Genomic DNA, 144179 nt, shown 5'->3' with positions numbered 1-144179 from the left:
ACTTAATTTATACTAATACTCTGTGTAAGCTACCAACTTGTCTTATTGTTGTCGCTCATGTGGTCCTTCATTTCTGTTTCTCTCTTTCTTGGATAGTTTCTTTCAGTAAAAAACTTCAGTCTACAATTGGTAAGTAACCCTAGGAATATCTCGCTTGCCAGCCGATTGGGGCATTAGGGAGGAACCTAGGCTATGGTCCACTACCAATGCAAAAGCTTTTTGCTGTGAATCACAGGAACAATTTGGGGTCATGATAAATCTAAGATGAATCTGACGCTGAGTATTAGAGAGAATTGACACATGTCCAATAAACCAATTGAATTACCAGTACCCTATTAAGGCAAGCGACACAATGTGTTCTTCAGACTTTTCCCCGTGCGCCAATGCAATGAGATTACATGCACTCACCATCCGATTGACATGATGGGGCTGGGAACTTTTGGCTCGTGGGCAAGCTGAGCCAAATTACCCAGTAGTATGGTGTCACCTAAAACAAATTTTAGCAGAAAAAATCACTGTCCAGTACTGTCCCCCTTATCCATTTAACCTTAAAGTTACTTAACCTTACATATACACGGTAATAGTAAGCATGCCTTCCTTTTTTAGAGCCATTTAAAATAAATATAACACGAACAACAAAAATATGACATGCAAAGAAATGCAACATAATGCAAGTTTTCAGTTCAGTACTTTGGATCCAGATACAGGTGATATTATATCTATTGAGGGAAATAAACGTCCACGACTACTTAACACACCATACGCAGGAGAGAGTTTTACAGCTTCCATTGCTAGGTTAAAGTGAGCCAAATCTTGCAGCTTTTGTAACTCTCCAAAGTGCCTTGACAATGAACAGATCATAGAGGATAGTGAGATCGGTATGTCTTTAAGAAACAATTCAGAAAGAATGCTAGTTCTCTCTTGCTTTTCCTTCCTTGTCTCTTTTATGTTTCTTTCATCCAGTTTTGTTTGATCTTTTTTCCTGCTCTCTTATTAAACATAGCATTTTAACCCGTGCTGTGCCCACTTTATGTAGTATTTTTATCTTATTTCTTCTTTTGGCTTCAAAATAACTCTGGGCTCATCAATCGGGTTTACATTCCTTTTGGAACATATTTGGTGCTATACAACATATTCAATGCCTTTTGTGAATGGTAATTTGGTAAAGTTAATTTTAAGTTTTATTTCTGTGGTCCCCCCAAAAAATTTCCTAGTATATGTGTCTCCACAGTCATCACAAGTCATCAGAATTCTGTCCCTGGCACAGGGAAAATCTTTGTTTTGTCAAGTTGCATCGTCTTCTGTTTCAGAAGCAGCAGTCTTTGTTGTCAGAAGAGGACGACTACACAACTGGATCCGAAGTGACAGAGGATGAAGTTGGAGATGAAGAAGAGGTGTCAAGGAAACAAGGTAGTTCTTATGTTCTCAATGGCTTCCATGAAACACTGTCAGGTGGTGGTTAATAGAAACAGGGTGCTATCCAGTGGAGTATTTATGGGGATCGCTGATCAATGCCTGTGCCAGGCAAGTGCCCCTAGCCATCCTCTAGACCCACTCCTTAGTGGGCAGCAGTCTGATCTGCACCATCTGACCTACCAAGCTAAAGAGGACCTCTTCTGCTGTCTTCTTCCTGCATAGCATCAGGATATGAAGTCACAGTACTGTGCAAAAGTTTTTGGCAGGTGTGAAAAAAAACAAGAAGGTGGCTACGTAACCTTGCTGCTGCATACCAATGTGAAGGATTATGGATAATAAATAAGTTATCATTATACTTTGTGGAGTTTGATTTTTTATAGGCTCCATCAGAAATCTTCAGCTTCTTGCTGTTAGTGCTTTAAAAAATAAACATGTTAATAGTAAAAATCAAAACTCTAGAAATATCTTCAAAAATATCTTCAAAACACCATGCGTTCTTTTAGGAACACTTGCACAAAGACAGGGATTTTGTAGGTGTATGATTGAACAAGAGACATAGGAAACACAGCCCTACTACTAAAATTGGGTGACCAGAGAAATCAAGGGTTTTCATATCATAGATATAGTTACTAATAGCAATATGAACAAAATAATTAAAATTATAGCGACATATTCTGTTACCTGCCATTAAATGAGGTGTTCCCTCTCTTCTCTAAAATGAACATTAACATACGTTTACATAAGGTATAGGTGTAGGTGTTGGTGTTCTACACGTTCCGGTGTAATATCTGGGTTCTTTATTATTAAAATGTAAATTTAACAGTAACATTAAAATTAACAAAATACAAAACTAACAGTAACAAAAATAAACATAACACATGCTGGTACAGAAGGAAACAATGGTCCTGCTTTTGCACATTTACCATCTATTAGGTTAGTTTATAATCTGCCATCTTCCTATTGTAGACGGAAGTGGCATATTCTGGCCTCTGCCTCCGTAGAGTGCTGTACCCGAGGCAGCGAACTAGAATATAATATAATATATCCTGGTTCTCAGCAGTGAAGACGCTGCCTGTGGAAATTAGTGTTTTCTGATTATACAATCATATTCGTATGAAGGCAATGCTTTGTCAGATGTTCTGCATAGATTACTTCTGCTTGGGGTCAGTAGGTGGACATAAGTGGCTTGTTACTCACACAGTATAAACACTTTCAGATAAAATCATAGCTACGCAGTTCAAATCAAGAAACATTTTCCCATTACCCAAGTGATTTTTTTTTTTTTTTTTGTCTAGTATAGATAGTTTAATAAATAATTCATTAAGCGAAAGATTATTAGTTCTTTTTTTCTTCTCTGCACCCAATTTTATAAGAACACCTCTCATATTACATGCATACCTCACTCATTCACACTACATTCACACCACACATATACTTGGGGTAGACATTAGATTGTATTGGGCGGAAGAATTCCCACAGGGGAGCGTCTAATCAAACAAGTCACTATATAAGTTTACCCACGGTCGCCATATTTGTTCATATATATTATGAAGGCCTCTGGAAACAAAGAAACCTTGTTCCATCTTATTTTGATATTTAACCTGAGCAACAACATCTCTCCAATTTATTATTGCCGATTGTTTCCATTTTCTTGCAATACAAATTTTTGCTGCTAAGTACAGCTGAGAAATTAAAATTTTTTGTACCTTACTCACTACCGGAAAATTGATATTAAATAAAAAAGATTCCACTGTGATTGTTTGTTTTATTTTTAACAACTTAGATATCATATCATTAAGGTTACCCTTTAGAGAATCAAGCATCGGGCAATCCCACCATATGTGTAGCATATCGCCTACATCCTTCTGACATCTCCAGCAAGAATTTGAAAATACTTTAGATATCTTATGTAGTCTTGTTGGAACTAAGTACCATTGATACATTATTTTATACTGAAGTTCTACCAGCGTTATACAGTGGGTATTCCGTATAACTATTGATAACCCTTTAAGCCATTCTTCTATGTCATATACATTTCCTATTGAATTTTCCCATTTCAATATGGGGGGATATTTTTCCCGAACATTAGATTCTCTGCTTAAAGACAATATTCTTGAGAGCTGTCCTTTTCTCTGAATGTTATTTAATAGCCTATTAATTTGGTGATTTAATGGCAATATAGACTTCTTGGATATATAGTTTTTCAACCTCATATATGAAAACAAATATTTGTTTTGAATATTAAATTTAATTTGCAGATCCGTAAACGAGATAATATTTCCATTATTCATTATGTCCGATATATTCGTTATACCGGCATTAGACCATGTTGTTATATCCATATTTTCAATGTCATATTTAGCTATGACTATAGGAGAATTCATAGAAATTGCTAGCGTTAAATTAAATGTGATCTTAAATTTATTCAGAGAAATCAATGCATCTACGATTACCTGATTATCTATCGATAGATGTAAAATTCTTTTTATGTTAGCCCAGAAAATTTGTGATGGCTGGCGAGGAGCCAGATATGTTGATTCGATCCCGTACCAAGCAAATGCTTTGGAATCAGGGTTGAACCATGCAAGAGCATGCATTAACATAGAAGCTTCATGTAATTTTGCAATATCTGGGTAGGATATACCTCCTTCTTTCTTATTAAGTTTGAGTATACGCTGTGATATTCTGGGATTTTTCCCAGCCCATATGTGATCAGCAAAAAGTTTTTGAAAATTGTGAAGTATACTTGCTTTAACTCTTAAAGGAATTATCCTAAAAAAGTACAATATCTTAGGAATGACATACGAATTTATGGTATTTACTCGTCCTAGCCATGACACTTCAAGGCTTCTCCATTTATTCAATGTAAATTTAACAGTAACATTAAAATTAACAAAATACAAAACTAACAGTAACAAAAATAAACATAACACATGCTGGTACAGAAGGAAACAATGGTCCTGCTTTTGCACATTTACCATCTATTAGGTTAGTTTATAATCTGCCATCTTCCTATTGTAGACGGAAGTGGCATATTCTGGCCTCTGCCTCCGTAGAGTGCTGTACCCGAGGCAGCGAACTAGAATATAATATAATATATCCTGGTTCTCAGCAGTGAAGACGCTGCCTGTGGAAATTAGTGTTTTCTGATTATACAATCATATTCGTATGAAGGCAATGCTTTGTCAGATGTTCTACATAGATTACTTCTGCTTGGGGTCAGTAGGTGGACATAAGTGGCTTGTTACTCACACAGTATAAACACTTTCAGATAAAATCATAGCTACGCAGTTCAAATCAAGAAACATTTTCCCATTACCCAAGTGATTTAATGATTATGTATAAGTCCGTTCTCTCTGGACACCTGTTATAACTACCGCATTTGCTCGATTATAAGACGACCCCCAAATTCAGAATATTAATTTAGAAAAAAAGAAAAAGCCTGATTATAAGACGACCCTATAGAAAAAAAGACTAGTAAATATTAATTCATGTAAACTATTTTTTCATACTGAATAAAAGCTATGATTGAGAAAAAAATGTTTTTTGTTTTTATTTCCTTTTATTTGCCAACCTGCCCCCCCAGTTATGTACATCTTCCCCCAGGCTTGCCATTCTGCCTCTCTGATATGCCTTATACCCCCTCTATGCCACTCTGACTCAGCGCTGCGGGGAATTCTCCTCTCTGGCAGCCAGGGAAGGTATGCGCGATGCGTGTAGACAACCTCCGCTGCTGCCGGCACTTTTGCCCCGGTGTAAGTGCCGGCAGCAGCTTAGGTTACCAGACAGGAGGACCCAGGTCCCCTGCAGTGCTGCGGGGGATCTGGATCATAGTCTCATAGTCAGACCTCTGTTGAGGTCTGATTAGAAGACGACCCCGATTGTAAGACGAGGGGTATTTTTCAGAGCATTTGCTCTGAAAACACCTTGTTTTATCATCGAGCAAATACGGTATTAAGAAGTGGAACTGCTGTTCTTGCAAGGTTCTGTGCAGCGCTGACTACACTGTCTACACTCTGTTTATTCCTTAACTGACGACACGCGGAACAACTATCACAAGGTTTGCGCTTGTTATTTTTTTCTAAAGCTTGTGCTTTTATTTACATAATGCCATGAAAAAAATACCAGAGGCCTGATATCCCGAACAGAAATGTAAAGCAATTGTTAGAGAAATCGTTTTTTGGAAATTAGTTTCAATATCCCTCAAATATTCTTTAGCATTTAGTCATGTCTTAATATCCATTTGTACATCATAATAACTGGATACATTCAGTGTGGCGAATGTCTAAATTTTCTTTTTTTTTCCAGTAGGAAGAAAGTCAAAGACGAAGAAATCAACTAAGCAGCCTAAAAAGCATGTTTCATCACCTTGTATAAGTAAAAGGGAAAAACAACAAGAAAAGGTAAATGTTTTAATTCCCAGCAATATAAATATGTTATGTACTCATTTCTATAGCGCGAAGGAGGTGCTGATAGAGCGTAGACTTTAGATATGCGTTATGTAGGTGCATAAAGTATTTGCTTCTATGATGCTAACAACAATGATCAGGTACCAACAGTTCCTCATTCAGAAAACATGTATTTCTAACTTCTGACATTGTTTCTCCTATTCTTTTGCTTTTAGTAAATTAATGCAAAACGTGTTGTTATTATAGTGTGACTATGCAACAGGACATAGTTTAATGCTTTTTTTTCTCTCTCACTCTCTAAACAGCCATCACGAGATTCCTCTCCATTTACGTGAGTGCATTTCTAAACAACTCTTTCTGTTTACTTTTCAAAGCTTTTTTGCATATATATATAATGCTCGTGTTTCAACAGAGTCAGTCTTCAGAGGAATAAGTGGGATGCCTCTCGTTCGTTAAGATATAACCAGGATGCCCAAAGAGAAGACGGTGTGTGTGACACTTAGATAACATTTTATTTTTTGACACAGGTATTATTCCCACTTTAAAAATGCCAACATTGGCAGAGTAAGTCTTTGGTAATTCAGCCTTTCCACTATATTTCCTTGTTATATGAAGACTTACAAATGAGAGACAGCTCCTCTTATCCTTAGGTGTAGCAGAAACAAAAAAATACCCAGAACAAGTCCCTATCTTTAAAAGTCATAAACACTTCTGAAGCAGCCGTCCCATCATAGGAGTGGAGTGGGCCTTTTCGTTCGGATCATGCATATCATTCTCACCATGTTTACCAAAATGGCTGTGGCTCATACCTGCAGATCACATGTAAAGATAAGTCTTCACTGCTTACTGGCAGAAAAACCAGAAAATATGCTGATACAGGTGTCCATGTTCTTTACTAACTTGATTGGATTGTCAACATGCAGAAATCTTAAATACTCCCATGCCGGTAGACCACATTCCTGCAAATAATCATTTACTTTTTCAGTTAAGGGTCTTCTTTGTAGAGAAGTAAAGTTAAACACTGTAAGCAAGAATATGTGCTCAGAGTTTAGACAGAGTGATCTGCTCCATCAAATGTCCATTCTGCAGTCCAAGTTATACATTCTGATGACCAGAAGAGGTCCCTCCTCACGAGTACCATACTGAATAGCCAGACTTTAGCAACATCTACTAGATACTCCAATATACTTTCTCAGTGGTCCTTGCAATTTCTGTCTTGAACTTGTTTGAAGTTCAACAAGGTTTTGAAGGGACAAGGTAGTCCCTAGGCTGGCCCTCACCTCAGCTCTCTGCCTAAAGTGAGATAGGATTCTGTTGGCTACCTTTTGCCCTTCACCACCTTTTAAAAAGGGAGCACAAACTACATACTTGCACAGTAAAATGTGAGGTTTTGAAGGTCTCTAGAATTTTACATCCGTTATTTAGATTATTCAGACCACCAATGAAGAACATCTCTTGAACTTGAACTACAATCCACACTCTGAGTATCTACATCTTGAGGAGAGTGACAGTTTGCAAGCATCTACATACATTCGGAAACCACTACATGCTTGATACTCTTGCCCTAAAAATACTTGATTATTATATGCATAGTTCTTTGAGTGGTTATTTCCTATCATGTCCTTTGTTTATCATATGCCTCGCTAAATATTATAGGAGATTACCTGAGAATTATCTTTCAGTATTTCAAGGAAAGGCTTTGATTGTTTTATAAATGTGTTTAAGAGGAGCTTTCAGACAATTGGATGGCCCATAAGACACATATATATATATATATATATATATATCTGTGGTTGATTGACTTAAATTGTGAAAATAGAAAACAAATGAACTTTCCTTTCCTTTTGTGTCAGACCAGCGAAGGATGACTGAAATCACAGGTCACCTGATAAAAATCAGATTAGGCGACTTGGAATGTGCCAAAGCCAAGGAAGGGAAGGACGTAAGTATTACTGTATATTCTCCATTGCTTACCATATACTTACTTGTTTTTCTTTGCATGTTCTTGCTATTATTTTTTAAGGGAGAATCCAGTTTATTATTTGGTGGCACTAAACTGAAAATTGGTTATGTGTGGTTCCTTTACCTATGTCTACAGATATTTTGTGTATTAAACATTTTGTCATAGTGTCCATTTAATTAGAGCGTATACAAGATGTTGCATTGCTTCAGATCTACTTATCTATAGCAGGCAGCAGGTATATACTCGAGACTGGAAGCTCAAGTCAAGGCTAGTGCTCAGACCAATGCTCGACAGAGTAATACAGAAAAGAACCCAAGGTAAGAGATTATATATATATATATATATATGTGTGTGTGTGTGTTTTGGGCATTCACATCCACATCTACTTCATATAAAGCTAAAACGTCTGCCAGCTTCAATGTGTCTGTCTTCCTTCTCTGATTCTCTGACATAGCTTTTTTATAATGGTCTGTGGTTTCAATTTCACTTCTGTAGTTATCTATTAATCAAATGTATTTTTTTTTACTCATTTTGTAGGTCTAAACCTCGTTTTGGTCTGGGAAGGCCAACATAAATAAACCACATACTGATTATGCTATTGCAACATTGAAACTGGAAGCTTGGTGAAATTAATGATTTGCCTTTTTGGGAGAGGCAGGACCAAGCTTAGATGTTGGGCAGCAGACCACTGGCGTTCCAAAGCTTTGATGGTGTGGCGCATGAGCTGGGCACAGCTTCCTCAAACACTGGTGGACCACCCGCAGAATAAGGGGAAGTAGACAAAAGTTTTGCCGTACTTGGAGCCCAACCTTTTGCCTCATGCAACGTACTACAGTTGAGGAAATCTGGGCTTATGCCTTGTCTGCCATATTACTGGGTCATTTGGAGAGGGTCATTTATTAAAAGCTTTGCAAGTTTTACCATGTAGAGGCTGCATCAATTGTTTTGTTTTATCTGTAAATATTTTTTTTTAATTAAACATATTTTAAAAGGAAATTATTGCATGAGTTATTTTTTCCTCTATATTCACATTGAAGGATATTTAACGGATTAATATTTACTATCTCACTGAATGGTGCAGTTCCTCTTATACAGAACACTAACTGAACTTTCTAGTATGCTAAGCAAATAAACCTCAGCATATCAATTTGCAACAACTAACCAGTGCCTTCTTTTGTGTCACATAAAAATATAGAATTTGATTGCATATAAGAACCATTCGGACAATCTAGTCTGCTCATTCTTCCTGCTGTAAAGACATTAATACGTCCTTGGTCCTGTGTAATATTCAGGGTAGCATTGTGTCTATCCCATGCATGTTTAAAATCCTTCATTGTATTAGCCTCTACAACATCTGATTGAAGGCTGTTCCATTTATCTACCACCCTCTAGGTAAAGTAAAACTTCCGTACATTACATCTAAACCCCTGACCCTCCAGTTTTGGATTATGGCCTCTTGTGCTCACATTTCTCCTCATTTCAAATAAAAGTCTATCCTGTACTTTAAAATGTAAGTATTTTTAAATGTTTCTATCACATCTCATTTATTATCCTGCAAACCATTTACTATTTGTCACTGTGAATCCTCTTTAAAATGAAGATTTTCCAGAACAGTACACCCTGTAAAGTGACAGAACCAACTCTATCTTTCTGCTACTAATGCCTCTAGCTATACAACTCAGCACCCTGCTTGCTTTTTTCAGCGCTTTATTGGATTATCTGCTTACCTCTAAATCCTCAGAAATAATTACTCCTTTTTCTGTTGTCACTGATAGAACAGTGCCCCCAATGCTATATTCTACCCTACAATCTTTACATCCCAAGTGCATTATTTTGCATTTATCAACATTAAACTGCAGCTGCCACACTCACAACCATTCTTCTCATTTAGTCACAAAACTTGCCATATGGCCTGTTCCGCCAGGAATGTCTCCTGTGTTGCAGTCCTTTGTTACATACCATTTGTAATATTGCTAAAAATATGAAACCCAGTACTCATCCCTGAGGTACTCCACTAGTTACAAGACCTTCCTCGGAATATACACCATTAACTACAACCTTCTGTCTCCTGCCACAACCATTGCCTTATCCATTCAGCATCGAAACCCAATTTATTTATAAACCTTCTAAATGCTTTTTGGCGATTTATGTGGCGACAACAGTAGGATTTCAGGACAACAGTAGGAGAAGCCCAGGAAAACTATGCCATAATGTAATGTTGAGTTCATTGCAGAATTAATGGGAACTATGTCATATGAACACTCGCGTAACAAAGAAGAGTATAATCAAAATAAACACAAATATATGGTACGATTCTTTCTTGTTACAAAACATTTTGCATTATGTCATCACACTCCAAACCGGAGTCATTGGACTTTTTTTATTGTCGTACTCACAACAGGATGCAAACAAGCTTGTGGGAGTGATTGTGTAGACAAAAGCACAAATTTAGAGACACAGCCTACTCTCCTAAACCAATAGATTACTGGGAAGATATGAATATCTTTTCTTAAAATAGGTATTTTCCTGCTTGGATTAAATTAAGTCTACAGCAACAACGTCACGTTTTCCCAGGAAATGTATTAGAAGAATAATCCTGGCATACCCTATGTATATGAAACTTTCTCTGATGGAGCTGATTTTATTCCTATCTTGTCTTGCTGTCCAGCTTTTCATCAATGTCAGTAAGTCAATATTATAACAGTTGTGTTTATATATATATATATATATATATATATATATATATATATATATATATGATAAAGATCTGTGTATTTTTGTATTTATTTAAAGTATATCAGCAGACAATTAGAAGTAACCAGTTGGGGTTCAAACTTAACATTAAAAGGGCAGTACATTTTTTTTACTTTTAAGGAAACAAGAAAGTTTTTCACATCCGACGGGCGTATAGGTCACTGCCAGCACCCATACTGTCAGTGACCATCTCCACTCACCAGTAAATACATTAGGCATGATGTAGGAAATGCGTATCGGAATGTGTTCCTTGCCTTTTTAACGTAATATCTTCTAATAACTACTTTGCAAATGTTAAAATTAGTCTGCTTCATTGTTATCTTTAAAAAAAAACTAAACTGTCTAATAGTGCCTTTTTCCACTTTGTGTTGAGTGTGTGAATGTAGCCTTGTGTAGTTGTTTGTGAAATACTATTGTATGCTACAGAATTATTCATCATTTATCAATTGTTGGTATTGAAGGTACCAAGGAGGGGGGATCTAGATGATTGGGAATCAGGAAGAGCACAATTCAAACAGCTCTTGTGGACACTTTTGTAATTTTGGAATCTAAAGACATAATGCTGAATTTGCAGAAGCCTCTCTGTGTAAAGTGGCTCATTTTTTAGTTGTATTTTTAAACAGCCGCTTTACAATTTCATTGGAGTTGCATTGTTTGTTTTACCATTTTAATAATTTAGCAAAAGTATTATAATTATCGATTTATGTAGCAGCACGATATTCCATAGCGCTGTACAATAGGTAAACAAGACGGAACAAGTATTACATAACATAACAACTAGGACAGAAACAAAAGGTAAGGAGAGCCCTTCTCAGATGAAAACGATTTGCCCTTTTCCTTTTAAAAATGGCAATGGATTAACCTTGAATCATTAAAGAATGGTTGGTCCAGAGGTGCACTACATAACGGGGTGTTCCATCCGACTCTTTTGAGTATTAAGCTAATACAAAAGTAATCAATATAATACTAAGGACAAGGCTGCTATAAAACATGTGAAAAATGAAGTGCCCCCTTTGCCTAGACTTTTGGTGTCCAGTTGTCTTCAGCTGATTAGAGCATCAGAAATCATTAATTCTGTTACAGCAACCTTATGAGCCCTATATGAATAAATAAAACGTTTCATCCTTCAGGGGCAAGACGCTCTCTTGCAGGTGGGTGACTGGTGTTTTTTTGGGGTATCTGCCAAAACAACCTTACCTAGGAAACTCAACAACGAGTCAGTCACATGTTTCTTCACATATCTAAGTTATGTACATGTGTTCACTAAAGTTATCATGTGAGATATAAAAAATCACCCATTAGTTGGAAAAGGAGTCTATCCTGAACTAAGTATTCTGGAAATAATAAAACACTACATCTCAAGACTTAGTGAGACTTTAGTTCAAGGGTTTTTGTTTTCTAAAAACATCTTGGTATGTATATTTCCATCAATAGGTCAATTCACACTGTATTTTTTACTTTTTAAATTGAATGCTAATGTAATAAGAATGAAATATACCATACTCAATGACCAAAAGTATACGATACCTGAACATCACACCTATATGAGCTTGTTGGTCATTGCATTCCATAGGGATTAATATGAAGTTGCCCCCCACTAACCCCCCCGGCGGTGTGCTTTACACCACTCCAGCTGGTGCTTGCCATAGCGTATAGAGATCTTTAGCTTGTGTGTAGTTGCTCGGACATGGAAACCCATTTCATAAAACTCCAAACACACAGTGCTTGTGTTGATGTTGCTTCCAGAGGCAGTATGGAACTGGTAGTGAGTGATGCTCCAGTGTTACAGGGTCACCGTACCCAAGGCTGGGTCCCCCTGTTTGAGGGCTGAGGAATCACCAGTCAGTCCCTCATACGGATAGCACTCAGCTATCCACGGATCATCCAGACCACCATTCGTAGTAAACCAAGAAGAACTCTCTTTATTACAAACACACAGAACTTATATACAATCTCAATGTAATGTGTACCGAACCCAACCCCCAATCCCATCAGCCACATCCCATCACAAATCCCATCAGTATACAGGGGATGTATCAGGTGAGGGGATTACAGAATACAATGGGTTCCCACACCTGTGTTATCCCCCCTGTAGTGCGGGTGCCGTCTGGGCAGACAGGGCTGTGTTGGCTGATTAAGAGCCCCAGCCAGATTATAGGATCGTCTCTTTGAAGGCTGGGGCTGAAGCCACATCAGTCTCTGGGCCGGTTACACAATAAACACAATATAATATATTACCGGGTCACGGTATACGGAACCGGACACAAAAGTGCTCCGTGACCCGGCTAAACTTCATATGACACATGAGCCAGCTAGCCTGGCCCTGTCACAGATCTCCCCCTTGACCAACGGTCCGGCAGACCAGGCAGATCCACACGGGTCTGCTGCAGGCTGTCCGAGTGGACAAAGTTCAAAGGTGCAGGCCTTAGTTCATGGCCCCCTTTGTCAGAATCATCCATTGAAGGTGGGCCAGGGCCCTGGTTGCCCAAAAGGATAGTCAGTAGTCCTCTGTGAATTGGAGGACGGTCCCAGCTCAGCCGGGGGCACATGGCTATCCCCCTCACCGGGGTAACAGGGGCACGTGGAGACTCTTGCTCCCTAGTCTTGGGAACTGAGTCTGGGGCAGCTGCCAGGCCAGGGTGGTTGCATGGAAGGAAAACCCTGCTGATCGGGCCGGGGGCACTCGGGGAACCAGGGAAACACGTAGAGGTAGTAAGAGGGGCCTCTACCAGGACACTGGAGTGACCTAGGGGACACTCTGGGACAGGAACAGGTGCCCTTACAGGGTTATTGGGTGAGCTAAGCAGCTCTGCGGGGTACTCAGGGGACCCAGGGGAATACTCCGGGGCAGGGACAGGTGCCAATACTGGACCACCGGGAGGGTTAAGCAGACCCTCGATCTTCCTCTCTGGGACAGGTGCCTCTGCCTGGGCACGGGGAGAGTCAGAGGAACACTCTGGGACAGTGACCTGGGCTTCTAGGAGGACACTTGGGGAACCAGGGATCACTTCGGAGAACACAGGGATAGGAACCAGGGCCTGCGCCAGGCTACTGAGAGGACCCAGGGAACTCGGCAGCCCCTCTGGCGTCCTCACTAGGTCGGGGAACGGTGCCTCTACCGGGTCACCGGGGACTTCAGTGGGAACCTCTGGGGCAGTGACCCGGACTTCTCCCAGGACACTCGGGAAATCAGGGGGACAATCTGGGGCCCTGGCTTCTACGAGCATAGATAAGGGTTTGGTGAGGGGGATTGTGCCACTTACTCGGGCGGTGGGGACAGTCATCTCTTCTGCCGGGGTAGAGCAGCCAGGGTTGTTGGTGGGGACTTGGGTCGGAGCTTTTGGTTTCCTCCTCCGCTTCTTCTTGCTGGCGAGGAACTCGGTTCTTCTCGCCAGGGCAGGGGCCGCAGAGTAAGTGAAGAGGACCTCGGTCCCACTCCCGCAAGTTGTAGTACCATGCTCCCAGTCTCCTTGTAACTCCTGGAGCTCCACTCTCCGCAGCAATTCTTTATAGTCCCTCTCGAGCTGCCATTCCTCTTGGACCAGGCAATCCATAACAGCCTCCAGCTTGGGGGGAATAGCATAAACCAGGACTTCTGCACGGTTGTCCCAGATTGTATCCCTGCGGTACTGGCAGGGGCTTCCGAAGGACGAGTCAAATTGGAAGGCATCATATATCAGTCCTGGGTCGACGGGGCTATACAGCATCAGAGGGTCGCTGTGGTCTTCACCTGCTAACTGCTGGGAGAATCCCTGGTAGCGGCTCTGGAGGTCGAGCTCTGCATATATGAGACCCCTCAATTCGTCTTCCCACTCCGGCAACGGGTTCTCCCCCAGGAGTGGAACTCGTAGATCCCACATTGTCCAGTACTGTGCCCAGTACGTTTCAAAGTGGGGATGGGTGAAATCATCCCTCCAGTCTGCAGGCGCAGACTCTAACTGCCATTGCTGGTTTTCCAGCTCACATACCTCGGCTGTAACCCGGTCTGTCTCACCCTCGGGTTCTCGGAAGGGTTGGATATCCTGGTATGATATTTTGGGGGTCTGTTCCCCTAGTCTGGGAGATACAGACCCACTCTGGCTCAGTTCCCAGTGACACATTTTAATCACCGCCGTCACTTGCTCCGATGTAGCCCCTCCTGGGTACAGGGATAGGTGCCAGAGAATGTTCTTTTGTAGAGCACTCAGTCCGAGGCTCTCCTCTGGGGCATCCTGGTGCCGGTCCATCTCTCTGCAGTCCGCAATCAGAGTAGCCTTTCCTTTGCTACAAACCTCCAGGAGCTCTCTTGGTGTCTCTCGTCTGCAGTCCCAGTTGGTGGTTTGGATTTCACCCAAGTCGTGGGATTCTTCCCACCGCTGCCAACCAATGTTACAGGATCACCGTACCCAAGGCTGGGTCCCCCTGTTTGAGGGCTGAGGAATCACCAGTCAGTCCCTCATACGGATAGCACTCAGCTATCCACGGATCATCCAGACCACCATTCGTAGTAAACCAAGAAGAACTCTCTTTATTACAAACACACAGAATTTATATACAATCTCAATGCAATGTGTACCGAACCCAACCCCCAATCCCATCAGCCACATCCCATCACAAATCCCATCAGTATACAGGGGATGTATCAGGTGAGGGGATTACAGAATACAATGGGTTCCCACACCTGTGTTATCCCCCCTGTAGTGCGGGTGCCGTCTGGGCAGACAGGGCTGTGTTGGCTGATTAAGAGCCCCAGCCAGATTATAGGATCGTCTCTTTGAAGGCTGGGGCTGAAGCCACATCAGTCTCTGGGCCGGTTACACAATAAACACAATATAATATATTACCGGGTCACGGTATACGGAACCGGACATAAAAGTGCTCCGTGACCCGGCTAAACTTCATATGACACATGAGCCAGCTAGCCTGGCCCTGTCACATCCAGATCACAGGAGAGTTCATGAACTAATGTGTGGCAAAGGCGATATTCTATGACAGTGACATATTTAAAGTCACTCTTCAATACAACAAATTCTACGGTCAATATTTGTCTATGGAGATGGCTGCCTCTGTGCTCGATTTTATACACCTGATAGTAATGGGTGTGACTGAAACACCTAAACTGAATAATTAGGAAGGGTGATATAGTTTATATGGCATCACACAAGTCTAGGCAGGTGCACAGGGGGCACTTCACTCAGGCGCACTGAAATGCGGGGGCGCCTTGGTCAGGGAATGCAGCACGAGTGGGGAGGACTATTGTTAAATAGTCTGTCTGTAATATCTAAGCTTTTCCAGTGACCAAACTTCAATCAAGACCACCGCTTCTAAGTCTTCTTAAGTAGGTTTATTTAGTAACAAAGTAGTATACATACAGTACTGATTGATGAACAGATGAGGGTCGTAGGTACTGTAGGCTCAGTATTCTTGGTGAGATGAAGGAGAAAAAGAAAGAAAGAGACCTTGCTCTTGTAAACATGACTATTTATACCCCTTTACCTTCAGTTAGGGTATAAGTTCTTACTATATATATAGGCAATATGTGAATTTAAGGAATCCTATTGGAGCAGTCATAGGATACACTGGCATTCCACAGAAAACCCTCTAATAGCTACATCACGTGATTGATAACAAATGTTCCTAGCACTCAAGTTGCATTCAGGCCTAAAGTGTGTAGAACAGAATAAAAGTATAACAATGATTTCTTACAACTATGCTGGTTGAATCTGCACAGACTTAACGCTCCGTCTCCTCATGCTTGGTGCCTTGTTTAAAGTCAGAGCACTTGATGTCACTGACCGATTCAGTGTAATACTGTTTGGGGGCAAAGATGTCACTGACAACCTGGTTGAGCACATAAAGTGACACTAACAAGCTGTTTTGGGCACAAAGATGGCACTAGCAAGCTGTTTTGGGTGCAAAGATGGCACTGACAAGTTGCTTGAAGGCAAAGATGGCACTGACAAGCTGTTTGGGCACAAAGATGGCACTAATAAGCTGTTTGAGGACAAAGGTAGCATTGGTAAGTTGTTTGGGAACAAATATAGCACTGATAAGTTGTTTGGGGGGGAAAGATGGTACTGACAAGCTGTTTAGAGGCAAAGCTGGTACTGTGTGAAGTGAGTGACTTGGTGAAGGTGGGCAGCCCAAAGACATGGAGTGGTTGCCATAGGAAATGGGTGTGGTGTTATGCCATTGTGACTTGTACTCCCTTCCTCCTTTTAAACCACTGAAGAGGCCCATTATCGGCAAGAATACTGTACAGTCCACTGTATCTCGGAATGTATAAACAAAACAAAACAAAAGACTTTAGTCTTAACACATTTTTTTCACCATTTTTCACAGGTGGTTCACTTTCCATAACGTATACATTTTTCGCTAATTTGGATACCACGCATCAGTTTGTGGAAAATGTTAATACTACTCTGTTAGAAGAAGGAAAAGACAGAGCCATGCTCATAACACAAGTAAGACCTTTTCAGGTGTCATGTTTCTCCTCTACTTTAAATATTATTATTGTTCCATATTCTCTGGAAAAAAAAGTTTTCCTAAAAAGCCAAGAAACACATACAGTATGTGAGAATATTTATCATAGAATTCAGAATCACACTGAATATTATGTTCCATTATACGTTCCATCATATGCTACAGGTACATTGTAAGTCTTTTAACTATGCCATTATATTTATTGTCACTCTCTTTGTCAACAGATTGAATTTTTACCTTCAAATTCTGCTGATCGTATTAAATTCACCATCATAACAGGAACAATACCGATTTTGATAAACAATCAAAAGACCACCTTGAACATTTCTAAACTTGATCATGAGACTTGCAAACCCATCATTACAAACATTCCTTTAAAAAATGGAAGTACAGCAGTCTACACTACTGTTTACATTACCGCTTCAGATAACAGTGATAATAGACCTGTTTGTTATCATATTGAAAACTCAACTGATTTCAATGAAGATATGATGAGTGAAACTTCTGTGGGTTGTGGATTACATTTTCTGGTCTACAATTCAAATGGAGGAGTAGCAGTTGAGCCATTTGATTGCTCTCCTGGCATAGATGATATGGGAATATGGTACAACTTCACCATTTTTGCTAATCATCAAGTCCAAGAACCTCCAGCTTCAGAAATTACATTTACAGTCGTTGTGGATGATTTAAATAATTATGTCTTAAAATTCCCATTAAGTAAGCATGAAGTTTCAATATTAGTGAATAAAACAATTGGTTCAACTTCAATGACTATGTCTGATCTCCATGTGGACTCCAGGACGAATGTCTCTTTATCATACAAAATTGTTGCTGAACAATCTTCCACGTCACCTGATGTGTTTGCCAATAATTATATCACTGGACAAATTGGTTTACTACAGTCTCTAAATTTTGACAAGACAAAGCATTTTCACATAACATTACAGGTGCCTGATGAAGTGTTCCCAGAATTAACAAGAATGACTACCGTTGGAATCAATGTATTGGATGTCACTGAAAGGTGTCCTGAATTTAGCCAATCTGTATACAATGTTTCTGTCCAGGAGAACTTACCGAATGGTGGTATTATCTGTATTTTAAATGTGTCTTATAAAGGTGAGGTAAGGACAATTAATAGATTAGCTAAAGGGAATTAAATAAGCAAACTCTACCGTTAATAAAAGAATAGTCTAGTCCCCAAAATAGCATTTTATGTTTTAGTGTATGCTTGAGTCCATTTAGTAGCATTTTACCGCATTAGATTGGTGCAGACATTCTTTAGTCAGAGTTTGGGACTTCTGTATAATTCCTCCTCACGTACCTTCTACTAGCTCAGCTCCCATTGATTAGAATGGGGGTGCTAGTGAGCGAATGCAGTAGCGGCAGCAGGAGGAGTAGTTCTATACTGTAGAAAAGAATGAAGTCTCATTTCCTAATTCATATGACTAAAGAAAGAATCACCAGCATCACCAGTTTGGATGCAGTAAAATGCAATGGAGTCCATGCAAATTAGACTCCAATATGCATTTATCAAGAAAATTGAGCTGGATACGTTTTTTTAGCTTCACAGTTAATTTCAGATGAGTTTGTGCTCAGAGGTGGGTGAGTAAGGATTGTTAATACTCCAATACATTCATATCGTAAGTTTTACCAAATAGAAGAGCGTATTCATTTTAAAGTAAATGACAAACTCACTGTGGATGTCTGTGAACAAGTTTACTCAAATCCATAATAAATATGTTTCAAATGGTGGTTATCACTATGAGACAGCTGAGCTAACACTACACTTTGAGCCATGGAAGTATGTTAGTGATGTTCATTTGAAGGCAACTCTTGGGCTATTCTTAACCTTGGTGCATATTCTTTTCTTAAAGGAAGGACTGGCCAACATATATTTCACTGTAAATAATACTATGTTTAATGTTGAAAAAAATGGAGCAATGTATTTGGATAATGGAGTGCTGGACAGAGAATGTACGCCTGAAATTGTCATTGAGGTACGTTACCAGTCCATAGAAATAAAGAGAATGATTTATGATTTACCAAGTTGAGTGATTACGGATGAGTTTGCAGCAAAGTTGCAGTCTCAATTTAGTTGCCCCATCGTAATGCATACTCAAGTTAGTAAATTGAATTAATCTCTATTTTTATTATTATTACTATAATAACAGACAGGTTAAGATTCAATATGGCAAGATACCACATTTTGCATCACCATTTTTGCCTTCATTGCTACCCTTCTATGTTATCTGAAGAACTACCTTCAGGTACCAGCACATATCGCCATACATTTTACAGATCCCTGGCTGGTCAGGGGAAATCAGAGGATATCCTCAGTTGGCTAATGATCTCTATGGCTCCCAAAGGTGGGACAGTGGGGCAGCACCCAAAAATATCCCAGTGAAAACGTTAGTTGGAAAATAACACTACAATCTATCTGTGCTCATTCTTCCAGGTCTGGGCATTTGATGTGGGGTCGGACAGACTGAATTGCAGTGCCCTGGTTATCATAAATCTCCTTGATGTCAACGATAACAATCCAGAGTTTGACAACAAACCAATTATTTTCAATCTACCTGAGGGGGACTATCTACCTGCCACAGTTGGGGAAGTATTCGTAACTGATCTGGATGCAGGTTTGAATGGACAAGTAATGATCTATTCACCTTCTCAAGAGGAAAGTTTTGTTGTTTTGCAGGTAAGAAACACCAAATAATCCACCCAATTTATATAACCCATCAATTTAATTATGTTGAGTTGTATTGGAGATTAACAATTTAGCCTTAGTGGGGTTTTCTCTTAACAGTGGTTACAAGATGAGATTTAACCATAATTCATTTTGTTGAACATTTAGACATGCTGTGTAAGGTTCATAGCATGGCTTCCTTTTATACTTAAGTGTTGCTAATTATATTTTCCCCTATAGAATGGAACTATTCTTGTTCATGGAGTTCTGGACAGAGAAAAGAAAGAGAAATATGTAATATCCTTAATAGCATCAGACCTCAGTGACCCACCAAGAAAGGTATTGTAAGCTGTGGGAAAATGTAAGAATCTTGTTTCATGACTGAAGGAATGAGAGATCAGTAAAATATGAGGTGGTTTAGCTGAAAGTAACGTGAATGTGCAGAATTATGGCAGGTATTGGGTACAGCTAATTAACAAATATGTTCTGACCTTGTTAAAACATTGCTGCCTAAACAGTCACCAACCTTCTGTCTCATTGCCTCTCAACGTCCTTGGCACATCCATAAAGCAGACTCTTCTTTTCCTTCTGTACCAGAATGGTTTATGTTAATTTTGTATGTTTTCAATAATGTTATTGGTAATTTTGTATTCTTCTCTTTTGGAAAATGGTATCAAATCTGAAAAATAAAATATAATAATACCCTAAACATAGAAAAAATACTGTGTTAATAAGTAAAGGAGATAGAATAAAATATATATATATTACAATATATAATCTGTCTTATTTTGGTGAATAAAAGCACTTTTCTTAACATGACTATGAACTTGCATTGAACCATATAAAAGCAATCTTCACACAAGATATAGCTGTACTTATGCATCTACATAGGCAATCACTACAGGCAGAGCTGACAGTGGTTTGCAGGTGTCAGGGTCCTACCTTGGATTGCCAAGGTGTTGCTTGCGATGAGAATTGTCACTTGATGCTTTTTCATGCTGATATGCGACCATGTAGTGAGCCTTTTTGGTCATGGTTGGGTGCATTTTATATTTTTGTTAGTCTTCCTGGTTTTTAACTTTAGCTTTTCCCATGGCTCATTTGCTGCCCATCCTAAACTCTTTAGCATGTTCATTGACTGTGATGACCCAGAACATCAAGGTAGCTGGAGGCTCAACCAAAGGGGAATGTGATTGTTATAGGCAGAAAACATTATTTTTCCTTGGTCGTCTTTGACCATGGGTCCTACCATGATGCATAATCATTACACCAGGAGAGTTGTGGTTTCTGCTTGTTCACTTCACTATCCATGATTTAATTTAAGGCCCAACACTGGCAGGTTTCTCCAGTTAGAAGATCTATGTTGGGACTGGATGATGCATAATTTAATTCCTAAATAAAACCAAGCTCTTCCTGCCACAGAAACTCACTTGGACATTGGAAACTCTCCTGCAAGCTTTCCTGTAAATTCTCCTTTTTGGGAATCTACCAATATGTTCAACACATCATCCGTTTAATAAGACGGCTCCTATGTTAGTTTCATCCTGCTTAGATTGAATTAACTGAATGCTCATTATAGTTGCTCATATTTTACTCCTGTAGAACTTTGCAGATGCTGTGATAGTCATACAAGATGTTAATGATAATGCGCCAACCTTCAGCCAAGATGAATACTTTGCGCACATTGTGTTAAGTAATATGAACGAAGGGGACCCAGTGACCACAGTGCCTGTTACTGATCTGGATACTGGAAATAATTCCCAGATTTGTTACAGGTAATAAATAATTATTTATTTTTTCTGTTAGCCAGGTGTTAGCAAAAGCAAAATGTTTGTACCATAGCCACATTAGCCTTGGACCTGCTAACCCATGTGATATGTGATTGTGCTAACCCATGTGATACAATATCTAAAATAAATTGCTAGTATAATATCATTAAGAAAGTGATGTGTCAAGGTCCCATTACACTGATAAAAAAATAAGCACAATGCTGTTTTACATTACATTTAGCAATTTCCTTAGCACATCTATGCATAATAGACTGAATTTTCTAAATAAGTAAATATTTGAAGGATATTTTCTACATGCTACTTTTGGATTTGAGGGATAGTTTTTCCACTTGCTAGCAGATCAAAGAAAACTTAATGTACTTCCTTTTGGATCATCAACCATCCTCAAAACAGCAGATTATTGTTGTTTAAACTGGTAAAAACAAAATTTACAAAGCTTGATTCCCTTTAGATTTCAGCAAGATTATAATGATTTTACCATTAATGGAGAAACTGGACAAATATCTCTTTCAAGTAACATATCTGCAGATTTCACGGACAGAAGCTTTGCACTGGTTGTGATTGCGACTGACTTCGGAGATCCCCCTCTCTCATCTAGTGGTAAGAGGCCACTGCTACAAATTAACCCCCCCCCCCCCAGTACTAACCTCTATGAATTACAGATTGTGAATTGAAGCTTTTCTTTAAAAGCAAAAACATTTCACAAAAATAATACAAAAATATATGTATAAATCTAAAATTATCTATATCTTAATAAATAATCCATCAGTTCTTGTTTTGAAATACAAGCCGTCCAGGAAAGTAATGGTTGAACGTATGATGTGTGATCACCAAAGAATGTGTGAAAATTCTGTATACAATATTTAGTGCTTTCTATACCATAAGCAGAAAACTGTAAGAGAACATTGCATTTACCAAACTAATGGCTAAATCATCCTGTTGTAGGTGTGCGTTTAATGAGTTAGGGATGCGTAATTGGTAGTTTTCAGGTGAATGTGTTTTCAGGTGAGCCAATGTAGTGTAATACATAATTAAATCAATGGGGACTTTCAAGAAATCTCACTGATTTAAAGGGGAACTCCCACTATTGTTTAACTGGTATCAAATCAAAATATTTTAGAATATTGAACTGGTTTTTTTTTTTTTCTAAACATCTTGGCTTTTCGCAAAATATAATGTTTAAAAGGAGCTGTTTATTAGTCATTTGTATATGTTCTAGCTCTGCTAACTGAGTCCAATCTACTAGACAAGGACCTCCACTCCTTATCATACTGCCTTGTTTATACAATAGAATGGCTCACCCAGATCTAGCTAATGAAAGTCTACATAGGAATTGGCATGGCCTTCATGAAGCAGTGTGGTGTTTGTGGAAGAAAAAGTCATTCAAAATTTTATAAGACTGTTAACAATGGCAGTCTTCAGGTCTGTGGCTAAAGGAAAGGCAACATTTGATAAAACCACGCTAACCTACTTTTCTATGTGAAGTATTTTATTCTTAAGGAAAAATATACTTATTCCATGGGACTTCCCCTTTAAGTCCTTCATAATGCATTGTGAAGTTGGTAAGACAACTCAAACTCCAAAATGATGTCTCAAATTAATAACTATCTTATTTTGGTCTGCTTTGTGAGTTTCCTTTTTGTTTTTGCATTACTTAGAGTGACTAGAAAGGGACAAAATAAACGCATAATCATTGAAAAACGCCATTGATCTGTCCCAAACTTATTTACTTAAAAATTAAGCAAAGAAACCAAAAGAAACCAAAAATGAAGAAAGGAATTGTGACTCTTCCAATGTCTAGGGAGTCTGTACATTTAGGGTCTAAATTAAAACAATTTGTGTGGTCAATCTGTAACTAAACTAATGTTTCTAATATAAGTCTCTGTTTTAGCTTATTATGACTTTTTTTACATTTCAGTGACTGTTTTTGTGACAGTGGTGGTAAATGATACAGCGTTTGGGCTGCAGTTTGTAAATTCTCATTATAATTTCACGATTCCTGAAGAGCAGCCAGTAGCTGCTGAGGTTGGGACAGTAAGAGCCGTCACTGGAAACGCCAGCATCTCCGTAATGTATTTTCTGAAGACATACACCGATATATTTTCTGTTACTAACAAGGGCCATATTATTACACACGTTGTGTTAGATCGAGAGAACCATGACAGTTACAACATTCTTGTGAGAGCTACTGATTCACGCGAACCACCCAATACATCAGTCACCGTGGTATGATCCATTTCATTTCATTCGTCTAATGTTTTATATTCATACACATACTGACCTGGTTTGTCTATGCACATCAATATGTTTTTTGTTGCTTTCTTACTTTCTAGTTATTATGATTAAGGGATATTTGCAAGTACCGGTTGTGCCAATTGCCCCATGTGTTACAAACATTTCCTATCTAGAAGCATAACAAGTACAACATCTTACCACCAGTTAATTGAATTAGCTCCATTCTACAGTCTCCATCATTGTAATAGCGCTACATAATCTGATGGCCCTCTATAAATAATAATGTAATAATGATAATATTACTACTACTACTACTTTTCGTTACTTTAATTTTCAATAATATTTAATCTGCTCTTGAGTTGATGTGTTGCTCGGCCCTTGAAAATTTACTAGATTCAGTCAAGTTCATATGAGTATAAAGTTGAGTTAAGCTGAACTGCTAAATTTCATTCCAGATGCCAGGCCCAGAGTGAATGTGGCCATGTTTACTTTAGTAACTATAAAACAATCATTTTTTATGATATGTCAGATAACTCAGAGTTATACTTGAAACTTTCTGAAAATAATTAGTTTATTATTACTTTAGTATGAACACTTAATGGATTATTGTTTTTTTAGCAACAATAAACAAATCATTTTTATGATATGTCTCAGGGCTATACTTGAAATGTTCTCTATTTTTTTTTTAAACTCCTGTCAGTTAAATACAATTTAGATTATTCCAATAAAAGTTGGGTTTCCAACAAAAAAAAGTTTTTTATAATTTTAACGTGCATGTGGAAAGTAAATTGGTTTGGCTTGGTGGTATTTCAATCCAGGTTCACCTCATTTGGCAGGTTTCCTCATATTTCTTGCCAATGCCTTCCAAGGTTTAAGTGTTATGAGTGATATTTGCTTCTGGTGTGTAACTCAGAGCCTTAGACATAATGAAGACATGTGTTGTTATTAACTGTGTTTTTGTGTCTATCCACTATCGCTGGGAAAACATTAGTGATGAATTTATTTTTGCGCATTATAGTCAGCGCAAGAGAAAGATCAATTATTTGCCTAAAAGCAAATTACAATTATATTTCACTGGGTTAAGATTTCTGGCTTTATATCAGAAGGAGCTGTGTTAAAAAAGGAATTTAAATTTATTTTAAATAGCTAAAGATAAAACAGTAATGCTAACAAGATTAAATCTTCCACCTATCATTCCCAAAAATTCTTTTCATGTAAATATTTAAAGTTATGTTTTTTCAAACTTTTGTCCAGAGATACTGCAGAATATTTCCTGAAACAAAATAATTATTTTAATTTACTTTTAGGTTACTGTTTCCATAAGTGACATAAACGATAACAACCCACTCTTTTCACCACTGATTCATACAAATCTCACATGTCAAGAGAACATGGATTTTATTGATATTGGCCTAATCACAGCTACTGACATGGATACAGGAGATAATGGTTGCGTGACCTATTCGTTGGAAAACGACTTTAACAGCACCTTCCATATAAACAGCTCTACTGGTGAACTGACTATAATCAAGTCTTTGGACAGAGAAACAAAAGACAGTTTTGATGTCAAAGTAGTGGTGAGTAGTTGTGGGCACCATGTGTACCATATAATGCACCAACACCCACAGGGATGTGAAGTTACAAAGGGGTAGAAAGCCTTTCTCTTTCAGAGATAGGACCTAACAGGCCCGGATAGGCCATCTGGCCCACCGGGCAAATGACCAGTGGGCCACTGACTGACGGCGCCACAAGACAGCACCGTGCACACAGATCGGGTGCTGCAGCGGGTGGGTAGATGCTGATAAATCCAGCCATATGCTACTAAGCATAAAAACATAGCGTGCGGCCGTTTATAACCAGCCGTCTGCCACACTTATACCATCACTGGCCTAAAAGTGATCTTTCATGGACCTCTGGGCCTCTCATCAACACCAGTCCAGCCCTGGACCTATGATGTCTACCTAACTCTGTACCTTCTATGAACAAAATAATATATGCCTTTTTCACAGGCTATGGATTTTGGAATTCCTCCATTATCGTCTACAATAATTATTCATATTACTGTTGAGGATGTCAACGATAACCCCCCAATATTTAAAGAGGAATCAAATGTTATTTCAGTGAAGGAAAACGAGCCTCCACAAGTGGTATTTAAAATTAACATTATTAAGTTATCTATCTATAAGTCTGATTTAATATGCAATGTGTTTCTCGAGATCTTTTGTTTCATAAGAGTTGGTTGTTTTTTGTTTTTTTTTAGATATTGAATATTCCTGCAATGGATAAGGACATAGGAAACAACGCTCGTATCTCATATTCCTTGGCAAATACCTCACCTCTGTTTTACATTGGATGTGAATCTGGCAGTATTTCCACTCTTCAGCCTTTAGATTATGAGACAGACACACAGCATTTATTAAAAGTAGTGGCGGTCAACCCATCTGATCCACAGCTCCAGAGTACTGCAACAGTAACGGGTAATCCTGGCGTTATATGTTCTGCTACGTAGCAAATTCTACAGTTTTAATACATCTTATTTATGGTTTTCCATGTGCAGTTAATCACCAACAAGGCTTGTAGTGTTGATTGACATTTTGATGATATTTCTGCAGTCAATGATCAGATGTCAATTGTACATTGTCTCACATCCCAAGGAACTTACAAAGTAATATAAATACAAATAGTAATATAGTAACTCCACACCCCTAGTGGAGTAATAGTTATTACCTGCTCATCCCAAATACTTTGCACAGCTTGCTAGATCTTGCACAAATATTTTTATAATATTTTTATCCCTGGTACCTTCCCCATATAGCCTACCTTATCTACGCAGCATCGGAGGGGTTAACAGGAGCGGAAATCTGTAGGTTCGCCGTCATGAGGCCCCTGCCGGCGACCAACAGAGTCGCTCGCACGGACCTTTAACATCTGATGGTGGAACTTGGCCTGGGGTCTACCCGCTCCAAGAATTAAAGATCCCTATGAGCGGGTGCACTTCAATGGTTGATGGCAGAGGAGGCCCCTGCTGGCGACCAATAGAGTCGCTTTTATGGACATTTAATTCCTGGTGGCTAACCCACGGATTTCCGCTCCCGTTTTGTTTAAAATAAATAAATAATAGTACTGCTTTTATATATATTGTTTCTCTTATTTCTAGTGAATGTAGAAGATGTGAATGAAGAGACACCAACATTTCAATACCCAGTTTATAACAGGATAATAGAAGACAGCGCCTACTCCCCGGGCCTCCTTCTTTTTGACATCAATGCCTCAGATGAGACCAATGATCATGATAAAGGAGTTCATTATGCTATCTCGGGTATCCAACCAAATCTAGCCAGGTTCTATTTAATGCTAACGGATCCCTAGGCAAGCTCTAGTCACTTTATTGCATGACACATGTTCTAAAATTCATTTTTTTAAGCCTAGATGCTTCTTATAACCAGCCTTAATGCTTACTATATACTAAAGCCTTGCCCTTTAGCACTACAGAATACCGGATTTACAGGGTAGCAATTAACACATTGTCCTAGAATACATGTTAATTGTTGGAATCAACAGAAACATTCAAGTGGTTTCCATGGCTATGGCTTCCCGTTTAGAACTGTCCCAGAAATGATCTTTGTTTTCTTATAACCACATTATCTTTCTGTAGATGGTAACAGTGAAGGACTGTTTGTGATATCAAATTCAACTGGCCATATAATTCCAATAAACGATCTTCCAAGACACAATGTTCCTCTGCACTATATACTAACGGTCAGGGCCACGGACCTTGGTGTTCCTCCTCTATCTGCCTATGTCAAGGTGCTGTTATATTATAATATTAAATCATTATTTACAATGGAAGTTTTCAATATTCCAAAGATAATATAATATAAGACAATAATCTAAGTTTGGGATAAATGCAAAGCAATTGGTATTTATTAATAAAAAAAATTTAAAATAATCTTTACCATTGTTTGGGTTGAATAACAGTTACATATGAATCAGGTTTATGACATCCTTAGCTTTAAAAAGCATTATAGTAATATCAAGAATTGGTGCTTTTCCCAAAATTATTGTTTAAACATAGAGAGATATTAAGGAAAGGTGCTTAGAGTAGTAGAGTTTGGGTCTTTATAGCAGGTATAATGGTCATACTAGGTGGGCTGAATAGTTCTTATTTGTCATCAAATTCTATGTTTCTATTTTTTTTACTGATGTGTGAAAGTAGCACCTTTTGTTCTGCTTTTACTCCAAGGTATATATAACAATTGCTCCAAACAACATGAGTTCCCCAATGTTCTCAGCAGATACCTACATGCCTGATCCTATCAATGCCCAGGCTTTGCCATCTACTTTCCTGGTACAGATCTTCGCACATTACTCTACGCCTGTTATATACAACATCACCTCTGGAAATGAAAAAGGTAGTGTAGCTGATTACATCAACTGCTATATTTACTCTTCAGAATGCCATAAAGAGACTAAGATGATGTTTGATACAGAGTTCCAGATCAAGATTAACTGATACATGACTAGGAAGCAGCAGCTATGGCCAAAGCACCCATTTTAGTTTTTGTATGACTTTTTCCAATACAATTGTTATGTTTATTTTTTTTCTATTAGGTTACTTTAACCTGGATCCGCTAACTGGAGTAATAAGAACTAAGAAGGCCTTGAAAGAAAAGGACTTTCCGTTTGATTTGACAGTAATGGCAGTGAATCCCACAAGACCGGATATATTCAGTGAAGCTAAAGTGCACGTGACTGTTAAAGATGACAGTAACTTTACTCTTGTTTTTCCAAATGTTCTTGTGGAAGTCAAGTTCAAAGAAGTAAGAAAGTACACTTAATAACTATAGTTATACCAAATAAGACCAACTTTCAAAATGTAATAGACTTGGGTGGAATTCTTATAGTGACTGTATGGAGTACACTGGTTTGCCAATCAGAATCTAATTAAGTATGCAACTCATGTACCCTTAAATTCAAGCATCATTGGAACCTACACAACATCAAACATAGGGAGAGTCACATATGATTCAAAAGAGCGAGATTGTTGAACAAATAATAAAATGATGAGATGTCGGGATTTTTTGTCTAGCGACATGACAGCCACATTCTACCTGCAAGAGGACTATGTTGTTGTAATAGTAGGAAGTAATACAAGTGGATTATTATTGTAAAATAATACCTAGAAGTAGAAATGAATTCACCCATCAGGCTTATAGGTTCCCGCAAGCATAGACCTAACAATCCTGTATGAAAACAGTAAGAACTCTGTTTTAAAATATGATGCTACATTTCAATCATCTCCAATATTTGTTTTCTGTTATTCTCACAGGAACAAGCCTTCCCTTCCTTTATTATACAGCAGAAGGCCTTTGAGAAATCAGGAAAAAATCCTTTAATAACCTATACCATTTTAAATGCCGATAGAGAATATTTCAGTGTAAATCCCACCAATGGCAAGGTTTATGCTGAAACCACATTTGACTTTGAAGAAGGTCCCACTGAATACCGGGTAGGTTTTTTGCTGTGTATGACACCCTTGTCGAATGCACAGCATTTTTTCAATAAAACACTTAACCGCCTTTATGTTACGACCAGGGAACTCATTGGGCTTGACCTGGAGTCTCTGGGTCACTTTCTTCTTTCACTGTCCAGGGGAGCGACATTTGGCCGTGCCCACTCCCTGCCCACTCCCTGCCCACTTCCCACCTACTAAAGGCTGTATGAAGCTAGCCTTGCCCCTATGTGTAGCTAGCCCTGCCCTCTCACAAAGCTCCTCCCCCTGAAGAAGGAGACTGCTGGGTCTCCTTGCCTGAAGTATTAATTCCATGATGCTCTGCTGGGCCAAGGCACTGCACACACTCTACTGGACACGCACATCCCAGAATTGGAAAATAGGGTTACAAATTCATAGTCTGTAAATTTACATAGCAATGTATATTAAACAAATTGGCAAATATCAAAGAATTCCATGCAGATATACCAAGAAATACTACTCAGTCCCATGTGCCTATTTTACCCATGTGTGCAGTGTTGCAAGCACTTGTGCTTGTGGTCTGGATTACTCTCTTAATTCTCATGATTACACCAGTTTAGTTTGGCCAGTTACTGGAATTCAGGGATGTTAGTATTTATTAGTAGAATATAAAATACTATATATTCTATTAGAATTAATAGAATATTGTATTAGTGTTACTTAGTAAGACAAATCTATCAGTAGTTTGATAATAGGGTTGCGGACCGGACATGATTAAATTGCTGAAGAACTCATGGGTTCCTCAAACTTGATGGGGACCATATGGGAACCCTGGAGGGGTATTCTCTGACCCAATGGCTGCAATTTTAACAAGATGATGAATGGAAATATTTAACAATGACAATGATATTAAAACAAATCCCTAAAGTCTTTATATGGTTTTATTTTTGTATCTATAGGTTGTCCTTAGTGCTGATGTGCATGGATTCCCTGCCATGAAGAAAGCATATTGTACTATTGTAATCTACATTGTTGATATCAATGACTGTGAACCAGAGTTTGAACCCATGGGAAATATGGTGGTTGAAGAGAATGCACCTCGAGGCACACTTGTTGGCAAAGTGACCGCAATTGACAGAGACAGTGGAGATAATGCATTTATATTATACAGCCTGCTTGGTAATACTGGAAAGAATGCATTTATATTATACAGCCTGCTTGGAAATACTGGAGAGAATGCGTTTATATTATACAGCCTGCTTGGTGATACTGGAGAGAATGCGTTTATATTATACAGCCTGCTTGGTAATACTGGAAAGAATGCATTTATATTATACAGCCTGCTTGGTAATACTGGAAAGAATGCATTTATATTATACAGCCTGCTTGGTAATACTGGAGAGAATGCGTTTATATTATACAGCCTGCTTGGTAATACTGGAGAGAATGCATTTATATTATACAGCCTGCTTGGTAATACTGGAGAGAATGCGTTTATATTATACAGCCTGCTTGGTAATATTTACATGCTCTAATTGTGTTTTTCTCATTGTGCAAAAAATATGTGCAATGATTGTCTTGCCAGATAGTCCGAATAAAGAAGATGCATTCGTTTTTTTTCTCTATTTGCAAAACACAATAAATTAAAATATTTTATTTATTTTCTAAGTAAAATCACATACGCTGCTGTGGCAGAAAATAAATTATACCTTTGTACAAAAAGCCTTTATCTGCTTAAGTTTAAGGTGGGGGATTTGATTTTATAGCAGGAGCTGTGTAAATTACAGTACATGCAGTGTTTTTGTTACCGTATCATGTTTTATTCTATATTACACATTTTTATCTGTTATTGCTTTTTGTGCTCATATTGTGTTTCTATTTGCTTGCACTCAGGTGATGACGACCTGTTCGAAATAGATGGACTGTTTGGGAATATTTTCGTTAAAGAACCACCTGACTACGAAAGCCAAAAAAGCTCAGTGTTAAAAATAATAGCCACAAATAATAAAACATCTCCCTTTTATCAGGTAAATACAGTTACAAAAATGAATCTAAGGAAGAGGAGAGTTAATATATTTATGTTCATTGATCATTTTACTTGGTTCATGCCAAACTAAATCTTTTTAAACAACACTAGGCAAGAAACTGAAATAACCCCCTCCCTATCCTTATACCCTTTATTCACATGGGGTTTATGTGTCCCTTTTTTGGTTTGCTGTATCTCATGACACGGCTTCCACACCAGAAATGGTCCTAAGCCTTGGTGCTTTGTGGTTGATATCTCTATGCAATGAGCCGTAACAAAGGTTCTTGACACCTGGGACAGGTTCCGTGGTTCCATCCCTAGATGACCTCACATTTGCTTCTGGAAATGAGAACGGGTGCTGGGATACTTGCTGATGAGTGGCACAAGTCCACGGCACTTTGTGGCACCAGAGGCAGCTGCCCCTCTTTTCCCGTGGAAGTTCCAGCCCTGTCTATGCAGAAACTAACTTGTTGTAAGGCAGATAACTCTAATCTTGTTGTATGGATGCCAATGTGTAAAATAAGTACGGTATATGCATCTTAATAGGCTTTATTGGTTATTATTGTTAGAAATAGTTGCATTTCATTTAATGCTCAGTATAGAGAAAATAATGACATAGTACTCTGCTGTACTAAAGATATAAAAAGGGTAACAAAATTGTGGTATAACTCATTACTGATAACTACTCTAAAAAACACTAATTATATAAGTTTTTTTTAATGTTTGGTTATCCTTAATATTTTTTGTTATTACAATTTATGACATAATCCATGCACTGTGAATGGTTTGTTTAAAATGTCTTGTTTTTTTATTATGAAACCAAATATTTAAATTTTGTAGGCCAGCACACAAGTCACAGTTGAAATACTAGATGTAAATGACAATACTCCAGAAATCACACCAAACCAATATTTTGCTGAATTAAATGTGAATAGCCCCGACGGGACTTTCGTGGTGCACGTGAACGCAAAGGATAGGGATCAGGTAATCACTGTGATCTTTATTGTTATTTCGGCATAAGTCTGATTGGATCGTTAATCTTTTCACTTGTCAATGCTTCTCAATTTGCTGACGAGCACATGTAGACATTTAAAATAATGTAAACTTTTTGACCACGTGGTGATTAAGACGGAGACATTCTATTGCCTATTGCTAAGGAGTCAAGGTGTTTGTCTAGTAGCTTGAGCTAAGATAACAAAGCTAGAGCAGATACAAAAGGCTAATATGCAGCTACCTTAAACATATCATACAAAAACTAGAACTGTTTTCGAGAAGAAAGCAGCAGAATACTTTTGAATCCTTATTTTTAATCGGAGTAATAAAAATCAAGGGAGTTCTCCTTTGTGGGAGAAAATATCCTCATATATTCCAATAATGCCTAACAATTGATCATATATTGTTATTTTGGTGGATGTGTTGATCTGTCTATCCCGATACAGGGGCAGAATGGTGTTATTGAATACTTCATCTTGCCAGACTCAACAGCTTCTGAATGCTTCCTGATTGAAAATGTGAGAAATGGAAACATTATCACCACTGGAAGCCACATGGAAACGGGACTGGTTAATTTAACAGTACTGGCTAGAGACAGAGGCTCTCCTCCGCTGAACAGCACTGCTATAGTCCTTGTAAATGTAATAGATAAGCAAACCTCACCAGAATTTAGCCCTAATGAAATAAGGTGAGTTCCATTGTAAGGGTTTTAGGAACTGGCAGTCATGCCCAGGTGCCGGCCCAAGGCAAAATGCCGCCTGGGGCAAATTTTAAAATGCCGCCCCCCCCCCTTTATCTACCCTTCCTCTCCCTCCGTCCCTCCCCATTATCTACCCTTCCTCTCCCTCCGTGTCCCCCCCCCCTTGTACTTACCTTTCAGCAGTCCTGCGGAGAGTCTCCCTGTTCGGTCTCGGTGCCGGCTTGTAATGCTGAGCACCGGAAATCTTCCGGCACTCAGCATTACAAGCCGGCACCGAGACCGAACAGGGAGACTCGCCGCAGAGGAGAGAGAGAGGGGCGCCGAGCGGGTACTGACAGCTTGGTAAGCGAAAACCACTCGGCGCCCCTCTCTCTCTTTCGCTTTTTTTTTTTTTTAAAAAAAAGGGCTTGGGGCGGCAAAGTGCCGCCCCTTCAAAAGTGCCGCCTGGAGCGGTTGCCCCACTTGGCTCCATTGTCGGGCCGGCCCTGGTCATGCCAATAGAGATCAGTGGATTTTTCTTCAGTCTGGTAATTACACATTACACAGTATGTCATATGCATGGTTTTCCCTGGACATCAGTGTGATGTAATGCTTCCAGCATTAGTATTGCATGTGATTTCTGAACAACTTAATACCAACTTGCTAAAGACTCCAAGTGAATTAGAAGTATTTTCCTATTTTCATCATGGACACAATGCAGTTAGCAGTGTGAATTAGGTTGATGACCACATGGTACAAAAAAACATTAAAAATCCACATGATGTGCAATAAAAACACAAGAATTAACAAACATATTTTTTAATAAAAAATATATATAATGGTGCTATTTTGAAAGGAAATAGTTCCATAGTCCTTCTTTCAAAGAATAAGCTGCTGATCACTTCTGATACAAAGTAGTGATAAAGAAAAAACAGTTTGTCCTGTGCAATAGTGGACTACCTATATACAGATTACATAGGGCGAATGACCAAAGACTTGTATGTAATGTATGCAAGTGCAGACTAAATTTGAACTGTAAAGCACTACAGCGCCATCCCTTTTATTTTAGCATGATATTTTTATATTTGTTATCTCGTTTACCTGTTTCAGCACCATTGTAAAGAAACAAAAAGGAATACGCAAGCCTATTTACACATTTGCAGCAAATAATGCTGCAGCAAAAAATCTCACTTACATTATTGTTGCTGGTAATGAACATGGTGAGTACATACAGGATTATATTTTCTATACAGGAAAGAAACACTGGGCATTAGAGATAAAAACATATTTTAAAAATGGTCTAATCGCTATAGCAACACTTGTAGCCCAACGGTAGTCCAATGGTTGCTATGGTTACTGGACCATTTGTATATGTGTTATACATATCCCTTGCTACTTGGATTCCATTTTCATGAGAAGAGAACTATATTCCAGTGTTTAGTAATATAAGAAAATCAACAGAAGCCTTGACAAAAGTCCTGGGGAGGGAGTGAAACATGTGATTGTCTTTTGCTGCTTTAACACTATGTTAAATTAAAATGTATATCGCTTACTTGCATGTCCTGGTGTGCTCCTGACCATTTAAGAGTGAGTGAGTGTGGTGTGTAGAGGGAGTGAGGAATAGGGGAGAGTGGGAGAGGGATAGCGGGAAAGTGCAAGAAAGTGCTTAAAGACATTTGAATGCTTACTTGCAGGTTTGTTTACCTTGGATGGACAAACTGGACAGTTACGGACAACAAGCAAATTTAGTGACGATACACAACTGACCTATAATGTGACAGTGGTGGCTGTTGAAATCCCACAATTGTTAGGTAAGAAATGTTCACACAAACGGCGTGGTGAATAACAATGCAAAGCAAGGCTGATCTGTGCATTATTGTATGTGGCTTCAAGATACTTTCTGGTCTAACATCATAATTTAATAGATAAAGTGAGAACAAATAATAATGAGGCAGTCTGCCCAAGGCCAACACACACAAAGTAACACTTCAATGAAGTTGAAACCTTTCACTGGGCCAATATCAAACCTTTGGGACCTCAATGTGTCCACTAGGTGACATCCTGTGATTCATCCTATTTTATAAAAAGGGCATGCAAGATATTTGGGGTAAGATTTGATAGAAGACTAGCCCTTTTGGCATGAGTGCCTGCACGCCAGATGTAGCCCTGGGGGTAAACTTGCACTTTTTCTATTAAGAGTGAAAAATTATTCACCCATAGAAAGTTGGTGATCCTAGTGAAAGGGTTCACCTGCCCCACACTGGTTCATTTTGTGAGCAAACTATCTAGGACCAGCCGGTACTTGCAGGAGTGGGGCAGCAGATCCATACTTCTGGACTTTATATGTTAAACAAATGAAGTCTGATTTTGCCAAATAGCACATTCACTTAAAATGATTCATAAATCATCAGGTTACCTTGGCATTTGCACTTTATAAAGGTAGAGAGAAAAGTGCCTCAGAGCCCTCAGTGAACAAAACTTCTAGCCAAAAGTCAGTAGAACTCGATGTATTATTTCCTTGTTGGTAGCCAAAATAAGATGATTATCAATACATATTGCATATATTATACTGTGCAAAACAGCTGTATTATTGATCATGTTTTTTTTTTACGTAGATCCTTTACCTAAAAACATGGCACATTTAGAAATATTTGTGCAGAGGGTTAATGAAGGCCCCAAGTTTGAGAATCGTTTGTACAAAGCGGAAATAGTAAACTCTGTACCCAGCAAGTTCCCGGTCACCAGAGTAGCGGTATGTTGACAATTTTACATCTCAATATATTTCCTGTTATTTTGTGCTGTATAATGTACTTCTTTAAATTGCTGTTAATTTTTATATTATATTATGTGCTATGGACAGTGTTGACATTGTTTTTTGTAAAGCGTGAAAGTTGATGGTTAACATAATTGTTTTTGGTGTGCACGTGTCAGAGGTTTTGCATTTTGCAAATATTATTGTGGACAAGATAAGATAGTTTAATAAGATGCTTTATTAAATGTATATAACCACACTGTGACGTGCAAGTTTATCAAAACACTACACAGGTGTTTTGTTTTATTTAAAACATTACACAACAAAATCCCTGTTATACACTAATATCTCTAGATGTGTTCTCCCAACTTAGGTTGACCACACAAGCTTACTTGCTTAGAAGTTACATACATCAACCCTTAATGTCGTATTTCAACTTAACACCTAATAATAAAGTCTTGGACAGTCTTGGGTCTATTCACTAAGATGTCGAATTTCCTGCTCATTTGGGTGAAAGAATTTTTAAAAAGGAATATCTATTAAGTTCCCCCCGTATGGGTGGATGAGGTCCATCCAAGCACCCTTTGGGGTACCACCTTGATACCTTGGTTCTTAATTTTTTTGTAACATGCAAAGGGGCCATCGAAAATATATAAGTTAACCCCTTAAGGACTATAGCCGGTCCCAAAACCCATTGAAAACAATGCATTTTGAGCCCGTACATGTACAGGCTTTGTCATTAAGGGGTTAAAAAAAAAAGACAGCCTTAAAAAATTTACACAAAAATAATTTAATCTTTACCCAATGGCACTGAATTAATAAATGTCTGCTGTCTTTTATTTTATTGAATATATTTTTTAATGTCCCTGGGGGGTGGGGACTCACATCTAAAGTCACAGGCAACAAGCAGATTACTGAATTTGTGAGTTGTTTGCTTTTTTTCAATTTATATGCACTCATATATCCTGCATGCAAGTTTAAGTTGTTTTATTTAATTTTTGTAATTCTACACCAACAGGCAGATTGGCACTTTCAGATTAGATTTCTCTTGAGACAAAACCATAAGATTTAACTATTGTAGTTAGCCTGCCTTTGATGCTAACTACATACATGTTTTAACCAAGTTTACTGAAAAGACAGCAAGCTCGTTATCCCTGCTTGCATTTTAAATACCCGCTTGTATTTTAAATACAAAACAAGGGTTGAGGGATAGGAGTTGTCACCGTGGCCAACTTCAGCAGAAGACCAGGTCAACATAGTATTAAGGCTAGGTTTCCACTTGTTTTTTTTTTGCTAAAAACGCCCATAAAAACGCCAATAGCGCCACCTGGCGTTTTTTTAGTGAAAAAACGTTGCAGCCAGATGTTAGCTGTTCTTCAATAGGAAATCGCAGAATGCCATATCCACTTGGCGTTTTTTTGTTTGGCGTTTTTTCAGTCCTCTTTGGCGTTTTTCTGCTTTTTTGGGCTCTGTGGCAGTTTTTCAAAATCGCAGCATGTTGACACTCTGGCGTTTTTTGCAAGGAAATCTTGGCGTTTTTCTCCAATAGAAGTCAATGGGAGAGAAAAAACACCATGAAAAAGCCATGTGGGTTTTTTGCCTTGGCGTTTTTTATGGCGTTTTTTTCCACAGTTACAATGCAGAGGATGGACCCAGTATCTGTGTGTCCTATGAGAAATAGGCTGGAAACAAACAGTTTCACACAAAACAAAGTTCATATTGAATTTTACACCATTTGGAACAAACATGCCATTACAAACATACCCAACTGGATCCTGCCTGCCAAAAGCAACCGCAAACAATTTGCACCATCATTTGGGGCCAATCTTCCTATAGGAGCAGACATTCGGAATAAAGCATGCCTTACAAACCACAGAAAAGAGACAAAAGGGTCCGCCGGGGTGTTTAAGTAGAACTCTACCAAGTAAATGGCATCAGGAGGGGGCAGATACTTGCCATTTATCCTAATCCCTTTTAGCTGGGTGAAACTTCTAACTTGTAAAGGCTGGAAAAACTGCCTAAGGTCAAAAAAAGCAATTTCCACAGAAAGGCTAAAACGCCAGAAAAAACTCCAGAAAAAACGCCAAAACGCAGGAAAATGCAGTGGCAGTTTTCTTGGCGTTTTTCATCAAGAAAAAAAACGCAGGACAAAAACCCAAGTGGAAACCTAGCCTAAATGTTCTCTTTCCCCTTGACCCTTAAACAGTGTATACCATTGCCAGCCAACTTGAGCCCCCCATAGATGTCCTCATTAGCCACTTTTTGTCCTTCACAAACTTCAGAAACTGAACATACTAGGTGTAGTCATTTTGAAGATATTAGAGCTATTTGTTAGTGAGTCCTCAGCAGAGCTTTGTGTGTCACTATGTGGCTCATAATGATGTATCATTAATTGTATTATTAAATGCTGATCCAGACTGAGTTGGACTTCTCATACTAGGCATATGTAATATAAATGGCCATTGTTGCTAGGTTTGTCTGGAATGCCAGGCCTTTTTGAAATATACCTTTAATTGGTTAATTGCCTTCTACTTTGGAACTGGATGAAAAGTGAATACTTGTTCCTTCTGCATACACTGCAGAAACCTTACTATATTGCCCCATGGTAACTTACATAGGAAAAAAGTGCTACTGTTTTTCCAATAAAGGCTAAACTTTTCACCCATTTCTATTCAAATATATCAGTTGAGTGATACCAGGCTGGGATTAGGGTCACATAACTGCCGATGCTACGGTTCCAGCCGCAGATCGGTGTGCAGGCGCTGGCTGGAGTATAAAATGTGTGTGATCACATGTATGCAGCCATATGTACTTCATTTGCAAGGGCCTAGTATCTGTCTCTGATATAAATGTATTTTGTTTCCCTAAGGCAAGATATTCAGGAGAAAACCAACCACTTATCTACAGATTGGTGAATCAATCAGGGACTGAATTTGCTATCAACCAATATACAGGGCAGATTGTCGTGGTTTCAGTGACTGGAAAAACAGGGACTTTTCAATTTAAGGTCCAAGTTACAGACCAAGCTGGATTGTCTGATATAACTGTAGTCCAGGTATGAACTGTTTCGAGTTGTGAAAAAATATTTTATTAACTTATTTTCAACATCTAAAACTTAAATATTTTTTGTAGTTAGATTTCTACGTGTAGAATTACTCTATGCTTTGGGTGTCAAATCCTGCCTTTAGTTTTGTTTTTTTGCACGAGGAAGGGCTGGCAACATTTAGGCTTTTGGATTGGGACATTCCAGCCAAGTTGCCCAGTAATAAAGTATATTTCCAAAAATGTAAAAAACAAAACAAAAAAAACCCCTGTTAAAGTTAGTTAAAAAAAAATTGCGCTCTGGCTTCTAGAATTTATTTAAAAAAAATTAAAAAATCCAAGAAGCCTGTTGAAAAAGTCACAGAACTGTAGATTAATGCGCAATTTCAAAATGTCTTAGGGAAGAGTCATAATTTGCCAATTTGGTTGATTTCATTTATTCAATTAAAAAAAGCTAATAATAAAAAAGCTAATGCAAAAACATTTTTTGCTGGAATTAATTGGACTGAGTCATGGTGGTCTTCTAGACATAGTGTACATTTAATGAATAATAAACAAGATAAAAGATTTGGCATGGCACAAATATACTAATACAAAATATGTATCTCAATCCACTTATTTTTTATCATCTTAATGGTGTAGGTGGTAGTGAGTTCCAGTTCCTCCTCTCAAGATATTGTGAGGATTCAAATCAACCAGACTTTAAACATGATTGAAAGCAAGCTTCCAAACATCATCAGGTATGGCTGGTTTCAATAAACATTCTACTTGTGAGAAATATTTATTAATGCTTGAACTAGTAGATCTATTTTCTCTAAGATCAGCTGTAATAAGTCTTTTTTGGGCAAGATGCTAAAGTCAGTAGTATGATTGGTTTTAGAAATGACAACAACGATGTAACATTCTTTCTCCCTAAGTGACTTAAATGCAGTTGTATTCATTTTTATCACCATTCCAGGCTTCTGGAAGACACACTTCAAAGGAATATAACAGTCTTGAATGTAATTTCCAATGCCACAAACAATCTGAAGAACAATAAAAGAGAGACAACCTCCATTGAATTCCAGGCTCTTGATAAGGATAATGGAGTAGTAGATTCTAAGGAAGTAGTGAGGTAAGCAGGTTGTGTGGTAATTATGTTTTCCAGGAGATGTAGGTAAACTCTGGCTCTAGTATTAAAAATGAACATTTTATTTATGATTGTGTTAATTTGTCCATTTCCATTTGATGTAAGAGCACTGTGTATGAAAATGGTTGCTATTCCTAATTGTTTAATGCGATATTTTTGTTCAACCCCTTGTCATAAATCTTGTTTCTTTCATTTTAAATCCATTGTGGTGGGGTACAGAGCCAACATTATGAAAATTGTGTCAGCGTCCAAATATTTCCGGACCTATCTGTAGATACTATTAGAGCAATGTATAAAACTTGTTTCTAGTACAAAGTTTAAAAAGGGATCTATTAATCATATCACTGTAAGAAATTATGACCCTCTGCCAAAGTTTGCTCCGCATTACAGGACGTACGTGCAAATTGGACTGTTCCATTGGGTGATGACAAGATTTTCCAGTCTAATCAAAGTACTAAATATGAAAGAAATCTGTAACATTAGATACAAAAAGCATAACTGATTTTCACCAGCAGTTAGTATTTAAGAGGATCATTTATATTTAACAAATAAACTACAGTTGACAGACTGCAAATAAAAGAGACCAATCCTTAGAAATACTAAAAGTGCTTTATTGTATTTATCTTATACATTTCAGTAATATATATATATATTTTTTTTCTTTCTTAAAAAATAAGAATTTCTGTCTGAACTCAATTTTCAGAAAGCTCACAGACAGCCTGCCAAGTGTGCAGAAAAGCCTGGACTCCATTCTTGGTCGGCCTGTGGATATTTCTGCATCAGAAGCAGTCAAGCCATTTTTGGGTCAGGGAGCCATATCCGGGATTGCGATGGGTGCACTGCTCGCATGCATTGTTTTAGGCTCTGCCGTATATCTTTGGAAGAGGTAATATTCATTTCTATGAGGAATTAAGGATATTAATGAAATAAAATAGGCCAAACCAATATTCTATCACCTACACAAAATTCTGGCACTATTAATTATTATATATGGGCTAATGGTGGCCACCTCACTTAGAACGCGACTACGTATTTATTTACAAATTCTTGTTTCTCAATAGAAATAAACCACAAGATGGAGCATCGGAGAAAAGTAATATGTTAAGTAAAGCAATAGAATATAAGCATACAAATGGTGATGATGGAGATCCTGGGGAAATGTAAGTAGGTTTTGAAAGCTATTAGCCCATTGTGAAGTACATTAGTAGTGTTTATTGTTCTTGTAAAAAAAACACACTTGATAATGCTATTAACAGCATACTTTCCAATTTGCCTTTATTTGTACTCTATGACTCGATTTCCCATCAATTGCCCAAATGGCATTTTTCCCAAGCTAAATCTACTAATCCACATAAATATATATAGGGCTGGCAGCTTTCTTGAGTAGACCTTAACGAGGGTGCAATAGGAATTTTCAGCATTGTCTAAATTTTTTTGTGGGCTAGTACTTTATCAATTATTTCAAGATTATTGCCTATTGCAAGTTAAAATAGCATTAAATGTGTATGTTACTTTAAACGTACATTAGGAGAGACCAAAAGCTGGAGATTACGGCTGCCAAGAACGCGATTGCTAACTCTTCCGAAGAACAAGCCATGGTAGAAAACCAAAGTCATGTAGAATTAGACAACGGGTAATTTTCATTGCATTACTTCGTCTATCTGTTAAACATGAACCGAACATGATTACTTCTCCGTTTTAACACATCAATCTACATACATAGGAAAACAGACACAAATACTAATACTGAAACCATGGAATCGAGCCAAAAACAAATGAGGGACAACATTCTAGAAGCGGAGAAAAGGTAAAGTAGGATACATCTCTAGACTGTTTTGCTAAAAGTGATTAACCTTAATGAAAGTGGGAATAGCATTTCAATTCATATTCCAGTAAATATAAATGTAGGGCAGCCACCCCCATTTAAGAGTACTGGCTAATGGTCCTGGCTGAAATGTCCTTTTTTTATAGTTTTTAAAGATTGATTAATTAAACAAATCTTTAATGGATGGAGTATTCAGCCGTGTGGTTACCATGTTAACAAGTTGGGCATAATTTGGGCTGAATCATATATATTATATAAATCAGTTTGACATTTTAGGTGAAAATTCCAAATAGACAATATATTTATTATTTTGATAAATCTACCCTAGATAGAATTAGCTGGTAATTATGGTCTATTAGACTGACTTAAACAACCAGGGCCATCATGCAACTCCCTATCTGGCCACACACACAGATAAATAACCAAGTTTTTAAGCAGCAAAACCAAAAAAGTTGTACTCAAATTTGCTGGGAGAGTTTGTCTACTTGTTGAACGTTTGGATAAACATAAGCCTGGTGTGATTTAATGGTATAATATTGGGTTGCAGTCATATGAATGCAAATGAAGTATCCACAGAGAAAACACCAGAAAATGAGCTTTCTATAGATCAAGCAGCAACAAAACCCCAAGTAGTATCCATGGATCAGAAGAGCCCAGCAGAAGAGAGGTAATTCCAACACTTTCCCTCTGTCGGCAGAGCTTGTAAATGTTAGGGGGAAAAAGTATTACTGGACCTGTTTTTATTCTGATGGAAGTCAACAAACACTCATGTGTCACTATATTGCCATCATATGATTTAAAAAATATGTTTAAGAAATTATAAAATCAATAAAAATTAAGATGTCCGTGTAAATATTTCATATTTTGATAATATCAGCAACTGTGTTTTTCAAAGACATGAGTGGCAGGGTCTGGACGTTCTTCCTCACTTGATAAAAAATGGTTCTAGAACTTTGATCTGTTACCTTGTGGCAAGTGCTTCAGAAGAACATATTTACTCTGTTCTGTTCACTCTTTCTAGTGTTCTCCCTATTCTCTTCTTTCTGCTTCTCTTCATAATTTCTTTCTCTTTTTCTTCATTTTCTTTTTTCTTTCTCTTCTGTTCCTATGCTATAATTTCCTGATGTTCTTTATCACTTGTTGGTATTTTATCAGTCCTCATTATCTGATAGAATGCAAAATAGCACAAAAATACATGTATGAAAAATTCCATATTTGATTTATTACTTCAGCCATATTGTCTTACACAGTTATGTAAAAAAGCGTGACATTTCTGATGAGGAAACATCAGAGAAGGAGCTTACTAAAGATCGAGTGACAACAGAGGCACAAGTGCACATGGGTCAGAATACCCAAGGAGGAGAGAGGTAATTTCCATCATAATGCATGTGATATCTGAGAAGTCCTTTTACTTTTACATGGTTTCCCTGTTGCAAATACATGATTGGTTTCTGCAGAATTCCCCTATATGCATTTGACTCCCCACCCAGCTATTTGGCTTGCAGGAGATGTGTTCGGCCGAACACAACTCCAGCTCCGTGTACCCACAAGGGTCAGTTCTAGCTCTTGCACACCAAGGGTTCCTGAAGTGAGCCTAATGTCCCTTTACACAAATATCAAATCAGCAGTAGGATGGAAAAAATTAGATAGTATATCCACGGTGTAGAGGATTTACATATCAGAAAAATTAAAGCCTAAAAAAAATCCCCATACCCTGCTTTTGCGTGGTAAGCAAGTGTTTCACTTTACAGTACTTTATACATTCATTTTTTATCTTCTTCCAGTGGAGGATTTTGCAGAATCCGCCTATACATTTGCCCGTTTCTCATGGCTATGTGGGTTGCTGGAGATGAGGTTGGCGGAACTCATGTGCTACCAGCGGAGCCCGTTATCTAACAGTTAGCTCCAATACTGGCATAGTAAGGGTTCTGGGGGGTGGGGGTACCTAACATTCCTATAAGCAAATAACAAATCAGCAATAGGAGGGGAAGGGGAGTAGTATATATTATACATGTTTATGGGTAGCTTTACATACCAGAAAAATGGAAAGCACACATCTGTGTATGAGTCATGGTGCATAAGAGGTTAAATCCAATGCCTTTATGGAATTGAAGCAATTGTTGCGCTCTTGCATTCCAGCAGAAATAACACTTCCTTAAAAACAAAATGACAATATAATGAAAGGGCCTATTTGACTTCTTTCTTACCAATTTGTGTGTATTATCACAGAAAGCGTGACTTTTCTGTTGAAATAGCAGCTGAGAAAGATCATAAAAATGAAGTTGGAACAGAACCTCAAGTGCAGGTGGAGCAGGAGAGCCCAGCTGGACGGAGGTAATTTCAGCAGATGCCCTCTGTGAATATGCAGCAACCCCATCATTTAAGGGTTTTGTCATCTGATCTATTTGCAGTCATTTATATTGAGGTAAAGCGCTTGGTCCTGTCACCCTATATGCAAGTAAACAAATAGCAGTGATTGATTTCTATAATTGAATATTTATACTTCCCAACTTTGAAAGCCATTGTGGGCATTGTAAAGGGCCAGACGTAACGAGATAATTCTGCAAGAAGGACCATGAATCATTTTCAGAGCTTTAGACCCAAAATTACCATGCTCTGTACATGAGCAACTTGGTCTCTCTCCAGCGGGTGAAGCTAACTAGGATTGTTTTTTTTTGTAATGCTGCAAAGTGGAGATTATGATTTGAATTAATATAATGGATTCACCTCCAAGATAATTAACTTCATGAAACCTTGAGAAAGCAAAAAGCACCAAAATTAATTTAAAAAATAACCAACATTTGGTTCACTACTTCCATTTTCCAATGCAGACATGTGCGAAAGCGTGACATTTCTGAAGAGGAAAAACCAGAGGAGTTTTCTAAAGATCGAATGACAACAGAGACACAAGTGCACATGGATCAGAAGATCCCAGCAGACGAGAGGTCATTTGTACATTTGTCTCTTTTCCTCCCCTCCGGCTATTTGGCTTGCAGGAGAAGTGTTCATCTCCTGTTACATGCGCTCATGTGGTGTACTCACCGGCAGTCACCCTCAGCAGGGGTGTCTAAGACGGTGACAAATCAGCACATGCCCTATACTGTGCATAAGTGGTAACTGAAAAGACCCTTATTACTTACACATTTATGTAATTTATTGTAGAAAGCGTGACCTTTCTGATGAGAAATCAGCAGAGAAAGATCATAAATATGGAGAAACAACTGAAAAACAAGTGCAAGTGGAGCACGAGATCCCAGAAGGACAGAGGTAATTTCAGCAGAAGCTCTCTGTAAATGGGTAACGATCCCATCATTTGATCTATTTGGAGTGATTTATATTAAGGTAAAGGACTCAGCCCCCCGCCCCATATGCAAGTAAAACTGATTTTAGGCCCTGCATTCTATGATCAGTTTATAGAGGTGCCACTACTCACTACTGCCACGTGCCTCCAGAAAGAAACTCAGATGTTTAAGCAGTAAATATATTTTTGACATAATAATTTTCATTGTATATCAGAGATAATGCCAAACGAAGATGGGATTTTATACAATCATTTCTCTCATGTTTCAGTAGATATGAAACTTTTTGGACATAAAGCCGTACAAAACAATAATCCATATTCAATTTTTTATTTTAACACAGTGATGTGCAAAAGCGTGAACCTTCTTTTGTCAAAACAGCAGAAAACACATTTTCTAAAGATCAAGTAACAGCAGAGACACAAGTGCACATGGATCAGAAGATCCCAGCAGACCAGAGGTAACTTCAGCACTCACCCTCTGTAATCATGGCTGGTAAATGGATGCTCGTCATTTGATTAATCTATTATATGATCTGTTATTTACAATGAAGACTTCCTCTGAGCAGTTCGGAGAGAAAAGTAGATTCAACAAGTTGCCTCCGCTTAGGTTTGCCGTCCAGCCGCTCCTCAACTGCAATGAGTGTGTCTTAGATAACTACTTCAGTAGCAAGAATTGGGGATCGAGTAGTTTAGACCGTATGGAAAGGAGGATTTAATTGTGCCTCCTATATTGCACAAAATCAGACAGAGAGAAAAGGTGTCTTATTGTAATAGCTATGGAATCTGTTGGTGCTCTGTTCCTATACTCAGCATAAGATGTGGTAAATACATTGCTCTATGCAGGGCCGGCCCGACAATGGAGCCGAGTGGGGCAACTGCTCCAGGCGGCACTTTTGAAGGGGCGGCACTTTGCTGCCCCATGCCCTTTTTTTTTTTTTTAAAGCGGAAGAGAGAGAGAGGGGCGCAGAGTGGTTTTCACTTACCAAGTTGTCAGTACCGGTTCGGCGCCCCTCTCTCTCCTCTGCGCGCCCTCTAGCTCAGTCTCGGTGCCGGCTTGTAATGCTGAGAGCCGGAAGATGATGTCATTTCCGGCGTTCAGCATTACAAGCCGGCACCGAGACCGAGCAGGGAGACTCGCTGCAGGACTGCTGAAAGGTAAGTACAAGGGGGGGGTAGGGTAAATAATAGGGAGGGAGAGGAAGGGTAGATAATAGGGAGGGAGAGGAAGGGTAGATAATGGGGGAGGCAGCAGGGAGGGAGAGGAAGGGTAGATAATGGGGGGGGCGGGATTTTGTCTTGGGCCGGCCCTGGCTCTATGTACATGTGCATTGCCATGCATTGTAACAGATCATGCAATGTTCCTGTGGACTAGTTCCAACTGGATGATATAAACCTTTGCACTGGAATTTATGTAAGAGCCGGCACTGGTCAACTTGTTTGCTTTTATGTTTTAACACAGTGATGTGCAAAAGGACAACATTAAGGAAACAACAGAAAAAGAGTTTTTAAATGGCCAAATGATTGCTGGAACACAAGTGCATGTGGATGAGAAGATCTCCGCAGAAGAAAGGTAACTTCAGCTCAGAAAGCCTCTGCATTATGTGTATGGGATCTTTCAAACAATGTCCCTAAATAAGGCAAAGAATCACATGGAAGAAGAAATGTAATGAAATCCAATTCCCCGTATCCAGGGCTGGCATTACATTTCAGATGCACATCTGTCACCCCTCAAAACCTTACTTGAGTAGTGTTTATCATCCGGTAGCAAATAGGGGGAGATTTAGCTCCTCCTTTTCTTATGAGGGGCAGAAACAACAATTAAATACCCCAGACCTCCCCTAACAAAACATGACATTTGCAAAGAAAAAAAACTTTATTGGGTGGGAAAAAATATATATATATGCTAACAGATGATGTGCAAGGAAAATAAATTCCCAGGTAAGGAATTCAGTTTCCTGTGCTATTTCCGGTAGCACACAGGGAGAGATATACAAAGAATTAGGGAGGGTGTGAAACAACAATCTGAAAAACTCTGCAACCAAACATAATTGAGATGTTCTTCGTTCCTGTTAGCTGGATTAGGGCAGAAGGTGGGCCAATAAATCACTTGATTCAAGTGTAATGAGGACACCATCTTTGGTCTAAAGTCTGAAGATAGACACAGAGAAAGCCATATCTTCATAAAACTTCAGAAATTGCTGGGACGTGAAATAAACCTGGAGCTCACTGCAAACAAGAATACTGCCTTCAAGGTGGGGAAACAGAGGGAGACCCCTAGGAGAGGTTCAAACGGAGTCAACATCATCTGGAACAAAATGACATTAAGATCCCAGGCAAGAAATCTCAGTGACCTCAGAGGCCGAATCCTGGAAGTGGCTAGAAGAAAATACCGGACCATGGGATGGATGGCAAGACAATGCTCCTTAAAAACACCCAGAGTTGAAATCTGAACCTTCAGAGTAGAAGACCTTTGGAAAATCTCTCCTACATCGGCAGTCTCGGCAGTTAAGCCATTCCTTTGACACCATCTTTTAGTGTACTTAACAGAAGCAATATTCCTAACACTCTACTCTGTAGAAGGGTCTTAACTACACTGGAAGAAAGACCATGGCCAGTTAGCAATGTCCACTCAACATCCAAGCTGTCGGATGTAGGACACTGATGGAGCAGATCTCTTCTGTCTGGTAGTCTGAAGGGGGCAGCTACTGACATCCTTATCAGTATTACATTTTTCTGGGCCAATCCGGGGTGATGAGAATGAACCAGGCTTGATCCATCCTTATGTTCTGAACTACCACGGGCAGAAGGAAAAACACACAGAAGACCTTCCCACAATACTGAGAGAAGGAATCCAGACCAACTGGATTTCCCACAGGAAGCAGAGAGACAAAACAAGAAACCTTCCTGCTGGAGCTGGAAGCCATTAGGTCTTAACAGGAAACTCCAAAGGTATTACTGCCCCTGTGAACAATTAGGACAGGTGGAAAATTAATGATTTACACAATTAAATAAGCAATTAACCCCCTTTACACCACCTATAAAGGGAACTCCCACCCCTAACCACAGTGTGCTTTTTTCTGTCCTTTGGACATATTGGGACAGGTGTCCCGGCAATACAGCAGGAAGCACCGGTAAGTGTGTGTGTGTGTGTTGGGGGGGGGGAGAGACAGGAGGATCCAGGTCCCCTGCAGCGGTGCGGGGGATCTGGATCTTAGTCTCATAACCAGACCTCTATTTGAGGTCTGATTAGAAGACGACCCCGATTAGAAGACAAGGGGTATTTTTCAGAGCATTTTTTTTTTCTAAGAAGATTTTTATGTTTAATAAAACTCTTTATATTATTTTGGTCATCTCTTTTGCAGATGTCATCCCATACTCCAGAGGATCCTGCTCCTGAGGGGCCTAGGTCCACTGCCAAGCGCAGGCATTTTACTTGCCGTGGGTGTGATACACCTCTAGAGGATGCTTACCCTTATAGTCGCTGCTCAAGTTGCAGAGATCCCCCTGAAGCAGAACCCAATATACGTGATATGATGATTGGGTTAAAGATTTTGTTGGATCCTCTATCAAGAGATTTGAGGATACACTCCAGATAAAGAGACCTTGGGCCCAGTCCCCTCCTAGGGTGGTCCCTATGTCTGAAGACGCTTATCTCACTGTAGATGAGCTTGACTCTTCTGAAGAAGAAGAACCTGCTTCATCGTTCTGGTTTCCCATTGAGAAAACCCAACGGTTACTAAAGTCCATCCGGTCGGGGGACCAGGATGTTGACCCTAAGGAAGCTCCAGAAACCACCTCTAGAGGGCAAAGGGCCTTCAAAGTGGATGAGTCTCTCATTAAGTTAATGGAGACTGAATGGAAATTCCCGGAAAAAGGTCCGGTTATCACCAAGCGGTTCAAATCTATGTTTCCGCTTAATGTAGACCAGCAGCGCCCATGGGGTCCTCCCCTAAAGTCGATATGGCCATCGCCAAGATGTCCAAGAGGACCGTGGTACCGGCGGATGATGGATCTTCTTTACAGGATGCCATGGATAGGCGCGCAGAGTGTTCCTTGCGCCGCAATTATGCGGCTGCTTCTGCCTCAGCTTCTGTGGCTATAGCCTCTAGTGAGGTTACTCATTTTCTGCGCACCAGAATGTCTCAAATCCAGTCGGATATTGATGCGGGTGTTCCAAGAGACGATATCTTGAAGCAGTTTAAAATGGCTCAACTGGCTGTGGAATTCCTTTCGGATGCTGCGCCTCAACATCTGAAGCTAGCCTCCAAATCTTTGGCGCTATCTGCTGCTGTAAGGAGACCCCTATGGTTAAAACCCTGGAAAGCGGACAACGTCTCCAAATTTTTGCTTTGTGGGTTGCCTTACGAACCTGGCAAGCTGTTGGGCAGTGAGCTAGGCAGGATCATGGAGGGCCTTTCTGACAAGAAAGGCAAATCCCTCCCCCAGCAGGCTTCTAGAGGGAGGGGCAGACAGTCCAGAGGATCCAGGTCCCAGGGACCTTCTAGATCCCAATGGCGTCAGGGGACTCAGAAGAGAGGAGCAGGTTGCTCCCGCGGGTCCTATGAGAAGAGAAAGGACGTCTGGCGCCAGAGAGTCCGGAGGTAACCCCTCCTCCAGTGCTAGACCCCCTGGTGGGAGGTCGTCTATTTTTTTTCTGGAGGCTTGGGAGAGGTCCGTACCAGACCTCTGGGTGTTAGATGTAGTCCAGTCAGGCTACAAAATAAATGTTGTTTCCCTACCTCCTCTGAATTTTGTTCTGACAAGGATTCTCTCGCACGAGAGGCACAGAGTCCTAGAGGCATCTATCCACGCCTATATACAGAAGAAGGCGTTGGAGGTATCTCTTGTCTTACATACACGTGGAGCCAAGAAATCAACACATATACCGAGGAGTGGTTTTGATACACGCGCCAAAGATCCATTCACATTGTGAGTGTATTCATTGAAGCGTTGTGCCGGAGTTACATTTGTTACTGTATCACACTATTTTTTCTTTTTCCTTTTTTATTATTTTTTTATATGAGTTATTCTGGATCGTGGGTTTGCAAGCGCCCCTAGACAGAAGTCAAATTTGTGTTCCATAAATATCTTACTGCCGGGAGACGTGATGGTCTCTATAGACTTGAAGGACGCTTACCTTCATGTTCCGGTTTGCCAAGCCCACAGGAAGTATCTGCGTGTGGCTGTATCCCTTTGTGGCGAAGTGAAACACCTTCAGTTTGCTGCCCTTCCCTTCGGAATCTCCTCTGCTACTCATACCTTTACCAAGGTTGTAGTTGCCGTGGTAGCAATCTTGAGTCTAGAAGGCCTAGAAATCGTCCCATATTTAGACGATTGGTTTCTAAAAGCCGCTTCTACAGAAATTCTGTATTCTCATCTTCAGCAGGCTCTGGCTTTTCTCCACCAGTTAGGGTGGATAGTAAACTACCAAAAGTCCGAGTGGGTTCCATCCACTTCCAGGAAGTTTCTGGGGTTCATAATTGACTCGTCCCGGATGACTCTCTCTCCGTCTCTCGACAGACACAATCGGGTTGTCAGAGCCGCCAGTTCTCTAAGGACCCCTCAGTCGGTGTCCATCAGAACGCTTATGATCAGATGTTAGGGCACATGTCAGCGACTGCGGATGCAGTCCCTTGGGCCCTTTGGCACCTACGCCCTCTCCAATCAGAAGTTTTGGGCATTTGGAATCGTAACCCATTAGGGTTGAACAAAATGGGCACCCTGTCTCCTCAAGTCCGTCGCTCCCTCAGTTGGTGAGAGCATCTGAAAGATGGGAGGTCCTTGATTAAGCGAGCCTGGATTCTGTTGACCATGGACGCAGCCCATCTAGAGGACATTCCAGTACAAGGTACTTGGTCCCGTCCAGAGAGCCTTATGTCTTCGAACTTCAGAGAGCTCAGAGCAATCAGATTGGCGCTCCTTCACTCTGCTCCTCAAATCCGCGTCAAAGCGGTGAGAGTTCATTCAGACAACATGATGGCGGTTTATTACATCAACAAACAGGGTGGCACGAGATCTCAACCTCTTCTCAAGGAAGTGGGAATGATCCTATCATGGGCAGAGCAGAACCTCTCCCACCTCTCTGCAGTCCACATTCGGGGATCACCCAATGTGGTAGCTGACCGTCTGAGTCAGGGTCTCAGTGTTCCAGGCGAATGGTCACTAAACCAGGAAGTATTTCATCAAATTACTCTTCGGTGGGGCATGCCAGAAATCGACTTAATGGCTACGAGGTTCAACGCCAAGGTGAAGATCTTCTGCTCCCTATACAGGGAGGACAATCCTTGGGTGATAGATGCTCTGTCCATCCCTTGGAGGTTCGGGCTGGCTTACATCTTCCCTCCAATTTCCATAATACCAAGGGTATTGATGAAGATCAGACAGGACCAGACCTCGATTATTGCGATAATTCCATTCTGGCCAAAGAGGTTGCGATTCACCCAGCTCATGGATGTGAGTCAGGGTCTGTACTGGAAGCTTCCAATATCAGAGAACCCTGTGTTTCTGGGAACAGGTTCTCGCCTAGATCTGAGAATTCTCAATCTGACAGCCTGGAGATTGACAGCTCCCTATTGAAGGATAGTCGACTTTCTTCTGGGGTCTTGAGGACTTTGTCTCATTCGAGAGTGGAGTCTACTAATAGAGCTTACAACCGGATTAGACGCTCTTTTTCATTATGGTGTGCGAAGAACTAAGTGGGTTTCTCAGATCCCCCCATTTCTTCCATATTACAGTTCCTCCAAGATGGACTGGATAAAGGCCTGACTCCCTCTACACTCAGAGTGCACACCTCAGCCATATCGGCTTTTTTAGGGAAACCTCTGTCCCAAGAACCCCTTATCAGGAGGTTCCTTAAAGGAGCTGAAAGGTTAAAACCTAAGATCCTGAGACCAGTCCCTCAATGGGACCTTACTGTCGTGCTCAGGGGGTTATGCTCTCCCCCCTTCGAGCCATTGGAAAGCGTGGTCATGAAGTACCTTTCCTGGAAGGCTGCCTTCCTAGTGGCGATCACTTCTGCCAAGAGAATTGGTGAGTTGCAAGCTCTGTGTGCCTTTGAGCCTTACACCCTATTCCTGCCTGATAGGGTTCTCCTAAGGTTCCTGCCAGCTTTTTTTTACCAAAGATTCCTTCATTTCAGAACATTAATCAGGTCATTTCTCTACCTGTTTTTCAGCCGGATCCTTCAACAGAAGAAGAATCTCTTCTACATACTCTTGACATCCCCAGATGTCTGCAGATCTATCTGCAAAGATCCGGTGTCTTCAGGAAAGATGAAAATCTCTTTCTACAGTTTTTTGGCAGGAACAAAGGCTCTAAAGCTTCTAAACCATCCCTGAGCAGGTGGATGAAGGAAGCCATCAGAGAATCCTTCTCAGCTCAAGGCTTGCTTCCTCCCGCCTTTGTACGCGCTCACTCTACCAGAGCGGTAGCTACCTCGGCTACTGAAAGGGGCCTCATCCCTCTTCAACATATTTGTGCTGCAGCCTCCTGGAGTTCTAACTCCACTTTTATAAGCCATTATAGGCTAAATTTAAGACGTTCGGAAGACACTGCTTTTGGGTGGTCTGTTCTGAACGTCGTTCAGGCGGAAGACCCTCCCTCATAGGTGATCTTCTAGCTACTTCCCCTCTTGTGCTGCCAGTTAGGACGTAATTCAATTAGACAATCATTCAGTATTCACTTACCTTAACAGAGGTTACAAAGCTTAATAGCAAGAATATGTCTGCCTGGGCAACATTACCCGTTTTACAGCTATGTATAAATTCAAGGTTCTTCCAACATGCAGGCAGATGTTGTCAATCTTCACAGAATCCTACCAAATGGAGTTTAATTTCAGAAATCGTTAATTTCTAACGATAATTTGTTTTCCCTTAGTCCTAATGGCAGCACACTAATATCCCTCCCTCTTATATTTTTTTATTATTCTTGTTATAGCACACTGTGGTTAGGGGTGGAGTTCCCTTTATAGGTGGGGTAAAGGGGGTTAATTGCTTATTAAATTGTGTAAATCATTAATTTTCCACCTGTCCTAATTGTTCACAGGGGCAGTAATACCCCTCTTGTGCTGCCGTTAGGACTAAGGGAAAACAAATTATCGTTAGAAATTAACGATTTCTGAACTTAAACTCCATTTGGTAGGATTCTGTGAAGATTGACAACATCTGCCTGCATGCTGGAAGAACCTTGAATTTATACATAGCTGTAAAACGGGTAATGTTGCCCAGGCAGACATATTCTTGCTATTAAGATTTGTAACCCCAAGACCTTTACAGCATGAGCAACATAAAGCTGCCACAATGGATGGCCTAAAGATAGCAGCTGAGGCGCCAAAGGACTTCTTGGTGACCTCAACTTTACAGTATATGGGATCACAGAACTGAGAAGCATCCTCGAACGGAGGTCCTGTCTTTCCGTTGGCTTAAGCCATAGCCAGGTCAACCTTAGAAATGGCCCACAGGTCCTTGTTGGTCTCAGGAAAGAAAGAATCCTAGATATGGAAAAGCATCTTCTCAACACAATTCCATTGCTGTGACAGATTCTTGGACAATGTCTCATGCACAGGAAAACTTGGCTTTGGTCTAAGATAGTCAGAAAATAAGAGCTTAGTACCTCTGGCTGATCCTCCAAATTAAGGGTAGAGCATACTGTCGAAATTAACCTATTTTTTTTTCTACTGGGAGAAAGGTTCATCCTGGACCTCCTCGGACAAAAAAAAATCTCCCCCAGGAGAAAAATACCCTTTCCTATAAATGGACACCTAGATCAGGAACCGGGTTGCAGTATGAGAAACAACAGTAGAATCCAGCTGCCAGAAACATGGAATGTCAGCTCCCTCAATCCCTTGATCCCATTAATAGCAGATGTTGCACAGCATCCGGAGCACCGAGTCGCACTTCCGGTGATGTCAGCACGCACACGTCCTCAGAAAAAAAAAAAAGGGGTGTCCATGCGCAACCTAAGGACTGCCTCCTGCCAGATCACCAAAGTGCTGCAGCCCCCTCAGAAGCCAGAGAGATTGAACAGCCTGCCCAAGTAACCACCCAGCCATCCTGTGCAGCCAGTCTACCCAAGAACCTGGAGAAGGGCCTCCCAAAGTCCACCCAAGACTCTCAAGAAAGGCTCCCCCCACTTGGCTTCCCAGCCACCAGAGTTGTGCGGGAAGGTAAGTGGAAACCAGGGATCCAACGTAAATGGAGGTAAGCTCTTGCTAAAGGAAGGGCAGAAACAACGTGGGTAAGTGGGTAAGAGGAGGTCTGGGGTACTTAAGTGTACTTTCTGCCCTGTCTAGTAAGAGGTGATGCTATATTTGCAACAGAGGATAGCAAGAAAAATAGTACGTTTCTACTCATAGCTTTTATGCAACTGTTTGTGACAGCAACATACCACTAAAATGGATGTAATAAATATTTATATTTCACTTATTATTTGCATGTACCATTACAGTGATGTGGTAAAGCAAGACATCTCTGCTGAAAAAACAAGACAAAATGCGTTTTCTAGTGACCCAGTAACACAAGTGCATGTGACTCAGACGATCCCAGCAGAAGAGAGGTAATTTCAGCACAGTGAGCCACCTAAATAAAGTATATTTCAGACCATGGGAATGTGATTAAGCACACGTTGGTCTTATATTCCAGGTGCAGTCAGACCTAAAATCTTTAACTTTATAGCACTGTTCATCTTTTTTATGCTGCCATAACTTTATACCCCGACGCTCTGCAGCATAGCGCAAGGGATACTACAGAGGTCTATGTTGGCACAAATGGGCCAGTTACAAGGAAGATCTCATCTGAACTATTTGAACTGAAGTCCCATTTACTACTGTAAAGCGGCACAGGGGGGCTACTGCCCTCTGGACATGCAATTCCCGGCATAGTGAGAATAGGACTATGCAACTTGATATTACCAGTGTCTGGGTGAGCAGGTTCCATTGGTCATAAAGATCCGATTTTTTGCACGTAAATCCCTTCTTTTGGTGTGCACATTGTGCTGTTTTTGTTTCTTACACCAACCCCAAGAAGAAATACAAATAACAGTCCCTGATAAGAACGTTACCCTGACAGAAAACACGTTAAATCCAAAACAACAATTAGGATCGTTACGTATTCTCCTATTGTAATGGAAATCCGAGTGCCCGCTTTGTAACTTGCAAACAATACGCAGTAGAAAAAAAGTTACAAATGTAGTTAAATGATTAGGAAGGAATGAAGTCGTCTAAAACCAGAGCAGCCTTTCCTTCTCAGGTTTTTGACTAATGCCCAGTAGCCCCCAGTCCATATAATCTTCATAACATTGTTATTTTCACACTGATCTACAGTTTCACCAATAATCAGACAACGTTAATGCTACTAATTATTTGAAAGAAACACATTAACCCGCGACCTAACAAAAGTTAGGAGAATTCTGTATTTGTAATAACAGAGGAAATTGATTCTTGTAGCAAAGGAAAATAGAATGTTGGTTCAGACCAAAGATTAATGCTCTTATATTTTTTTTTCTCCCCAGTTTTGCACAGATCAGTGATCCCTGTGTTATTCCGGCCATTTCCCATCCTAAACTGGAAGACCAGAAAGGGAAAGAAAGAAATCCTGAGGTGGTGCAGGAGACCGAAGTTGAATTTGTGGAAACTTGGGAATCCTATGAGAGTGATGAGTCTGAAACGGTAATAAGTTCAATACAGGGATGAATCCAGAAATGCGCTGTGTAGCACAATAACTGATCATTATAAACGTTACCAACAGATTGGGAAACATGGCATGCCCTTGGAATATGAGAAGGGTGTAAAATTACCTCGGTCGTTGACTAAAACAATACTTTTCTACAAGATAAAAAGGGCAACAGCGTTTTTCCAAAACATCAAAGACAGGGAACATATAAAACCTCAAGATGTCGACGACATGCAGTATAAGCAAACAGAGACAATCGCTTTTTGAGAGCCCTCACTGCCAAGCCCGGTTCTTATGAATGACAGGCTGGTCCTCTTTATATAATCTGCCTAGATAACTGTATCTAACACACGCTGTCTTGTTAAATGACAAGACAAATTACAATATGTGTTAATATTTTATTAAAACAGCTTCAATGCAACTTTTAATGACCAATTCAGGTGTAATTGGGGATTACTTTGTAACATTAAAGAATAAAATATTTTATTTTTCAGACATCTGCAGAGACTGAGCATAGCAATCGTGACGCCTACAAAAAATCATCTGCAGCCACTACAGATATAGAGGATGAAGAGTGAGAACAAAAAAGGAAAAAGTGCCACTTCCCATGTCTTTGACTTTTTTTTTTTATCTGGGATGCAAACCATTTTAAAGGTTGTATGCCAGTCCCTCATCTTTTCAGCATCTCATTTTGTACAAATGAAGAAGAAAACATAATTTAGTCCATCATTATGTGTGTAATACATCATTAGTTGCCATCGCCTGATAGACTTGGCAGCAACAACCGCTATTCTGCTGGGCAGGCAATGCGCACCGGTAGACTCTCTCATACCTGTAAACACAACGCACTATTATTATTTATTGTTTTATATAGCACCATCAAATTCCGTAGCGCTGTACAATGGGACTAGCAAGTACAAGGATCTCTCAGTAATCATTACTAAATTCCTAGTAATCAAAAGCATTACAACTAGTCCAAAACAATATTTTTTATTTCTAGTGCCAGATTTCACCATGTGGATGGAAGTTTCTGCAGTTCTGGATTGCTGGTTTCTTGATACTGCGCACAAGGTAGCGTAATAAACTTATGGTAACTCCATCCCATTCTGATAGACTTTCTGCACCATGAGGATCGGGGCAAATAAAAGTCTCTTCTAGTGGTAAATATGTATCTAGCATAAGGGGGCATTTATGGCGAGATCCAGGCAGAAACATAATGACCAAAATAGGATTGTTGGACGCTATAGGCCAGAGTTCAGCTTAATTGCAAGCTTTTGATCCCCCCCCACTAGTCTATAAATGCCAATCTTTGGCTGCTGAGGACACTCAGCAACGTTCTAGCAAAAAACATGGTCTTCTCTCATTGTATTAAATGTGTTGTGAATAGGATCTCTGTAAACGCAACTTAATAAAGCTGATCAAATAACGATTTGTGTTGGTTTGTGTTGTCCCATTGACGTTATATGCAACAGTCATATGCATATTAGGAGTACAAGGGTTACATTTTATGGTTTGCTTTGGGTTTTTAGAAAAAGTGGTAAGCGGCTGTCACAGTACCCTCATGTCAACTCACCCCAGGAGCACAAAATGACGACATCTCCGAACCCCCCCAACCAGCCGATGACAATGGTGCAACTAACAGGACAATCTGTCTCCAGTTTTACAGTAGAGGGGCTGCTGGCCCACAAAGCTGCTACCCTAGGCCTACTCTCCAATACATAATGAAAAGTTTAAATACTAAATATGCCTAAACAGGCAAACTACAAAATTATTCCCTGCAACAGATCCACTACCCAGATATCGGTCCCTGTGTCACACACATGAAAACATTAACCCAATAGGCAGACTATATTGAATTTCTATTATATTTAATATCTTTATCATCTTTTTTGGTTCCAATACAGAGTGAGTTTGCAAAAAAAATAATGACACTTTACTAAATATAATTGAATACAGACCTATAAGCCTTCCAGTCCTATTGGTAAAATTTTGGTAAAACACCGACTCCTAATCACGAAGGTAACGTCACAATTTAATAGAAATTCTGGGTCTTGAGCATTTCTTACATGTTAAAAACAGATCAACTTAATTGTAAAATGATGATAATGTACACAGAAGTGAAAAGTCATCACAATTAGTTTAATGAAGTGCACAGAATAGCGATCAATCATCTCAATAAAATAAACCAATTATTGTTTTTTGTCTTTTTTTTTCTTTGCGTTTTTTTTTTTTTTTTTTACATCAACTGTGCTTTATTCCCTCCACAGGTATTCTGTTAAATAAAGCACCATTTTCACTGCCAGGCCACAGCTAGAGAGGATTCTTTACAGAATCAAATTTCTTGTGGTTTAGTACAAGTAAACTTAATTTTGATAGTAAGAACCACAGCGATCTGAGGCAGTCTGCCTCTAATATAAGGTACAAAACTGGCACAGAGGACACCATATTATGCACGGTAAAAATGACAGCTTTAAATTACACCATATTGGGCAAAGAAAACCCCCAGGCGGCCAGAGTAAATGAAGCCACTACAGTTAACCTGAATTACATAAAACATACTCATTCTGATTGGCCTGTACAAAGTGTACTGAATGCAAGTATTTGATTTAACTTCTGCCTGACCAAAAAAATTAAGCATATAAATCTATTTTGCCATTCAAGCAGAAAGCACTTGACAAACTGAAGCACAAAACAGAAAGAAATGCAAAAACTTGTATACAAACTTTTCTTTAAAAAAAAAAAAAAAGAAAACAAATAAAACAAAATAATAAAAAGACTTAAAAGCAGACATGCTACAACTAATGTCAAGAAGCAGCTTTGTTTTCTTTTCCTGATATCCTTGAAACAACAAGAATCGTGGACTCGATGGTCCTGCACAGGGTATCTAAAACGTCATTTTGTTGGACGTGACTAAAAAGTCCCCTGGAATGGTCACAATTCAGAGACAAGCTCAGCTCTGGATCCTGGGCTGACAAAGGCTGACCCTCACAGCCTCTCAGGTCAGCCAAGCTAGTCAACACTGCAGAAATAGAGGTGCAAGGAAGCTCTTGGTCTTCGTCAGTCACATTAGTGTCTTTAGGACTCTCTACATCTTTCATTTCTTTGCTTTCTTCATATTTTCCGCTAGTACCTGGCTGCTCTTCGGTTTGCTCTGGCCTAGCAGGCAGCAGTATGTCTTCTGAAAACGACGAAGACGCTTCCAGCCGATATTCTTTAGCAGAACTATTTTCCGGGGAGGGAGGATCTTGCTCAGTTCCTGGGTCAATGATTGAAGAGTCTCTGGTTTCGTTGTCAGACGTGCTTGTTGGGGTGGATGCTTCTCGCTCGTTTTTGATATCTGTGATGCAACCTTCCACCATGTGTTCCTCATCGCTACTAACCCTCCTCCTCTTCACCGGAGTAGCACCTTCATCATCTGGAAAACAAAATATTTGTTCTCTCTGTTTTAATTTATCCTGTTGTTACGTAACAATTATCAGGAATGCATTGGCATTACATTATTTTATAATATAATTTAATAATATCATTTTTATAATATAATAATACTCTTGCACCTTGTTCCATTGAATATCAACTACTTCTTTCGACTGCTGTACAAACGCAGATTTACTTAGGTTGGTCTTACATTTTTTTATTTACTTTCCAATATTTCCCATACCTAACATATTTATAGCTTATTTAGGACATAGCTAATAATAATAATAAAGGCCCTGCAATGTTAATTTAAAATACCACCTAAAATAATAGAAAAAACTATATAATGATCAGACAACATTTTAACAGCATACAACAGAATGTTGATGTATGACAGGGGTGTCCAACCTGCGGTCCTCCAGCTGCTGCAGGACTACATCTCTCATCCTCCTCAGCCAGCTGAAAGAACATTATGGGAGATGTAGTCCTGCAGCAGCTGGAGGGCCACTGGTTGGACACCCCTGATGTAGGATATCTCTTCTTTGTGTGGCCGTTTATTATCACTCATGTAATAGAGGGTGTTAAACCTAATTGCTGCAGAGAAAACTGCTGGATTATCTGCCCAACTGAACTATTATATTCCTGCTAACAAAATAAAATATTGCCCAGTAACTAAAAGGTAAGGGATCAAACAGAGCGCTACGCGGTCTACATAATCTGGATACCTGATTCACACTCCTCCTGGTCACAGATTGTTACAAAACACTCACCTTTCGTTTTGCCGTCTTTGGCCTCTTGCTCTTGCAGTGAGTTTCTCTGCTGTTGGCAGGCCCTGCATTTATTCAAGAGTTCTTGTAACGTTGGAATTAAGGCTGAGTTAAGCTGTTTTGGAGTGTGGACAGAAAGAAGAAGAACCAGTGCCCGGAGATCCTAAAAAAACAAACAAACCAGATCATTCCGTTTTGATCGCAGAGGAGAACCTATTCGCCCCAGCTGCTAGATCTGTAGGTAATCCCTCCAACACCAAAATCACATAAGCATGTGCAAAGAAATGAAATTAACCCCCGACCCCCCCCCCCCAAAACAAACATTTAAAGGAACAAGCCAGAAACGAGACCGAGTATGATTGTCTTACCCCATTTAAAGTGCAGCTTGCTTTGGATATTTCAACAATGTTGATGAGGTCAGACTCCACATTCTGATACTGGTTGATGAGATTTGTGATTATCGTGTTAATGAGGTTTGCACAATTCGTTTCAGAAAACACCTGATTCTGGACCTGCACGAGAAAAACCATCCTGAGATTAGCTGGCACTGAATCAGATTTAGGCGATGGGGTACATTATAAAGAAAACGTACCTTCATAAGGAAATGAGTCAGGAACGTGTACACAATGTTGTTGTTGAGAAAAAGCCTTTCGTCCGTTAAAATGCATTTAATATACTCTGCGAAAACGGGATCTTCGCACAAAAGCTTCATGCAATTTTTTGCCATTGTAGACTACAGCGGGGAGGAAAAAAAAAAAAATGTTAGCCTTGTATTGTGTATGCTTTCAAACATTTGGATTTAAACAATTTCACTCTCAACGGGATGGGGAAAACATTTCAAGATACACAAAGTTTATCTATAACAAATGCAAGTTTGTGTCGTCACCAACGTACTGCACTTCTAAATGTTATTAAATGTAAAGAAATGCTATGAGGTAACAGTACGAGTGCCAGAAGCTTACAGAATCCGGAAAAACAATCTTACTTGCATAATCACAACTTTAACAACAACTAACAAGCAGCGTTCCATCAACGCATGAAATATTTATTACACACATATATATATATATATATATATATATACACACACATATTTATTATACATACATACATACATTATATATATTAATTCAATATATTGTGTGAATGCAGAGATTGGTTTTTACCTGTGTTTGGCAGAGCTCTGTCCAGAGTTTGGGAAATAATGCAAGATGTAAGGAGAGGCCTTCATAAGCAATCAGAACGCCTGGAAAACAAGAGCGTTTCAGACATGTTGTATAGAAACCTAATGCAAAGCTAATCGAGTAGCAAGTAACTAATGGCTTTATATCACTAGATCCTCTGTACCTGCCACAGTATGGAAATAAATGTCACAAAGACCCTTGCACATCTAACACAATCCGTGTGACAAAAGTACAGCCTTAAAAAAATGGATGCGGCTTAAACCCTAATGCAAACGATCAACAGATCATCAGAATATGATGGCGATATATAAATCAATAACTAATAATACAAAAGAAAAACACCCTGATCCTTTTACTTATCAGACCATTTATAAGTCACCAAGCCCAACATAAAGTTTAAAAAACATACTCATAGATTTCAGAAAACACGAATTAAGGTGATCGCAAACATTTGCCTCTACGATTTACTACTTACTCAGCTTAATTAACGTTTCTGTAAACTTTTCACAGTTGATTGCTACGCGGCAGAGAAGATGAATGAACTGGTGATAGGAGGACAAGTAGTCGAGCAGCATGCGATCGTACACATCATCCTTTCCCTGCAAAGAAAACAAGTCAGGGTTCTTGCTTAAAAATAACTAACCCCCTGACGCCAACCCTTAGAGGGGTTTACAAAAGCCTTCTCTCTCTCATTGTACCGGGGTCATGCCTCGGTACCACATTGAATGACTTAAGCTAAAAAGACATAATAGAAAGGAGCCCAATAAACAAAGGTTAGCGCTCGGTTCACGTACCTTGCTGGACTCCACCATGGTTGGCAGGAGGCACATATTAAGCTCTGGGCGAGGTGGGCGCATATTGCTTTTGCCTCCAATCAGTTTCATATTTTCACGGCATGGAAAGTAGGGACCAAATGACACTGAAAGGAAACATCCACAATTGTTTTGTAAATAATCAATGGAAAAGAGAAAAAAAAAAAATCTTACCCGGCGGGATGTTGTCAAACAGATTTATTATTTTATTGCGAAATATTTTTCTAGTCTTTGCAATGTTACTAAGGGATTTATTCATGAAATAGCACATTTCAGGTAAATGAGGACGGATGAAAACTATAATATGGTTACATTAATGTTCAATTAATAAGCAATATGTAGCTTTTTTTGTGTATTTTGTGGGGAGTCATATTTCTTCATTTTAATAGAAACGCACAGGATTGGCTTAATTTTGATAAAGTTACTAAACAGCTTGTCTATTACAATAAAAATGTTAAATTTGATTCCAAAGAAATCCCACCATAAAACCTTTAAATTCAGATATTGCTTTTCACACAAAGACCCAGTGATGCAACTTCAGGCCTCCACAATAGATATGTCTTAAAAACACCGCAAAAATCACCCGAATCTCATGCCGATTACTTACTTGGGATGTTACTGTGATGGTACGTGCAATGGTTGTGCTGTAGAAACGGAACGAGTGTGTGCAAAAAATCATGAGGACTCAGCAGCACAAGTTCTTTTAGCACATCTGGAAAAGAATAGAATTATTATTACACATAGTTTTAAACTACATATTATAATCGTTAAACTCTATAGAAAGATTTTTTTTAACAAAAAAAACTAAAATGTGTGATATTTCATACTACTAATTTTGTAATTTGCAACATTCTGATATGAAACAAGGAAATATATTTTGCACTATGGTAGATACTAGGGCATAACGTGTGTAAATGTGTGGGGTATAATATGTAAATCAAGACAAAGCCTCATTAGGTTAACGGGTCCCACTCCAAGTCCTGAACCATCGCAACATCCTTATTATCAAAGCACAAACATTTTACATTTATTACATCTATAAAACTGGAATGACAGATGGTATATTGTGTGAATTTAACAGATGATCCAATCGACAAATAAAATGTAAATATAAAATATGTCACTGCATAAAGAATGATTTCCATGCCTTAGTCAAGACCATATTACCAAGTCAAACGTTACCTATGCATGCATTTCGCAATTCAGGCGGGCTGTAAGAATTTAACAAGGTTAAGAGTTTATGAGCAAATTCAATCCTCTCTTGCCACTGAATTAACGCTTGCTTAACATCTGTGGAAACAAAACAACAAAATACAACATTTAAAATAAAACAGACACAAGTTTACTACCCGCATCAACTTAACTTCTAGAGCACAATGTGTCACCTACGAGAACATGACATAGAATAACCCCACTGAATACCTTGGGATGAATTGGAACGCCAATTGTGATGCAGACCTTCTCAAGAGGGGGGGCATCTTATTAATACTTATGTTTTTAAAATAGGGTGTCCAACAAGCTTATATAGGTGTGATGGTCGGGTGGCTGCATATAGTTTACTGCATGCTCGGAATACCCTTCCATTGATTTCAACGGGAACGTCTTCCTGGCATTGATTGTCTGCTTCAAACGTTGTTCATTAAGATTATGTCTTAAAACCCCCTATGAACAGATCTCTGACACTAACGGAACCCAGCTGTGTCCGAAAAGTACAGAAACGAGAAGGATTCCGCAAACCTTACTTTTAATCTAAGTTAGGCTTGCTTATTTACATTCTACTATCCAACTATATCGTATTGATCTCTAACCTTTTCTCTGCAGATACGGACGCGTGGACTTAAGGACCGAAAGAAATATTGACAGAAGTTCCACCAAATCTCCAGTTACATGGCAGGCTGTGGCTTCGTGGTACATCATGTGCAGTGTATTAAAGGACTGGAAAAAAAATAGATTTAATTCAAATAACCACAGCGTATAGCCATTTTATATTTCAAAAGTTATTAAAGCTATTTGACACAATCTTATTGTTTAATACAGAAAACCCAGCCTGACTCATAGAAGAAAACATCTGATTTGCATTTAACAACATGTATCCTTACCTCGGTCATTAAAATTAACCCTCTGTTAAACACAACGAGAAGTCTATCTTCATCAGACTCTAATAAGATCCTGAAGGCACTGCAGGACGAGCAAAGGGCACAAACCATTAGTCACAGGAAAACCATGACAAGAAAACTTGCAAAAACATAACACAAAACAAGTAAAACAACATTTACACTCCATGGGACAATGGAGCTACTAAAACATAATACCTAGAAACAAAGCTGCATGGTGATAAGGGGTTAAAGAGTAACGTGTTGCTTCCATGAACGCAGAAACCCTAGCAGGGATTTTTTTTTTTCTGGGTACAGTTATCGATATATTAATAACAGCCCATTACTGCATTCAGAAATTCAAAAAAAAAATGTAATAGTGAATAGCAGTTTAATGTAAGAATATGCTTTCTGGATTCTTGAAAAATAGCACATATTTTCTTAAAACGCCCCCATCTTCCAATCGTGTTTATCTAGTGCAGTGTTTCATTAGTGGTATAAGTATGAATAATTGGAGTCATTCTGCTGTAAAGCGACCTTATCACCATAGCAACCAACTGAGTTGTGCCACACCAGAACAATCGAAGGACGACTCATTTTAAACAGATCTCGGGGCACTACTTGGCCGATATAATAAATATATTTTATCTATCGGCTGCCAGCACAGTAAAGCTGCACCTTCATCTCCAGCATTTACTGTGGACACCGGCCCACCTTATTAACGTTGTCCAGCAGGAGCGGCCATCCAGACAACGCAAATAGCAGCTGATGGTAGTTTTCTTAAACTGTTTAATATCCTCAAGTTCTTCTTCTCTCATCTCCGGCCTCTGGGCTACAAATAGCTGCATGAGGTTAAAGAGCTCTTCAACGGCCTGCAAAGGAACGGACATTACAAAAAAGGGGGTTACTTGACAAAATCATTTCACAAAGAAATGTATGAATACGGAGCACCATATTCCCTAATTATATGGGATTTTCTCAAATAAAACACTGAAAAGTTGGCAATTACAAAAAACGATACTGGATGAAAGAGATGGCGGAAAATGAACAAGTGCAGAACTTTCTCCCCTAAAAACAGAAGCCAGGGACAGCAGTGAGAATCAGGACTGATAAACATATCGATAGATTTTGTCGGCTCATACCGCAGGGTATTGGCTGGCGTGAGGAGTGAGGTTCTTGAAGGCCCACTGAATATTTTGGTGGGAGGCAAGCTGACGGGTAAAGGCAGAAGACTGCTCACAGCACATGCGCAGGATTCCGTAATAAGCTGGCAGCATCCCTCGATTGAAAAGGACTACATCTTGGTCATCGTGATCTGCCAGAATGTAGTTAAAGGCGATATTTTTTGTCACCACTGGATTCTGAACAATAAGGCGGACATTTTCCGGGCAGTCAACACAGACATTGTACCAAAAAGAAAGCAGGGCTTGCTTGTTGTGATTTGTTGCTATGGCTGGCTCAGAGAGCTTTGGTTGGAACAGGTTCCACAAATCCATGAAGTAGGTGGAAAACATGAGTTTCTCAGTTTTAGAAATCAAACAGTACGTCATGAAGCTGAAGTATGGGACCAGCTTGGTGGTACCATGAACAGCAGCATCGACATAGAGCTTGGCTCTTGAAAGGAGGCCCAAGAGGACATTATAAACTTGATGAAGAACCACAGTTGTGTCTGGACTAAGGGGAAGGTCTCTTGTGGGAATGTGAAGTGAGCGTGTGGACCGGAACATCTGACGGAATGAGTTGCTTGGAATCAATGAAACCAAGAGGTAGGCTGCAGCTGTAAATAAAACATGTTAAGAAAGTTAAGATACTTCTTTAGTGAATGACTTAATCACACATTTTCAGTGGCTTGGTAGTCAGGCCAATATGGGTAACACTGGCACAACTTACATGTTCTCACTCTTGGGTAATTGTGTGCCAGTAGGAAGCGCTCTACCCAGTTTTCCATGTTCTGCAATACCCAGCTGTGTGCCAGCTTATTGCGTGGAGTTTGAACTGCCAGCCAGTCCAGGCACTGAGAGGGGTTATACTCGATCACCTAGAAAAATACTCACATACGTACATTAACACAACCAATCCTTTCACATAAAACCACAAAGTTCATACATTCTACAAGCTATTTCACCGCCATTGGCACTTCTGTGCCTACGGCCAGCTGGTGACTTACCTCCCATATCCTTTGTAAAATGTAAGATGCAAAAGGTGGCATCCCTGGAGGGCCACCGGCAAACTCCATTATCATTGTCAGCAGCTTGAAGAAAGGATTTGCTGCCTACAAGTATAATGAATACATGCATACAATCAGGGGGCTTTTTCAAATGACATACATTCTTTTCTAGATTCAGGTAATATATATGTGTATATATATATAGACATATATATATATATAGACATATATATATATAGACATATATATAGACATATATATAGACATATATATATATACACATACACAGATTTATTTCTTAAGTCATTCTTCATAGAGGTAAATAATCTGTTAATGGAATAATTTTTAAAGCTAAATACATTCCCATCATACTCATTAGGTGGCTACAAATGTACGTATATTAATTGTATTCAAGTCTCAAAAATATTATTTTAATAAATTAGTGAGAAACAACTCATAAAAAGTCATGTAGATCAAATAAATATTTCACTAAAAAACCCTGAAAAATAGGAATTCCCCAAAAATTATTTTAAATCATTTCATAGCGTGTGTAGTTATTGGTCATCATAGTAATATGAAGCTATTTTTCGCCTTTAAAAAGTTTAACTGTATCTTCATTTTAAGAGAAAAATAAATCAATCCACTGTAATATGACAATAATTGACTATAATAATAATCAGACTAATTCACTCATACTAACAGTCCTATGTTAATCAAGATAATTCACTTATTTTGATTCCTGGGATTATTTGCAATAATTAGTTTGTTGAAATTAGTCCAGTGAAGGATCATTTTCTTTCAACTACAATTCACTTATAACACATCAATAACTTCTTGGTTACATTAATAATAATAAAAAAATATATATATTATATATATAAAAAAGGGACATACCTCTGGGGTAAGCTTTGCTATGGATGTGAAAAGCATGGATGCAATCTACAAAAAAAGATAACCAGCAAGACATTATACAGATAAATATGGCATTCCAATTCATTCGGTTTACCATAAATTCAAATACGTTATAACCTGTCGAGCACTAACAGGCATACAGCGGCTCGTACCTCGTTTTATTCTCATAAACATACCAGTGATTACATATATGTAAGAGTATTATTTGACATATAACACATACAGTACCTTCAAAACATCTATACAGAAGGTCTTACATGATTCGTCCTACTAAGTAACTACTTTCTATGGTCTGTCTTTCTACTGTCTTTCTACTTAGGTTTATCAAATGTATGGAGTCAATGCATTTTATCTAAATACAAATCAACCAAACACCTTTCATTCATAAGTCTTGCTTTTTGTAAATGCTTCATATATTTATACTAATACCAATGATGTGTTTCGAAATACACTGGTTAAACACTGGTTCTGTAAAGCTCTATACATATGATTTTCAATAGTTAAAGACATATTATATTAAGTAACAAACTGACATTCTGATGTATACAAGTTCACACAAAGCGAAAACATCTCCAAGGATGGTCCTTATAAATCAGGAAAGGAATTGTGCATCCCATAAAAGAACACCACGATAAAAACACTCACATGCTCGGCAAGGCGATTATTGTATCTGCAAAGGCTAAAAATCAGGTTACAAGTCTGCCGGATGTTGATTCCATCACGTATATGTTGAAACAGAAAGGGAAAACCCTAAGACAAAGCGACAAACTTTATAAGCAACAGAGTTATTATACAATATTAACATTTCATTATTAGGATTTTATCACATTAACCCTTTTGAATGTGTTGTGCTTGATGAAGCCGACATACTGAAAACCCTGGAGCTCTACACCTTTGTGCCAATGTTTTGACCCTTTTAAAGCTTGTGTGTATATTTTGTCTATCATTTAAGCTTTATTCTGTTTTATGTCTCCATAAGCTGCCCGGTATTTGTGCCCAATGTACAGACCATTAAGACCATCAAAACTATCTGTTCTTACCTTTCCGCCTGTCAAGGCAGCCATGTCATTCTGAGACAGAGTAAGATGCCTAAGACAAAGGGGACAAATGTCAAACATTTAATAATCAATAAGCTAAAAATGCTTGCTTTCTATTACTAGCACTCCATTTGGAAACCCATGTTCATTAAATAAGATGAAGCCCTTACTCTTCCCTTATTCTATGTTATAGTGAATATTAGGTTGGGATGAAGAAATCACTATTTCCTGAAGTAAGAGGAGTGGTTCCAATAGTTCTACATAAACAATTTATGCGCCTGTTTAATCATGTTTAATGAACGCCACCAATTAGCAGGCAATCAATGACAAGAGATCCTCTAACACATAGGTGCCAAGATCAACCATTAAACAAATCACGTCCCCTAACCGACTACCGACCTTTCAGAGCGAGATTGTTCCACCAGGAACGCTATCAGAGCAATCATCTTTTCAAGGGCTGCCGGTCTGTACTTTTCTTCAGCTAACGACAAGATATCTTCCTCCTCCTCTTCCTCACCTTCTTCTTCCTCGGACAACACTTCAACCTGTGGCTAAATACCAAGTAAATACCTGAAATTATTCCTTGTGAAAGTGAATAATGAAATACGTTACAAAGTTGACTAATATACAGCACTGTGCAAAAGTTTTAGGAAGGTGTGGAAAAACGATGTAAAGTAAGAATATTTAGATTTTTCTTAACTATTAACTATTTTCGAAAGCATTCTTACTTTACAGCCTTTTTTTCACATCCGAGAAAAGAAAATCATAGATAGAGTTCTGTTACTATTAAACATTATTTCAAATGAGAAATATTCGCAATTACCAAACAATTCCATGATGTACGTGAAGGTTTCTCTGTACTTACATTTTCAGGACCCTTGGTTCCCATGTAAAAATGCACCATGGTTGATATGGCTTGTAGTGACAGCAAGAACTGGCTCTGAAATGAAAGGGAGAAATATATTTAGAAACTGTAGAAGTCGCTCTCTTGAATGTCAGCATTTAACAAAATATGAAAAAGCACCTCTTCTTCTCCCATTTTGACAAATTCGTAGAGAAAGGCAAAATACTCCGTCAGATGTTTACTGTGTGGCTTTACGCCATGCTCCATAATGGAGAGTAAGGTCTTCACAAAACGGGTTACGCAAGAGCGGCTTCCAATGTCTTCCACAGGCCCATCCATATCATCGGAACTGGAAAACAAAAAACAATCATACTTTAGAACTCCGAGAACTAGTGATGAGCCAATAATACATTAAGTGTACGGTACTTAATGACTATTTATGTAACTAAATATAAAGAACGAGCTCCAAAATAACGTGGGTAGTTCTTAAGCATGGAATACCAGAAAAAGAAGCACCGCACAAATACACATTTAATTTTTATTGCCTGTATGTTCAGATGGCTATAATTCTATCACACAGCTAATGCTCTCTCAAACCGTCTATTTAAAAATACAGCAATATTCTCACGACAGAGATACGGCTTACCCATCTTCCATGCCTGGCTGCAGGTACAAATGAGCGTGTACAGGTCGCAGTCTCTGAATGACATGAATACACAGACGCTGAAACATCTAAACAGAACAAGAGTCTGATAAGCATACAATGCTTGAAGGCGTTATACAGCACAACACGACACATCTACATTTTGGCTAGTACAATATAAGGATGGGGCGATGGGATTTGCTTGACATTACAAGGGCCCTTTAATCCACGGAGTGCCAGCTATGTAAGTAACACATGGTTAGAAAGGGGATCCGAGGGTTGAAACAAATGTTTTTGTAGTGAAATGAGGCATCTGAAAGTGGTTTTAGGTGTGCCACCTAAATCACAATATAGCAAAACTATGAACGTTGGCCCACCCTTCCAGGGAGGAAAGGTCAGCCCCAACCCCTGGCACGCCAAGAGTTAATACACAACAGCAGCATACGCTATGACTGTGTACCCCATGGTTTAATCCACACCCCGATAGATCAGATACAATGCATACAACGAGGTGCTTCTCTAGAAAATACAGCACGACGTCCAAACTGGAACCACCGCAGTCAGTGTCTGGTCCAAGTAATCACACGAGCAGCTCATTAACGGAACAGAGGGCTTTATGGAATGGCCAAGAAAGGAGTTTTACCCACCTGTCTCACAATCTGATTTGGGCACTTGATCAAAATCTGCATAGGCCACCAGTCATCATCAGCCATGCGGTCCAGGAACCACTGAAGGAAGCAGAGCATGCATTAACAGAACAGCTGAGTTTTATTTCTGCCGTCATGACTCGAAGACAAGGCCAACGCTTGAGGAGACACTTCACTCCAGTAAGTTTGACATCAGTCATGCATAACTAAACGGTTTCTACGTATCTCACCTCACAGGCTGCTTGGCTGTTGTTGAATTGCTTTGTCAGTAATTCAATCCACTGGAGCATTGTGGGCTAAAGAGAGAGGCAAACAGTAGAGCATTTCAGTGGATGCTTCAGCTCTTTCTTCTATGAGCAAGACATGCTTTACAGCCAACATTTACATTTGGCTGAAAAGAGTCGAAAAGGTGAATTATGCTTTAAGACAGTTACAAATCAGGGGATCAGGAGCGCAGACTATTTCCGAAGCAGGTAGATGAGGTTGAACAGAAAAAAACTAGGGCACTAAAAACATTCTACATCAGTGATGATTACACAATCTGTCGGGCTTTCGCAGTAGCATGAGAAACGGGATATATATATATATATATATATATATATATATATATATATATATATATAGTTAATGCTGCGTGTATTCTGTGGGCTTCTAACTAGACAAAAGTCTACATTATCCTTCCATAAACAGAGCCGCTAATGGGATTCTGCTAGAAGTTTGGCCAAGAACAAAAGTGTTGTGGGTCTGTCGGGCCAACATGAGAACTGATCCAACATTACCATGTCAGATTGCAAAACGAGCAAATGCGGTTAACAGCGACCCTAGAGAGCAGGCAACTCCAAATTAACTTTTCAAATAAGAGAAAAGAATAACTAAACTCCAAATTAAATTTACAGATAAGAGAAAGGAATAACTACTCCAAATAAACTTTTCAAATAAGAAAAAAGAATAGCTACTCAAGATTAACCAAAGAGAGCAGACCACCATAGACTACCGAGATGATATTCTATGAGCCGGGTTACACTGACAGCCTATGGTATTTAACTTTAGAACTAAACAATTTAAGAGAGCATAGACGCAGTCGGCTAATACATTATACCTGCTCCTATCTGACTAATTGTATTAAGTAGAAAACTGCCCCAAAACCCTCCATAGGGCTGTAAGCAGGAGACACTACAGACTATACTACTGGTCGCCATGGTGAGTGCATCACATTTACTACTTTTATTGCCCTATAGAATTGTTGGAAACACTTTATCTAAAAGGTGCAGCTTATATGGTTGTGATTCTAAAAAAAAATAAAACCTAGCACTATAAACTAAGCCAAAAGTACTTCACTTTAAACTTTTGCCACTGTTATTTAACTGCATGACACTTAAAGATTTAGCGTCGTATAACGGCTCTAATGGCCGGGGATATAGTCTATGATTAAACCAATTGATTTAGAACATCCACTCGCATTCATATAGTGAACCTTTTATGTTCCCACAAAAGTCATATGGAAAGCGTAACTGGAACAGGTTGACACAACAACTGAACAGCCTCCATTGCTTTAACAAATATAACCGTAAATCATCAACGGTCTTATTTGTCGATTACAAGGCAAGCTACCCAGCGTTATTTCATTTTTGGTAAGGTGCATTCATGTCATCATTTCAACATCCAAACCTAAACACAAGTACTTCTGTAAGCTGAAGTAGATCTGTCACCTAACTTATGCTATATTCTTGGGACAGGTGCTTAAAACTCTTCTTCTTCTTCACTGGGTTCTCACTGCATTTTGACACTGGTCTAAAATATTGAGTTTTGGGGAGGGCTATTTTTTTTTAAATATATTTTTAGATGACAGGTCGACAGCTTAATGCCATTCGGATGATTGCTACACGTTTCATATCTTTACCGAGAGTTTTTTTTATTTATTTTTTTGGAAATACCTCTCTCTGTTTCTTACCTTCCTCCCCAGTATCCTCCAATCCTGCTTCTTCTTTGTTGACTGACAGCACCAACAGAGCAACAAAGATTGTTAGAGTTATAGCAGTGGTAGCGGGATTACTAGGGAGGAAGGAAAAGCTATTGCGGTCTGTTATCTACAACCCAAAATAATATTATAACAGTTCCATTTACATTTAATTAGAAAAAGTTACTTTTATGGCAGCAAGTAACATGTAGAGATTTCAACAACAAAAAAAAAAGTATAAAATATGTACTCACAGTAGAGAAAAGGCCAAAAACACACAACATATACATTTATATACACATGCAAACACGATTACCTTCAAATTTTGGCACCGTGCGCAATAAAAACCATTTACAACAAATGGTCAAAATATGTAATCCTCATATCTGTATTTTTCCGCAAATTTCTGTGTGCCTGCGCTAGCTTTGGAATCACATTTTTTTGAGAAAGTCTCATCATGTCATCATGGAGGCTAGGTATTAAAGACAATTATGGTGGTTCTTCATACCAGACCTCTATAGCATCACAAATGAAGTGTTTTACATTTTTTAACCCTTAAAAAACTATTCAGCAAACTTTAAGCATATGAAATGTAGAAGTAAGCTTATCGTCAAGTACTTCTGGTTGCCTGCTTCCTCTCTCCGACAGTATAGGTTCTGGGTACCGTCCATAGACACTGTCGGATCCTCACCAGCGACGACGTGGTATGGAAACTGCCAGCGTTTGTACTGTCCGAGAGGGGGAGCGGGACGTTCTCAGCAGGAAGGTTTAATACCGTTTTTTACGCAAATGCTTAAAAGTTTTTTTAAGGTTAGAAAAGGTTTAATGTAATCTCAAGGATGCATTCCGCCAAGTCACTGCAAGCCACTTGGAATAAACACAGAAAGGACTGGACTGAAAAATAAAGAGAGGCACAAAAGTGCAAAGTACCTTTTCTTTAGAATGGATAAAAGTCTCCAACACAAATGATGTACTAAGCTGCAGAGGAAAAGCAAAAAGTACACTTTAGTAAGATATCTTCACCATGCTGTTACATTTTAGGCAAAATACTATTTACCCCAAAAACAATACATAGTTATTTCCCTTCTATTGCTCTTTAAGGATGTGTTTGCGATCTCTTGTACATTTCGATTTTTTGGCACAGTTGTTACTAATGCACACAATGAAAAAGTAGGTACAAGAGACGAGACAGCGAACAGATTTAAATTACTTTGACAGTTATGGTTATGAGCCAAAGGCTTCAAACTATTTATTTGATAATAAAACATACATGTCTAAAAGTGACACTATGTATATACAGGTTGCATTTTACACGTTAATACAGGTTGTTGTTACCTTTGCAGTCATTAGAGACACTGCTTTCGGGTCCGGTAATGTGCTTGGAATACTACTGCACAGCTGCCACATAAACCTACAAAAACCAATACAGATCAATGCCTTCATATCCCCGACCACTGAGCGCACTAACAAACAAGAATCAATACTTAAAATGTACTTACCCAAAATATGTATGCTCAAAAATGTTCTTGTCCTGCAGAAACTGCATGTTATCATGCCAGATCCACTGAAAATAAAAACGTCACATTGACACCCAACAACTCTTTATGCAATTAAATTCATCTGTTTCACCCCAGAAGTAATTAAACCGAATGTAGCATAAAACGGATCTCTCCGAAGTGTCTAGCAGATTAAACAAAATCCAAAAATATCAGGGATTTCCGGGTTTAATTTTTGGAGAACTTTATGTATATGCAGTACGTTTCTGAACTGTGTGACAAGCACGGCACCTTCATCATGCCTCCATCACAATGCCTGCATAAAAGCGGGTGATGGGTGCATGAAAGGTGGGAGATGCAGGCTTAGGAGAGCTTTACAGGATGGTTTTAGCCTTGAAAATATACCTCTAGAAGCTCAGAAGAAACATCAAACTTGAACTCCTTGTTATTTTCCTCCTCAGGCTCCACGCGCTTATAGAACAACATATATGCACTGTGCGTCTGCAAAATAAACAGAACAATCTTTTATAATTACTATGTCTATCCTTTTGTGGTAGCATATGACTAGCAAAACATCTTCGTAAACCTGGTCCACAGGAGCTTCAGTGACCCGAGGTTAGGCCACATTCTTGTACAAGTGGCTTGCCTTCTTTATAAGCTTACCTTTTCAAAGGAAAAGTCCATGAACTTATCAGTCACAGAGTCATATGTCTTGGTCTGAAAAAGAAGAAAAAACCAAAATCCACAATTATTAAATCGTAAGATTGGTACTAAACATAGGGAAAATGCATACATTCTACTGGAAATACCACACTTTCCAGAGACCATCACTATATAGTTAAAAATCTTTACTATATTAGCGGGACGCGACACATTTGGCACATTTAAATGTTTCAGATCATCCAACTAATGTCAACAGTTAATGATAACTGGCCGTGCCACCCTTGGCGGGATCAACTGCAATGAAGCATTTGGGATAACTGGCCATGGAAGAATTTTGGCCGGCTCTTTTTACAGAATTGGTCTAATTCAGCTACATTGGAGGGTTTTCGAGCACAAGCTGCCTTTTTTAGGTCATGCCACGTCAACTCAATCGGGTTCAAGTCAGGACTTTGACTAGACCACTCCAAAACCTTCATTTGGTTTCTTTTGAGCCATTCAGAGGTGGACTTGTTTGCTTTGGCTCATTGTCCTGCTGCATAACCTAACTGCGCTTGAGCTTTAGGTCACAAACAGATGGCCATTCTCCTTCAGGATTTTCTGGTAGAGAGCAGAATTCATGGTTCGATCAAGTATGGTAAGTTGTCCAGGTCCTAAAGCAGCAAAAAACAGCCGCAGACCCTCATACTACCACCACAGTGTTTGAATGTCGGTTTGATATTGTAGAATGCTGTGTTAGCTTTACACATCCCGTGGATTCGATTTTTGCAGTTTCTTATTGTGGAATCATAAACAATGACCTTGACCGAAGCAAGTGAGGTCTGTAGTCTTTTACATGTTAGTCTGAGTTCTTTTGAGACCTCTTGGATAAGTTGTTGAAGCGCTCCGGGATGTATTTTGGTAGACCAACTAACTCCTGGGAAGGTTTACCACTGTTCCAAGTTTTTTCAATTTGTAGATAATGGCTCTCACTGCAGTTTGCTGAAGTCCCAGGTCCTTAGAAATGGCTTTATAAGCCTTATCAAGACTGACAGATGTCAATGACTTGGATTCTCATCTGTTCTTGAACTTCATTAGATGGCAGCATCATGTGCTACTTTTTGAGACATTTTAGTCTGCTTAAAAGTCATACGCATTGTGCGTTTGTTTAGGTGGCTCCCTGAGACAGTCCGATAGCTCGTTCCTTACCCTATGGATATACCGGTACATCCATAAAAGTTGTGGCAAGATTGTCCTTAGGACGTACAGGCATGGCCTGATGGATCTTTATCCATATTCCACAGCATAAAAAACAAAACAAAAACAAAACATGCCATTGCCCTAGCATTACATGTAAAAAAGATAACCCCACTCCTGTTTCACTGCCTCAAAACCCCTTAAACCTACTGTGAAGAAAAAATTCCAAGCAAAAATATTTAATTTTAGTATAGGTTTCTTTTTTGCACGTTTCTATGGTTTCAAACGAAAGCACTGTTTGTCCTCAAAAAAAGGATGTATAAGTTGTGTGGGTACATCAAACACGAAAAAGGGGAATTTTGCTCTAAAAACACCTTGGTAAGGTAAGGGTTCATTTTACTCACGGTCATTTCTCCACCAAAACATTCAGATGCAAGCTGAGCAGAATCAAACGGCTTCACTTCCGCATCATTGAAGAGATACCTACAGACAAACAAAAAATAGCTTATTTTCCAAACCTGTAAATGCCACGTAAACATGAGGCAGGAGGGTATACTGGGTATTACAACGAAGGCTATATACAGTATTGTCACAATACGCCCCACCCTTATAGTTTGGTGCTATTTTAAGGAAGAAATACTCATTACTAGAAGGGTAAAACGGTATTCTCAATGTGTCCCAACCCTCTCCGACAACCACTTCTGTGTCCCCAGCGCTGCTTCTTCTCTTGCCTCTTCTTGTCCTTCTGCCTTTGTGCTTTTCTCCCCAATATCAACTCCACTAAGCAGGCCCCCAGTAGCGCTTCCTCAAAAGGGCAGAGCCTGTGCGCAGACCCTCTCCCTCGACTGGAGGAACAGGGGTGAGGACCGTGGCTTCGCCCTTTAGCGGAAGTGTCCATGAAGCCAGAATATCGCAGGCGGACTCTGGGAGAAAGAGAAGCGTTACTGTGCCTCTCATTACGAATCTGTCTGCATTATTCTGGATTCTTGGAGAACTTCCGCAAAAGGGTGTACACCACATGGACAGCCACTGCCAAGTTTTTCCAATTGGTGGAAAGGGTGTACACAAAGGCTGCGTCCTATTGAGGAAGTGCTCAGGGGGGCCTGGTTTAGGAGATGATATTGGGGAGAAGCGGACGAAGAAAGACAGAAGAACAAGGAGGCAGAAGAAAAGAGGAAACAAGTGAAGAAGTAGAGCTGCTGAAAAGGAGAACAGGATACAGAAGCGGTTGGCAGAGAAGGTAAGGACACACAGACTGCGTGCATCAGGGATATTCTTATGTGTGTCAGGGAGGCAGGAAAAACAATTGCATTTCTGGGAGACTCAGGACCTCTAGGTAGGGTTGGGCATTTTTTTTTTTTTTCCAATTAAAAACTGCATTTTTTTTGCTTACTCTGGTTATTGTCTAATATAAAAAATATGTCTATGATCTTAAAACATTTAAGTGTGACAAATACAAAAACAGAGCTATAAAACTAATCAGATTCATCAAGATATAGCATGTGTACAGCTAAATGAATCACCAAAATATAGTAAATTCCTTTCTTTACACTTTTAATAAATATACAGTCCTGAGACACAAGCAGTGGATCTGTGGGTAGCACAAAGTGACTAACTAGTGATTGACTAGTATAATCAACAAACGTCAATGACAAGTGGTATAAAAATTTGGCTTAAGCAGGTTAGAAAAATATAGAACTTACCACTTGTTATTCCTGTAAGCGTGCAGATTTACTATGTCCTTAATGAAGCTGTAGTAATGGCCACCATCGGCTGTACCGGTATGAACAGTCACTCCTATTAAATCATACTCGTAGCTCTCTGCCTCTCTCATTTCTTCACCGTCTTCTTTTAAACCTGAAATACAGTTACAAACATGTTGGCACAAGGGCACTAAAATACAGGAAAGCAAGAATATGGTGAGCGCATGGAGACAAATTAGCAAGAGGTTTATAAAGAAGTGGGGCGTTTTGAGACCGTTCCTTTAATTCCATCATTAGATGGACAGTCTGTAGACACGCATAAACACCGTCACAAGTGTTACCTTCTATTCGCTCATTCTTTCCCATGAGAAAATCTTCTGTATATGGCGTCATATCCAAACGCAGAGGGAAGGAGAAATGCGTATTGACTTTTTCTTTCATCATGGTGACCATATTAAATGTGTACCGCATAGTGTTAAAGCTTAATATTCGTGGTAATTTCTTAAAGCATGCTCTGAAAAAGAAGAAACACGTGCAATCAATATCGTTAAACAGTTCTGATGTCGGTCTAATCACCGTTCCATGGGCTGGTATAGTTCACAACCACTTCCGTCAACACAACCACTTCCGTCAACACAACCACTTCCGTCAACACAACCACTTCCGTCAACACAACCACTTCCGTCAACACAACCACTTCCGTCAACACAACCACTTCCGTCAACACAACCACTTCCGTCAACACAACCACTTCCGTCAACACAACCCGGTTCTTAAAAGCAATGTTTATCTCTATCATTACTAGGGTAACCTACATGGAAAGAGAATCTTTGTACTAGAATTGTTCTTTAGAAATGTGGCCCTATATTCACTAGAATTTCCAATACTTATTGTATTAGACGGTCTTTTATTCAAAAAGCCTCCAAAAATCTACACACTCCGTATTTAGGAGTGTTTGCCAGCTGCCTTTCTTATGGTATCCCGAGCACCGCTCACAAGTGATAAGCAATGGTGCGTTTGCTTGCTTCGACAAACTACATTGACCTAAAAAGTTCTGAAAATGAGATCTTTACTCTATATTGAGCTCATGTACTGTTTGTTAGTAACTAAACAGATGTCATGAAAGCCCAGCAAATGGAAGATTATACTGACCTTTTCTCAGCTCGCACCTTCTTGCCGCACTGGGAACACGTGTACATGTTGTCCCCTTCTAAAGTGTCTTTGATGGTAACTTCATCCAGAGACTCCTGAGTTCAGGATAGACAATGGGATTATGACATTAGAAAGAACACGGTCTGGAATGCACTGTTTATACATATTTTGGATTGTAACGAGTGTTTGGATTTTTTATATTAGTTGCTTTATAATATGCATTATACATATACATTTATTTTAAATGATAAAACTGGAAGTTTCATTCCTCCTTAGGTCACACTGTGCGCTCACTATGAGTTAATTGGCTATAGATGCTTATTTTGTTCTCTAAATGATTAAAAGCTCTGAGAAATATGAATAAACTATCGGTGGCGGGTGAAGGCCAAGGCACTCTGAGAAGTTAACGGACTGCAGGCATTCTTGTATAATCGGTGCTGAAGGATCTGTATTGAAAGGGTATATGATTTCTACATGTTACAGTGCTTAGACGCTGGAAAGTCAGAACATGTTATCCAATGTAGAACGTGTAATTTATAGCACATCTAACTCATAGCAATTAATGGAAAATGTATTTTGGGGAAAAAAATCTTAATATATGAAAACACATATATAAGATAATTTACAAAGAAACGGACAATTTGTTATTTTGAATGTACTAAGCAGTTTTCTGCAACCTCCATGATGTTACACTGGAAGAGCCTCGCAATTTCATGGGTTTGCTTTCTCCTGCACACAGGGCCGGCCCAAGACAAAATGCCGCCTGGGGCGAAGTTTAAAGTGCCGCCCCCCCTCTCCCATTATCTACCCTTCCTGTCCCCCCCTGTACTTACCTTTCAGCAGTCCTGCCACGGTGCCGGCTTGTAATGCTGAGTCCCAGAAATGACGTCATCTTCCGGCGCTCAACATTACAAGCCGGCACCGAGGCCGAGCTAGAGGGCTCGCAGAGGAGAGAGGGGGGTGGGGGGCGCCGAGCGGGTACTGACAAATTGGTAAGTGAAAACCACTCGGCGCCCTCTCTCTCGCTCTTCTCGGCTTTAAAAAAAAAAAAAAAAAAAAAGGGCTTGGGGCGGCAAAGTGCCATTGTCGGGGCGGCAAACTGCCATTGTCGGGGCGGCCCTGCCTGCAGATCTAAGTGATGTATTTACTAAAGTCTCACCTAACCAGCTGTTATGAAAGGCCAGCCCCGAGGCACTCATTTTGGATAACGCAAAGCTAAATACGTGAGATCATTTCAAGAAATGTTTCCATGCAAACTATAAATTACGCAACACAAACTCTGGCCGCCTTGCAAGAGCAGACATGGGTTAGCACTTCATATTGTACGGGTCTAAATAATAAATACATTTACTCACATAAATGTTCTTCATGTCTGCTACCTGACATCTGACGGTGTAAAATTCTTCAGCTGTCTGGCTTACATGTTCACAATCCTGGTGCAAATAAAGCAGAAGCGACGATGTACAAAAAGGAGAAATACTTTAAGCAAACGATACATATTTCTTTGAGTTTTTAATGCAGTGTTGTATCTAGCGTGGCATTCAAGAAAAGTGGGGTTTGCTTCATATTGCTCACCAATGTAGGCAGTCACAGACACTTTGGTTACATTACAAACTCAAGAACCATAACCGAGTATGAGTAATTAAGACTGAGACATTCTATCGGCTAACACAAGGAAGTAATATAAGAACATTGTTGCCCAGTAAATTAGGTCAGTGGCCCATTTTTAATCCTTTACTTTGGATACAGTTGTGGAAGTCAGTCTAAAGGCCCTTTAAATGTATCTTCATTAGAAGAAATATAGGCTCTTGAAACAAACAATGAGGTCAATCACTTTCCAAATATAACTGAGTAAACCTACTTTATCATTTATCAATATTATTCAAATTCCGCTAAAAACACACTTACCAAAGAAACAACATTGTTCGTAATGACGCCACCGAATAAACTCTTTACAGTGTTTTTCTGCATACATAAATAAAAGAAATTTAAATGTTTAGGACAAACGTGTTAAATGTAAAATTTTATGTATTTAATATATATATATATATATATATATACATACACACACACTGTGTGTGTGCTAAAAGCATATGGATAAAACCTGCGCAACTAGGATATAATGAATTAGAAATCTGGCTTGGATAACTATGTACATCATAGGCAGGTATTAAGCAGAGAACTCACCAATTCAGGAGTCATTTCTTCGATTTTAGTGATTAAATCTGTAAAGAACTCTGTCATGTCCTTCTGTTCCCCAGTATTAAGAGGCTGCTTATCCATCGTGTACGTCTTGCAGAATGGTCTTGGATTGTAAGCTTTGCATTCACTTTCCTTTAAATAAAGACAACTTCTTTAGCACCAGCACAGTAAGCAATATGTTTGTTTGATTTTATTTCTAGGTAGCTTTATATCATTATCGCAGGACAGCGAATCAAACATTAAAAAGGTAAATCATATGTCATCTTTACTCAGCTATATACATTTTGTATTTAGTTGTTTGAACCTAACTAGCCATCACTCAACTGAACTAGATGTGCCCTAAAAAGTTCTGTTTACAGGATCCGGAGGTTCCATAATAACTAAAAACTCAGATATTAAGGTTTCATGGAAGAAAGCATTCCACACCAGAGGTGTCGGATGCCTAGAGACTGATATTGACCTAAATAGTATTTTCCCAGTGTTCCTTGTTCAGAAAAGAAGCTTAATGTGATGGACAATTTACGGTAATTTTAGACAGACAATCAGGGAAGGTCCATGCTTAGATCCTGTAGAATTGTGAATATGGTGCCCCTAGTGGAGTTATTTGGTATAACTACCTGCGATGCCCTGCCTGCTGCAGATTAGTGTCATGTTTTTAAAGTCCGAGCTATATATGATCGCTTGGCTGCACCAACAAACAATTGTGCTGCCTCAATAAAAAAAACGCTGCTCATTAATGTTCCATAAGAGGCAGGCAAGTGAAACAGGTTTACACTTAATCTCTACAAACAAGACGTTAAAGCTCTATTACCAGCACAGCTTTCACTTACCATTAAATACGTAAACATCTTTTGGAGCTCCAACAAAGTAGTTTTGTGCTTCATGTCCTCAGAATACTGGAAGAACAGGAATGTGCTTTTATAACAGACAATTGATCAATGTCAACCAAAACCTTATCAAAAACCTACTTATATGTGGAATCTCAATAGCAAATGTTTATAATCCTAACAATGGACTGGAATTATGTTTTGGTCACTGTGGATATCCTTAATATAAAACTGATAGATGTAGACATCCCTAACAATATTGTCAGATATTTTATGATGGAAAACATGTATTCTATATATATGTATTTTACATGAGCACAAAATGGAGTCAGAGCCATTTTATTTTACTTAATCATATAATGATTATTTCTTTTTGTCTTTGTTCCCTCTATAATTGAGAACAAAGAAGTATTCATGTATAATGATGTTTCAGTATATATGATCCAATTAACGTTATCTTCCATGAGAAAGTTAAGGAGTAGACACTACATATCCTTAGGAATGTAAATTGGAATGGGGGATACGTCATAAGACCACCAAAACCTAAATTTACTACCTAGGAGGCAACGTCTGGAGATATGGGTGACTACAAAGACCTGATTTACTATCTAGGAGGTAACATCTAAAGATAAGAGTGACCATGGATAAATTCCAAACGCATATGTAATGGTCTTAAGTAATTTCTTAGACCAGAGCGTCTCTCGCAGGTAAATTAAGAAATTACAACGGTGTAAATATGAGTAGAAGTCCTAATTATAATGGGTAAAACCCACCGTTATGATTGGAGAATTCCAATCAAGAGGTGGAGGCTATGATAATAAGCCCTGTCTTTAAAAGCTTATGTCTTTAATAATAAAAGAAAACCCTAAAAACTGACCCTGAAACAAAGGCACCCTGAAACAGACAGACCCTGACGGACTTATTCACCAAATTTACCCCAGAGAATTGGAATTTGGAATCTTAAGATCCTGACACCATATTGTACTCTTAGAGTTACTTTGAGGCCTAACATATATAACTTTTAGAAAGTTATATCTCTTCCCACTTAATTTCTTGCCGCTGAACCTGGATTAACTTCTACAAGGACCAGTTGGACCACAGCAACAAGTGGTGGTAATTATAATTTTTATTATTCTGAATAGAGGTGAACTTTGTCTTCTTCATATAGAATTCCCATTTTTCGGGGAAATCGTATTTGGTATTATTGTATATGACGGCTTGTGAGACTGCAGCTTAGAACCCGTGATATTCACAATAATGTAAAAGGTATTTTTTTACCTGTAGATGAAGTTTGACATTATTTGCATCTATTAGGAACTTCACTAATACTCTTATTTTTTCATATTAGCTGAACTAATATATAAAGCGTTAGTGATCTTTTAATTACCGCCCTGATTATTATTTTGGTTGCTGAGTGGACTGGAAATTAATTGTGTGTGTTAGACTCAAAGTAGTAATTCATATTGATAATATCGATAACATACTGTATTTGGAACTGATGTAATTTGACATGTTTTAAGAATTTTGTGTTTTATATCATGCACTGTGTGACTCAGATATTTTATAAATTGTGTTTACAATAAATAATATTTTTATTGACTATCGTGGTGATATATACCTAATTTGAATTATAATTTTCGGCAATCTGAAAGAATCGGAGATAAAATATAGGGTATCTACTTAAATTAATATTGTGGATATGGTCCTACAATATTTGGTAGCGTCGTTATTTTGCGTGTGTGATAAAATATTGGTTTTGCCTATTTTGTCTCATTAATATCCCTAACAATATGAAACTGAAAGATGCCACTATTACTTAGCAGTAACACTAAAGAGTGGCATACAATTACAAGTGTAGTGTAAGTAAAGGTATGTAAATGTATATTGCTTATATATGATCCATTTTCAGTGGGTTAAGCACTGCCTTTGATACAGTACCGCATTAGGCTGCAGCATATGGTTGTGAAGGCAACAATGTCACCAAGTGAAATACCAGGCTCTGTAACGACTACGCTGGATTTATACAAAAGCTGACTATTTTTTTGTGTGTTTTTTTCATAGACGATACAAACGATTAAGGCATTGCCATGACGATTGGCATTGAAAGAATACCTTTGCAGTAAAGATGGCTTGCCTGGCCTCGGGTATCATGAACAGCTGTTGAATGGTAGATGCCAGGTAGCAGGTTGCTCCAAGATTAGTGAGGCCAACAAACCTGCACTCGGCTCTCACATCATCATGGGGCCAATAGTCCCATTTATAAGGGGCATGAGAAGCTGCAGCCAAAAAAGTAAGAATGCGTGTCAAAAATATTACAAATGTTATTTCATATACTAAAGATTTATTCGCAATGCATACACCGATAATTCAGTTTTTCCTGGAAACTTGACTTCCTTTGTTGAATGATCACTACAGACCATGTATAAGTAATGTATAGGAAATAAGTCCGTGTCAAGAGTATACAATCTGACAACAAAAAACAAAACACACTGGTAGCTAACAACTCAAGTAGACTATAAAAATAGATTGGCATCATCCATCCAAACATTGGCATCATCCATCCAACATTTGACTTAGCTGGACAGACATGAGAGGCATAAGAAAATAAAGTATCTTACACTGCATGTGCTGCGCCATAACCCAGTTGTGCAACAGCCTGTAATTCTCGACAGAGCCTTTCACCATTTCCACCAACAGGTCGTACGCAGCAGCTCGAGACGAGTGGGATTTACATTTTGGCTGCAATCTGTCCTTCAGGCTTGGCAGCAGGAACAAGAGATTAAAAATATCTCTGAGGAACTCCTAAAAAAAAAAAAAAATAAAACCCACAAAAAACAGTCAAGCTCTATCCTTGGAAACAAAGAGCTTGAAGACCCCTTCAACAGTCAAGTAAACATACCTGTCCCTCCCTGGAAAATTTAAATGGAGGCTTATGTTTGATAACACTGGTTGCGAGTCTAAGGAGTCCTGTCATACCGTCATCTTCTACATTTCCATCTTGGTAGTCAAGGATCTCTCGGCTACAAGGTAAAAATATTTGATTTTGTCAGAAAAGCACTATTCCACGTGATACACACACAGTATGCTTTTACCAGTGTTGGTTATTAGTTTAGGAAGCAGATTCCAAATGTGGAACTCCACAACCTTAGTCTCCTTCAATAAATTAAAAGAGGATACGAAAGACTTAAATTAACACATTGGTAGAAAATACCTGGCGGTCTGCATGAGACCTATAGTTTCTTTTAACAGCGTAGGGAGTAGAACTTCAAGACCAACGTTGAATGGCTGATATTAAACTAGTGCTATGGTAAGTATGCGGTTAAAGTGATGCACTGGTTATTTAAGCAATCTGATCTCCGTAAGAAAAAAAAAACATTTAATAAAATAAGTGTCTGCTAAGCCTCCAGCTTCCCTAGCAGGATAGCTGTAAGGCATCAAAATCATAACAAAATGATTGGCCACGCAGAGGAAGACATATCGTGTTTTTACACGGATAAATCTCCTTACTGGCAAGTGAGATGGCTTTCAAATTGGTTTCATAATCACGTGCTTCTACAGTCAAAAGAAGACTTGTAAAGGGTATGTGATCTGCACCACAAAGCGGGTCAAGTTAACATAAAAAATACAAACCTGCGAATGCAGTCTGCCAAGTGTCTTGCCAAGGCATCCAAATCAAGCAGTGTTGTCTGGAAACATATTAAATGTGTTAAAGGGTCATTCTTTGAACAGAAAAAAGTGACTTCATACGGCTGAAGAGTCACCATATTATATACTGTACACACACCCACATATATATATATACATACATATATATATATATATATATATATATTATACACACATATTTAGCAATTTTTGCTAAAGCAGACCATTCATTAAGAAATTGGGGAAAATACTCTATTATACCATTACTATTATCATTACATAAACAAAGATTTGAATTCCGTTTTCTTTACCTGGCTGGCATCTTTGACATGAATATTATCAATCAGTTTACATAGTAACCAAAAATATTCTTTACTTCCGGGCCGTAAAATAGTTTCTTCCTCGTAGTCCTCCACCTATAAAAATATCAATTTATGTCAATTTCTCTTGTACCATTGCTAGATGGACAATATTAAATATTAAAATAATATTACTAATTTTTATTACCTATAGCATGGCATTTCTGAAAACACATTATAGATATCCAACAGCACTTAATTTAAAACTTAATTATGTTGATCCGGACAATAATAAAATGCATTCATTCAGCTTCATGCTTTGGGTAAACATCGCGATGAAATGAATCAAGAATCCCAATATGGTCTCTTTATCACCGCTGTTCTTATCTCAGACCCCAAACTATTGCTAAATAAGTATTCAAAGAATCCGTTCCCCTGCAGTCTGCCATCGGAAAAAGGAAAGAAAGGCCAATTCTACCCGACAGTGCCAACAAAAAGAAGCTGAAAACATGCATGTTGGATAGTTCCATCCATTAATACATTCCATCTGAAGTAGAGACCACTGAGCCATGTTGTTTTAGGTTGGTCCAGTAAAAAGTGCAATTGTTGACCTTAAACTCCATATAGATCTTCCTATTCCTCTCAAAATGTAAATTATTTCATTGTAAGAGCGCGAGCCTCTATACTGTTGGTCCGTGCCATTGTTGTATATAACAACCTGTATAAAGTGCTGCGAAATCAGTTTCCACAATACAAGTAAAAGATGAATTTTACCAAGCCATTTGGTGACATTACTGAACAGAGCCTCCTTAACATGCAAAGCGTGTATTTACCCGAACAGGTTTCAGAGCCTGAGCATCCGGAAGGAACTTTAACAGAGTAGATGCAGCCAGAAGTAAGAATGACCTGTTGATTGAGTCCCCGCCATCCAGACCAGAAAGCGAAAGCTTGTACAGCCCATTACAGGACTCATGGCGAACCGCAGTCTGAAAGGCAAAGCAAAAATGGGTTCAAAATCATTTTCTATGTTTCTGCAATAAGAAAGGGTTAATGAACCACGCTTCTATCAGCCAGCCTAACAATGTAATATTTTGCTGGTCAACACTTTAACAGAGAGGTAGGCCAGGAACATCCTAATTCTTTCTTGTAACGCTAAATAATTATATACATATATATACATATATATATATATATATATTAGTATATCGAGAGATATGCTGTTATGGCCTATATATTACATCATGGCTATATACACAATGCCAAAATGATAGATGATAGAAGATTAAAGCGTTATTTTGGAAATCAAGTAAACCACTGGACAATGTCATCACCACTATTACACCTTGAAAGAGGCGGCCAATTCAGTGGTTAGACAAATGATCCGCATGTGCACCAAGATGAATTTTCTTGGCCCCTTTGCACTACAGGGGCTGCAAAAGCTTTTATTAATTCCCTGATAATTTAACAGCAATGTCCAAGATAAGTCTTGATCCTAAAAATATAAAATGTATCACTAATCTAAATCTGGAAACCAGAGACAGACATAAAAAGACAATACAAATTCTTGATACATTCATTTACACTACAATAGGTCTTTTTAAAGTTATAGTAATCAAAACAAATGTCTATCATCTTACCTCTGGAATAAGGAGCGTTAATTTTTTGAGCCAGTCTTGTAAGTGATCATTGTCTGCAAGGCTGGATTTCACAGCAGAGCAGCAATGAGCCCAGCTAACCAAGAGCCACATCGAGTAATGGGTAACTAGACAAAGGACACACAGAAACAGAACAGGTAAAATAATTAGAAGAACACGAAATAGCAAAGGACTAAAGTGCTAAAAATTATATTTCATCGGTACAGTATTATAAATACTGTTTGAATATAGACCTGCGTGAACTATTTTGCTCCATGAACTATGGTTTTAATACACTTTAATGGAAACTTTCGGGGCTTGTGTCATATATATATAGCATAATGAAAATATCTTTCAAATTAACAATAACCCCAAGAAGCTTACAAAAGATTTGATTTGCTAAACTGCAAAATAAAGCAAATGTCGTGATTTTAAATTTCTATGTGATGGTTAAAATATTTAAATAAAAATGTAAGATTGCCAATGCATAACAAGACTCACTAGTAAAATCCACATAGCACCAACATACACAATATATACATGAAATCAGAGCGATCAAATGCTTACCTTCATGCCTGGATCGGTGGTCTGACTGCGCCTTCAGCACCCTGCACACAAGCCAAGACATACCATAAGAACATGGAATCAATTCCAATATGGTCTTTGGGCCAACAACATCAGCGAATATCAACATTTAAGTTTAAGTTACCTCTGGCCTAAATTGTCGTACGTGTATGCAACAGACATTAACCTCTGAATCAGACAGGTCCCTTGGACAAGATCCAGAAACACCTTTTGGGAAAGAAAGAGAAGCCAAAATAAAATAAGAAACATATCATGTATGATGTATAAAATGACTATATATATACTTTGACGTAGTGGCAGTCTAAGCAATATATGCCCATATAGTGTGACCGAGTGTGCGCTGGATTCTTTATTTGTATAATTAAAAAATAACATCCTTTGGTGTACCCCTTCTAAAAGTTAACAGACTATTTAGTCTGTATGTGGGAAAGCGGCATGTAAATACGATTATAACTTCTGGTGCTACTGTAAAAACTACAGTATTCATTAGAAAAGGTTAAACATTGAGGAATCAAACGGTCGTTTTTACCTCGGTTAGACGGGGTATGTGGAGGCCCTTTGAGTGATCTCCAGTGGACTTTCTGGATTTCCCTGGCCAATTCCTTTTGCGGTGGCTCTCGGAGATCCCTGACCAGGCAAAGACATCGTGGTATGCCAGATCCAGATCTGTTGGATCCACAGCAAACTGACATATCAACTTTAGCAAGCACGCTAAACAGTCCAGTTGCCACTGTAAAGATACAGATTGAGTTTAGAATAAACGGAACTCGACAACAGAACGTAGCTTATCATTCAAAAGGATCTGGCGGTCATTTCTCTACAGAAAGTAATTAAAACCTCATTTATATGTTTTTGTGGAAGATACATTGAATATTGCTATGTAGAAATTAGTATGTCATGGAAAAGTAAGAGAAGGAAATACAAACTTACCACAGTCCATGATTCTTGCTCTTTGGGCTCCAAAATGCCAGAATTAAATATCTCGATCAGTTGTTGTAGACCCCCTGCAGCCACAAACTACACAAACATAACCAGTATAGGTTAGCAGCTAGCTCAATGTACACAATACATGGATTAAACACACAAGCTTTATTGTCATATTAAACCCCTTACCAGGGCTTTTTATGCTACAGGACTGGAGCAATGCTTTGCTATGTTTTTCTCTAACCGTAATTTTCCTTAGTATACCTAAAATAGTTTAGTTTTTTTGGGGGGACAAGTAGGGCTTTTTTCTTCTTTTTTTTTTTTTTTTAAACCATATTCATATATGTAAGACATTTTTGATGAGTAAAAAAATATAAAAAATATATTTGGTAACTTGCTTTGATTTGGAAATTCTATCTTTCATCTTAAATGTAATAACTTCATTTTGTTTTTGTATTTTTTTTTTAATCCCTACCTAACCCAAACAGAGACAAAGGCGATTCTTACGATGCTTGGGACATAGCAGCATTTTTACCGATGATGAAGCAGGTACGTCATTGGTCCTGTGGGAACATCTTTTCATGACATACCTAGTACATCATTGGTTGTGAAGATTAAAAAGGGGGGGGCAAAGTAGTGGAACACCTTTAGATTAACAGTTTGCATTGATATTTCATTAAAATGTTTTCTGCCTTTAATATTCTTCCCCTGTATCAGCACAGCATCTTGATGGATTTTAATATAAAAATGTATATTGGTATTTTATTAATCCCAAATAAAACAATGTCATTGTATGCTTATTAATTGTTGAACTATTTTCTAATCATGCCAACCCACGACCAAAGGTTTTTTTCTTCTGATAAACTACAGCAGTCCTGGATGAGTTAACAGATAACAAGACTGATCATGCACCTAGCATTCATAACTAAATGGTGAAAATTTGAAAGCCCATGGACGTATGTACCCATAAAAGCTCATGTGATTGTGGATCACAACAGTAAGTTGTAAAGTCGTATCACAGAAAAACGGAAAAATACTTTGGAAATAGTATATTAGGATATTTGGAAATAGGATATAATACAAGAATTTTACTCCAGGGGACACGCCGGTTTTAAGTGGTTTTTGCTCTTGTGTTTATGGTGATCTATTACCGGGAAAAGCACAAATGAACACTTAAACATCTAAAATGCATACAGGCTGAAGGAAAATTTCAGAAATAACAAGCAGCATCCAATTTAATGAGATGATTCATTGGGAATAACAAATGGGGATAAGTTACCATTACATGTATTCTCGTGTTGAAAAAGCTGCTTGGCCACATGAAGCAGAATGCCATTAGTCAGATATTTTGAATGTTATAAAGTAGTACAGGGCAAGTACAAAATAGAACCAAACCTTGCAGCTCCACGTGTTTTTGCTGTTTTCTATCTGATCTTCACTTGAATCATCTGAGTCTGGGTATAAATCGCTGTAGCTACCCTGAAGACACAGTAGAAGACGTGTTAACCATGCTGTCACCGGGCAAGGCCATATTTATTTTGTGAAGGGATGACAGATATCTATATATATGTATAGGACACACCTAAAATGTGGTGATCTAATAACATGTATATTTGAAAAGTGTCTAGTGTTAAGGCAAAACTACAACCACTCCGTTGCAATAAAAGAGTAACAATGTTTGGAAGGCCCAACTAGAGATGGAATAGTTGATTTTCATGGAGGCGGAAGGCTCAAAACCAGTGAGGTTCTACTCCAATAATAACTAACTTGGATGTATTTAAAGTCACTTCACTGATTGAAACCATTGTGAATTGACCGAGTCGCTGTCAACTCGCTCTTTAGTAAACAAACCACATTTAGGCTACAAAACAAATCAATGACATGATAAAGACCAAATCCTGATATTAACTCGATTAAAACTCTATATGACGGGTTACTGATACCTTTTATAAAAAACTATATAAATTGGGCATAGTTTATTCATCTGCCTACAAAAGGTGAATTTGATATTTTTGCTATTACCGTAGACTCTCTCCTTATTCTCCTATTTGGTTTTCCCAAAGCTTCAATAATTTCCAGGGCATAAAGAAGTTTATGAGCACTTTTAATTCGGAGAAGGTCTTTCCAGCAAGGTCCATCAGCCCCCTAGATGAAGAGAATAAAAATATATGACTGTGAATCTTCTTCGCTAGTAAGCTTAACAGGGAAGAACAGTGAAATAAAGTCCTAAAAACATATAAAGCTCTTAATATAAAATACAGGCACGCGGGTGGTCTTATAGTCACATAGTATTATGCAAAAGGAAAGTTGATCACTGGATCAATGGACTGAAAGGGAAAGTTGCAAGGGGGTTTACCTGCTCATCCGAAAGATTCTGAAATGCCTGCAACATATTTGGACAGGTTGGAAGCAACATCAGCAACTCCCACACACGCCTGGACAAATTCTCCGCATGTAGGTGAAGTTCTTCACATCTAATACTCTATAATCAAACAGAAATAAATATAAAGTATTACAAAATATAACATTTTAAAGTTTTATTGAGAACATCCCCACCATGAGCCATAACTTCAACACAGGCTAGACTGCCTCCATTTACATATTACTTATAAGAAATTGAGTAGTAGTTTGAATTAACACCTACATGAAGTTCGTGCAGCCACTGGACCTATCGCAATATCCTACAATTACTAAGCAAAGTGGTTTAAGTATAAAATGCAGATAAATCATCCGTCAACATGATTGATGATGCTGGGTATTGTAATCCCAAAAGTGGTCACAATAAACCAGCAATTTTAAAGGGTCTTATTTTTCCTGACTTCCTAATCTTGATTTATTCTACTCAATAAGAACCTTAGAATGCATAGTTAAGATCTCGGCCCTTAATTAATTTAACAGTTCACTAAACTTCTAAACAAATAAAAAATATATATTTTAAATACAAAACAAATAAATATACCTCTACGTCCTCCATGGCCATTTCACCTGAAGGTGGTTTGAAAGAGGCCAACATTTCAAGCAAATCAAACAATGTAGTGAGATGAGGTTCTTGTAGGAGCAAAAGCATTGGGATGTTTTCCTTTTGGGGAGGAGGAAGGCAGGACGCAGGCAGCTGAACGCCTTCACCTTTTCTTTCCCGACGTGGTGCACCCAAGGACACAAACACCATCTGGTTGATAACATGGAACACAGACTTTAAGGGGCAGTTAATAAATCTATTTATTATCATAAACACAGAACAGCGAGAAACTATATTCACAGGAAAAAATACTCCTAAGCACCAATGGTCCGGCGCTATACACTTATCTTTTATTTATATCGTGCCAAAAATTTACGCCAAATTTACTACCAAAATGCACGCTGTCATGCGGTTTTGGAAATACCTGCATATCCTTAAAGCCAAGCTCATGGAGAGTTTTTTCATCATAGTCTGTCGTCAGCTCATGGCCAGATGAAATCATTCGAACTGGTCCCATTAGGCCACCTTAAAAAGTAAAAAATGCTTTGTGGTAAAGTGTATGGGGAAGTGGCGGATGGGGTGTATATCTCACCTGGTTTTCTCAGCCAGGCACGGTAGCAGACATCCAGGAGGATACATGCTGCTTTAGCAGAGCGTAGTCTGCTAGGGCTCTTTTGTTTAAAGGTACATGGGCTGGATTACTTGGACTGGAGGACAGGTTGGAAGTGGGAGAGCTCCAGTCCACACCCCTAGTCCACTACAGGTTTTCCATACTCCCAGGAGTCCTCAGATGAGGCCTCCTATGCTCATTACTGGGGAGGAAGCCTTAAAAGAGAGGGCTGTTAGGTTTGCAGGGTGTAGGAGAGACTGAGTCAAGGAGCAGCTACAGCCAGCGCTGCAGCCCACCAGGTATGAACCTTTCCCTATGGTCAACCTGTTGATTTGCTTGGTGCCAGACCTTAGGCCTGTAGTGGGATAGAGAGGTATCCTGATGTTTAGTTAGAGCCGGACAGGCTTAGAGTTTGTTTTGTTTGCAAGGTGCTCTGTGCCTAAATCATTTAAATAAACACCCTTTTGAACTTTTGAAACCTGCTGCCTGTGTGAATACGGTCCATTGCCGCCCCATGTGTGAGCTATCAGGATGCCTTTACACTTTCAAAACAGAATTACTATCCCCAGTTACTGGCAAGTCATATAATAGTCATCACGGGTCTGATAAACCCTCATGGAATTCCCAAATCCCGTATGGCTGAAAGGTCCCTTGAAAGAATTTTCAAAAGAAACAAGCTATATCATGGAATCTCCGTCCGGTTGTTTTAAACACATATTATAAAGGGGTTTAGGAGGCTTCATAAGAGAATGCTATTAAGACCTAAAATATATGATATACAAACGGTTGACGAGAAATGAGGCTGCAATCAAAACGTTGGACAGGGCTTTCTAAAACTAAACAAAATCATACCAACCAATGAAGTCTATGTACTGTAGGTATGGCTGACTTGATGTACTGGTGATATTTCACATACACTACTGCACTCACCAGGAAAATCTCCTTTACGACTACTTTGTCCAAACTCCTGGAGCTGTGCCTGTTGGTTCATCTGGTCTTTCTGCAAATTCTCATACCAGTGGGTGACTTCTGCTCGCAGGTCAGCTACTTGGTCACTGGGGTACATTTCTATGGTCATCTAAATCACAAAAACATCATAGCAATATCCCCAGTAAGTAAAAACAAGAATATTTAGTTCGATGCAGACCAACAAGTGTTTTCCAAAGACATGACATCTCCTGCTTATAGCCCACTGACCTTATCAGGAAGCCCCGCCGGCTGGCAGACGATTCTTAATGGCAAGGACTGCTTATCATTTAGTGCCTTCAAATGACTGCTGATACCCGTGCCCTCGATTTGCCACTGTCTTAGATGATATGCAAACCTATAAAACAGATTAGCTGTAAACACGTCCATGGTAATATGAACAATAAACAGTACTACAGTTTTAAGGAGACAGATAAAAATACTGAAGCAAGAACATGGATATCGCATAAATGTATATTACACACATGCATAAACAAAATATCCACTTAGTAAACTTTCAAGGTTAATGTTAAATAGTTTGAGCAGTGCTAATAAAATATGGTAACATATAACTTATTATCTTATCCCAAAGATTTCTAGCTCAAACACCATCACAGATGTTTGCGATTTCTCATGATTCACCCAGGGAGATAATTTCTCATAGGATTCGTAACGTTAAGAAGTTGTAATAGTTAAAGAGGAGCGCTTAGATTAAAGAATCCGCACTCTGATAAATTAAAAGGAAGTACAGTTTACCTTCTCCGGAAAGCTTCAAGGTGTGTTTTCAGCATCAGGAGTCCCCGTTCAATGATAGTGAGGCTTGACTGGGAGTCCTGTTCCAGATTACTAGAGGCGATCATAAGGCTCTCCATACATTTACTAATAAACTCGTGCTCCTTCTCCAACCCTGTTTTTCCTAACATATTAATTACATAAAATTATGTTTTATATACACTTTATATATATATATATATATATATATATATATATATATATATATATATATATACACACATACATACATACACACACATATATAGGCAGCAGAATATACATCAGCTCACCAGGTGTGATAAGCACAGGACTGCACAGTAATTGAAATGGAAATGGTAACAAAAAAGTATTCTCTCTCTAAATTATTAAAGATCAAAATAGATGTTTGCCATTCACCCAAGAATTTTTTTTACTATTATGGAAATATTACCAGGGAATGCCATGATAAAATAACACAAACAAAACTATGGTAAAGATCCACAAAACAAAGAAACTTCAACGAAACGTTTTCATAGTAAGTTTTAAAGTTTGCAGTTAAACTGTTATTTTGTTATCAGTGTGGTGGTAAACGCTTACCATTAATGTAATACGAGTTAATATACTGGATTGCTGCTCGGCTGACATCTCCGGAATGTGCCCGTAAAGCAATGCCCCAGAACTGGTCCATGCCGCATAACTATGGGGAGGAAAAAAAAAAATCAACTCACAACTCCAAAGTGTCCCTGTTTAAGAGGGTCCCCTCTTTGGGCCTGGATCTCTCTTTCTGCCCTGATTTCATTTGAAAATTTGGGGGGATACGCGGTTCAAGATAACATCATCAGACATCAACTGATTAAAATGGCATCAACTGAATCTGATACCACAGACGTATCAGATTGGAACATGCACTCGGAAGAAACAAATGCCTACTTGACATGGTCTTGTAGAACCATTACCTCAGAATTTGAGCCACCATCATAAGCACTAGTTGCCAAGCGGGCCAGGTTGCACAAATGTTGGAAAAGGTTCAAACCGGTCATGCTTATAGATTCAGGTTTTAATCGTGGCATCTACAAAATAAAATTGGATATTAAAATACATGTCAAGCAACATGTTTACGGTTTCTGAATTTGTAGCAGATAAGAACAAATAGATTACCTTTTCCAGGAAAAGATGCTTGTAGGTTTCCATTCCCATTGCGTGCTGATCTTTGCTACGAACTTGATTCAAGAACCAGTGCAACGCATCATCAAAACACTCCAAATCTTCCACCAGACAGTGCCACAGAATGTCCACCTGCTCTAAACTCATCCCTGTACAAAGATGACGTTTTCTACTTAGTAAAGCAAATCACACAACAATGGTTACGAACACTGGATTTCAGCTTCCTGAATGTGTCCTACATGGTTTACTGCCCCCCCCCCAAATCAACAAGTCGGATATAGCTTGGGCACCCAAATGGGTGTACTATAAGGTACAAACCCGCATATAATGTGAACATAATCACTGCCGGATTCCCCATGGAAATCATTAAAACAAACAAAAACAGAAGATTCTAAACACATACTGAAATGATCCGGCGAACCCAAGGTGGAGAAGACACACGTTAAAAACTGAAGACGAACTTGAACCTCTGCACTATGGCTGTACCTAACAAAAAAACAAAAATAAAAACGTGGAATTAAAAAATTGCCAAACAGTCAAAAGGTAATCAATAAGTACTTTTAAAAAAAAGCAATGTGCAAGCTAGATAACATGAATATACTTTTCCACCTTTCCAAAAGGCTGACTTCTCAAGATTTGACCCACTATTTCTGAACATTACCCAACAAATATATGTTATGTTTTTTTGTTCCGATTACAGACCCGGGATGAAATATGCGTGCACTAAACACAAAGCAAATGTTTTCCACTATTTGGACATTGGGACACCTGACCGTTACACCAACAGGGATTTTATGACATCGCATTCTAACTACACATACATTAATATAATATAACCACTTCCACTCTTCCGGTCCATAAAAACATGGTTGGATGTGTTTACTGTGGAAGAACATGAGTGGCTCACACAGAGCCCTGACCTCAACCCCATCGAACACCTTTGGGATGAACAGGAATTGAGCCTTCTCCTCCACTATCAGTGCCTGACCTCACAAACGCTTTACTGGATGAACGGGCAAAAATGTCCACAGAAACGCTCCAAAATCTTGTGTAAAGCCTTCCCAGCAGAGTGGAAGCTGTTATAGCCTAAGAGGGATCAACTACCTATTAATGTCTATGTAATTAGAACGCAATGTCCGAAAAGTCACAGTTGGTGTTATGGCCAGGTGTCTCAATACGGTTATGAGTGTGGGTAAGCCATGAGTGTGGGTAGCCATAGATGACTATACAAAAAAGAACTAATTACAACAAGCGCTGGAAGAGTCAAGAGATACCAAAATAAAAAAATAAATATACTTACAGGGCATGCTTGTGCCGTCCATCTCGGATAGTCTGAATGTAGTGTACCAAGTTGTCAAAGAATAACTTCATCATATTCAGCTCTTTTTCTGCCCACCTGAAAAGAAGCAGCCAACAAATTACTTCTCCAAGATCTTAGCAGAAGAGATGCACAAACTAGCGACATGAGACTAAAAACAAGAATTACTCTACATTTTCATTGGAGTACATTTACCAAACATATAAATCTTGGAATTCAAACTGTAGCTATTTTACAAAATGAGATACCAAAATGTTGCACAGCACCCCCCCTTTAATAAAGATATATAAATTAGAAAAGCCATACAATAATCGTTAGAGATGAAAAAGTAATATATCATATTTTTCAGACTTTTTTTTAAAATAAAAAAAAAATAAACGTACAAAAGTATTTTAGTGAGGGTGTTAGGCTTATTCAACACATGGAGAAACAGCTCAGGTAATTTTATGTATATTTACAATTCTTTATTATGTGCTATTGAAAAAACAGTTTAAAATCAACCTACATTGTTATCCAGTGAGTATCATAACTGCTTCCAAATTGTTGAAAGGTTCCAAATAACTTTGGAAGAAGTCGCAGGGACACAACAACGGATCTGAGGGAGATTACAAAAAAATGAAACGTGTTTTAAATTATACTAACGTTTAACTAAAATAAAAAAAAACTACAATGAGGTCCCCATTAATTTCAGCAAATGCATGTTTGCAAAGAAAGTAGACTAGAAATTAAGAAATCACACTAAGTTACCCTAAAAAGTCAATAATTACATATGAAAGTCAAGTGGTGTCTCACGTAATTTAAATTATACGGTTAATACATGTGAGAGAACATGTGAAGAACTGATAGTCCTAATGACACGAGATCCTGACTGAATTAGATGTTAAATCTATAGAGTGTGTGTGTAATGTGATGCGTGGCAGAGTCCAGGGTGGGTATGTGTACAAGGTCAGTATACTTCAGGACACAGAATTCAAAGGATAGCGAGGGCTGTGGTGAGGCAAAGAGGTGCAGGTCAGCCAGTAAGAGAAGAAAATGGTGATCATTATTTTAATGACCAGGCTAGTTAATAATAGAAACATACAATTGAACAAATGTACAAATGTATGTGCATAAATATAAAAAGCTAAAGACACAGAAACACGAGCTTCACAGCTTTACTGGTTTGGGCAGAACACAACAAAACAATTGGAGAAAATCTTTCAAGTGAGGCTGTTGCTGCGGTTTGACGAAAATCACCATAGAAATTACTTTTTTTTTTGATACCTTTTATTGGGCCAAAACAGAACTTTCAGGACTTCTCTTCTTCAGATGGAAGGGTAGACTAAGGAGTGATGACTCTTAAACATGCACAACATGAATATAAAGACGAGGTCTGCATTATGAAGGCTAAACCCTTCATAAGGAGATTTTTTTACCTGTTATTGGCAAGATTTTCCAAGCAGCCCTCAATGAAGCGCATTCTGATCTGTCTGTCAGTAAACCAACACACCAAGGAACACAGGAGTTTCTCGGCTTCGTTTATTAAGCCTTCAGACAGGTGAATCTGGAGCAGAAGGACAGACAGTTAAGCGCTATGGCTTTCATGCTCTCAATCTTGCCTTGGAAACACTTTGAAAGATGAACTCACCGCATCCTCATCCTGCACCAGGTCCCAAAGCAGAGTGTTTCCCTTCTTACAAACATTATCCAGATTTATATCAACCACAGCATTGCTGTTGTACTGGTGTTTGTGGACTGAGGGACCTGCACAACCCAATGAAACATTCTAAATTAATGATGTCACTTTGATTACACATTTCTTCACTATTTTTAATTTGTGCATTTTTTTTTTTTATGGGCAGAATCAAACGCCTCTAAAGTAAAATCTGTAAACAGAAAAAAGAGTGCCAAAATAGATTAAAGTGGTCTTGTTTCCATATATCAACCCCTGGTCTGCAGTTAAATGTTTAAAGTACACCTTCCTCCAGTGCTGCACCACTTTGTACAGTACCCCCAATTAACCTCTTCATGACAAGGGGTATTTTACACCATAAAGACTCAAGCTTTTATCTTTAGCCATTATTCTTACACTTACCCAAACTAACACCTACAGTTAAACACACGCTAACACCATACACTAATGCACACAATATTTACTGCCGCACACTCTAACGCCAATACTATACTGTAACATACAAAGCACCATACATGCTAATGCTACACTCTTATACATTTGCACACACTATCCAACAGCATACACACACACTGGCTAACACTATACATACATAAAACTACACCCTCTTACTCTATGCACACAAACACACTGACTCTGGCACTACAATACAGTAGACATACTGACTCTGGCACTATACATTTACACACGCTCACAGACTGATTCCAGCACTATACATATATACACCAATACTACAGTACACTCACTTATTCCAGCACTACACATATAAACACTAACACTATAGTATACACACACATACACTACTGCCCCCCCACACACACACACCTCGTGTGTTCATTTAAAAATGTATACCATAGTAGTACATTACAATATAAGAATCTAGGAAAAATGTCTATGTGGAACAGCACCTTTACAGATCAGCAGCTGTATCACTATTAACAAGCAGGCAGTGATAATCACACTGAGAAAACAGCTTGTAAGTTCTAGGAGACAAGGTTTACTGACACTTAACTTGCTTAAAAGCCCACTGTTTAGTAATTAAACTCACTTAACGGCATTATGTAATATGAAAGACCAACCCTATTGTCCTCCCCTATTGGTAGCTCTGAGCTGGCACAACAGTTAAATCTATAAAGAAATACTAATTATAGTCACATTAACATTCATAATATTTAAGTCTCACTTTCTTCTTCTTGCTGGGTAGTGTCCTTCATGAAATAGATGGAATAAAATGACACCCACAAACTCGCAGACTGTATAAAGGAATGGCTGGTGGAGTGCCTTACCCTGACTCAGATGCTCGTGGTATATAGAAGCCAGGTTAGGAAGGTGCTGTTGGAGGTGAGAGGTTAGTTCAGCATGTGAATTGATCTGCACCAATTCTTCTTCACAGCCAGATTCTTCACCATCAAAATCAGCCATGTTTTTCTCTGATTTTGCACTGACTTGTGAGCTACTGCAACTTACATCATCCGCACTTAACATGTCATCAACCATGTGCCTAATAAAATAAGAAAAAGGTGGTCATCAGTAATTTGCAGCAGCCATAGAAGACAAATTCTGACATGTCATGACTATACACCAGTGTCATATAAGCAGCAAGAAATCATTACTTTACAGTATAAATATGGTTAATGTCTTTAAATACATACACGTTGGCTAAATTTAGCTTGGTTTTCCAATGCAGTTGTTTTTAAATTTTAAGAGTGGACTTAGAAGCTAAAATGTATAAGTGCTTTGTTGACTATGGTTGAGAAGAAACCCCAAAAAAGTTACCCTTCGTGATGGTGGTGGTTGTGATGATGGTGATGGTGATGATGATGGTGGTGGTGGTGGTGATGATGCTGAGGTCCAATAAACCGTCTGCAGTTGAAGAGTTCATTTCCAATGGCTTCTCCAAGAAAATCTCCGGTACGAGTGATGCAAGTATCATGAGAACCTTGCAGATGGCCACCACTTATCTCTCCTGTGATATCATGCTCAGGCTCTTCTGGATGCGAGCAGGAATCCAAGATCCGTATACGACTATCTCCTGGTTGTACAGACTCCGAATTAAAAACCAGGTCCTTGTTAGCGCCGTTGCTAGTGCTTATGTCTGCTGGACCCTGGGATTCCCCCAAACAAATGCCAGACTGAGATTCCAACTTTCTCTTCTGCATTTCAGCAACTCTGTTTTTCGGGGTGTTGTGGGATCTTTCATCTTCCTCTTCATCTTCTTTCAGGGCATCCATATCGGCAATATCCTCCGAGTGTACCTCACTGCCTGGACTGCCAGCCGATTGGCTTGCATGGCTGGAATTCACTTCATTACTTGATCCATCACTATGGCCGCTGCTGCTCCCAGGACCACTGCTTGCATCCTCACCGCTGTTAGCCGTCTCATCTGAACTCCCTTGCATGGATTCCTAATAGAAACAAAAACAGATTATTGATTATGTACTAAGAAAAACAAACTCTCCAACTCTCATAAGATCATGTCATTTAGGGAATCTTTTTGGCCTTAAGGTACCATATTGCCTCTCTAGCACATAGAAGGCTCCAGTAGTAGTAGTTTTCAATATTTTCCCAACATGTAGTTATTACAAAAAAAAATAATTTTGTAAGCAACATTTTTTAATCACACCATGTTTGATGGCAACCGGTGCCAACTGAATTATCTTGTCTACTGCAGCAACATAAAACACCACTGCATTAGAGGTGGACAATGACTGGGGAATAGTGTTAAGACAATGGCCTTAATTGTAAGTTAAAACAATTTTGATCCGCTCATATTTTTTAACTTAACATCCTGAGAGATAAATTATATATATTGGATAGAAGGACATTTTATGAAAATGTATTTTACTCATTGTTAAGCGTCAATAAACAGATTTGCAAAGTTTTCCTATAAATAACAAAAAAACATTAAAGCACTGAAGGAGCTTCTAAAATAAAATATCGCAGAAATAATTAAATGATCCTGGTGCCCTGGGTTCATGCAGGACAACAGAGAACCATTTAGTAATTCTCCGTATAGAGGGTTTCGAAGGGAGGTAAAAATTCTTACACGGTCCTGCCGCAGGAGCTTCCTAAGCATATAACCAGCCCTGCTACAATTATCGCTAACAAATATCCGATTTGAAACATGAAAGAATTCCGATTACTGTTAGCGCGGGTCTGTCACTTTTGCAAGATTTTGCATTTTACATCTGTGTGCAAAAAATAAACCACTGCAATTGTGCTTACACATTAAGCGATATATATATATATAGATACGTAATAAAACGAGGAAAGGTATTATAACGTCCTTTACCTCTGTATCAGACAGGCGCTGCTGCACATGCTTTGATCTATTCATGATCTGTTCATCCATTTCTATGTCACTGCCGCCACTGTGGTGAGTGTCACTATTATCGCTGCTCTGAGGACTGGCAGTAGGAGAGCCTGAAATCAGGGGAATAATTTGCCATTTTTTATTTTCCATTAGAACTAAGAAACACATATTTCAATTGATAAACCTACTTATATTGCTTATTGGCAAAAAAGAGTGAATGGCTACCTGTACATGCTTACAGAAACCAACCGCCTGGCTGACAGATATTCATACAGGTTTAAGAATCGCCGTATGAGTGGTTTGCAAGCAGCTGCTTAGACCGATTACACCGGAGAAAGGAAAAGGCTCCGGGTGATCCAAGTAGCGAACGTGAAAGTAAAGCGATCATGAGCTGCCCGCTTATTAGTCAAAACTGGTTCTGTCTTTGCAAGGATAAGTGTAAAAAGTAAAATAAAAGGAGACAAAGGCTAAGTGCATCCCTTATAAAAGAAACGTGATGGTCAGTTAGTCTTTAGCCAGCCTAACGGCTGAAGCAGCATTGCGAGGGAGATAAAACATACTTATTTGACAATACAGAGTTCTTTACATTATTAATAATTGCGCTCTCATCTAAGACACAGAACATATGCATCTGCATAAAGGAAGTGTTGACTATACACGCGCTCATCCTTCAGATTGTCAACCAACCAGTTCATGTATTTACCTTTCTTATTTCCCATCGGTAAATTGGTATTCAATAAAGATGCAAAGGAGCTCTGTTTGGAAAGCTGGGCTTTGGCTGCTAATGCATTATTCCAGAGAGCTTTAATCAGCATCGATGCCAAATACAATGTCTGGGCATAAAAAGAAGAGAGAGAAGAGCTTTAAAGGGTGAGCTTTTCCAGAAACCTGGTTTTAAGACTTCAAACACACATATATTATATATATATATTATATATATATTATATATGTGCACACGTGAATATGTAAAACAGATTAGGAAAAAACAAGCTATCTAGCAGATTTACAGATGACCTATTAAACTACAACTGTTATTAATCAGGTCCCATTAAAATGTATATATTATAGAACCTATTCAACAAAGATAGAATTGTTTGTACTCTAGGAAGATGCCTTTAAAATGTGGGTTCCTGTACAATTGTATCACGGACAAACAGACCATATCGTAGTCCTGTACCTGTTCGGTGTGGGCGCTTGGGTGAAGGCAGGATACAAGGTTCAGCAGGTGTCTCAGAGGCACAGGATCCAAGTTTTTGATCAATGAAGGAAACAAATCGTGTATATAGCGGCTACAATGTTTTAACTGTAAAACAAAAGCGGGGGTTAGGACACAATCGATGCACACCAATTCAAAAACCTATAGCTTTAAAAGATATAAAATGGTTTAACGACAGCATTTTATCAAGCCCATTTAAAACACTGAGATCATTTTAAAGAAAACAAATACAGCTTTTGTCAAAATTAGATTTCACACGAACTAATTACTACAGCTCCTGTTTTATTTTTCAAACAGCGATACTGGTTTTAACAGTATTTAACTCGAACTCTTTTTCCGCAAACAACTTTCAGAATATGGGAGGAATAAATCATACATTCTACATAAAGATACCGCTTGTTGACAGGTATTGTCCCTTTAAAAACGCACATATAGCAGACATTTATGCGACACCACAGAAAACCACAACCATATGAAAAAAATGTACAGGTAAATTAAAAATGTATTTTTTAGTGTACTTTCTAAATGTAGCTTTTCAAAAAGTAGTAGTAGCTTGTTTGTAAAAATGTAAAAAAGAAAGTTCAAGAAGGGTGTCCAACAGACAGAAGAAATCTGGTACCTGCGCAGCCGCCCAAATACAATCGATGTGTTGAGTACTCAGCCGACCTTCTGCAGCTAGAAAGTTCAGGATTACTTGGCACTGTTTGATGATCTGAGAAAGAAGAAGAATGAAGTCACCTAAAGAAGCAGGTCATTCATATCTAGTACATCAGGATCATATAGCATTCAATGAGTATCAGTTGTATACTTCATTGTAACTTACCTCAACGTGCAGGTTTGGTCCAAATATATGCTCTACAACATTATTGCCGATAAGCCAGTCCGCAAGCTCCTTAGCAATAGAGCTAGATAACAAACAAAAAAGAACTTGATTTCTTAAACTGCACTATATTTTTTTGTAAGTGGATGTAATACAGCCATATTATCTTATTACATTTATATATATATAGTAGTAGTTTGTAGTAGTGTTAAAAATGTAAATAAAAAGAAGTTTAAAAAATTAAATAAGTGAAAAATATATATTGTTTTTATGTTTCAGCATTATGCACATATAAATATATGCAAAAGTTTTAATAAATATAGAAAGAATACAGAATACTACAAAGAGAGATTTAACCTGCTGTAGTGGATATGAACAGTGCATCCGTTTAAACATTTAAAAAAAAAAATATATATATATATATATATATATATATATATATATATATATATATATATATATATATATACATAGCCACTTACGTTTCCGTGTCGGAGACGAGAGATTCATTATTGCAGACATCATTAAAAGTATGCAGTTGGTTCTATAAAAAAGAAATAAAAGCAATTAAGAACAGTAGTAAAGGCCCTTCGGATTTTATATACACCTGAAGGTAGATATTGGTTAAATGTGGTGCTGGTGGGTAGTAAATAATGTGCAAGCCTTTGGCACGCTAGGCTGCTAGACAGGCCAATATGCCAGCGACTTAAATCCGACAGGACCAAGGACGATGTTTTTCACATAGAAACACAGCTAGAACATGGGGGGTCTCTGGGGAGACAGCCAAGTAAATAAATGACTATTCCCTTTGACAGTGTATTTAAAAAAACACACCAATACTGACAGTGATTAATAAAAAAAAGAAAATGATCCCCTTTGATTTTCATAAGGCTATAAGGAACATATATAACATACATCTATAGCCAAGCCTAGAGAAATATCCCTCAGATTTACTAGTCAGGACAAAGAAAATCACTCCTCTGATCTACCCCACAAGCATTCAATATACTCACCTGTTAACTTCAACTTTCTCAGCCACACTGATGCACAAACCCACCGACCAAAACAAGTTTGAGATGCTCACCAAGAACAGACAGCCGCTTCATAGCTTGTCTTCCCCATTTGGAAATACCTCAAGATTTAGCTCTTGTGTCATTACAGAGAAAAAATACAGCACCCAAAGTGTAAAAGTGTGCCCAAACGGAGGGCCCTCCTTGCGCCTAGAGGGATACCAACTGGACGCCACTGACGAGTCCCATGAAGGTCGAAACATACGTCTGGGGTTGTTGGTTCCCTTGTGCAGGACAAATTTGCCTCGCATGGCAGTTCCGGAAGGCTCTAGGAGGAGGATCAGACTGATGGTGATGGATATTATTCCTTTGTAACTTGAGAGATGCTCCCAAGTGGTGATGCAACTTCAGACAGGCTATGGCAGGCTGACAGTTCTTGGAAAGTATCTCAAACTTATTTGGTAAGGCATTTAGAAGTTATCGTGCGATAATGTGCTGATGGGGCTCTGCTGCCTCTCTGTAAGTACTTACATTCTTTATATTTTTGCAGATTAAGGATGTTTTCTACAGTACTCACAGAATACTTTCATATACATTTACTGGGCTGCCTAGGAGCATCCCTTCAATGTCAACGGCTGCGCTTACCAAGAGCAATAAAATCCAGTTAGAAAGCATCAGCAAAGATGCTACTTTACAAACTATTGAAACAGAACTCTGAAGAGCGAGGGAGACGTCCTGCTCGTCCATTCCTAACATACAGAAAAAGCATGAAAGGGTTCCATGTTCTCAGCGTCATTCACCTTAATATTTAGACAGCGACCAGAGGCATGCATCAAGACAAACTTCCACGCAAGCAGTATTAGCGCTTACCGTTATCTGACTTAGGCCAGCAAGCCGCATTGTTAGTGTGGGGGACATAAAATACTTGAAAGCCAAATCTAGACTCTCTTTGTCAAAGCACAAAGCAGTATCCAAAGGCTCTTTCACCGTGCTCCACATTAAGTCAGCCATATTCCGGGCTGCGCTCTGTCGCAGTTCCTGGTCTGACAATTTACACAAATACCTGCAGTTTAAAGAAAGTACAATCATTTTCCAAAAATAGCACAGGAAAACAAAACAAAACAAAAAAAAAAAACACACACACTACGGCGCCATCACATTTTTACAATTTCGGTTTCCTGCTGCATTGCATCTAATATTCATCTGAGAATTATGGAATAATTAGCAGCACAGAGAACAAAACGATTTACCGTAACGGCACTAGGGCTCTCCAAATGCATTTTCATGAGCTGTATTATACTGCTACTCAAAGGGGGAAAAAAATAAAATTCAGAAAAATAAGAGACAGTAATAAAATATAATTTTATAGAGGGAATATATTTGTGCATTAGATTCAATTTATTGAAAATTACAATAATTTTGTTCTATTAATAAAAGGCTAAATGTCTCTATTCGGACACTGGCGACAGACCCTTTGGTTGATCTAGCATGTCTGCGGTTTAAGGGAACGGCAAACTTAGCACAATAACTTGTAGCACATTTGGTCGTGAACAATGACATCACACCTACGTGTGCGCTTACTGCACACTTAGGATGGCTATGGCACTTCAAGGCCCCGCAGCTGCCAAAAAACGTACACACTTTATTTATATAGCGTCAAAAATTAACACAGAGTGTCTTACAATACATATATACAAAATGGGGTTATAAAACTAGAATTGGCAGACTAAGACAAACTAATGCCTTGGATAAAGAGGGCCCTGCTGGCAAGTTATAAATCTATAATTACGTTTTTATTCTCATCCAGCTGCACACTGGAAAAGTATGGGGCAAGCGGTGTGCCAGATGGCTAGTCCAGGTCTGGATTACTGGCCTATAGTTTAAGATCGGTCTTGAACTTCTAGACAGTCTCACGGGCCCCTGCCCAGCGTGCACCTAACCAGACTACGACTGAAATAAGTAAGAAGGTGGTGGTCGACGGCAGAATTTACTAGATATCGCAGCTCTATATACTAAATAATACGTAGCTTATTCTGTAAGAAAATAATGTATTAAAAACACACGTAAGGAATGTATTTAATGGCCTAAAAACAAGTAGCTAAAATAATAATTAAGATGCCGGCGTTCAAGCCAAACTTTTAAAGTACATATTAAAAAAAATAAAATAAATAAAATCGTCAAACAATAGCACACGCTTTAGGTAGCTTCAGTAAAAACATTTTATGCTAAAAGCTGCAATGGGTGACAATTCACCTTTTAAATTTTAATTAAATGTAATTAAATCAAAGCCTGTGGCAACAGGTGGAAGACCTGGTATAAGAGGAACATTCCCATAGGTTGTCATGCCCTCACCAGCTGCACTGTAACTGTATACCCGCCACCCCCCCACCGGGCAGCTTCTCGGGGGGTTGCAGCTGAGTTCACATTGGAAATTTCCAAATCAGGTTTGGTGGCCAAAAATCACAGCAGCGACTAGATACTAGACGCCTGTTAGAGTATACTGAGCTAACAATGTAGCTTTAAAACAAAGTCATGACAATATTAAAACAACAACCAATATCATATTTAAAAAAAAAACTCTTACCTTATGACGTATGTCCTAAACGGTATAATATGCTGCATGACAGCGGGGATATGCAGCCATATTCTAATCTAAACAAAAATATACAACGCCACATTAGGGTTTACAAGTTAATGTATGTGTTATGTGACATGCACTTTTGATGATGCCTACAAACTTAACTATAGACTGGAAGTTACTGAATAACTGAATAAACTCATAGGTGGGTTTAGAAGTTCTGATGGCAAGCTTTCAATAGAAGAAAAGCAGGAATATGTTGTCTAAATAAAGGTATTAGTTTACTAAAGATCTGTAATAATTCCTGCTTCTTAAAAAGCCCCCCCCCCGGTCAGTGATGCTCATCTGTGGACATCCTAAAAACACATGCTGTTGCAATACTCTTTATTACATTATAAGCAGCATTGCACATACAAAGAATAAGCGTGTCTTACGTTTGATACGACAGTGATGAATGCATGAGCTATTTGAAAGGGAAGCGTCTCGGGAGATCCATATTCAAAGCAATCCTTCATAAGGGAAAGGCCATTCTTTCCACAGAAGAGACATACATAACGGAGAAGGTGCAAAGGTACTTCCACATCCTAAAACAAAATACATTATTTAAAACAAAATTACTCTACTGTGACCTGTGACGTTCCAACGGAAGAGCTTATATTAGGGACTTGTATGGGTTCTGTGTTGATCCATTCCATCTAACCCTGAAGTGATCGGAAAAGTTGGAGACAATCTGCCGGACGCTGGGGGCCAGAGTGGTTATTTCACATGATTTAAAAAATTATAAATTTTATCTCCATCACCATTCCCATGTAAGAAATGATATTCTTTCAGAATAATATGCTCTTAACACACACTACATGGTCCATCACGTGTAAAGCGATACAGATGCAACACTGTGGACAGGTTAGACCTTATCTCATAATTAATGGAGGATTTCTTTTTTTCAGAAATTACAAATAAGTTCACATGAAAGAATCTGATGTGATTTTTGAAACCTGCACTGCTACCAAAGAAAATATCAAATTATTATTATTATTATTATTATCTTTTATTTATATAGCGCCAACAGTTTACGCAGCGCTTAATACAATACATAAATTCAAGGGATATGACAAGACAAGAATTGACAGACTAAGACAAACCGATACATTTGGTGGAGAGAGCCCTGCTCGCAAGCTTACAATCTAGAGGGAAAATGGGGTGATAAACATAAGGCATAGAGAAAGGGTGAGAGGTATTGTGGGGGTTGTATCAATGACAAGGATGTTCTAGCAGCTAAGATGGTATGCTTCTCTGAAGAAGTGGGTTTTTAGATGTTTCTTGAATGTCGGGAGGGAGGGTGAATTCTGAAGGTTCCTTGGGAGCAGATTCCAGAGATATGGGGCAGCTCGAGTGAAATCTTGTAGACGGGAAAAGGAAGAGGTGATGAGTGAGGAGGAGAGCCTTAGCCCATGGGAGGAACGTAGGGATCGAGTAGGAGAGTATTTGCTAATGAGGTCAGAAATGTACGGAGGAGCGGTATTGTGGATGGCCTTATTTGTCAGTACCAGGATCTTAAATTTAATTCTAAAGGTAATCGGAAGCCAGTGGAGGGTTTCACAGAGGGGGGAAGCAGAAGAGGAGCGACGTGCAAGGAAGATGAGCCTAGCAGCGGCATTAAGGATAGACTGTAGTGGAGAGAGTCGAGACAGTGGAATGCCAACCAGAAGAGTGTTGCAGTAGTCAAGACGGGAAATGATAAGTGAATGAACCAGAGTTTTTGTGGATTCTTGGGTGAGGAATGGGCGGATACGAGAGATGTTTTTTAGGTGCAGGCGGCAGGATCTGGCGAGGGACTGAATGTGAGGGATGAAGGAGAGGTTTGAGTCAAGGATGACCCCAAGGCATCGGGCCTGGTTAGTAGGAGAGATTGTTGTGTTGTTAATGGTGATAGAGAATTCAGGTAGTGGAGTGGAGATGGAGGGAGGGAAGATAATGAGTTCCGTTTTAGAAAGATTAAGTTTCAGGTAGTGTTGTGACATCCATGAAGAAATAGTAGACAAGCAGCTGGTGATCCGGGACATGAGAGATGGAGAGAGATCAGGAGAAGACAGGTAGATTTGGGTATCATCTGCATATAGATGATACTGGAGGCCAAATGAGTTGATTAGTTTGCCAAGAGAGGAAGTATAAAGAGAGAACAGCAGAGGGCCAAGGACTGAACCTTGGGGGACACCAACCGAAAGTGGAAGGGGCGAAGATGTGTTGCCTGAGAAGTTGACAGAGAAGGAACGGTTAGACAGATATGAGGAGATCCAGGAGAGAGCTGTATCTCGAATGCCCATAGAAGCAAGTGAGTCAAGAAGAAGGTGGTGATCAACAGTATCAAAAGCAGCAGAGAGATCCAGTAGAATTAGAATAGAGTAGTGACCTTTAGCTTTGGCAGAGAGCAAGTCATTGGAGACTTTTGTTAGAGCTGTTTCAGTAGAGTGAAGAGGTTTGAAACCAGACTGTAGAGGGTCAAGGAGGGAATTAGAGGAGAGGAAGTTAGTGAGGCGATTGTACACAATCCGTTCAAGCAGCTTAGAGGTAAAAGGAAGCAGAGAGATAGGGCGGTAGTTAGTCAAACAGACGGGGTCTGAGGAAGGATTCTTTAGAATTGGTGTGATTAGCGCATGCTTGAAGGCAGATGGTACAGATCCAGATGATAGAGAAAGATTGAATAGGTGGGTAAGTGATGGACCAAGGGATGGACATAGAGACTTTGTGAGGTGTGAAGGGATGGGGTCAAGGGGACAGGTTGTTGGGTGAGAGGAAGAAAGAAGAGTGGCTATCTCTTCTTTGGTTGTAGGGGAAAAGGCAGTTAGTATAGTAGGAGTAGAGAGGGTGGTGGTGAGTGGTGTAGGAGGGAGTTGTAAGGAAGAGAGGTCTTTTCTAATAGTCTCGATCTTCTCTTTGAAGTAGGTAGCAAGATCTTGGGCAGTGAGAGAGGTTTGTGGTGTGGGTGTGGAGGGACAGAGAAGGGAGTTGAAAGTAGAAAAAAGGCGTCGTGGGTTGGAAGAAAGAGAGGATATGAGAGTGGAGAAGTAGAGCTGTTTGGCGAGAGAGAGGGCAGAGTTGTAGGTGTGAAGCATGAATTTATAATGAGTAAAGTCTTCGCTGGATTTTGATTTTCTGAAGTAGCGCTCAGCTGTGCGGCAGCACTTCTGAAGATACCGTGTGGTTTTGGTATGCCATGGTTGGCGTTTAAATTGTCGGGGGTAACTTGTAGTAATTGGAGCTATGGTGTCGAGGGATGAAGCAAGTGTGTTGTTGTAAAAAGAGGCTGCTGTGTCTGGGCAGGAAAGGGTTAACATGGAAGGTAAGAGAGGTTCGAGTGAGGCTGACAGTTGGGTAATGGTATTTTCTGGTAATGGCCTACAAGTATGAGGTGAGCGTTGTAAGTTTGTCTTGTTAGGGGTTAGCACTGGAGAAAAAGATAGGAGGTGGTGGTCAGACAGAGGGAAGGGGTAAATGGAGAAGTCTGAAAGGGAGCATGATCTGGAGAAAACCAGATCGAGTGAGTGTCCCTCAGTGTGCGTAGGGGAATTAGTCCATTGAGAGAGACCAGAGGAAGATGTCAGGGAGAGGAGTTTGGAGCTTGCAGAGTTGTTAGATATATCTAAAGGGATGTTAAAGTCACCCAGAATAAGACAGGGGATATTAGGAGAGAGGAAGAAAGGGAGCCAGGCAGAAAGGTGGTCAAAGAACTGTGAGGTAGGGCCTGGAGGGCGATATATGACAGCAATTTGAAGAGAGAGTGGAGAGAAAAGACGGATTGTGTGAGCTTCAAAGGAACCGAATGAGAGGGAGGGAGGGCTTGGTATATTCTGGAAGGTGCAGTAAGGTGAGAGAAGGATGCCTACACCACCACCCTTTCTGCCATCAGGCCTAGGAGTGTGGCTGAAGTGTAGTCCTCCGAAGGAGAGTGCAGCAGAAGCAGTAGTGTCTTGGGAGGGGATCCAGGTTTCAGTAAGAGCTAGGAGGTTAAAAGCATGAGACAGAAAAGGGTCATGTATACAAGCGAGTTTGTTGCATACCGAGCGGGCATTCCATAGGGCACAGTTAAAGAATACCACTGGATTTAATTACAAACAATATGTCAGGTCCAAATAGCTTGATGTAAAGTGAGGGAAAGTCTAAAGAGCTGGTAAAACATTATATTTATGTGTGTGCATGTGACCCATCTGCTCCAACTTATCTATTACACCTTCATTATGCTGTATCAACAAAAGCACCATTGGCAGAATAACTGGAAAACGATTACCCCAAAGACAACACCAGACTTGAGCAACGAAAAGACACGTCCTGGATGGTTTGCGAGTCGTAAGCATGTTTTCTTAACATTCAGAATATGACAGCTTATGTAGTGTACGTGTAGCTGGCCGCCCTACTTGTCAGAGCTGCTATGGTAAAAGCAACTTATTTAATGCAAAAGACTCGCGCTTTGAACTTACATTCATGTCACAGAAGGCCCCTAGTATATTGCTTTCTTGTGCAGAGATATCCTAAAGAAGGAGAAAAAAAAATGAATACATATCACAAGCAAACATTGACAAAGAACATACACCATCATTTTCTATAGCAGATGTGAAAGGGCTTTCCTAGTTAGAGGATTGCTTGCGGAACCTTTACCCATCAGCAATAACAGACGAGTGCTTACAGGTTAGCAATTCGGAAACACATAGTGTTATACTACGGCATTTAAATAGTGCCTGAGGATCAAGCTGGGATGCGCTAAACGTTGCAGCTATTGCGGGCAACCAGAAGACTATTCCAGCTGGAATATATACTAGTTTCAGGTCATCAGCCACACAAATGCAGCAATAGTTAAGTTTTACAGTTTGAAACCACAAAACTGACCAAAGCCAATTCATTCACAAAATCTTAAGATAAAAACCCCTGTCTAGACATCTCAAAGATTAGAAGCGTTTTGCGGATGTTTCTTATTGTAACAATTTCCAGATGACTAGAATGTTGGATCAACTGTTTGCTTCCAAAATTAAGCCATTTGTAACAGGCATTGTTGACTGGGTCCAATACAAGCGATAACGGTATATTCATCAGAACTGGGATTTTAAGTCAGACTCCAAACAAATGAATCATCAGCAAACCCCAAGTCAAAACTACATTCGGAAGCCAGGGTACTTGCTAGCCATGGCATAAAAAAAAAAAGCCAACAGATGTCTGGCTAGAACTTCCAAGACGCTGCTTACCCAGTGTGACTAGCTAGAGAAAATGAACCATACAAGATTAAGTTCCGCAGAATCATTTTTAAACATACAGAGCAATCATCACTAATTCACTTCTGTGGCACTTTTTATTTTTCTTTCTTAACGGACAGTAAAATCATTTCCGTGGAACTTTAAACCGGGAACGTAAAATGCGTCTCTAACTTTTAGGTAAAAAAAATTCTCTCTTACCTACGTCAGAGTTTAATAACCTTATCCGCCACTACGACAGTAAGAGACGTTTCTAACCAAGGACCATCACAATAATAATATTTGGCTGGGATTTCTATATCGGTTTTTTTTCCGGGACAGATGCACATTCCACATACTTCCGGCAACACACGTTACAAGGTGGGATGAATACATTTACGTTACAGAAATAATTAACTAAATCAGAGATATTTATAGAATAAGTTCCATGATCTTTTGCGTTCTTTACACTGATCAAATATGTGGGAAATGTACAGTGTGACGAAGCCCAACTTATTCCAAACGGAGACAGTACATTTGGTAAAGAGGATATCTTTATTGAAGTATAATGGATCGCAAGCTTTCGAGACTATCGAGGTCTCTTCTTCAGACTAGTCTTCAAAGCTTTCAATCCATTATACTTCAGTTAATCAACAAAGGTATTATCTTTACCACGTTTGCGTTCCCTCTTTCTACGTCTAACACGGTACCCAACTCTCTCCGCACATTCCAAACATATGCAATGGGTAAGGAGGCGATGCATGAATGAAAAGGGTACAAATGGAATAAGGTGACGGAATGCAGGCATACTGGGAAGTCTTAAAACATTAAAAGTATCATTTTAAATGTTCAGCTTTAATGCGTCTCATTAAAACTACAGGAAAACATGTAGGCCAAGAAGATACTTGGCAATAAAATAAGAAGGGGGTGTGTGTGTCTGTGGAATACTAAACGGCGCACTAAAGAGGCTATCCATCTAACAGCTCGACGGAAACAGCACACCAGACCGGAACATTGGTTTGAGATGTTTAGATGTTTTGTGTCTTCTTCTCTTTCGCAAAGATTTAAACATGTTTAGCGGTTTTTATTTTGCTGGCATGAAGAGGTACTATTGGTAATAATGTACATACTGCTGCGCTCTTAAGGCCTAGTCACCTGTTCACATGCATGGAAGCTCGTTGGATGTTGTCAACTTATTTTTCTCCATAAAATGTAATTAAGAATGATACAATAAACCAAATTCTAAAAAACAAGTTAGTTACATAGTCTTCCAGACAGGGGCCTCCTTTTGACTGTACCCCAATCATAATGTTTACATGACTTTATTGTACTAATGTCAAGTACACCTGTCAGAGCCAAGTAATAAATCTACATACATCTCAATAAAAGTTTACCTTGTCTGATGTATAAATCAGATGTTGTGCTCTTTAAAATGTATCTGCACATGAGGTGGACCTAAAAGGCGCTACCTGTACGTGCGGAAATCGGCAGGGACCCCCTGCTGTCAGGCAGTCGGCAGGTAAACTAAATAAGCTGACTGAAGGATCAGTGAAGAAAACCCACGTCTGCTTTCTTTTCAGAACAATCATACTAATAGGAAGACGGCATGGGAGTTAATAACGCAGCAGAATAGTGGAGCAGAATGTATACCATTATCATTTATATTCGGGAATATCTGGCTTTTCTACCTGCTGCAGGCCCTCCAGCATTAACTGGTCCTTGACATTGTCCTCTGTTGTTGATATATCTATCCCTATGTTGTTGATATACTTATACTTGATATATCTATCCCGTGAGTGCTTTAACCGACATCAACCACTTCGACTATTCCTCTTATTTACCACCTTATCAGGTATTAAAGTACTTTCTTAGATTACATTGAGGGCTTTTTCATCTCCTAATAGACAATGACCTCCCGTTCAGGATTTCTTCTCCTTTGATATACACTCCTCATGTTTCATTATATCCACTTACGCCTTTTGAGCAATTAAAAGTACGGGGAGATTCTCCACACCCCACCCTGGCTACAACCAAGGACATCGTCGTCTAATCAAAGCGACTGAACAACAGAGTAGGTCATTTACAATTTAATCTTCGATTTTTTGTTCATAATGATCTTACACATAGTGTACATAAAAATGTAACAATAAAAAAGTGATGGATACATGGGATTGTTGACTTCTGTCGCACTGCTTATTTATCGGTTTATTCTTAGTGTCAAGTGTTAGGACCGTGTGCAATTTTTCAATAACCTCCCTATTCTACACATTATAAAGTAACGCAACCTGATCACAAACATGCCTCAAAACAATGGCTTTAGCTCATAAGTCTGAGTGACAGAGCAGACCGCTACAAGAATAATAATAATAAGCGTTGATCCATGAAAACGTACACTACTACTATTATACAAACACAAAACGTATGAACACTAGTGGTAACGGTCACGAGGCATCACGACTTAACCAGTACATAAACCTTAATCTACTGGGTTGTTTTGGCGTTCTGAAATCGGGCATCAAAAAATCTACAAGAACAATGAAGTAAAAAGAAAAAAAAAAAGAAAAAAAATCACCAGTTTTAAGGCTGCTTGTCCTGGAAGAAATACTTTCAAACACTCTGCCCTCCTTATTTGTAGAGGAAGCTAGCATATCCTTGCATTTGAAGAGCAGTTACTTTGGATTCATTGATTTGGAAACATACCAGCCTCCAGACATCTACCTTTACAGTGCAACACTAGCATTAATTAGTAATTATTCTACCTGCTCCTGTGGATTAGCAACTAAGTTAGTGCAATCCGGACGTTACGGCTCCTGATGTACGGAGCTAGTCATAGATAAAGAAAATATTTTAGAAAGGTTGCAGTCAGAGAAGATTGTTAGGAACTCTAACTGCCATTCTTATTGTATATTTAATTAATGCACCAGTCTGTTTAGGACAGGAAAAAGCACAGCATGCATTAAACCCCCCCCCCCCCAAATATATATATATTTTTTTAGCTTTTTGCTAATTTTAAAGAGTATTAATATCTGCTGAATGTAAGAGCAAATGCACAACAGAATATCACTGTAAGCAGAATAAAGGATCTTTTGCACCCTCCCATCATGGTTCATGCACATGGAAAGCAGCGAGTAGAAATACCTCTATTGTCGGATGTGTGTTATGCTTATAAGCAGTGTAGAGAGGGAACTGGATCTGAAAGATTTTTGCCACACACAACAATAGTTTTTCTTTTTCGTCAGTACTCCATAAATTAAACGGGTCAGTGCTTTTCGACGATTCTTCTTCTGACGGGTTACAAGTCCTTGAGGCTTCCAGCTTCTTTTCAGGGTCTTTGCATGAATCTGTGTGTCCCTCATCCTCCACCTCCTCTTGATGGTTAGCCTTCTCCACATTCAGCAGCTCCTCAGATGAATTATTCTCATCCTGCCAGTTTGAACTGGGGCTAGTAGTGCAAATTTTCAAAAGCTGGTCCCGCAGGGCTTGGACCTGCCCGATCACCAAGTTAATAAGGGAACATACCACTTGGTTAAAGATCTCCAGGTGCTTATACTCCTTAAAGCAGCACAGACATTGCCTGAAAGCAAGACAAAAAAAACCAAAACATTGCAATCATTTTTAATTTATACAGTGCCGATAACTTACATGTTGCTTTTTACAATAAATGCATTCAAAGGGTATGAGAAAACTAGAAATGGCAGAGGAAGACAAACTATTACATCAGGTAACACACAAGGGTAAAGGAAAAAGGAAAGAACGTGCCATTGATGAATGTTCCAGATATATCAGGGCAGAGGTTCTAACTGAATGGGGCTTAAGCTTCTTTGAAAAAGCGGGGGTTTTGAGGGTTTTCATGAATAATGCGAGGGGCGGCGAGAGCTGGAGGTTTGGTGAAGGGAGGTTCCCGAGGTATAGGGCAGCACGAGAGAAGTCTTGTAGATGTGAAAAGGAAGACGTTATAAGGGAGGAGGAAAGGCTTACACATAGAAAGAACGTAAAGATTCATTGGGGACAGAAAAATATGGAGGAGCAATATTATAAAAGGGCTTTGAATGTTATTACCAGGATTTTTTATTAAATTCTTGATAATAGGGAGCCAGTGGAGGACTTCAAAAAGCGGGGAAGGGGGGAATTATTTCACAAAGTGAGCCCTTTTTAAGTGTTCACACGGCCGTAAGATGCCACACACCAGTCACACGTTCTGTGGAAAGTCCAACAGCGATCAGACTAATAAAGTCTGACAATACTAACACACCCAAAGGAAGAAATACATTTGTGTAATATATATATATATAATTGAATAGATCTGTGATTTTGACCATTCCATTACTGGAAGCGTGTAATGTATGCAGCTTGCAATTATCTCCTCAGGCCTCCGGGCTAATTCATTTTGCCGACTATTTACTTTGTAGCCAGACAAGTGCCAGTTCTGAAAACTTCACGATGAAGAGAAGGCCTTTGACACACGGCACCCAGCCGCGGGCACACGGCACCCAGCCGCGGGCACACGGCACCCAGCCGCGGGCACACGGCACCCAGCCGCGGGCACACGGCACCCAGCCGCGGGCACACGGCACCCAGCCGCGGGCACACTGTTCAGACGCACCGGTAATCACAGGTTGCTAAATCCCTCACTGTATAAGGCTAGGTTTCCACTTGGTTTTTTTATGCTAAAAACGCCCATAAAAACGCCAATAGCGCCACCTGGCGTTTTTTTAGTGGAAAAACGCAGCAGCCAGATGTTAGCTGTTTTTCAATAGGAAATCGCAAAATGCCATTTCCACTTGGCGTTTTTTTTTGGGAGTTTTTTCAGTCCTCTTTGGCGTTTTTCTGCTTTTTTGGGCTCTGTGGCAGTTTTTCAAAATCGCAGCATGTTGACACTCTGGCGTTTTTTCAAGGAAATCTTGGCGTTTTTCTCCAATAGAAGTCTATGGGAGAGAAAAAACGCCATGAAAAAGCCATGTGGGTTTATTGCCTTGGCGTTTTTTCCACAGTTACAATGCAGAGGATGGACCCAGTATCTGTGTGTCCTACGAGAAATAGGCTGGAAACAAACAGTTTCACACAAAACAAAGTCCTGGACTGGTTCATATTGAATTTTACACCATTTGGAACAAACATGCCATTACAAACAAACATACCCGACGCATCAACTGGATTCTGCGTGCCAAAAGCAACAGCAAACAATTTGCACCATCATTTGGGGCCAATCTTCCCAGAGGAGCAGACATTCGGAATAAAGCATGCCTTACAAACCACAGAAAAGAGACAAAAGGGTCTACCAAGTAAATGACATCAGGAGAGGGCAGATACTTGCCATTTATCCTAATCCCTTTTAGCTGGGTGAAACTTCTAACTTGTAAAGGCTGAAAAAACTGCCTAAGGTCAGAAAAAGCAATTTCCACAGAAAGGCTAAAACGCCAGAAAAAACTCCAGAACAAAACGCCAAAACGCAGGAAAATGCAGTGGCAGTTTTCTTGGCGTTTTTCATCAAGAAAAAAAACGCAGGTCAAAAACCCAAGTGGAAACCTAGCCTTATAGTGACATCAAGCTGGGCTGCCCTGCTTGGTTTATGGAGAGTAAGCGGTCTGAAAACGACACACTTGTTATTTGCCGGGTACTAAGATCCGTACCGAAAACGCACTGATCTTTAAGGCAACATTTTTTTTATTATTTGCCGTTTGCTCTTCCGTTTGTTGTTTGGGGAAGAGGTTAGTTTTAGGGCCGTGGAGTGAATGTATTTTAAGGACATCTCTGTGTATGGAATATATCATTAACATTTTACAGGTTATCACAAATTCCAGAGACCTCAAACGTGAAGACTCAACAAGGAAAGGATGTATGACAAGAGCTCTATAAACGCATTGAGAGGCAGCATAACAAATTAACATTGGTGAAATATTAAATCGCCGATACATAAACATAGACAGAAATAACCCTTGTGTATTGTAATCAAATATACATTATAAATATGGAAAGAATAATGACATTACACAGAATAAATAAAATGTTACACACACACACACATACTGTATCCGTGTGCATGTCTCGTTTGACTATGTACATAGAATTGTGTCAGGATCCCCTACATATGCATGATGGCTCAAATACATGTATCTGTACGGGTGCATTAAGTACGGTAATAAAGAAGGGATTCATTCCTAGACCGCTAACATGATTAAAATCCCTGGATGTATTCTAAACCCCTGGATGTATCCTAAACCCCTGGATGTATCCTAAACCCCTGGATGTATCCTAAAACCCCTGGATGTATCCTAAAACCCCTGGATGTATCCTAAAACCCCTGGATGTATCCTAAACCCCCTGGATGTATCCTAAACCCCCTGGATGTATCCTAAGACCCCTGGATGTATCCTAAAACCCTTGGATGTATCCTAAAACCCCTGGATGTATCCTAAGACCCCTGGATGTATCCTAAGACCCCTGGATGTATCCTAAGACCCCTGGATATGAATGGCTTAAGAGCCACAGGTGGACGCGTTCAGAGTGCCAGAGTCGGCTTATTTTTTGTAGAAATCTGGAAGGGATATCAGCAGAACGTAAAACATAACCTACTAGGTATCTGGAATCTGTCTAGCTATTTTAAAAGTTGTAACGGGGCAGTGTGGTAAATTTAAAACTACACGCTTAGAAACTTGCCCTAGAATTACTTTTCATTCATAACCCATTGTGTTAAATATACCCAAGTATAACTATTTCAAAGTCTTCCTCTGATAGTGTCACATTATTAGTTTTTCAATAAAGGGCTCTCTTTTATGTTAACATATTCATAATCTGGCACCCAGAACTCTCCAAGAAATCACTTCCTGGTGCCTAGGGTATTGCAGGGCAAAGAGACCACCGGCTGCATTGAAGAAGGGACATAACGGGACATATATTTCTAAACTATGATATTATATTAAGGTGACGTATGATGGTGCAGCATCACCTTACAAGAGAGAAGAGAGAGGGGTTATGACGGAAAATGTTAGCTACAAAGGGGTTAAACACAGTCTAAGAGAAGAGCATTGTGGGAAAAATTATGGGGGGGGGGTCCTACATTTTTTTTCCCAAACCAAATTTGTCAACCCTTGGCTTTAATTTTAGAAATGGTCTAGAAGAATCAGGCAATAACATAAAAAGGCACTAAAATATTAATGTTACCTTTGTGTCCATGAGTTGATGTAGGCAAATATCTTGAGAGCATGTTCTTTTCGGAGCTGTAATCCATCACTGCCTTCAGTGTCTGATACTGCAATAAATAAAAAGACAACAAACATTAATCCACTTGGAGTTGGGACAATCTAGTAATTGGAATATGTCCCCAGGCTCACCGCACCACGACTGCTCAACTCCCATAACTCAAAGCTATCGATGCGCAGCTCATACAAACATTAAAGCACCAACACACAGCACTCTTACAAGGTGTTACAATGTAACACAACAGCAGCAACACAAATGATTCAAAAGGAACCGGGTGACCTGCGCAGAAGAGCCAACGATCTAGGGGGATTCAATTAACACAGACACTAAGGGGCTCACTTGGGTCATGGTAGCCCACTTTTTGTTAGGTATGTATATTATATTACTAGCGCCAAACAAACAAAATGATTGCCCCGGCTTTTGCTTTGTCTGGTGCAACATGTAGGCCAAGTGACACTTTATCTTAAGCAGCACAATTAAAAGGCACAAATAACTGACAATGTGTGCAACAAGAGGACAGGGGTGTCCAACCTGTTGAAACCAGTAACAATTTATGGCGCAAAGCAAGCTATGTATTGTTCCAACAGCAAAAAGGGGATTTATGACAATATTCTGGCTTCACGGAAGGCACTTCCAGCATCAGCACAGGTTAGTATTGTCCCTTGCTCTCTGAAGACAGGCAAGGAAAGGCGACAACTGTAGAAAACATTGGATGTAATTCTTGTAAATCACATTAGGAAAACCCCTATTAACCCCTTCGTGACCATAAGGATATACTGGTACATCCATAAAAAGCATTGCAAGATGCTTTTATGGCCGTACTGAAAATGCAGCGGCATGCTCCAGCGCGCGCCACTGCTTGCCCTCTTGCATTCAGATCAGTCCCATATAACTTAATTGGCAGCCAGTACAGTCAAGCAACTGTCAATCTGACTGATCTCCATGATCTGTAGAAGAGAGAAGGAGAAACATATCTCATGTCGCCACATTACATACACAATCCAAGGCCCATGAAGTCCCTCTGGAGAAGCCAAACCCCTAGGGATCCTTTGCATGCTGAAACTCCTACAGGACTTGCCTGGAGCCTCGGCATGTTGCTCCGCCAGAGAGAATCGTCCTCTGTGCCACTTTGTCACCCTTGGTTTCATGTGAGTGCACAGATCTCACCCTCTGGACTCTGGAGCAGTTATTACAAGCTTGTATTTTAATGAGAACACTTTGCTTCCAGACTCCAGTTATGAGACACTGTAAACATGCCAGAAGACAACAGCAAATTATTGATTTTGCTGATTGATGTGGTTGCCCGACACTGCCTGTAGTTTTCCATTAGGACCTGAAAAAACCCTACATTGACTAATCTACCATATATATATATATATATATATATATATATATATATATATATATATACACACACACACATACATATATATACATACATATCACACATACCCATTATAACAACAACTATATAAATAAAAATAAAAAAAGAATATGTTATTCAATTGTGACCATCCAACAAGTAATTAAACTGTGGAATGTTTTGTACTCTGCTACCCAAAAGCTACACTACATTGCTTGGGTCCCATTTTAAGACTAATAACATATATGATCGCAGGCCTGAAACAGAAAGAGGCAAGGAGATCAAAATCATTTCCTAGAAACACATGATATATGATGGGGGAAAAAAACTAGGTTACCAGGTTTAAAGTATTTAAAGATGATGTCTCTCCACCTGTTGAATAGAACACTTTTCTAACTGGTATTTGAACGGTCGTTCCTGGTGTGGACAAAATGCCCCAAAAGATATCGATCATCATTATGTCAAATGTTACAGGTAACGTACGTTAAGCTTCCCCACCACTCAGCCAAACTGGTGATCAGAAAAGACAGCTGCGATCATAAAGTCACTCAAGCATATCTGCGTGTCTCCCCCAGCAGAGACATCTATAATACCGCTTTCTCAGACTCTCCACAGGGCACTGGGTTATGGTGTCATATCTACAGTTGGAAACTTCCAAGGGCTGCCCCCACCACCGACCAAGGGCTGCCCCCACCACCGACCAAGGGCTCTTACAGGAGGTGGGATGGGGTCCAGGTTAAAACATCCGCTGGTCAGCTCTGATTTGGAGAGCCAGAGAATTCCCAGGTATAGGCACATTACTTAACTAAAATAACGGCCGTAATCAGCAACAAATACAGGACACCTGTGGACTTTTTTTTGTGGAGGGGCCGATCCTACACCTCCCATGAGAAAATGCAGGCTCACCGGAATAGAATTAAATATAGAGCGGAGCGGCTCTTTTTAAGACATTTCAATATGCTATTTGATTTGTTCAATAACTTCATATGTGATCACCGAGAGAAAGCCCAGTAAAACCTTCAGCTCAGTGTAAAAGCACCATTAGCCTACGAGGACTTGTATCCCATCTTGCACTTACGTGGAAACATTTGCCCCATGATTTGTTCCCGTCACATAAATCAGATTATTGGAGTAATATTAGAGAAGCTCTGCTTCAAAGTTACTGGTTGGTATGTGGATTCCTCCAAATTTTGCACTCTGTCTCAGAACTACCACAATTGTGCTGACACAGTGATCTTTTTCTCTTGTATGCTGTGTGTTATTGCAGAAATGGCTAATGTTCGCTTCACATGGCTTTGGTCAAGCTTTTGATCATGGTTTTGGTTGATGGAGGCCTGTGAGGCTAAAATATATGGATTTATTCACTAAAGCAGACCTGGGCAAAGCACGGCCCGCGGGCCACGTCCGGCCCGCTGAATAGCTCGGACCGGCCCGCAAAGAGTGTCCTGGTGACTCACCAATGAGTCCGGTGTCCCCCCCCGCCCCGGTCACTTACCTTAAACTCCTGTGTTGGAAGCGTTTGTCTCGGGTGCCGGCGCTTTACGCGGGGCGCCGGCATATGACGTCAGACGTCGGCGATCAGCAGTGAAGCGCCGGCACCCGAGACAAACGCCTCACGCTTCCAACACAGGAGTTTAAGGTAAGTGACCGGGGCGGGGGGGGAGATCCTGAGAAGGGGGGGTTAGGGAGTTAGAGAGGAGATACTGAGAAGGGGGGGTTAGGGAGTTAGAGGGGAGATACTGAGAAGGGGGGTTAGGGAGGGAGGTCTTACTGTGTGTGTGTGTCTTACTGTGTTTGTGTGTGTGTGTCTTACTGTGTGTGTGTGTATCTTACTGTGTCTGTGTGTGTCTCACTGTGTCTTACTGTGTCTGTGTGTGTCTTACTGTGTCTGTGTGTGTCTTACTGTGTCTGTGTGTGTCTCACTGTGTCTGTGTGTGTCTCACTGTGTCTGTGTGTGTCTCACTGTGTCTGTGTGTGTCTCACTGTGTCTGTGTGTGTCTCACTGTGTCTGTGTGTGTCTCACTGTGTCTGTGTGTGTCTCACTGTGTCTGTGTGTGTCTCACTGTGTCTGTGTGTGTCTCACTGTGTCTGTGTGTGTCTCACTGTGTCTGTGTGTGTCTTACTGTGTCTGTGTGTGTCTTACTGTGTCTGTGTGTGTCTCACTGTGTCTGTGTGTGTCTCACTGTGTCTGTGTGTGTCTTACTGTGTCTGTGTGTGTCTTACTGCGTGTGTCTTACTGTGTTCATAGCTTATTCAGTTATTGTAATAAATATTTTAGCCCATTTTTTAGCTCAAAATATTTTTTCCTTTTTTTTCTCCTCTAAAATCTAGGTGCGTCTTATCAGCAGGTGCGTCTTATAGAGCGAAAAATACGGTATGCACTCCGAAGCCTTGTTCATTTTGTTCACTTCTGTGCTGTGCTAATAGTTATTCAGGCCTTACTTATTCAAGCACCTCTACCAATGACGTAGGCTTGAATAACTTTATTAAACAGCACATAAGTTAACAAAATGGACAAGGCTTCGGAGTTTGTAGTTTGTAGAGGTCTGGCCCTCTAAAACCATTCCAATTTCTCATGTGGCCCCATGGGAAAATTAATTGCCCACCCCTGCACTAAAGGGAGAGCTGTAGTTTCAATTATCTTTACTATTGACAATAAAAAAAAGACAGGTTTCTCTACCAGTTATGGCCCTCTATAATGCATAACTCAATGGCTGAGGAGGCTCTTGCCAAGTTCTATTTGTAGGAGAAGCTCTCTGGAGTTGGATCCTCATAAGTTATAGTGAAGTCAAAAAGATTGTAAGCTTGCAAGAACAGGGTGCTTTTTTCCTTCTGTACCGGTATATGTCTTTAGGTGACTTACAGTTATTGAGTTGTCTTTGTCCATTTAGTAAATAAATCCTATAATTTTTTTTAGATGGTGTAATAAAGAGGAAAACCAAATAAACACAGAGTGCCAGATCATTTTATTGCTTTGGTTGTTGTCTGAGAGAGCTGGCAAAGCCCAGACTTCTAACAGCTCTCATTGAGGTTTGTGTAGAGCATGACCCATTGACTTGCCCAATTGCCAAAACCCTTTGACCTAGAGAATGTCTGATAAGGAGCTTCTAGCTTTACAAGGTCTGTCACCTGTCCCTTCCTAATACAATCTCTCAGCAGAGGTCAGAAGGGTTTAGAAGTGCTAAAACATGAATCAGTACTGTGTCCTTAGTGGCTTTGTTAGTTGCTTTTGTTCACTATTCAATAATGTTGTGTTCAGAAGAAAGATGCCATTACACAATCCGTAAAAATACAGCTGATAAAGAAGGTAATGATTACTCAGACAGGGCTTGACAAATTTGTTGTGAATCTAGGCGCCAGCTAAAAAAGTTAGGAGCCAGGATTTTTTTTTTTTTAAACTAACAGTTGGTCAGGAGTGATCTGATCATCATCAGCCCGCTTACTAAACTCACAGCATTTGACCTGGAAGCACCCTGGACTTTCAGGTCAGTGCTGTTTTTTGTTGTTTTTTTTTTTTATTATTTTTTAATAATGTTTAAATGTTAACCCCTGCAATGCCACGAATGTGTTATACACAATTGTGGAATTGAAGAGGTTAACCCTGCACTGTCGCTCTCATGGAGCGATCAGGCAGCAGGGGGGTGTTGTGTCAGGTCCCCACACTCATGTAGAGACCGAAGAACCCCCTCCCCCTGTCCCTGAAGCTGCCTCTGGCAGCTGGGACGCAATTGCTGGTCTATAGACCAGCCATTGCAGGGGGAGTCTCTCTGATGACTGCTGTAGGCTTCCATGCCTACAGGAATCATCAAAGGGCTTGTGGGGGCTCGTTTTGGCTGTTGCTGGTCTGCCTGCAGCAGAGCCCCTTACAAAACGGGAATTAACCCCTAAATGCCGCGGCATTGAAGGGGTTAACGCTACACTGTCGCTCTCATGGACCCAATCAACACACAACCCCCTTTCCTGAAGCTGCCTACGGCAGCTGAAAACGCTATTGCAGGTTTTCCTGCAATCGCGGTTTCAGCATACAGGATCACTCCGTGGGAGGGATCTCAGGCTCGGGTGCAGCGCAGAGTGGCTGTGCTGTCTCCCCAGACTCCTGGGCAGACAGAAGCAGCAGCGCCCCCGCGTGGTGACGTGGCGTGGCGCCAGGACAAAATTCTGTCGCCATGGCGACCTGGGATTTGTCGAGCCCTGTACTCAGATATGCATAGCTATTACAGAATCCCAGACACCAAAAGAAGTTTATCCATCATGCATCAGTCACTTCAAAGCCCAAGAGGCAAAGAATTGTAACAAACATTGCAATGTGTTACAACAAGCTATCTGCAACGTTGTTTATTCACTAAAGGGAGGGTTAGAAGGAAAGGTTTCAGGAGAGTTGTGGCTTTTAACTCTTATTACAGTATTCATTATGAAGGCCCAACACTATGAAGTTTCTCGAGCAGGAAGGGCTGTGAGACTGAAAGAAGCTCCCTGGGGTTGACCATTCATAACGTACAGTGAAGTCAGGGAGCTGAAACAACTGTCCTACAAACTCAACTTTCCCTTTAGTGAATAAAGCAAACGAATTTCTCCTTTATTAGCCATAGTTACAATTGGTGGAACCCACAGCGATTAAGGTTACTGTTCCACATAGGGAGCCAATTAAAATATCCACAGATACGTTCTGCATCATGTAAAGTGAAGTAAAAGAAAGCTGTGATTTTGTTTTTTCTCTTTAACGCTCCATGTCTCCCAAACTTAAGCTTGGTTTTAAAATACGAAAGTTGCCTAGAAACAGTCGTGTAATTCCTCCAAAGCCCTGTCTTGTAAGTATGACATCACAGCAGTCTACAGCCACATCCAGCTCCGATTTCATGAGTGTTACTGAGTGAGGTGTAATGTGTGATGGTAGCAAGGTCCCGTTAAACTAAATGACCTGAAAGGCAACGCCCCTTCTGTGATGTCCGAGATGGGAAGGCAGACAGGATTTAAAGTCTCCCCCTGAAAGGATTTTAACAGGAAAATACAACAAAACGGTATGTTATTTTAAAACAAAAAGGAATAAGCTTATTTAAGAAGCATTCTATAGTACTTTACAATATAAAAATCAGAGAACGTGGGGGGGGGACCTCTATGTGGAACAGCACCTATAAGCCGCGATGCACTACCCAGTTTTGTTTTCCATCAATAAACATTTTCTCCGTCCATTGTTGATCAAGCGATGCTTTGTCTATAATTATTATTCACATTGAATCTGCATGTCGCACATTGTAATCGGAGAAAAAAGGAAATATACACAGAGAGATGGTTTTCCTTTCTGAGCAGGGTTAGTGCCGCCTATGTTCATGAGGAATACTCAGGTGAGGCAGAGCCCTGCTTCATGTCTCATTTTAGTGGTTGAAAACACAAACCCACTCACTGGCTACCAACTTTTAGAATTATTATTTTTATTATTTTTTTAGAAAGTTTTTAGAATTCAGCAGGACAAGAACAAGGAGCTTTGCATGCCCGGCAGCTTTATTATTATTATTTATTGTTTGATATAGCGCCATCATCTTCCGTAGCGCTGTACAATGACAGGACATAATTAGTATATAGCATAACAATTAGACTTACCCAAATCAATAAGTGAGGAGGGCCCTGCTCAAACAAGCTAAGTCAAACTTAGATTAGTTTCACTTTAAAAGCTATGACAACGTTTGTTAAATTACATTTCTTGTATAATTACCTGACTCCAGAGCTGGTAAACGTTTCAAACATTTGTTTGTTGGTATAAATTCTGATACTTAGAAGTCTTGTTGGCAATTACTCCCGTCTGATCATTACTGTAACAGGTGTTAAGACCTAAATGTTACATGTCAAACTCCTCAATGGCCTGTCCCGTACAATGCAATACACATTAATGTGATTCTCCAAAAAAGGAATAAGTGTGAGAAGGGAGCCGCACAATCCCCCATAATACACTGCAGGCGGCGTCCGCAACCAGAATGTCAGCGTCGCCATATGTACTTAATTTAAGATTATTGAAAACAGGCCACTGGAATCAAAAAACAAGGAAGTTCCTTGGTGCTGAATTATATACAGTGTAAAAGGAAGAATATTAAAGGTGAATTATTTTATTTTGAGCAAAACTACAGTACGGTTTACCGTAATGTAGGTACGTAGGTCGCCATTTGCTCCAATAAACTATCTTTATCTGCCGACCTGGAGGCCATTGCCGTTAAGTGATATTTTGGGTGCCTTTACCATTGCAAACACCACACTCGGGTGGCAGCGGTAATTATGTTCCGTCTTCCACAGACATTTATTAGTCAGTGTCTGGCTGGTTGATTAAGACTAAGCCATTCTACTCCCTCTCTCTCAGGCGGTATGAAAAGGAGTCAAGGTTTTTGTTTAGTAGATTGGGCTAAGATAACAGAATTAGAACACATACAAATGACTAAAGGGCAGCTGCCTAAAAATATTACATTATGCATGCAAATAATAGGTTTCAAACTTAAAATAAACCGCAGAAAATAGGGCCAACAATATTTTGAAAGCTTATGTTAAATCTGATGCTAGTAATAAAAACAACGGTGAAAGTCTCCTTGTATTTAAAGAATTCTGCAATCACTAAGCAAAGGCAGCTTTAAAAAACAAATGCATAATGGAGCGATTTCTCATATCAAGTGTAACAGACTCACAGTAATGATTTCTTGGTGGAAAGCAATGTTCTACCTCAAAGCAAAACACATTCTGTACCCCTGACCACTAACAACCGTTTAGTATGAGCAGACAGAGGCGTATCGACATATTCAAACATCATACGATCCGAATTAGTAGACAACTTTGATTTCAAAAGGGAAATGACGTGTCGCAAAAATATATACATTAAAGATAAATGACCCGATCACCGGCCCAACAACCAGACCTACAGGCAAACGCCGCATTGCAACAGATAACTAACGCTAAAACGGCTCAGTCAATTTTAGGAATAATGAAGGCCAAAAAAAAAAAAAAGTATCAAATAACAAAACCAGAAACTCCTTTCAGTTACGCAACGATGAGTCATTACCGAGCCTTCTTACACCATGCCCAACACCGAGATCTACCAGCACAAGATCAAAAGTTACTTAAAACAATCGCATGAAAATACTGGAAATGCTCTCAAAAGCATTTCGCATACAACCCTATTATAAGCAGATAAAAATAAGGAAAAGAGCACTGCAGAAAAATACAATCAGTAGCATTAGAATCCCACTGCATACAACAAGACACGCTAACAAACAATAACATACGGCTTTAAAACAAGCCTGACCCAGACTAAAAACATAAACATGTCCGTAAAAACCAAACATTAATACAATTATAAACATATCAAAAGGGATAAAGGAATACAAAGGTTCTAGTGTCACACAGGAGATGAGATGAAGGCCACCGGCAGTTCACAGGCCGCCATTCAAACAACTCGGCAAAACTTACACAAGCAAGCAAAGAGAGAAGCGAAGGCTGTGTGACAGGCAGAGGAGGTCGTGTAAGCATGAAAGAGCCCAACGTTCACTACACGGTAACACAACACATGCACCAAAAATAATAGTGTTATTACGCAACAGCCTTTGATTACCGTAATATGTTAAAAGTAACATTCACCAAACCCCTTTATGCTCACATCAAAATAGTTTTCTCAAACGCCAAGTAATATACAAGCCAAAAGCCATCCGATATCAAGTGATCAACCATCAACAAGCAGTATTTATACAGGGACTGCAATCTCCAAAGCTTTAAGGATGCAAAAATGGTTTACCCCTTTACATGTCCCGAGCAGAGTGACTACTACGGAGCCAAGCGGCAAACAAGACATAACCAAGCAACACATATATACATATATATATATATATATATATATATATATATATATATATATATATATATATATATATATATATATATATAATTTAAAACATTGAAATGCAATAAGTAACACCGCAAAGCAATTACGCATAAAAACCTAGAATGTGATGGCGTTTAAGAATCATTCGGTGCATTGAGTTGGACAATTTTTCCCTTGTGTTAGATTCAGGACAGCCATGTGCCCATCACATGCATGTTTAAATTCCATCACTTTATTAGCAGCTACCACTTCTGCCTGGAGGCTGTTCCACACATAGTCCACCCTGTCAGTAAGGCACACATGCATTCACATATATAATGAACACCCTCACTGCAAAGTCACCCAAGTCGCATAAAACAAATGTAAGGATTCTTCCATCACCCTAAAACAAGAATGGAAGGCTTGGTTTCAATATGGAGACATGCTTTCGTGTATTTGAGACAAGCTGAGGTGCTACTGGAGTCACCCGACTGTCCTCTCCATCAGACAGACTAAAAGCAGAGCTGTCATGGAGGAGCTGTGTGGGGTGGAAGCATCGGCAGATGACAAGGATCTGGACGCTCCATTGACAGGTGAAGGCCCCGTGGCTTTGCCAATAAACAGAGCCCGGGGCCTACAGCTGTTCGGGCCCTGGGTCACACCATCATCCAAATGACTGGAATTTTTTTTATGTCCCGACCGTGTGAGGAGGAGGCGGCCTGCGACTCCCTCAGTCTCCTCCATGCATCAATTCCTCTCCAACCCAAAGTCATTTTCCGCCACTTACTCTCATTTAACACCTCCACTAGGTCTGTGCAGATTTCACACATCGTTCGTGAAGTGGCCGCTTCCTGAGCATGGATGGAGCTGACTGCGGCCCCGCCAGCCGGTGCTCGCAAGGCCCGGAGGAGACGTTTAGAGGAGATGAAGGATGAGGACACGAATTCGTGTGCGTGTGTTTGTGGTGAAATCACGATTAAAATAAAGAAAGAAAGCGAATTCTAGAGTCCCACTCCACTTGTGACAGTGGCGGCGACAAGCGGAGTCGCTCACTGCCTGCACCGACCCATCATCACCATCACCGCTGTCGCCGCCATTTTGGTTGGGGATGTTCGGCTCAGAACGGCTGATTCCGGAAGCGGCTCGGGAATTCGGCCTTCTGGCCCCGCCTCTGGTGTCGTGTGAGTACGTCAGGGGCCGACGTCTCACAGAGCCGTAGAGAGCGGCGGAAGAGGCTTGCCGCTGGCGCATAGTTTTGTTGCTTTCTGTCCGTAGTTCAATGGGGTATTTTCGGTTCCCTCGTGTTAGATTGGGCCAGTGGGGATGGGGGCAGTGGCCCGGAATAGAGGTAGTGATGGCTGTGCAGCTGCGCCTTTTACTGGCTTTATTATTGTTGTTACTACTATTATTATTTATAGATTTATATAGGACCATCATATTCCGCAATGCTTTACACCGGAGCGCTAAACAATTCTGGAATAAAGTGATTTCCTCTTGTCTTCTGTTTGCTGCGGGTTAGGAATAGTTGATCCTGTTTTTTTTTGTTATTATTAGTGGTATTATTAATACACCTGGGAACGTTCAGGCTGGGGCTACTCGGAGACCCCCCTTTTTGGGATATTAGCTGGAGGGTCTGTCCTGGTGGTGGACTGCTCATTTTTCTTTTATTTCTTGAGCCCGAGGAATCTTGCTCTTCGTCCTCTACTACCGTACTGCCTTGAAGAAACAAAAAAGGGTGGCTGACGATCTAAAAAGTGGTAGGGCCACAGTGGAAACCGAATCCCCAATCTTCATCATTTGGGGCTGCACTCACTTCGTGGATATGCAGCCCCTTCCTTCACTCCCAGACCTAAGCCTTGAGTGGGTCGAACCTTCTCGGATCACCCCTAGATCCACTGAAGTCTTTAAGGGAGAGTGGCGGCCAGAAAGCACAGTCCACTCCCCCCCCCCCTAAAAAAACCAGAGTCTTTGGGGACTTAACTCACTACTGAAACCAAAAATACACACGTGGACTGAAAAACAAAAGTGCGCTGCTCCCTCCGCCACCAGCCGTAGGCCAGGGCAACTTCAAGGGTGGGTTAAAATAAGATGCATCGAGTGAAGGGACCCTGGTGATTATAGTGCTCTTACCAAGCTATACATGGTGAGTGAAAAAAATGTGCCCCCACACAACACTCAAGTGCCCTAGTGGATCCAGTCCAAGGGACGCTATAATGCCTTGAGGTGGCTGATGCAAATCCCAGCCTTAAGGCCAGAGGAGCGAGCCAGAGGTACTCTTGATCTTAGCCAAAAGGCAGAGAAGCACTGTTTTGGGGTATTTTTGGAACCCGATCTGCCCCGTCTTTAAATGCCTTCTCTTGATTGGATTGTGCATTTGCCATTTGTCAAGTGTTAGAAAATGGCCTAATTTCATTGGCTACATCGAGTATAGATATGAAGCCTTTGTTACACTATATGACCAAAAATTGACCTAATTATTGAGTTTAGGTGTTTCAGCTGTACTCATTGCTATCAGGTGTATAAAATGAAGCCATCTCCGTAGACAAACGCCTGGAAGTAGAACGGGACCAGCTGAAGACTTTAAATGTTGTGCTGTGATAGGATGCCACCTGTGCCACAGGTCGGTTCATGAAATTGTAGCCCTGCTAGATCTGCCCCTGTCCACTGTAAGTTGTATTATTGTGAAGCGGACGTATCTAGGTGTAACAACAGCTCAGCCATGAAGCGTTACATTCACGCAAGTCTGCTGTAGCTTCACTCACTACAGAGTTCCAAACTCCCTTTTGAAGCAACATCAGTACAAGCACTGGTATTAGGAGCTTCATGAAATGGCTTTTCATGCCCAAACAGTTGCACAAAAGCAAAGATTGCACTTGGTGCAATGCGAAGCATCGGCTGGAGTGGTGCCTTGTGGCACCAGTTTGTCTCAATATAATGCAAAAAGTACTCATGGAGTTTGAACAAAGCCCAGGTCTTAACCCCATTGAACGCCTTTGCGATAAATTGGAATGCCGATGGTGAGCCAGGCCTACAACACTGTTGTACTCCTGTGCCGTTTCTGGTGTCAAAGATGTTTTTGGAGAACTATTAGGCACAATAATGGCAGCAAAATATTAACAGTAGAGTGTAGATCACATATTCAATGTCACATGGTCTAACGTCAAGATATATGGCTGCCAAATCTGAAAGACATTTTCCTTGTCACAATGTCTTGTGCCTTATGGGCCATTTTCCGTCATCTAGATCGTTTGACCAGTCCCTGTCAGTGAACTGTCATGATACTTGGGTTAGATAACTGTGCCTATTGTCAAAGATTTAATGAAATGACCCATCTGCACTAGCAGCAATGTTTGGCAAAATTTTAATTTGAATTATCTCCATTTTGCATTAATTGTTGTAATCTATTTCCATCTGTATTTTTTTTCTTGTCCTGTTCCATGATTTTTACCTTTTACCTTACTTTCGCTTTCTTCTTCTTTTCCTTATGAATAAATTTTCAACAGCCACCTAACGAGTCTAGGTTCCAGAAGGTGCTTATGTAGGTCCTACCACAATGACATACACACTGGCCTTTATTTATTAAAGTGAGGGCCACATTTCGGTTTCTTGACTTCACTGTAGAAATCCCAGTGAATTTCTGCAGGCAGGACGAGCTTGGCTGATTATCTATAGTGCATTGTTTAATGGTGGGATTTTGGCAAAAACAAATTGCAAAAATGGTGCCATTACAAGCAGTTTTGGAGCTCCATGTTGAGGCAAAGTGGGAAGGACTGTAAATAGGAGGGTACATATCAATGACTAATAGGTAGAAGTAGCCAAAAATACAAGAAGCGGTCTGATTGTTGGTTATGGCTGTGATTGATGGGTCCAACGACCTGTAGGAGTTTTTCCTTACTTTGTTCACTCTGGGCAAACAGCATTTACAAGGGGGAGGGACAAGAGTTAAATATATAAATGTGCTGACACCATTTTAACTTATCAGTATAAGCAGTTACAGACTGATGGGAGTTGGAGTGTGAGACCGTGGCAGTTAGCAGAGGCTGTGATTGATGCTCATTACTCATACTTCAAGTTAATAATAGTTTATTTTAGTGCAAAAACATTACTGGGTGTGGGGCGGATTGAAGAAGCTGTAGTGACTACTGGTGGTGCATGTTTTTAATTTATATACTACTTACAGAGACTGCATCAGCCTTTTTTTACCAATTTATTTTTGGCCAAAACACTAAATATGTTGTATTATCTTTCTATCTTATATATTACTCTTCATCTTCACTGATAAATATTCTTGACAAAACTAGGCATTCTACTGGCCTTGCGCACAATGTGACTGTCCTTTTTTTGCTAGTACCAGCCAAACCTCAAATTTGAGAACAAGTTATTTTTTTTTGTCTTTCCATTATATCATAAATAATTTTTCATTGATTAATATTGGTGCCAGGACCAGGCATTTTAAAATGTATACTATATAACATTCAGTCCAAGGGTCTGCATGTGCCAGTGCCTACACGCCTACCAGGCCCAGTGCCTTACTGCTGCTGCTTCTCCCTCTCACCTTCCTTACTCTGGGGCATCAATTCTTAATTTTTCTAAAATGCAGGGAGCTGGTCTTGTGGTGGTATATGTCTGTCTGCCGGTGCCTGGTCTGCCCTGTTCTCTGCCCCTGCGCATCAATGCCCTTATTTACTCTAGGGAATTATTTCTTATTCTTTCTAATATGGAGGATGAGCAGTCTTGTGGCTGGATGTGTCAGTCGGCCAGTGACTGGCCTGTGCCATCTGCCTCAATGGCCTTTCTGTACTCTGCAGGATCAATTCCTTGGGGGGGTCTTGTGAACATTTTTCTTCAAGACCTTTTTTTCATGTGCCGAAGTGTAAGGATATCACATAAACTAACAACCCTTTTAAGGTGCTTACAGGAGAGGGTAGGTAACATTTAGCCCATGCGGCAAGCTCAGCCAAGTGGCCCATTAATATAGTACTGACTAAAACAGCTTTAACATGCTGTTGTAATAAATATACAGTGCACCAACCTCTGCCTTAGCAAATCTAAGTTTAATCAGAAAGGAATAGTCCAGGCCTTTGTACAAGAATTGTCCCCAGTTTGGTTTCACAAGCCTGTACTAACAAAATAAAAGTCTATCACAAAGCAAAGTTCTTAACCCCTTCGTGACAAAGGCTGATTTTACTTTTTGTACCCTTCGTGACAATGGCCGTTTTAACATTTCTGCGCTGCTCGTGTTTAGCTGTAATTTTCTTCTTTCCCGTTTACTGAACCCACACACATTAGATATTGTTTTTTTCAGGACAAGAAGGGCTTTCTTTAGATTACATTGTTTTGATTGTATCATATTATTTACTATTAAAAAAAGTATAAAATATGGTGAAAAATTTAGAAAAAAATGACTGTTTCTAACTTTTAGTTGAAAAATCTTTTACTCATCTATAAAAGGTAATAAAAAAACCTGCTAAATAGATTCTACTATTTGTCCTGAGTTTAGAAATACCCAATGTTTTTATGTTTTTTTGCTTTTTTCTGCACGTTATGGAGCAATAAGTACAGGTAGCGTTTTGCTATTTCAAAGCCATTTTTTTCCAAATCTGGTAATTCTTCCCCCCGTGTGCCATTTCGGGTATCTTTGAAGCCGGCCAATGCAATTTACCCCATCAAATCATATATTTTTGAAAACTAGACAGCCCAGGGTATTCCAAATGCTGGTATTTTAACCCTTTCCAAGCACTTATTCTACCATCAGCCTTTGTCAAACTTTATGGTAGTCATTTTTTTGCATTTGTTTTGTCACACACATTTTACTTCAGGTATGAATTAAAAAGTTCTCGTATATGTCACTATCACAAAACACCCCAATATGTGTTTAGCAACATCTCCTGAGTACAGCGATACCTCACATGAATGATTTTGCCTGGCTGTTTGGGGGCAAAAGGGCCACATTTGGGGCATGCACATTTTTCAATGTTGAACTTTGGCATTTGGGGATCCACTGCCCATGCCCTATTTGGTACATCTTTGAGCCGGGCCATTTCAGTGTGCCCAACAAAACCATATATTTTTGAAAACTAGACACCCCAGGGTATTTTAAATGCTGGTATTTTAACTCTTTGCATGCACACATTTTACCACCAGCATTTTTTCAAAGTTTGCAGTAGTATTTTTGTGTGTGTATTTTTCCCACACACACCTACTTTATGTATGAATTTACAGCTCCTGGTATATGCCGCTGTCACACGACACCGCAATATGTGTTCAGCAACATCTCCTGAGTACAGTGATATCCCACATGCATGGGTTTGTCATTTTTGGGGGGAACTAAAAGGCCACATTTGGTACGTGTGCATTTTTCTAATTGGAAATTAGATGTGTGGCCATCCTTCCCCCCGTGTTAATTGGGACCTTGTTGAACCCGGCCAATTCAATTTACCCCATCAAATCATACATTTTTTAAAAGTAGACACCCCATGGGCATTTAATATGTATTTTAACTCTTTCCATGCAAGAATTGTTTTAAGCTAATATGGTAATTTTAGGACTTGCTCACAAAAATATATTTTTTATATATATATATTTTTTTTTTGCCTTTTTTTTTTTTTTGCCTTTTTTTTCAACTTGAAGGTTCCCCTGATAGTGACATCAGTGGGAAATTATTTTTACATTTTACTGTTTTTTTACTATTTTTTTTCTAATTATTATTAATTTTATTTTTAATTTATTTTTTCTAATCACACTGTGATTAGAAAGCTGAGCTCCACTGACTTGCATGGTTGAATGCAGTACCTATATTCAACCTGCAAGTGGAGCCAGAGTTCTCTAGAGGGTCTGGAGACCGTCTAGCAAACTTTTTAGACTTTATTGTTTTTTTTTCCCGGGCCGCCGCCATCTTGCTGATGGCGACCGCTCTCCGGAGCGGTCACAGTCCATCCCCAGGTAAGTGTTTGGTGTCGCTGGATGCCTCCTGATCAAGGCATTCCAGCTACACCATTTAAGTTTAGGAGGCGATCGTTGATCGTTGGCGGCTGTTGACGCCCCGGGGAGGGGCCAGAGATGGCCCCTTTGTGCCGATAATGGCGTTGCTGAATGCCTCGAGGTCGAGGCATTACAGCAACGCCGTTTCGGTTCAGAAAGGGAAAATAGATCGCTTTCTGCACCCGTTTAAAGACGTGGCGGTCCTGGCACGTCATTTGTCGTTATCGACTTGAATTTCCGTGACGTGCCCGGACCGGCAATTGTCATCAAGGGGTTAATAGACTTTAACATTTGTGATTTATTGTTTTAGTAAAGAGTCTACAATTGGCATGTGTAAAAACATAAAAAAGCTAGTTACTTTCAAAAACATTCTGCACAATTAACTAACTAAATTCCATTCTGATGCAGACAAGTCAGCTTCCAAGAGAAATAATCTGGAAACCATAAATTCTTACCTGGGATTTTTTTTCCTTGAATATCCTCCAGCAGCACTGATATTTGAGACATGGCTTCTCCTTCGGGTATGGCAGGATAAAAAAACCAATAAAAATGTGTCCCTTCCCAAATGCACCCTCAATGGAATAACAAAGCCAACAAAATCAAAATAACAGATAGCAAACCCATCTGCCAAACACTGATTCTTTGGTGGCCGAGACAAGAAGACTACAATGTTTGGGAAAAAATATGGAGTGAGGACCAAACAGCCATGCGACGGAACCCTCCATCAGCCATGCGACGGAACCCTGGGAACATTGGAGAGGCCTGACAGCCAGCCTCCTCCCTATTGACTATGGGCCTTGACTGTAAAGACTATATCTACCCCAGCAGGATATCATCTCATCACTTGCTGAGGGGATGATCTCTGGCAGACAGTGAGGATCTGCAACCAGGGAGTGACCACCATTGTTTTAGTTTAATACAGAGCAAGCATATTGGGGGACTGCGAAAGAATGTTCTCCAGAGGGCCATGGCTTCGGTGGCCCAGGATTATTATGGGATTGAGGACATCCATGATTTTAGGGAGTTTGACCTCTCAGATGCACTTGGACTGAGAGGCGATTTAATCTTTTTATATATATATATATATATATATATATATATAAAAATAAAAAACTGTTCGACCCTGTTCAACAGTATGCCCCATGGATTCTGTTGATTTAATCGATTTTGCATCTCAGGATGTTAACTCAGGAGGGGTGGATGAGACTACGGTCTCCACACCTGGGTCATCAGAAGTCCAGGAAGTCCGCCCAGATCCCCAACCCCCTGCTGAAGCTCTGACAAGAGGACAGAGCGCCGCTGGCCTCTGCCCCGCACCTGCAACGGCTACTGGGATACAGAGAGACGCGGCAGACGGCCCATCTCCCCAGCAGCAGCTGGAGCACCAGGGAGGGGTTGCAGGCGTTAAAACACCCTCCAGTGGCTGAGTAAGGGCCTGGGAAGCGGCACAGTAAGCCGATCTCCCCAGCGGCAGCTCACAAGTCCGAAAGCGAAAGAAACCCTGCCTCAATCCCCAGCAGCAGCAGGAGTACCAGGGAGGGTATGCAGGCGGCATCACTCCCCAGCGGGTGGGTGAGTGCCTGGGAGATGGCGCAGCCAGCCATTCTCCCCAGCAGCAGCTCACAAGTGCGGGAGTAGAGGAACCTGTCCTCCCTGCCCAGCGGCAGATCCCACTTCAGGGAGCTGAGGATATTGTCCTCCCTCCCCAGCGGCTGACAGAGGGCTTGCAAGATGGCACAGCTGACCCATCTCCCCAGCGACAGTGGGAGCACCAGGGAGGGGATGCAGGCGGCATCACTCCCCAGCGGCTGAGTGAGTCAACGGGACATGACGCAGCCGGCTCATCGCCCCAGCCGCAGCAGAATCACCAGTTTTGGGAGGGTATTGGTGGGCCAAATGAACTGACTATGGAGTTAACCCATTAAGGGGCTCCTCCTGGGTCAGTCCCATTGGGAAGGGGTAGAAATGTGACGGAACCCTCCATCACTGGGACCACTGGAGAGACCTGACAGCCAGCCTCCTCCCTATTGACTATGGGCCCTGACTTTGTAAAGACTTCTGTATCTACCCAAGCAGGATATCATCTCATCACTTGCTGAGAGGATTATCTCTGGCAGACAGCCAGGATCTGCAACCAGGGAGTGACCACCAGTATTTTAGTTTAATGTCAGACCCCCCCCCAACCCCATGGTGTACTAATATGTTGTTTAAGTCAGCCCCCCATTGCTCCACTACAGAAATTTAGCCCAGCCAGTCCCTGGAATTAATTTCGACCAGTTATAGATAGAAAGGACCGTATTTTTATTAGAAATAAATATTTATTAGTTTTTATCCTGAGTACGGTCCTTTTTTTCATCACGGGAGGCTTGGTGTTAGTGAAGGATTTCCTGGAGACAAGGCTTGGAGATCCTGTACGGCGAGGCCCTGGAAGCTGGAGACCAATCTTTTGAAAAGATTTATGAGGCGCTCATACTAATTATGGAATATGTGAGTGCAATATCTGGCTTATAAAGTGGATTGTGCTCTGACCCTGGACTTTCAGGTCAGTGCTGTTTTTTTTTTATTTATTTATTTTTTTAACTCTTTCGATGCTGATGTTCCATTGGAGCACAGCATTGAATGATATTTGGTCCCCACAAGCTTGTGGGGACAAATGTTAACCCCTGCAATGCCACAAATGTGTCATACACAATTGTGGCATTGAAGGGGTTAACGCTGCACTGTCGCTCTCATGGAGCGATCAGGCAGCATGGGGATGTTGGGGCTGGTCTCCCCCTCTCCCCCTGTCCCTGAAGCTGCCTCTGTGGGGGCTCGTTTTTTCTGTTGCTGGTCTGCCTGGGCTTCCAAGCAGACCACCAGCAGCAGAGCCCCGTACAAAACGGGAATTAACCCCTAAATGCCGCGATCGCGGCATTTAAAGGGTTAACGCTGCACTGTCGCTCTCATGGAGCGATCAGGCAGCTGGGGGGTGTTGGGTCAATCAACACACAACCCCCTTCCCTGAAGCTGCCTGTGGCAGCTGAAAACACGATTGCTGGTTTTGCAGCAACCACGTTTTCAGCCTACAGGATCACTCCGTGGGAATGATCACAGGCTCGGGGGCGGGCTCTGAGTGGCTGTGCTGTCTGCCCAGACTCCTGGGCAGACAGCAGCAGCAGTGCCCCCGTGTGGTGACTCAGCCTCTTACATCCACAATTTTTTCTGGATGTAAGAGGCTGACAAAACCTAGGCGCCAGGACAAAATTCTGTCGCCATGGCAACCTGGCGCCTGGGATTTGTTGAGCCCTGCTCTAAGATATATCATATCAAGAAGTTACCCATATTTAAAACACATATTAAGGTGTATAAATATTTTTACTATCAGTGGATGTATGCTAAGCACCAGAGCCGGCCTTAGGCGTTGTGGCGCCCTGTGCGGACTACTCCTCTGGCGCCCCCCCTCACTACCCCCCTCTCTGCCCCCTCAAACTACCCTTCCCCTCTGCCCCTTCAAACTAACCCCCCCGCCCCTTCAAACTACACCCCCCCTCTGCCCCTTCAAACTAACCCCCCCGCCCCTTCAAACTACACCCTCCCTCTGCCCCTTCAAACTACACCCCCCTTCTGCCCCTTCAAACTACACCCCCCCCTCTGCCCCTTCAAACTGCACCCCCCCCGCCCCTTCAAACTACACCCCCCCACTTACCTTGTTGCCGGAGTCCTGCGGTGAGAGCGGGAGGCATCCGTCTTCTCGCTCTGCCGCGGTGCTGGCATTTCATGTTGAGCGCCGGAATAGTCCGGCGCTCAACATGAGATGCTGGCACCGCGACGGAGTCACGGAGAGTAAGGGGCGCCGAGCGGTTGCTGAGAACTTCACGAGCAACCACTCCGCGCCCCTGCCCAGGACTTAGATTAAAGCATCAGGTTTTTTTTGTTTTTTTTTAAACTTTATTTAACATGAATGATGTTAAATAAAGTTAAAACAAAAACAAAAAAAACCCGATGTTTTAAGTTAAATCCCGGGCAGGCGCCCCGTGCGGTCGCACACCCCTAAGGCCGGCCCTGCTAAGCACACTTAATACTTGTTTTCACAATCACTCAACTACATTATTAAGGGGCTGCCAGGAATGAGAAGGCAGTTGAGACATGGTAGGCTTCCTTTAGTATATGAAGTTATGAACATATCTGGTATTGAGAAATGGTATATGACAGAAATTTAGGCATTAGGCAAAGGACAGGATGAAAACCCACCAATTTTACCTTTACAGAAGGGATATACCCCAACAAGGAGAATGCGTAAAAAAGTTAACGTGTTAAGCGACATCTCCTAGACCAAAGATTGAGCAATAATGTTCCCTAAGCCAATAATGAACTATTAGAGAGGGTGAAGGCAGATACTGCAAATCCAGCAACAGAGCTCATAAAATTCAAAACCTGATGCATTTTCTCAAGCTCCTCATTGTGCTTTGAAAAACAAAATGAGACCTTCCCCAAAAAGGACAAAGTCAGGGAAATAGCTGGAATGACAAGGACTTTTGCCATATCTTGGGACAAGCCTCATGGCTAAAAACTTGCTAAGCTATGCTCAGAGTTGTTCAGCCAAGGGAGACACCACACACCATCTACATCTACATCTTTGGATAATGGGAAACACCATCAATAGACTCTGTTACAGAGCACTGGGGACTAGACAGCAAGTTTAGGAATAGCAGGTACAGTGCTGTTTCCCTTCCTGATATCTTCTATCAGCTAATTTTAATATAAGACAATGACGAGGCAAGTAAACACAAAATGTAGCTTTTAAATGATCGTTTCATGTATTGAAGGTAAAGAGTTAGTCAAAAACTATCACTCATGTGGAAGCTTGAATGCTACTCATCCAGAAATTAAACACAAATATAAATTAGTTATTATCCCATAAGCGATTAACCCCTTAACGTCCATTGCCGGGTCAGGCACGTCATGCAAAACGGTCACTTAACGACCTATGACGTGCCTGACACGTCATGAGACTTAAACAATCAACGATCACTTTCTAAGCTTAAACGGTGTTGCTGTAATGCCCTGATGTTGAGGCATTCAGCAACACCGAGATCGGCATGATGGGCCATGTCTGGCCCCTCCCCGGGGCGTCAACATCCGCCATACATTGTATGGCGGTTTTAAATGCCCGTTTTAAAAGCGTTTAGGAGGCGATCAACGATCACCTCCTAAACTTCAATGGTGTCGCTGAAATGCCTCGATCAGGAGGCATCCAGCGACACCAAATACTTACCCCAGGGCGGGCTGTGACCGATCCGGAGAGCGGTCACAGCTGGCGGCCCGGTAAAAAAAATAATAAAGTTTAAAAAGTTCGCTAGACGGTCAATGGAGCCCAGCTTTCTAATCACAATGTGATTAGTAAAATATTTAAAAAAAAATTAAAAAAAAAAAGGAAAAAAAGAAAAAGCTTAAAAAAAACATGGTAACATTTAAAAATTATTATGCTTTAGAGGAACTATCCAGTTCCAGCAAAATGTAAAAAAAAAAGTCCAAAAAGAGTAAAATAAATAAAATAAAAAAATTAAGTTTATTATTATGAGCAAGTGCTAAAATTAGCGCTGTATCTTCCCAAAAATCCTGACATGGAAAAATTTTAATAAAAGCATTTGAAATACCCAAGGGGTGTCTAATTTAAAAAAATGAATGGTTTGATGGGGTAAATTGGAGTGGCCGGGCTCAAAGATAGGGCATAGGCACAGACTGACCGAAATGGGGGGGGGGGGGGAGCGCACTTCCAAAATGTGGCATTTTAACCCCAAACACCAGACAAACCCATACATGTGGGGTATGACTGAACTCGGGAGATGTTCCTGGACACATATTAGGGTGTTTGATAGTGACTTATAATTGGAGCTATAAATTTATACCCAAAGTACAATTTGTGTGAAAAAAATGCAAAAAAAAAAATACTACCACAAAGTGTGGCAAAGGCTGGTGGTAGAATCTGATGCATGGAAAGTGTTAAATACTACCATTTTAAGTACCTTGGGGTGTCTAGTTTTCAAAAATATATGGTTTTATGAGGTAAATTGTAGTGGCCAGGCTCAAAGATAGGGCATAGGCACAGACTGACCAAAATAGGGGGAAAAAAAGTGGCCTTTTAACCCCAAACAGCAGTCAAACCCATGCATGGGTGGTATCACTGTACTCGAGAGATGTTGTTGAACACATATTAGGGTGTTGTTTGATAGTGACGTATACCTGGAGCTATAAATGTATACCCAAAGTACAATTTGTGTAAAAAAAAAATACCAAAAAAATACTAACACAAAGTGTGGCAAAGGCTGGTGGTAGAATCTCATGCATGGAAAGGGTTAAAATACTAGCATTTGAAATACCTTGGGGTGTCTAGTTTTCAAAAATATATGGTTTGATGGGGTAAATTGAATTAGCCGGCTTCAAAGATGGTCCTGGGGGCAGAAAGATTAGGACATGGGGGCAGAATGACCAGATGTAAAAGTTCAAAGTTAAAAAATGTGCACTTCCTAAATGTGGTGTTTTACCTTCCAAACAACCCGACAAACCCATGCATGGGGGTATGACTGTACTCAGGAGATGTTGCTGAACACATATTGGGGTGTTGTTTGAAAGTGATGTATACCAGGAGCTGTAAATCCATACCTGAAGAGCAATTTTAGCGATAAAAAACACAAAATAAATTACTACCACAAAGTTTGACAAAGACTGGTGGTAGAATAAGTGCATGGAAAGAGTTAAAATTCTAGCATTTGAAATACCTTGGGGTGTCTAGTTTTCAAAAATATATGATTTGATGGGGTAAATTGCATTGGCCGGCTTCAAAGATACCCGAAATGGCACATGGGGGGAAGAATTACCAGATTTGGAAAAAATGGTTTTGAAATAGCAAAACGCTACTTGTACTTAAATGCTCCATAATGTGCAGAAAAAAATAAAAACATAAAAACATTGGGTATTTCTAAACTCAGGACAAATAGAATATATTTAGTAGGTTTTTTCATTAGCTTTTTTGGATGAGTAAAAGATTTTTGGGGTAAAAGTCAGAAAATGTTTTTTTTTTTTACATTTTTCACCATATTTTACTATTTTTTTAATGGGAAATTAGATATGATTAAAACAATGGTATCTGAAGAAAGCCCTTCTTGTCCTGAAAAAAACAACATATAATTTGTGTGGGTTCACTAAATGAGTGAAGAGAAAATTACATCTAAACACGAACACCGCAAAAGTGTTAAAACAGCCTCGGTCCCAATGGTACAAAAGGTAAAACACAGCATGGTCCTTAAGTGGTTAAGAAGACATACCAGGAATGATGCAAAATACATTTTATTGGGTGGGAAAGAAGAGAAAGTCTATCCTGTAATGCTTAGTGAAAGTGTGAACATTCTATCAAGTAGCTGCCTTGCAGATCTGGAGGCATGTTTTTGTCCTGCTCAAGATATTCCCACTAACCTAGTTGACTGAGCTCATAGACCTTGAGGACGACTCTGTACCTTATAGGCATTAGAAATCAACTAAACCATACACCGGGCAATAGTTGCTGTGAACTCTTTTCTTCCTCTAGATGGTCCTGAGAAAGCAAGATGTCTGGAGAAAGAGACATTTCCTTATATCTAGGCAGTGACGTTTCCTCTGATTCAAAGGTTGGTAGAATGGTGAATTTCCTGTTCCTTATGGAAATCTGTCACTTTGGGTAAAAATCACACAGGAAGCCAAAAAGGACTCCTAATCCTCTGATTTCATCAAAAAGGGCTCCCTAGTAGATAGAGCTTGAAGTTCACCAACTCTCCTTGCTGATGTGATCAAGAAGACTTTCTTAAGGGCAATGAACATTGCAGAAGCTCTCGCAAAGGCATGAAAGGGGGCCTTGTTAAACATGTAAGGATCAGATCCAAGTCCTGCTTGAGGTGACAGTTTTCCTACTTTCAAGCAAAGTAGACAATCTTCTTAGATTGGTCCCCTTCAGAAACCATGCTGTCAGTTTCAGAACTTTGGGGATCTGTATGACATACCAGACCTTGTTATAAGCTGCAGGCAAATGGGAAGAGTAAAAGGAGACACCTGAGACATCCTGACCAGTTCTGCGTACCAGATTCTTCTTAGCCAATCTGGGGCAATCACAGTAACTGAAGCCCTGTCCCTCTATCTTCAGAACCACCATAGCAATCAGAGGAAGAAGGGGGAAACATGTCCCCCTTGAACATAGTGCCCCATAGTTAGAAGACCTTGCAGTTTGAGGCCATTAGATCTATTTCTGGTAAGCCCAGTTTGCTGCAAATGAGGAAGAAAACGTCCAGATCCAGGCTTGCTCATCCATGGAGAATTTAGGGAAAGCTCAGGAAATGTGCGGTGGAGTTCAGGATCCCCTTGATAGACAGCACTTAGGCTTTGTAGAAGTATTTTGGGATTTCATTAGAGTACACAGGCTGCGACTCCTCGTGTCTCCTCTCGTCAGATTCTCTGATCTTCCTCTACCAGAACTTTAAGACTATCCATACAGCTAGTAATCTCTGTAATAGATTAAACTTGCCTGCTCTTCCTTGGACCACTTCATCTAAATGAGCTGCCCATCCAGTCAAGCTAGCATTTTGGGCCACTAGAGGACTCCAAGTCTTTCCTAGCTTTTTAAATCTATGCAGCCATTGAGAAGGCTGGCTGAAGATGCAATGAGCAACCAATTGTCAAAACATGGTACTACAGGAAGAGCCTTTTTAAGTAGGCGACCACTACTATCCATACTTTGTGATGACAATGTGGAATTTTTTTTTATACAATGTTGTTTATGACATGGCTTTCAAATTATATTACATAAAGACCTTTATTA

The 144179-nt window shown here is 39.8% G+C and overlaps 2 protein-coding genes across 5 annotated transcripts in view; one reads left to right on the top strand and one right to left on the bottom strand.

The window, feature by feature from the left end:
• LOC149303275 (SANT and BTB domain regulator of class switch recombination-like) overlaps positions 1-8362 on the top strand; it is a 15885-nt gene extending 7523 nt beyond the window's left edge. The window contains exons 13-20 of one of the 3 annotated variants that reach the window (XM_089481575.1): positions 97-129; positions 1311-1410; positions 5728-5819; positions 6131-6156; positions 6238-6311; positions 7679-7767; positions 8014-8105; positions 8326-8362. In XM_089481575.1, the coding sequence (XP_089337701.1) occupies positions 97-129; positions 1311-1410; positions 5728-5819; positions 6131-6156; positions 6238-6311; positions 7679-7767; positions 8014-8105; positions 8326-8362 (543 nt within the window). Of the gene's footprint in view, positions 1-96; positions 130-1310; positions 1414-5724; positions 5826-6130; positions 6157-6237; positions 6312-7678; positions 7768-8013; positions 8106-8325 lie in introns of all 3 variants that reach the window. The other 2 variants (XM_089481574.1, XM_089481573.1) reach the window with 2 other exon arrangements.
• A 50044-nt stretch (positions 8363-58406) lies between these two features.
• LOC149303274 (ubiquitin carboxyl-terminal hydrolase 34-like) lies at positions 58407-129204 on the bottom strand. Of its 2 annotated transcripts, none has more exons than XM_089481465.1 (79): positions 129162-129204; positions 119142-119229; positions 115119-115554; positions 111237-111287; positions 107196-107345; positions 106768-106835; positions 105054-105246; positions 103656-103717; positions 103177-103258; positions 102973-103065; positions 102315-102440; positions 101841-101970; positions 101117-101292; positions 99601-100229; positions 99111-99325; positions 97780-97895; positions 97568-97695; positions 96658-96747; positions 96135-96230; positions 95238-95320; positions 94829-94983; positions 94627-94740; positions 94268-94367; positions 93674-93833; positions 93149-93275; positions 92882-93029; positions 91766-91866; positions 91342-91575; positions 90739-90864; positions 90405-90527; positions 89778-89861; positions 88389-88475; positions 87988-88188; positions 87583-87665; positions 87441-87481; positions 86877-87001; positions 86073-86225; positions 85252-85356; positions 84926-84981; positions 84195-84315; positions 83914-84097; positions 83408-83571; positions 81299-81364; positions 80454-80600; positions 80175-80231; positions 79622-79699; positions 78267-78361; positions 77456-77628; positions 77115-77268; positions 75816-75894; positions 74239-74292; positions 73981-74076; positions 73579-73643; positions 73415-73490; positions 73010-73057; positions 70353-70418; positions 70123-70203; positions 69479-69564; positions 69013-69181; positions 68854-68928; positions 68388-68539; positions 67992-68040; positions 67597-67701; positions 66934-66978; positions 66040-66144; positions 65763-65910; positions 65015-65649; positions 64587-64744; positions 63879-63957; positions 63588-63714; positions 62962-63069; positions 62387-62491; positions 61762-61886; positions 61443-61566; positions 60950-61029; positions 60376-60516; positions 60152-60295; positions 59787-59946; positions 58407-59017 (listed from the first exon to the last, which is right to left on the bottom strand). In XM_089481465.1, the coding sequence occupies exons 1-79, from the start codon at positions 129202-129204 to the stop codon at positions 58407-58409; spliced, it is 10713 nt and encodes a 3570-aa protein (XP_089337591.1). The 2 variants fall into 2 exon arrangements, with proteins under 2 accessions (XP_089337591.1, XP_089337592.1); XM_089481466.1 differs by having other exon boundaries at positions 91342-91551.
• Positions 129205-144179: the final 14975 nt, after the last annotated feature.

The sequence above is a fragment of the Sceloporus occidentalis genome, unplaced genomic scaffold (assembly GCF_023333645.1).
Source record: "Sceloporus occidentalis isolate IW3139 unplaced genomic scaffold, rSceOcc1.0.p SCAF_15, whole genome shotgun sequence".
In the NCBI taxonomy this organism is placed as follows: Eukaryota; Metazoa; Chordata; class Lepidosauria; order Squamata; family Phrynosomatidae; genus Sceloporus; species Sceloporus occidentalis.
The sequence above is the reverse complement of the archived record's forward strand: the minus strand, read 5'-3'. Positions and strand labels throughout refer to the sequence as shown.

Bases quoted from the DNA above. Each gene is read 5' to 3' on its own strand.
- LOC149303274 (XM_089481465.1), bottom strand. From the start codon at position 129,204: ATGTGTGAAATCTGCACAGACCTAGTGGAGGTGTTAAATGAGA. The intron at 66,979-67,596 runs GTGAGTGTTTTT...CTTTTTTTGTAG, and splicing joins ATAATCGCCTTGCCGAGCAT to ATTGCATCCATGCTTTTCAC. The intron at 61,567-61,761 runs GTACGTGAACCG...TTTTCTTTGCAG, and splicing joins CCATGGTGGAGTCCAGCAAG to GGAAAGGATGATGTGTACGA.